General features: G+C 38.7%; 9 protein-coding genes, 2 long non-coding RNA genes and 2 pseudogenes across 15 annotated transcripts; 9 read left to right on the forward strand and 4 right to left on the reverse strand.

The window, feature by feature from the left end:
* The first annotated feature begins 14,193 nt into the window (after positions 1 to 14,193).
* On the forward strand, positions 14,194 to 19,546 carry LOC110773698 (Agenet and bromo-adjacent homology (BAH) domain-containing protein). Of its 4 annotated transcripts, none has more exons than XM_021978219.2 (8): positions 14,195 to 14,800; positions 14,902 to 14,962; positions 15,102 to 15,521; positions 15,883 to 15,962; positions 16,055 to 16,162; positions 16,833 to 17,651; positions 18,352 to 18,565; positions 18,664 to 19,546. In XM_021978219.2, the coding sequence occupies exons 3-8, from the start codon at positions 15,227 to 15,229 to the stop codon at positions 19,194 to 19,196; spliced, it is 2,049 nt and encodes a 682-aa protein (XP_021833911.2). In that variant the 5' UTR covers positions 14,195 to 14,800; positions 14,902 to 14,962; positions 15,102 to 15,226; the 3' UTR covers positions 19,197 to 19,546. The 4 variants fall into 4 exon arrangements, with proteins under 4 accessions (XP_021833913.2, XP_021833911.2, XP_021833912.2 ...); XM_021978220.2 differs by having other exon boundaries at positions 14,195 to 14,761; XM_021978221.2 differs by having other exon boundaries at positions 14,194 to 14,962; positions 15,883 to 15,941.
* A 1,596-nt stretch (positions 19,547 to 21,142) lies between these two features.
* QRT1 (Pectin lyase-like superfamily protein) lies at positions 21,143 to 23,406 on the reverse strand. Its single transcript, XM_021978228.2, has 5 exons — positions 22,830 to 23,406; positions 22,292 to 22,487; positions 21,978 to 22,181; positions 21,662 to 21,897; positions 21,143 to 21,543 (listed from the first exon to the last, which is right to left on the reverse strand). Exons 1-5 carry the CDS (start codon positions 23,129 to 23,131, stop codon positions 21,393 to 21,395), a joined length of 1,089 nt encoding a protein of 362 aa, XP_021833920.1. The 5' UTR covers positions 23,132 to 23,406; the 3' UTR covers positions 21,143 to 21,392.
* Positions 23,407 to 27,976: 4,570 nt separating this feature from the next.
* Positions 27,977 to 31,127, forward strand: LOC110773704 (Ribosomal protein S10p/S20e family protein). The gene is made up of 4 exons (XM_021978229.2): positions 27,977 to 28,288; positions 28,555 to 28,614; positions 29,769 to 30,101; positions 30,815 to 31,127. Exons 1-3 carry the CDS (start codon positions 28,061 to 28,063, stop codon positions 30,078 to 30,080), a joined length of 600 nt encoding a protein of 199 aa, XP_021833921.1. The 5' UTR covers positions 27,977 to 28,060; the 3' UTR covers positions 30,081 to 30,101; positions 30,815 to 31,127.
* Positions 31,128 to 31,549: 422 nt separating this feature from the next.
* On the forward strand, positions 31,550 to 33,409 carry LOC110773701 (serine acetyltransferase 1, chloroplastic pseudogene; annotated as a pseudogene).
* A 7,861-nt stretch (positions 33,410 to 41,270) lies between these two features.
* On the forward strand, positions 41,271 to 42,867 carry LOC110773697 (serine acetyltransferase 1, chloroplastic). The gene has a single exon (XM_021978217.2). It carries the CDS (start codon positions 41,399 to 41,401, stop codon positions 42,584 to 42,586), a length of 1,188 nt encoding a protein of 395 aa, XP_021833909.1. The 5' UTR covers positions 41,271 to 41,398; the 3' UTR covers positions 42,587 to 42,867.
* A 148-nt stretch (positions 42,868 to 43,015) lies between these two features.
* Positions 43,016 to 45,732, forward strand: LOC110773702 (desmethyl-deoxy-podophyllotoxin synthase-like). The gene is made up of 2 exons (XM_021978225.2): positions 43,016 to 44,583; positions 44,922 to 45,732. The coding sequence occupies exons 1-2, from the start codon at positions 44,218 to 44,220 to the stop codon at positions 45,543 to 45,545; spliced, it is 990 nt and encodes a 329-aa protein (XP_021833917.2). The 5' UTR covers positions 43,016 to 44,217; the 3' UTR covers positions 45,546 to 45,732.
* LOC148294974 (premnaspirodiene oxygenase pseudogene) lies at positions 43,668 to 44,141 on the forward strand (annotated as a pseudogene).
* Positions 45,733 to 59,048: 13,316 nt separating the features above from the next.
* Positions 59,049 to 61,345, forward strand: LOC110773694 (cytochrome P450 71D11-like). Its single transcript, XM_021978213.2, has 2 exons — positions 59,049 to 60,012; positions 60,710 to 61,345. Exons 1-2 carry the CDS (start codon positions 59,107 to 59,109, stop codon positions 61,343 to 61,345), a joined length of 1,542 nt encoding a protein of 513 aa, XP_021833905.2. The 5' UTR covers positions 59,049 to 59,106.
* On the reverse strand, positions 59,784 to 61,108 carry LOC148294975 (uncharacterized). Its single transcript, XR_015835037.1, has 2 exons — positions 60,978 to 61,108; positions 59,784 to 60,405 (listed from the first exon to the last, which is right to left on the reverse strand). It is a non-coding gene; the product is annotated as an uncharacterized LOC148294975 (long non-coding RNA).
* Positions 61,346 to 65,241: 3,896 nt separating the features above from the next.
* LOC110773705 (cytochrome P450 71D9-like) lies at positions 65,242 to 68,373 on the forward strand. Its single transcript, XM_021978230.2, has 2 exons — positions 65,242 to 66,216; positions 67,692 to 68,373. Exons 1-2 carry the CDS (start codon positions 65,308 to 65,310, stop codon positions 68,325 to 68,327), a joined length of 1,545 nt encoding a protein of 514 aa, XP_021833922.1. The 5' UTR covers positions 65,242 to 65,307; the 3' UTR covers positions 68,328 to 68,373.
* A 13,394-nt stretch (positions 68,374 to 81,767) lies between these two features.
* LOC148294976 (uncharacterized) lies at positions 81,768 to 82,729 on the forward strand. Its single transcript, XM_088252327.1, has 2 exons — positions 81,768 to 81,778; positions 81,853 to 82,729. Exons 1-2 carry the CDS (start codon positions 81,768 to 81,770, stop codon positions 82,727 to 82,729), a joined length of 888 nt encoding a protein of 295 aa, XP_088108453.1.
* Positions 82,730 to 102,621: 19,892 nt separating this feature from the next.
* LOC110767389 (ent-kaurene synthase-like 1) lies at positions 102,622 to 111,536 on the reverse strand. 2 transcript variants are annotated; one of them, XM_088252544.1, is made up of 14 exons: positions 111,116 to 111,536; positions 106,644 to 106,714; positions 106,268 to 106,550; positions 105,999 to 106,179; positions 105,477 to 105,694; positions 105,260 to 105,380; positions 104,971 to 105,068; positions 104,656 to 104,879; positions 104,462 to 104,574; positions 104,218 to 104,316; positions 103,861 to 104,076; positions 103,581 to 103,722; positions 103,155 to 103,400; positions 102,622 to 103,057 (listed from the first exon to the last, which is right to left on the reverse strand). In XM_088252544.1, the coding sequence occupies exons 1-14, from the start codon at positions 111,165 to 111,167 to the stop codon at positions 102,764 to 102,766; spliced, it is 2,358 nt and encodes a 785-aa protein (XP_088108670.1). In that variant the 5' UTR covers positions 111,168 to 111,536; the 3' UTR covers positions 102,622 to 102,763. The 2 variants fall into 2 exon arrangements, with proteins under 2 accessions (XP_088108670.1, XP_021826605.2); XM_021970913.2 differs by having other exon boundaries at positions 106,268 to 106,556; positions 111,116 to 111,535.
* Positions 111,537 to 118,992: 7,456 nt separating this feature from the next.
* On the reverse strand, positions 118,993 to 119,901 carry LOC110767388 (uncharacterized). The gene is made up of 2 exons (XR_002528316.2): positions 119,530 to 119,901; positions 118,993 to 119,387 (listed from the first exon to the last, which is right to left on the reverse strand). It is a non-coding gene; the product is annotated as an uncharacterized LOC110767388 (long non-coding RNA).
* Between the last annotated feature and the right edge of the window lie 12,558 nt (positions 119,902 to 132,459).

Below are 132,459 nucleotides of genomic sequence, written 5' to 3' on the forward strand. Positions count from 1 at the left end.
TAGCAAATTCCGGCGGCCGGAAAATCTCCAAACCGCCAGCCCAAACTCCTACCCTAAGTAAAATACCTAATTTGGAACCACTTTTGTTCTTGGACTAGGGCCAAAAAGTGGTCGAAAGTGGCTGAAATTGAGCTTCCAAAATTGGCAGAATTTCAAATTCAAAATTAACCCAACAAACCTCAAAAATCTCTCAAAACCTACCCAACCATAAGCTAGAATGTGAAAAATAGCTAGAAAAGCATACCTCACTCATCAAGATTGGTGGCCGGAGGAGGGAGAATGAAGCTCGGGAAGTTTTGCCAAAAACCGGCGAGTTTCTGTGTGTTTCCCGGTGATCTGCGGCGGCACACATCAGAAGGACGGCCGGGCTGGGTTACGGAGGTGATGCCGGTCAGGTCTTGATTGGTCTGGCGGGCTGGGGTGAGGTGTGGTGGTAGCTTACGATGGTGGGTGGCTGCGGGAAAAAACAGACCCGGGGGGGAGGGGGGTGTTTGCACGAGGAGAGAGAGAGAGAGTGAGGAGAGAGAAGGAGAAAGTCAGTTTTAAAAATCTGACTTTTGAAAATTATGATTTTGCCCTTTTTCATTTTTTGATCGTAATTTCTTCAATACGGCTTAGAATTAAGCTCACTACGTGTCTACGGACTCGTTTCGTCGCGCTCTACGCAACGGTACAAACGGAATTCCCAAATTCTTTCCCGATAAAAAAGTCAACTTTAAACCTAAGAAATTATTCTAGGGGTATAATTGTCTTTTCCTCTATTAAATTATTAATTAAATATTAATTAAGGTTTGGGTTATTACACACTTTAACTCATAAACATTGAATAGAACAAATAAATATCTTGCACATCTTTAGCTGCCGCATTTAAACAAATTTGTAGGTGATTAGCAAAGCAGTGTACATAATATGCAGACAATCTTTCAAAAACAATGCTTGTAGTCCATTCTATTCACCACGCATATTACTCGCATCATCGTATCCTTGACCACGAATATTGCTTACTTGAAGGTTGTGTAAATAAAGTATACTATATTTTTTTTTTCTTCAAAGTTAAGGCACAAGTGTCCTCAACACTGACAACATCAAAGTTCTTTTTTCTAACAACCCCATAACAATCGACAAATATTAAAATAAGAGCCATTTGTTCCCTACTAGATTCATCAAGTGCTTCATCAAAATACAAAATTTAGCATGCCCAACTTCCTCACAAATTTTTGCCCTAACTCTATTAGGAAGAATATTCAAGATCTCCTTTTGAATCTTTGGAGCAACATACTTAGCATTTCTTAGAGCTTCTTCTAAAGTAACTTTTTCAATTTCTTCATTTATTTCTCCATAGGACTTTACTAATTCAATAAAATTTCCCCGATATGATGAGCTAATGGATTCATTATCACCTCTAAAAGCTAATGCTTGTCTTGCCAGATACCTCATACCCACAATTGTGGCCTTAAGCTGCAACCTATTTTTCTTCACATCTTAGGGTGATTGTGGATTAATTGCCCTCTAAATATGCCCAGATGCATTCTTCAAGTTATACCATTTTTGAATACAATTGTTATGTGGAGAAGTAGAAAGCCCTACATGCTTACAAATTGACATTCACTTTTGCCACAAACTCTTTTCCACATATCAAACCCTTCGGTCATAAATAAAGGATGATTTCTTTAAAAAATAAAGCATGGAAAGTAATATGCTTTGTGTTTTTCAACCGAATACTCAAGCCAATTGAATCTTGCAAACCACGCAAATTAGAATTTATGACATTATTTTCCATCAAAGGTCTTTGCATACTCATCCAATTTGGGTTGATATGGTCTAAGTTGTACATATTTTCTTCGACCATTGTTTTGTTCATTTATAAGGTAAGTCGATATTGCACGATATTTTCCCGGATCACGTTCAAGACAATTGATATCAACTTCTACAAACTCAACTATTGAAGGCTCGACTCCTTGAGATTTAGAAGGTTGTTACTCGTCATGAATTGGATTATCAGTCACAAATGGAGAAGAATGTTGTGTTGATGATTAACCCTCATTCTTTTATTGAAAAATGATAGAATTGTCTTTCTTGGCTTGGAATTTTGACTAGACATTGTAAACTATAACCTATGTTTGATATATATAAAAATATGTGAGCATGTACCATAACAAATCACAATAGGCATATCAACTAACAAGTTAGGTATCAACAAATTAGAAATTTACAAAATTAAAAGTATTTAAAAAAGCTCTAATTTCTAAATCCCTAAATCAAAATTTGATACAAGCTGAAAAGAAGACTACAATAAGAAGAAAATTACAAGTAAGACTGGACTTTAAATATTATTATTATTTAAATCTTGGGCTACTTGGGGGAGTTTTCCAACATTTGAAGCCCTGCCTAAAGAGGGTTGGGCCAGTGCCTGCATTTGACACTTAGACTTAAAGACGATTTGTGTCCCACATTGGTGCTTATGGTTGCTAGTGTTCGTCTCCCAATATGGAATGGCTCATATTCTTTATGAAATCAACACTACAATTCACAAGGAACTATAAACATGATTATACAGAAACTCACTCATAGAAAGAAAGATGAATATTCTAAGACTTTATCCGTATATAAAAGTGTGTGTGCAACAAATGAGATTGAGGAAATGAGCTCAGATTTCCTTCACAACTCGTATGCTTGGGAATGCACATGTGTGTTGGAAGGGGACTTGTGGGAAAATTTCGGATTTAATTCCTTTATATAGGTACATAAGTTTTTTCTTAGTGGGAAATTAACAAAAATGCCCTTAAGGAAAGACCCATGTGCATGTCATGTGATGACTTTGACAAAAAATTTAATAGAAGTTGACAGAGGTGACATATTCTATATATACTAAAATCCAATCCAACTAATCAACTGTAGCTAAGCACAGCAAATTTATGGAAATGCATTTATTTTTAACTATTCAGCTAGCTCCTTCTCTTCCCTTGCACAGTAAAATCACGGTTTTGCCCTTGGCTGATTGTTTTGTGTTTTCCCCGTTTTGCCCCCTTTTCCCTTCGGATCTAACTATGCAGCTGTTTCTTCTTGAGAGATGTCTGGTTCGATTTCAACTGGCTGGTTCGACAGCTTCAGGGGCAAGGATGGGAGAGCTGGGTTGGTTCTTCGATGTCTACATCTGGAGGCTTCGACTTTTTTACAGAGCCATCTGCCCAGACCATCAGTTTTGGTTTCCATTGTTCACCGACTTCCTTGCCTTTTTCTTTTTCGATTTGAAGATCAATCTTCATCTAAACACATCTCTGTCTGCTACTCGCCTGGCCTTAGCCTCTGATCTTTCATCCATGCTTTCTTAATCCCCTGCTTATGTGGTTAGTTCTTTTATCTTAACCTCTATTGAATTTGGTTTTCATTCATTGTCTTTTTTCTTTTTTATTATTTGGGTTTTTGTCAATTTATGAGTTAATAATCATGTTATTTGGGTTTATCAGTTATGTTGTTTGATAATAAAAAAATGAGCTTTCTAACCCTAAACCCTCTATTTTCTGAGTATGTTGTTGAATCTTTTGGGTGTTTTGCTGAGGTTAATTTTAGGGTAAAGCAATGGATTGAAACATCTGAGCATGTTGTTGAATGTTTTGAGTATTGAGATTTGTTGACTGTTGTTAGAATTTAGATTCGAACCCCTGTGTTTTTGTGAATACAGGCAGATATAAAATAAGTCTAATGATGTTGATGACTGATGGAGAGAGAAAAACAGAGGAGAATAGTATATGTATAGAGTTCTTTTTTTCAATTACTTATAAGATTTCTTCATATAAAGCCCTTTGTTTAATATGTTTCTATTGAGCTCCCTTAGTTTTTGGTGGATGTTGGCGTGTAAGTGTGTGTTCTTCCTGTTATTGACACTAAACCTATTTTTCTGGGAGGCCATAACCATATAAAGTAGGTATAAATTCGGTCAAAATGCTTTTGTAGAGGATTGTTGTGTATGACATGTATACCAATCTTTGAGAGGTCTATAATTGGGAATGCATAATTGTATCCGAAAGCTTCCCGTGATGAACTTTAGGTCAAACTCATAAAGAGAGAAGATTTAAATTCGTAAAGAAGGGGTAGTGTTCAAGCTATTTCCCAGGTTATTATTTCAAATCTTTGCCCTTCCAAGTTTTAAAGGTTTAAATTGTTTGTTAGGGTTTCTCAATTTGGGTGTTTGATTTCCGAATTTTAATTCTTCTCTCTTTCTAAGTTTGAAAACTACCTTCATTATTTGGTTGGAGTTGTTGATGCAACCAAAACCAGATTTTAGATTCAGTTGGGATTGTTGGGAGATAAGAATGGGAGATCTTTTTTGGATGGCTCTTTGTCAGTTGGGATTTGTTTTTCTTTTCTTTTATTAATGCTGCTTAATTGTTGTTTTGCATTAGCAAAGTGTTCAGTTTGCTCACATGAATTTGATCTTTCTGTTAATATAGCATAGGAATTAGCTAACGGCACCATATGAAAATGGGTTTAATTTTCTTTAGGTTTATAGTGGACAAGTTGATCGTTTAAAAGGGTTTTTCTTCAAGAACAAACAGATAGTGTAATTTAAGATAAACAAAAGGAAACTAATCTGACAGAGGGAAACTTTTATTTATAAATTGACTTAAGTTATCTATATGAGATGGATGATTTTTATCTCTTTAAAAGAAAATTGTAGTCACAGACCATTTGGATTGATTAAAGAGAGAAAAAAAGACATTGGTTTGATGAAAATACTAAATGCAAAACATACCTGGGTATAACAACAGCACACAACATGGTTGAGGTCATTTGGGACCGTTGTCAGAGTAAAGGCTTTAGACTATCAGAGAGTAAAACTGGCTCGCCTTATGGTTTAAATAATTTGAGAAGGTCCAATTCTATTGGTTAACGACTTGCAAAGTCTGTGCATTGACCAACATTATGAATGTTTCGTAAATCCCTGAGCAGTAACCTAGGGGAGTCTAGATTGTCTAGAAAAACCTCCTTAGGGTCAGTTGCTTTGTTCAAATATATAATGCATTTCCATTGTTTCTAGCTGCGGACAGATCTAGAATGCTTTTGTATCAATTCTTTGTTTATGTTCTGTAGAATAAAATCATCTGCTGGCTTTGCTAACATTGCAAATTCTTTTTGGAAGTTTCATATTATACGAAACTCTTGGCCAGTTTATATGTAATTTGATGAGAATGAAGGCTTTTGATTAACATGCAACATATAAAAGCACGAGTATGCTATTTTTTATGCGGGGCTAAGCAAGCGCTAGGCCCCAAGCGAGTGGTTCTCTTTTTTAATTATAAATAGTACAGCCGGACGGCTACACTCGGGTATTTTTTTAAAATAAAAAGAGTATAGTCGTGCGGCCATACTGCAGTTTTTATTATTAAAAACACCTCATCAAATTTAAGATTATTAGTTATCTTACTCAACCAATTTTAATCAAATTTAAGATTATTAGTTATCTTACTCAACCAATATTTAGGGCCCCAAAGAATAGAAGTAGAATATGCTTCGATGATGAGTTTTTTTTTTTTTTTTTTTTCCTTTTGAATGTTTTTTCTTTGAGGTTCTCAGGAAACATTTCACTTGATTTCTTGACTTGGTGGGATTGATTGATTATGAGTTTTGAGTCGAATGTGCTAACTATGCGTATCGGTTTAACTAGGCTTGACATTAGTATATGCATATTGTTTGATCGTTATGGAATCCAGTTAATTCCTTGATATAATAATAGATGTTTGTAATTGTGAAGTTGTTTACACAAAACTAAATTTATGTTGGTGTTAAAAATATGAGCAGGATTTCAGATAGTGATGAGAATTTTGTTATCTCTTTAGTTTTCTCATCCCGTGATAACCAATACTTCTCTTTAATCTTCTCTTTAGTCTTCTATTAAGTCTTCTCTTTAGTCTTCTTAGTTGCACTAAATTCATGTTGGTGTTAATAATAGCTAGAAATTCCTAGCATTGTTGTAAACAATCAGTTTAAGTGGAGGATTGTTGTATGAAATTTGGTAAACAAATATCTAGAAATTAGCTTCATAGTTTCTTAGGTTCCATTTAATCTGGTATTTGTTTTTGTGTGATATATTTCTCTTAGGGCGTGTCAAATGGTAAAGCTGCAAGTAAACCATCTATTCCATGACATAATGCAATAGACTTATTCCAAAACATGGGTCTATTGTTTTGATTGAGTGTTTTAGTGTTCATATTCAAGTAATTTTTAAACTATATATCCCTAATTGATGATAATTCCTAATATTTTTAATTAGTTGGAATTTTTATGATGAGTTATTGGATGAATGTTGATGATTTTGTTTGTGGATAATGATTTATTAGATTTGATTAATATTGATGATTTTGTGTGTGGATAATAATTTGTTGGATTAGGTGATTATATATGATTATTTGATTTGTTGGAATTTAGGGTTTATGATTTGTTGATTAAATTTTGTGATGGACTTCTTTTCCTCTCTCTGTTTGTGTATTTGTCTTAATTAAATTTGTTTTTAAAAAAATGATTTGTTGATTAATTGATATGACTGTTTGGTTTGATTAATTCATGTGTATCACAGAAAAGGTTGGGAGCTGCATTTGGAGCCTCATTTATTTAGCTTGCGAGCTTGATTTACTTCCCCAGGTTTTACAATTCACTCATCTCATTTAAATACATATTACATACATAATATTCAATTATTCATATCTTCATTCTTCACTCAATCTTTATAAATTAAATTGTAACAAATTTCTTGAATTTGACAAAATCATCATTTTTTTGATATTCTGATTCATGCTTTGTTTTAATATTGGGTTCCTTTGAATTAAGGTATTATAAGATTATCTCTATTTATTATATAGGTCTAAAAATCATTTACACCACTATTGAATTACGTATAAATGAAATTTTTGCATGCTGAACATTTGGTAATACTATTAAATTGTTATATTTACAGGTGAATTTTTGTAGGAAATGTCCGTTTTTCAGGGGAGGATCTGCCCGTTTTTTAGCAGAAATGTCAAACCCTTAAGTAATTTTAACTTCAAATAAGGTCAAAAGACATTTTAGTCATATGTACCTAACACATAAAAGAATTAAAAGCTTAAACATTATATCTACATCCTTTTCTTCAAATTTTCTTCAATACATCCAACCATAATTATTTTAGCTCTTTTCAACTTTTCCTTTAGATGAACACAAAATTTAATATATGTTTACTTTGTGTTACTTCAACTGGAAAACTATCTACAACTTGCTCATTAGTTCTCTTACTCCAACATTAAAGTTTGTATTCTCTCTTTTACAATTTACTCATCTCATTAAAATACATATTACATACATAATATTTAATTATTCATATCTTAAAAGAAAAGAAAAACATTGCGTTCTTATTTAATTTCGTTACTTTGTGTTTCTTCAATTGGAAAACCATTTATAACTTTCTTATTAAATTGTTAAATTATATTATTCCTGTTTATACATAATTAGATGTTTATGATTATTGTCCTAACTCAATTTTCCCCATTCATCAACATTAACACTTGCTATTTTCCCATTTTTTTTTATAACAGGGTCAAGACCTCCATCAAAGAGAAGAAAAGTCATGAAGAAATTGCAAAACATAACCCACCCAATTAAACAACATGCTGCTCAAAACTATCCAAATTTTGCTATTTTGATAACTGCTTCCCACTATTAACATCTCAATGTATATACAAACATGTCTACTACTTTAACATAACAAGCAGCCTGTAAAATATGTTATTACTTCTTTTTTTGTCACTTATACTTCCTTAGTTAAGCACAATGCTACAAGTTAAATCTCATTGTATATATATACAATCTTATTTATCTACGTAATTTCAAAACCCGCAGTATCGCGCGGGCTTTTTTTCTAGTTAGTACTAAAATTGAAATTTGAGTAGGAAATTGCTAAATTATTTTTCTTTGAATGGTAAACACAAAATCCTAATAGTTTAGGTAGTATATATGCAAAATTACATTCATAAAATATTTGCATCCATCGTGCGAGGCTCTAGTGAGAACCGTATGTGAGGATCAATTTAAGCCATCCAAATTGATCTGAATGGATGAACATGTAAAGGAAGCATAAAGTAGAAACAGGTACTCTCATCTTCACCCTTCTCCAACGTGTCTGTATCGTGCCTTTCTTTCTTCTGCCCTTTAATTCTTTTTTGAAATTTCAACCCCATAAAGTAGGACTTCAAAAATTCAATCTTAAAGTGCATAAAAGGAAAGTGAGGGCTCCTTCAAACTCGAAGTGCTTTACTTTGTTGAGTTCATGATATTGGAGAAAGCCCCAAATATTAAGATAAACGAGGACTACTTACACTTGGTACACAATATGGCCAAATTCATCAATTATCCGTGAGGTTTTGTATCGTTTGAGCATTTGGAGGATTCATTGTTGTTTGCTCATGAGAAGAACGAGAATGATGAAAAGGATGATTAAAAAAAAAAGGGGGGGGGGGGGGGGGGGTGCGGCGGCAGTAATGATAGAAAAATGGATAAAAAGAAGTGAAGAGGTTGGTGAAAAAGGTAACAAAAAGGGGGAGGAGGAAAATATTAAAAGTGTTTAACAGACCGGGGTGGAGTATAAATGTTTGAGCTTTGTTTTCCAGGTAATATGTAGTTTATAATTATTGTTTGTATAGTTTAGTTCTTAATAATGTACTGACTTGAAACAAATTAATGATGTAGATTTGGACGTATGAAGTAATTTCCCAATTGGGAATGCCGCCCATGAGATATTGTAAGCGGATTGACGAACTCACATTAGTTTTGCGACTTTGTCAATGGGAAACCATAGAAAAAACTCATGAGTTTAAAAGGCTAAACGTGTATATCTTCCAAAGTAAATAGGTGTTTACAAATATTTTAATAATATATTTCTTTCATGAGTACACCTGTTAAGTATACTGCAATATGATATTATAGATCACATGTTAACTGTATATTGGTGACAACCTGTTTTATTGCAGGTCCTATGACCAAGCTCATTGGAGATTAGTCAACAATACTAGACTTGGGGTGAGGAGTTTCCTTAATAGGATGCACCTAGTATAGGTCCTCGTGTATATACAGATCTTGCTGAGGTAAACATAGTTGTGCATCGGTTGATGGACGAGGTGATAATATTGCATCATGAGAAGAGTGAGCTAGAAGGGAGACCTATACGTTTGAGAAGTCTACTGGTAATGCCGAGATAGTAATGAGGGGACAATTGGTTACGTTGAGGAAAATGATATAGTGCAAAGAATTTGGAAATGTGGTTGAGGCAATGAGTTAAAAGGTGAATGAGGGAGAAAAGAAAAAGTGTGAGGCCCATGAAAAGGTGGATGAGAAAGACAAGTGTGAGAACTATGAGAGAAAAATATGGATGAAAGCCAACTTCGTCTCTGAACTCAAGCCTTCCCTTTGACCCACGTATCCTATCTGTAACCAAACCTGCAGGAAAGCCTATTGAAGAAGGAAAAACAACCATATCTCCTTGGCAAACAAGATGGAATCGAAGCTATGGAAGATGACACAAAGATGAGCATGAGGATAAGGTTGAAGATGAGGAGGAAAAAGAGGTTGAGATGAGAAAGGTTGTACAAGAGGAGGCTAAAGAGGAAGCTGGAGAAGCTGAGAAGAGAAAAGATTATGTTGATGCTGAGAAAGAAGAGGTGGAACATACACCACCAGAGATAATTAAATTGGGATGATCCTGCTGTTGTGTGTGTCATCCTTCTTAACTTTTTTTAAAACCTTGTTGAAAGAGGAATATGTCAACTGGGGATGATGATGTCTAAGATGATCACATTCCTGATGATGATGTTGTTTTAGGTGTGGTGAAGAGAAAAAGGGGTCGGGGAGCTATTAGGACTGTTAGCCCTCTGACAGAGAGGGCAAGTTTGTAGCAAGGGAAACTCCATGACATGGATGGAAGATTCAAAATATTGGGGAGGACAAAGTTCGTTGAACTTTTGACCCCATGAGGAAAGTTCCTCATTATTCCCTTATACAAGTGGTGATATTCTTATGAGAAGAGGGATAAGAAGAAACGTTTGTTCCCTCTAATGGTCCTCAGCGAAATGTGAATGGTTCCATTATTGAGCCCTTGCTGAAACTTGTTTGATTATAATATTGATTGAAAATTGATGTTCACATGTATGATTTTGGAGTGGATGCTTGACCTAACTTCTTCATTCGCCTCATTACCAAGGACAGTTGGCTGGATGACAAGGTAAATATTGATTGATATGGCATTATGCCCAAATGAGACTGCTATTATGTGATGGATAACTTCAACATTGGAAAGAACACTTTTGTGCAAAACATGGACATAGATTGTGTCTATTACAGGAGTGATGTGTGAGATGTTAATGGGTTCAAACTAGATAATTGCATATTCGATGTTCCACGTATGTATTATGTGATAATTATTCATTTTCACTGCCTTAATTTTATTTTTGTTATCAATTATAATTAGCATGCCATTATGTAAAAATATATTAGCTTTGATTACAACCAAATGCTGACCATGGGGGAATGGTGAAAACCGAAGTGCCAAATTGGGGTAAACCTTAGGAGTCTGTGAAGAAGGCTTTTCTGCCCTTTAACCTTGAAAGGCAGAAGTATTAGGTGTCACTTATATTTTTATTTATCTACTTGTGAAATCATAGCATACGATTTGAAAATAACTGCTTTTAGAACTCAAAACTTTCAAAAGGCACTGCAATACGTTGTGAAAATTATCCCCAACTGTTAGCGGAAGCTGGATATGTTGGCCATGGTCTTGAGAGTAAGAATTGGTGGCCAATTATTCGTGTAACGGATGCTTTGCAACAACTTGTCAAGTAAGTAACTTTCTACCTAAGCACATCTGATTATGACATTTGGTAATTGTACAAATATTGCATGTAACGATTGTTCCCTATTTTCAGCGGCGACTGCTAGTTGTATGTCCTCAAATATTGCGAGTTTCTAAGTGCGAACATAAACTTAACCAAAAACACTGAGGAAGCCATGCATTTATTTTGGTTGAAGTTTGTTACAAAGTTGTTGCACAAATATGCCAATATAGAGTTGTTTGAAGGATTTTTTTTATTGTGAAAATCAAGGATTAATTTTAAGTATACTCGTTGAACTGATTATTTATTTTTAATGTTAATATGTTGAAAGACACTGGTGAACTTATGATGTATGCCATTTGTGAAGACTTGCAACATCAGAAGAAAAAAAAAAAGCATAAACAATAAACAATAACAACAAATCATTGAAAGAGAATATATGAAATACAATATCTGATATATTTGCTTACAGGCATGGTCTTAAATATCGATAATATCCCCGATATTATCCCGATAATATCTTATTTTTGGGGGTCCGATATTTTAACAACTAACCATATAGTTATCGTCAATATATCGATATTATCCCGATATTATCCCGATAATATCGGAAAGATATTTTCAACACTTTTATGAATGATTTGGTCAATATATCGAGATATTATCGATAATATCCCGATAATATCCCGATATGAAACTCAAAAAATGTAGAGAACTGAAGTAGCTCATTGAACTGATTTGGGTACTCTACGGAAAGCATGTCTCCTAGAGTAATACAAAAGTAGCTCATTGAGCTAATAAACAAAGCATGTCTAGCCGACAGAATGCTCACATGCTTTTACAAAATGGATAAAATATAAAACTTAGCTTTGGATTCCTGGCTTGGTTTACAAAATGGATAAAATATAAAACTCACCAACGTTTTTTCAACTTACATTACTTACCCTACCATTCAACCACTCACCTGCTTTTACTTACCCTACCATGGCAGTAGGCGGGCAGGACCAGGAATTGGTGCCATAGGGAAGAACTATACTCGTAGAGAAAGAGGCGAGGGGACATTGTCAAGTCAAGAAGATGACTCGTTATCTATAACTTCGGACTCTGTTGGAGTAGGAAGTAGTAACTATGGTTATACTCATAACCAACCATTTCCCTACCCTTCATATCCCATTCCTGTTGGGATGGAATCAAGTGACACATGGAAAGAATCCGAGACTCAATCTTCAAATGATTTTGCTTATGGACAACGTCAACCAATCTCGGATCCATATGGATGGCATGTTAACAATTACATGGAAAACTATTTTGGGGATTTATCATTTGATGACTACTCTTCAAAATATACTTACTCTACACATAGAGATGATGAAGATAGTGAAAATTTTGAACCTCATAGGAACTCTATGTGGTACTAAGTCACTCATGTATCTTACCATGCAATGTATAAAGTGTAAAATATTGTAGTAATTCATTATATATAAATGATTATGGTGTGTTTAATCTTCTTTCATTAATTACTACATATTTCTACACTTACGGTGTTTGCCAGCTCGCTATATAATCAACTTAAATCAATTAAATCCATCATGCAATGCATTTCCTTCCAATTTTTTTGTGATAAACTAATAGATAATTGACTAAATAAACATCCTACAAAGTTTCAATAAAAATTTCCAAGTTTTTCTTACAATTTCCGTGGTTTTTATTCAATTTTTTCCGATACTGATAATATCCCGATATTTCCGTGTTTTTTGACTTCCGATACTTCCGATACCTCCGATATTTAAGACCATGCTTACAGGCACACAAGTCTTGGACATTTTCGTATTTCATGATCAGTCTTCTTACACTTAGTGTAATGACGTTTATGTCATTCCACTGCCTTCTCTCTTTTTCCTTTCACTTTTTTCGTACTAGGTTTTGCTTTTGCTTGGTGTTGATATTTCATTCTCATTTGTTCTCTATTAGCTAGGCTGGGGGAGGACCCCCAAACCCCCCCTGATGGTACCCTCGAAGTTCGTTCCAAATTTTCGTTGCATTCTTCTACAAGACCTCTTGATGACACCAAGCTAATCAACTTCCCACGAATCCCATCAAATGTTTTTTTGCAGCAATTGAGAACCTTATTCAGACAACCACGCTAAATCAATCACATCAGCTGCAACTTTTCAAAGTGTCAATCTCTTAACCAAAAGACAACCATCAACATTATCTTTGAGTTCTTTGCCATCCTTATCAATAAGTACACATGACTTTGCACTTTTCTTCCATCTTTTTAATATGTACTTGTTTGGCAAATACTCTAACTACTTCATTCTTAAAAATTCTAGGATGTGTCATCACAAAATTTGAATCCTTGACACCATCAATAAGCTTGATTGGAATATTTATCATGTACAAGCTCCTTTATCCGTGTAACCCCTAACGTTACCCACTCATTTACTGTCATGCCTCGGAAGCAAGGATTTCGAACTCGACACCAATAAATTTCGAAGTTCCTTAGGAGAGTATCGAAATAATCTCGAAGGTTTCGACCTTGCTCTATGATTTTTTAAAAGCCCGACTTGTATTTTTGGGTAAATAATGCTTAGGCAAGGGGAGGACTAAGTGCTCAGACCAGAAAAAAATAAAAAGGAATTAGAGTGGTAGATGTGCTCTTCAGGAAACAGAATATCTTGCTTTGTATGGCATGAATGACCAAACTAGAAAAAGGAAAAATGGACGAAATCAAAGTAGAAGAAAGAAATGTGTTCTTCATGAAAGATAAAAACAATTTTTTTTTTTTTTTTTAAAATTCGAAAGAGAACAACTGCTTTGGATGGAGGAGGGAGAGAACAAGTTGAGTGTGGCTAATTCTAGTACAACTGCTTTTCTTTGAGTTGTTAGACTGGATCCAACAGTGTCTCATATAAGATTGGCATATAGAGTTTCTCACTAGAGAACAACCCTATATCCACCGCAATACTAATAGGCCTTGTGAAGTTGTGATTGATAAATGACTTTGAAGGAGTCGTTCTATAGTGAGGATGCCATATATAGACCATATTTGTGGACCTTTATATCAGCCACATGATTCATCTAAATAGTAAGTTTAATGAAATGAGCTTGCGGCTAATATGAAGGTCCACATGAGGAGTCCATATATAGGCCCCTCACTAAAGAATTCTATGAGTTGGGCCTGCCCAATGAACAAATGGACTCGGGCCCAATGGAGTTGTTAGCTGCAACGCAACACTTGTTTGTCGTAGTAAATAATCCAACCCTTCCTCCCCTTCCTACCTTCCACCAAGAAAAAAGAAAAGGAAAGAAAAAAAACAAGTAAATTATAATTTCTATTAATTTAACAAATAGTTTATTTTTTTTCTTGTTCAACCAGTCCCTCTGTTCCATAGCTGCACATACATTTCCAAAGCTCTGCAACTCTCGCCAGTTTTCATGTCCATGGCCTTTTCAAGAAATCTTCTTTTCTCTCCTTCTCTTCCTTCATCTTCTCCTCCTCTTGTCCCTCTCTTTCTCTACTCTCCCTTGTACTCACCAAGACAAGCACAAAGCTTTCTCTTCTCGCCCTTCTCTTAAAACCCTCCAACACCAGCATCACCTAGTCTGTTCTACCAACTAGGCTTACGTATTTCCAGTTCCTTTTTCGTGAGCTTAAGTTGCTTTTCTGGCCCTAATTATAGATGCCCATTTCAAATTTGTTCCAATTCTCTTGGAAAAAGCAGTCAAGGCAATGTCTTTGAAGCTATTTGGGCTTTCACGCTGATACCGAGTTTTATTGAGTGTAGGGTGTTCTGATCTGCCTTTAGGCCATCAAAATGCAGGTTTTTGTGGCTTCCATGAAGGTTTTCGACATCCGCAGTTCTTGTTTGGTGTAGTTCTTCCAAGTCTCAGCGGAAAATTTCATGGTAGAGTTACTAGTGATCAAATTGTGCATTTGTTGAACGGTATAGTCCTCCTGATTATGTATGTTTGCTGATCCTCAAGATTATTGAACAAATTTGATTGTTGTTTGAACCTTTTGCTACGTATTTGGGGGCCTTTTCAGCTGTAAAGTCAAGACTTTTGATCTGCTTAGGTTTCCAAGCCCTAAGCTCTCTTATATTCAGGTCAGTTTTATAATATACCCATTTCTCGTTTGCTTGAGTTGTTTGCAAGATATATTATATTTATTCCGAGGGTTAAGGTAATAAATAATTGCAAGATTATAGCTTTTGATCTGAAAATTACTCCATTGTTACTTTTTAGGCAGCCAAGTCATGGAGGTTTGAACCCTTTTGCTATCTTTCATTTTGCGCATCTTCAGCTATGTGATTAGAACTTCAAGTGGGTTTCTGGTGTTTTGTCAACCCCTCTTTGTGCGCTCTGTCAAAATGTCTGGAAATGGTCAGTGTTTTGTGGAGTGGAAAGAGCACTTTGTTTCACAGGAGAGGGGCAACCGTGTGGTTCACTATTTCTTGAAGGATTCTGCTGGAGAATCCATTCTTGCAGTTGTGGGTACTGAGAGGAGTGTTAGGCACATGTTCTATGTTGTTTCTGAGGAATTTTTGCATGTGCACGGAAAGGAAAGCTTCACTAATGCTAACTTTAAATGGAGGTCAAGAAGAGAGGTTGTGGATTGGCTTACGTCTATGCTGTCGAAGCAGCATATACATGCAGATCTATCCGGTATGAGTTGCCACTTCGCAATTTCTAGTTCCTTATATTGTCGATAAAATTTAGGTTTATGTGTGCCATTTTTAAGAGAATGCTTTAATGACTGTGGAGATGTAAGAACCTTGAAAGATATTGTAAGGCAAAGATTTTGACTTTCCCCTACATCCCAGATTGAATTATTAGTTTAAGTGACTGGTAGACAAATATTATATAAGTTCTACCACGTATAAATATCTGTATAAAGTTAGTTATTAAGAGATTCAATGTCATACCTAATAGCTTCTTCTCTTTTACTAAAATTGCAATAAATGAGGGGGGGTCTGTATAACTGGAATCTTATGACTTTAATACTTTTTTTTATTTTTTATGACAGAATCACCACAACATGATTCATCACAAGCTTCGGGGGCTCCTGAATATCCAATGAATGGAGTTAGTGCCCCCCAGACCCATGTAACCAATGACTCTTTATTGATTTTGTTCTTAATTATGCTTTCAAATTTTGCCTGAAATACTGACTCGAAAACCTGTGCCGTCTTTCAAAGAACTTCAAGGGACACAATCCAGACATTGTTTGGTCAGGTGTTGCATGGACATGTGGTAAACAGCTCAAGCATTTTCCTGCATTCTGTAGGGATGGGATTACAATAGCGGTAAGGATTTATCAGTCAAAGTGGGAATGCATTTGTGAGGTGATTGGGCTTGAAGTGCATGAGGTGGAACTGTGGAATGCATAGCTCTCCTTGCTTAGACTCTCAAACATTAATACCACGTTAATTTTTAGAGTGATAAAATTAAGTACTCCAGAAATAATTGCTCTGACATTTCTTGTCAGAAAAATGATTACTCTGGGATTAGTATGAGCTAAGATAAAGTATATCCTCTACATGGGTACTTCAAAGATATTACATTGAATAAATGAAGCATTTGTCTCAAGTTCAAAGATTCCATAGAAGATAACATAAATATTGTCTTTATGTTGGTATGTTGCAGTATTGTTGCTTTGAATGAAAACAGTTGAGCATGAGTCACAATTATGTAATAGTAACACTATGCCTTGTAGTTGATATATTGAGCATGAGTCACAATTACATGTCTCATATGCCTTATAGTTGATATATTGATGCATAAACTTCTGGGTACTTAGTTCAAGGACTATGCATCAAGGCATTTTGTTGAAGATTTCCTCAATGTGTACTTCTTGGTCTAATCGCTAATGACCATTTGTATTCTGTGAATGATGGAATTGACATGCTACTCCAATTTTTACTGTCAACCGTAATTCTTTTCCTCTGATTGTGTTTCCTTTCCCTTTGCATCCAGATTAAGTCCTTTGTCTTTGTCATGGCAAAGGGAGAAAATCACTATGTTGCTTATATTGAAGATATGTACGAAGACAAGAGAGGTCAAAGAAAGGTCAAAGTGAGGTGGTTTCATCATAGCCAGGAAGTCAAGGGGGTAACTCCTCTGAGAAATCCTCACCCAAAGGAAGTTTTCATCACACCATATGTGCAGGTCATTAGTGCAGAATGTGTTGATGGTCCTGCAACAGTCTTAACTCGTGAACATTATGAAAAATGCTTAGCTGTGTTTCCTAGGGCTTTATTGGCCAGAGTGCATCTTTGTTGTAGGCAGTTTAAAAGTAACAAGGTGAAGCCATTTGATTTGAGTAAAATGCATGGCTATTTTGATCAGCCAATTCTCTCTTGTTTGGGTCCCAACTTTTCAGCAAAATCTGAGTTTATAAGTGATAGCCTGATTGGGGAAGAAGATGAATTGGGTCCAAGTGAGTATGTAAAACTAGGATCTAAGAGGACTAGAAGTGGAAGGCCATGCCAGAGGTTTGCAGCTAATCATTCAAGAGCAAGAAGTTCTACAAGAGATAGCCAGATGATGCCATATAGACCTCTTCAGAAATCAAATTATGGTTCGCTAGACAGGAGACTGTTTTCCATGAAGCTTGTTGATTATCAGCCTTGGTATACCCCACTCTTTAAGGTTGCTGAAAAGATAGAATTGCTATGCCAAGATAGTGGCATTCGAGGCTGTTGGTTTAGGTGTACAGTCTTTCAGATATCACGAAAACAGGTGAAAGTCCAATATGATGATTTGCAAGATGAGGAAGGATGTGGCAATCTTGAGGTATGCTTAGCCACTTGTATATATTCTTTATTTAATATTTGTTTTGAGCTCTAAGTTGTGGTGTAAAATGCTGACGTCATGTTTAAGTCAAGTACACAAAATTTCCATTCAAGATTCTCTTTTAATCATCCCTTCATTGTAATTCCAATTCAAAATACAGTTTTTCTCTTCTTTCTTCGGTACTTTCCCTCATTAGGAGATGTAATCTAGCATGTTGAGATTTTACAGTTGTGTGCATATCTCTATCTAATAACATTAACTCCTCAGCATCTGTGTTTTTTTTTGTTTTTTTTTTGTTTTTATTTTATAAAAAAAAATTCTGAACTCTTACCCCGAAAAGCATGTCGACCTTCACTCTTTTATGATGGTGTCTTGAACACTATTCGTTGCACTATCATCCTCCAGATTTATTGGATTTACCTGTTTGACCCAGTCAGTTTTATCTAAACTCGTATTCATAGTTTAGGGTTATCGTTTAGAAGATGGTCCTATGTTTGGTGTAAAAGGCTTTTCGTTATGACTTATGAGAGAGATGGAGCAGCCTTTGCATTGTGATTTTCTTCATCATTATCTGTAAGCATTTGGTTAGATCGGACCACATAAATTATTGTCCTCTTGAGTGATTGTTCTGTGTTTCCTTGATTTCCTTTGGGCTCTGAACTATATTCTGGCGGCATGACCCTCTCTCTCTAACTTGTAGGAATGGATCCCAGCTTTTAGACTGGCTATGCCTGATAAGCTTGGCATAAGGCATCTAGGCCGCCCAATGATCCGGCCAGCCCCTCCTAAGGAACAAATGGACCTTGCTCTTGAGGTTGGGGCTGCAATTGATGCATGGTGGAGTGATGGCTGGTGGGAAGGGATTATCACTGGAGTTGGCAGCTGTGGTGATAACTTTCAAGTTTTCTTTCCTGGTATGCATAGAAGAGATTGTATCTAGTTTTCTCCCCTGTTTCTTCCCTAAATTTTCCTTCGTTCATTTGTTATAATGTAATTACTGTGGTGGTATCAGGTGAAAGCTTACTCTTGAACATGCACAAAAAGGATCTGAGAATATCAAGAGATTGGTTGGGGGACCAGTGGGTTGATGTTGAGGCAAAGCCTGATGTACTTTCAGCCATATCTTCAAAAATTAGCTCATGCACTCATCCCTTTACATCCTCCACTGTTGCCAAAGATGTCGACACCAATGGTTTAGCTTTGTCGTATATCAAAGTTCCTTCTAGTACTAAACATGTTGAAGAGGAAAAACTGAACTTGGATGCATCTTCCAGTTTTGATGCTCCTGAAAATATGGACTTGGTCAATGATAAGAAGTCCCCATCATTAAAAGACATTGGTACTGAAGGTGTTGATGTCAATGACAGTTGTGGTGATGCACAGGATGTCCAAGGTAATGATGATGATGATAACAAAGATGACAACAATGGTGAGGGTGACAAAGGTGAAAACAATGGTGATGATGAGGGCCGAGAAAGCATGGAGGTGTTTGAAACTCCAGGGCAAAGCCCCAAAGCAGTTGAAATCATGGAAGTGACAACGTAAGATGTCTAACTCGAGTTGGATAGCCTTAAATTGTGGCAATTAAGGATGCAAGTGTTGTTCCCTTATGTTGAAAGGGTGACGGTTAGGATGTCTGTAAATAGTTGCACAGATGTGTTGGAGAAGCTCACTGCATTGTTTGGAGTTGGTGGCCTTCGTGGGTGTACAGTTATGAGATTAGAGTTTTATGATAATTGTTACTATTTTTACTGGTTTTCAGTGATTGTAATTCTGATTCCTTAGATTAGCGCGGTTCTTCCAGTTTAGTGACCTTGCTCATGTACTTCCTGCTTGTAACTTGTATCAAACATTCAGCAGTCTCTTGTAATGTTAAGTAATTTTTCTTGGCTCCATGTTTAGAACTCGTTTTTTCAAATTAGAAAAAAGGGTTAAAAATATGGTTAAAAGTCACTTTTGGTTCCTGTAGTTTGGCATTTCAACTATTTTTGATCCTGTAATTTCAATTCTGTCAATCTTGACCCTGTAGTTTTATATTTGTAGCAATTTAAGGACAAGTTAGTATTCATGTCAATTTCTTTGACGGTGCAAGGGGCAATTTCGTCAACCAAAGTCATTGAGCATAAAAGCTCGTTTGAAACTCCTCTAATTTCATATTAGGGCTTGAAATTGGTCATTTGGGTTTAGGGTTCTTTAAAAATTGGGATTAGTGGTTGAATTTCGAGCCCTAATATGAAATGAGGAGAATTTCAGACAAGCTTTTACGCTCAAGGGTTTTGGGTTGACGAAATTGCTCCTTTCATCGTTAAAGAAATTAACATGAATACTAACATGTTCTTGAATTGCTACAAATACGAAACTACAATAGCAAAATTGACGAAATTGAAACTACAGGATCAAAAGTGGTTGAAGTGCCAAACTACAAAAACAAAAGGTAACTTTTAGCCTAAAAATATTTTTGATCACTGCGATTTGGATGAATTTGGGCAACGCATTTGCAGCACTTAGCAAAGCAGGTCACATACCTCATTTCCATCAGTTTCATTAATTTAAAAATATTTAATATTATTTTAAAATAAAAAAATATTTAATCTACCCCATGTTCCCCTGTTACGCCGTCAACCCCCTTCCCCACCTACCCAATAGTACCCAGCCCCGCCATCCCTTCTCCCTGAGCCCACCACCATAGCCACACCTCTCTTTGCCCCTCAGCGACTAAGCCCCTTTCCCACGTCATTAGAGACCTCGTTCCCTCCTTCTCTCTCTCTCTCTGTGTCTCTCTTCTCTTTGCTTCTTCAAAATTCAAAGCAGAGAGAGCAAAGCTTTATCTGAAGCAAAACACAAACACCTTGCGTACACACACTGTGCTTTACAATCTCCCTCAGTTCTTCATTTCCTAAAACAACCTTACAATCAGCCAATTATTACCTAGGAGGCCACTTCTCCAAACCCCAACAGCACCCATCATCATCACCAAACCCCACAGTGGAATTTTCTACAAAGAGCGGCAGCCATTGACATAGACATGGCCGAAGGCGCCTTGTCCTCCTGCGAGCGCAAAACACAAACAGAGGACACACCCCCCTCCCCACCCATCATCAGCTGCTCGAAAATTTCAAAATTTTGTTCAGCAATTCTGTTTCCCTTTCAATTTTGATCGGTACCCATCTCAGTTTTAAGCATGCCCACTTGAAACTCGCTCTTGATTTTGTGGTTTTAATCAAATAATAACAGGGGAGTTGGCTGGTGGGTTGGAGTGGCAGAGTCGATGGCTGGTATACAGGGCACGGAACTGGGTTTTCAAATTTTTTTTTGTTTTTTTGACAAGCTTCTTTTGTATTTTAATCTTATTTTCTAATTTTAAGTAACAGAAGTTAAAATTTTGATTTAAATTTCTAAGAGACAGAAATATAGTGAACAATTTGGTAAAATTTAAATTTCGGTGACCAAATGTGTTTTCGGGCCTAAACACAGTGACTAACAGGCACTGATTTGAACCAACTTCTTTAAGGTCACACTGACCATTTATTACACTTCAGTAGTATCAGTACAGAGGTTGGAGGAAAAAAGAAAAAATGGTATAGACTGGAAAACAAAAAGAAAAATATACACACAAAATTTACTTCACTTATATATGTCCCACGATCTTAGTCCCCTATATATATACTTAGCCTATTTGCATTTCCATAGTGGTGGAGGTAAAAATGAGGATAGGAAATAATAATACAATAATGAACAGAACTATAGTCTAAGCCATTGCTCTCCATATATGAATTTGGTATCCAGAAAAGGCCTTATCTCCTCAAAGCTGTAAGACTTCAACCATGGCACCCTCCCTCTTCTCTCTGCTGCTCCTCTGCCCCTGCAGTGGTATTCTCCAAATTCCACAGTCCTGTAAATGCAAAGTTTTCTCTTCTGTTAGAAGTTTAAAAGTTTCCATATTTTGAGAACAAAAAGAGATAATCTGAGATGTTAATTGTTAAGTTTTCTGCAAGAGAGGTTATATATACTTCTGTCTCTCTGGGTGGTTCCAGTCACTCCACCCCGAGGGAGTTATTATGTCGTCGAAATGACAGTAGGAATACACTGCTCTTGAATAAGGACCCCAAGCTCTTCCCAATAAGATACTGCCAGTTCCAATGATTTTGCAGTTCATAAAAGAGAACCCTGTATCTTCAAATGGTGAGTCCCTGTGATGAGCTGCTATTGCTCCCGATTTCATTGCCGTTGATTGAAGAACACATTCCTGGTAGCAAGGCCCAAATTCAAGCATCAGAATAATGAAGAAACATGAAGAGGCAGCTATTAAAATGTTAGCCATTGTACCTGGTAGAGTGATTTTGATCTACCAAATATGAAGTCTACACTTCCTTGAATGTGACTTCGGTAGAAGTAGTGTGATCCAGTCTCATCCAAGAGTGTATCTTGTGTCCCCAACACCTTTACTCTGTAGAACATGGCTTTATCACCTGCAACTCTAAGAGCCACTGCTTGCATTCCATATCCTCCAGGTACTGCAACCACTGAGTTCTAAAATTTGCATACCAATTACTTACTGTTACTGAATGCTGTAATTTACATAAATCTCAATTTTAATCTTTTCTCCTTATTTTACATCCGAGTTCGTTATTAGCCGTTACCTCAAAAGTGATCCCAGTTGCACAGAAGTAATCAGCCTCTATAGCTACAGAAGCAGTTCTATATGTTCCAAGTTCATAACCGGTAACGTCCTTATCAGATGCCTTGTTGTTCCAAGTAATTACAGTATCAGAAGTTTGATTCTGGTTCCCAATGAATGATATGTATGGCTTGGAAATCGGTACAAGTACCTTCTCTCTGCATCAATTTACAACGGAGAAAAAATTAAGTAAAAACTACTTTTTGTTCTCAGATAAAGCACATTAACATTATACAGGTAGTTTTTTCTTCTTTTTTTTCTTTTTGGGGCAACCCATTTTAAGGGAGAGGCCCCCACTTAAAGCACATGTAACTTCCACTACCCCACGTAGCTCAATTGGGTTTAAACTCAACCCTCAAGAACACTAGAAACTGTCAAAAGCTGCAAGACCTGAAAATTCTTTGAGGTTCTGTTGACGTGAGGCACATAAACAATCTAGCATTGTTAGGAGTTTGACTGATAATAATTCAAGAAACAATTTTGACTCGGAATTTTCAGACCTGTAAATTCCAGGAAGAATGTAAATTTTGACTCTGTCTGTATTCTGTTCTGGAACCATATCAACTGCTCCTTGAACTGTAAGAGAATCTCCTCCTCCATTCTTGTCCACCACAATGACCCGGCTTCCGTTAACGAATTCATTTCTGGAGTTCAGCCCCACCTTCGGCTCATCCACCTTCAAATCATCCCAGCTTATATAATTCCTTGCATATGCTTCACTTTGTGAGAAGCCCACTTCAACACCACCCAAGAAAACAAGTACTGAAGCACCAACAAAAACCCTAAAGACACCCAATTCCATGACTCTCTCTTTCTGGGTCTCACTAACTATGTGTCTCAAAGTCTTTTCAAACTAAGAAGTACATGAAAAACCAGAAAGTCCTAAGATGTTGTTGTGCACTCTCAGTGTTTTGGAGGTTAAGAGGAGTGAAAGAGGTGAAGATAATAAATGAGGGAGCGTGGGGTGTTGCCTCTTGTGTTCCTTGTGAGACTTCTCAAACGTTGAGAGTAGCACAAGAAGAATCATAGTATATAGAAAAAGAAGACGAGGTACAAGTATGGAATTTAAGGATCACACATTACACATATATATATATATATATGGAGAGAGAGAGAGAGAGAGAGAGAGAGAGATGGGACATATGAGAAATTCAGCTTGAAGGAATTTAAAGAGATTTGGGTCAGTCACCAAACTTGTGCTAAAAGCAGGACAAAAAACTTATATGCTTAAATGGCGGAGTTAATATTTTTCATTGATCAAGTAGGAGAGAAGCATGGAATGTAGGTTTATAATTAGCTTAGAAGTTAAAACGATGTGGAAAAGCCAAAGAGCGGTTATGGTTTTTCTGAGCTGATACTGAAAATTTGTAACTGACAAAATGGAGAAGAAAAAACCCATTTGGAGTTTTCAAGTGGGATTTTGGTTATAAATACATAGAGGTATAGCTGCAGCCTCTTTGCATGAACATTTGACTAAATGGCTAAGGATTTTCAGAAAATGGTCACACGCACAGGGCAGTTCACGCCCGTTATGCACCCCACGTCAAATTATTGAGTCTCCACTTGAGAGAAAACTAGATAATTTCGTTTCTTTTTTTTTGCTTTCTCATTTTGTTTAAAAAGATGGGTCTCTTTCTTTACCAAAAAAAGAAAGATGGGTCTCTTTATTGAAAAGGAGTTACAGTCTTATTAATTACTTCATATTTCATAATCAATGTCAAAATCTGAAAGCCAAGCCCTTTCAAAGCTAGGTTCTAGGTTTCAAGTTTTACCTGGCTATAGTAGTAAATCCCCCTCCCTTAATCGCTTGTGCTAAAAGAAGAAGAAAAAATTGAAGTAATGATAGAGACATCCAAATGAGAATAATTTGAGGATCACCATTATTCTAACTTTTAAAATTCCAATTGATGTGATAACATTTCATTTTATAATCAACTAGCTTCTCTGCACGCGCTTCCGCTTCTGCGAGAGACTTTTTTAAAAAAATTTAAATTTATTTTAGAATTAAAAAATATAATGGGTAGTTGTGTTCCATAAAAATAGGATCCATTATCTAATTTTTCTTTTTCTTTTAATTTTTTTTAAATATGAAAGAGTGTGAATTTACCATATTATCATCATTTAATTAATAATTTCAATTCTTAATTCTTAATGTTTGCATTAACCAAGGGCATTTTCTGGTATTTTGAATGTTTCACCATTTTCTGCCTTTTACTTTATATATACTAGCCTCTCCGCACGCGCTTCCGCTCCTGCGAGAGGCTTTTTTAAAAAAATTTAAATTTATTTTAGAATTAAAAAAGATAATGGTTAGTTGTGTTCCATAAAAATAGGATCAATTATCTGATTTTTCTTTTCATTTTAATTTTTTTTAATATGAAAAAGTGTGAATTGACCATATTATCCTCACTTAATTAATAATTTCAATTCTTAATGTTTGCATTAACCAAGGGCATTTTCTAGTATTTTGAATGTTTCACCATTCTCTGCCTTTTGCTTTATATATATATAATAGATATATGGATATAGATAAAGCAAGTGTTCTATTATGTGTCACCTCATTTGTTAATTAACTTGAGGTAATAATTGGTATATGTCGTAAAAAAAAAAGCAATTTTTTTGTTATACAAGAGATATTGGGGGATGGGGGAATCGAACCTAAGACCTCGGAAGCAAGGTTAAATACTCTTAACCACTTGAGTTATAAGTCGCTTGCTAAATCTAGACATTTTAAATTCCAATTGATGATGCAGTTTTCCTTTATGTTCATATTTGGTTTCACACTAACCTTCTTTTGTTTCTTGCTAGTAAGATAAATATGAACTAAAATTGCATGTCAATTGTGATTATTTTACGGATGAATTAGGGTGTTGATACGATACACCATGTGTCCATGAAGATGCATCTACAAATTATTACACGTGTACTCTTTTTATAAAAATATTATTATTTAAAATTTATATCTAAATGGTGGACTTACAATCAGTATATATATGTGATATAATTTGGGTGAATTCAATATACCACATCAGTAGGTCATGAGTGTATTTTATACACTAAAATCTCATGCACGACAATAGGTGGATAGAAGTAAATTAGGGAAGACTTTTGGTGACCATGGTGGAGAAGTAAGGATTGCTTACGCCATATATGGAAATTGGGTGTACTTCACCTAGCATTTACTGCGACTTTGTCCCTGTAGCAAGTAAAAAGTAGGAATAGATAGTTCTTCCCATGTTTTGCTCTCAGTCCCATGCTGAATCATTTTTACTTGCCTCAGTTCAGTTCCCTGGTGAGACTGCAGGCCTTGTAGCAATGTAAGATAAATGGCAATGGACTCCAAAGTCATCATTGTGATTGAGTAGCTCTCTCTCTCTCTCCCTCTCTCTCCCTCTCTCTCTCTCTCTCTATGACGAGTAAATTTGCTAATTTTGAGTCAATTTGGAGTGCTGTTGTTTGTTACTTGTTAGAGCTGATGACTTTGTTGGTAATTTGGTCAAGTATGCACATGGGCTGATGATCATAATTATATGTGTACAACTTCAATGACTTTCACCACTAAATTGATAAATATAGCTATGTATACCACCATCCTGTAATACAATTTGAAATTTCAAACCCATTTTCAAGCAATATAGGTATCATGAAATCTCTAAACTAACCCACTTATAGGTCACGAATACCTTTTACTGTGGTAGAAAGTTAATGGCAACACCTACACAATCACGTGATTTTTATGTCCAATTCGTGGCCAACACCCTTTGGCTACTAATTATCTGTAGTGAACAAGAATATAAGCCACAGGTGTATCAGTGGCCTATAATGAGGTTTTCTAGTAGTGCTCTACAATTAGATTTTTTTTGTTGTTGAGAAATTCTAGTATTGCATTTATAATTCAGCTAAAAAAGTCACTAGCCACAAATGGCTATTACAATAATGTAGCAGTCTAACATCAAAATTAAGACAATCAGGTGCGCCTCCACTAACGATCACGCAGGATCGAAGAAACTCTGGCATAGGCATCCCAACTAAGATTGCAAACTCAGAATAAAAAATATATATATAAAGCTTGAAAAAACCAAGCCATAACAATAAAAATAAAACTCTCACAACGGAGAGATGAAAAGCTCTCAGAAAGGAGAAATGAAAAGCTCTCACAAAGGAAAGGTGAAAAACTCTCGCAAAAGGAGAGGTGAAAACTACACAGAGAACCCAAGGAGTCTCTGTGACTTATTCCGAACATAAAGAAACCACCAAAAGGATGGTGGTGGAGATTTGACGTCGAAACGCAGGTGGAGATCCGACGCCGAGACACAGCCGTCTGTGATGGTTGGAGGAAAATCATAACAAAACAATGCCAAATAGGGAAAACTTTTTGTCACTGAAAATGAGGGCAGAAGTGAGGGAGGAAGAGAAGAAGGAAGATGGGAGAAAGGACAATGGCTTTCTCCCCCCTCAAAGTGAAAATGGCTCTAAGAGGGTTGTTTGAGAGACAGGGGGCTAGATTTAGAAGCCATAATTGCAATACTTAAAGATCATATGTGCTTGTTTATTAGAATTTTGATTGACATTCATTTAAGGTTAGTGGCGAAGAGTAGTTATCCTTATACTAACTGTCATATCCTCTTTTTTTTCTTATAAATTAAAAAAAAAAAAAAATCTTAGATAAGACTTACAAACATGAAGGTTTGCAAAATTTGCACCCAAGTCGCCCAGTTGGCGAAGGCAATGAGTCTGCCCCTTGCATCTAAGCTCGAAGACCTCTTTCCGTAAATTAGATTTACATTTGTATTAGAAAACAAACAAACAAACATACATGAAGATTCAAGAATGCATGCCCCACATTTATAAAAAAAAATGTGCTTTTCTGGCTTGTGGTCCAATGATTAAGATCATCCATGTTTTCGAACTTCTTTCAAGAATTGTTCTCATAAAAAATAAATAAATAAAAAATAAAAATGGTTTAATCATTTAATTACCATCGTAATCATTTTTATTGGACGAATTGTGTTTTTTTTTTTTACACCATTGCAATTTGCAATGAAAAGGAGCACCAATATCTTATGCCATAAAATACATTGCAATGAAAAGGAGTACCAATATCTTATGCCATAAACTGTATTTTATGAGATTTTAGTATAAAGTATACATTGACTTATTGAGGTATCAATATTGGTATAAACTGTATCTTATATTAAAATTGGATTTTTCATATTTTGATTTGTTGGGAATTAGATTTTCTAGTGTTTTTAATTGAATCCAAATGGGGGTACTTTCTTATTTACATTGTAAATGTAAGTAAATGGAGTAATATAAAAATAAATTAAAGTAAAAAGATAAAACATTTACTTAAATATTTGGGATGGAGATAAGGCAAGAAAAGACAATGGGCGGGCCTAGTTGGGCTGGACCGGGGCTTTCAAATCCTAAGTCCAAGCTCTATCCAACCTTAGAACGGGCCAGATTGAGCAGGCCTATTCATCTTGCCAAGCCGGACTTTATCCTATCGGGCCTCCGGCTACCACTTCGGCCCGTGGGTACAAGCCCACTTATATCACAATCAGGCCTGGGCTTCCAACCTATAACCCGCCCAAACTACAGGTTGGCATTTTATTTTTGTCAAATAAAAATAAAATAAAAATTATTTTGGATAATTCTACAGGCACAGAGTGAGCAAAACAAGGCCTTCTTCTAAACACGGAGGGAGAAAGAGAAAGAGAGCTTCACTTCAATGGCAGTTTCTTCAATGTCTGCAATCCTAATCCCTTCGCTTCCACTCACCAATTCTTCCCCATTTCCTTCCTCTAAACTCAATGTCTCTTCCTTCGCTCTTCCCTCTGCTAACAATGCCTTAAAGCTTAGAGCTTTAAGACCCTCACAGTCATCAACTAGGGTTTATGCTGCTCCTGAAGTCTTAGAGTCCCAAGAGAGCCTAGTCCCACCTCCAGAAACCCTTGAGGTTTATTTTCCTTTTCTTTAATTCTGCAATTTCGTAATGCTATGTTTGTCTGCTGAGAAAATGTGGGAAGAGAATAATTATTTTCAATTTTTTTTCTTTCTCATTTTAGGATGTAAAACTAGTTGGAGTAGTGGGTTTTGATTTTCATACTCTTCTTTATATTGTATGGCGCATCTTCTAAGCTATCAAATGAAGCTCAAGTACCATACCATTATATTTATGCGAATTTCTTTACCTTTCTTAAGTGTTTATTATCTTTGTTTTAGGTTGGAAGTTCTGAGACTCCTAGTACTTCATCGCTCCGTGTTGGTGGAGATGCAGATAAGGTAACATATTACTCGCGAGTATTTGATAAAAAGGAAAAGGAAAATCTAAATTGTGATGTTTTGATATTTTTATAATTTGAACTGTTGTATTTTCTTCCTTAGTCCACATTCTAAATTTATCTTTAGGTTAATTTTGGAAATGTAATTGAGTACCATCTGTTAAGGATTTGTATAGAGCGGGAATATATTTCTTTCCATCGTGGAGTTTTGGTGTAATATATGAAACCATGTTCAAATCTGCTCCTATTGGATATGTGATGCAGAATGGAGATATACCAGTAGTCTTTCCGAATTTGTATATTGTTGTCAAGTAAGAAGCTTAGTGTTTAATCTTTTAGTAAGTAATTTGAGGGATATTGACCCAAGTGTGCTTCCATAATAGAATGATGGAGAGCTAATGTTCCAAGTAAATAGAGTTCTTACTGCTGAGAACTTGGTGGGGAGGTAAAGATTTATTGTTAGCTAGTAATATGTGTCTAATATGGATGGGAAACACCCAATCGTCTGCTTTTACATTGATCTTTTGTTCGAGTCATCTATGGCTTTCTTGTTGTTTGGTATGACCTAGGTTGTGCCTTAGTCCTGGATTGAAGTTTTGAGTAATTGGTGCTTTGATCTTCTCCAAAGTTCTTTGTCAACTTTGCCATTACATAGAGTAGAGTGTCCTATTTCTTATAACTTTTAGTCATACTCCTGACCTGGGAATGGACCTCTGGAAGTAATTAGTACTTGGGTAGTGTATTGGGTATGTAGGTCCTGCTGTTCAATCTTAAAGTAAAATACAGTAAGATTGTGGAGGGACATTTTCATCCAGCATGGTAAGTTTTTTGGCTTGTGGCAAGCAGATCTTCATAGTCAATTCCTTACAGATTTGATGAACATGGATTCCATGTATGCTGGGGCTATTTGGCTAGAATGATTTATTACTCATGTATCTGGGACAGTTTGGAATGGCAGAAAGTAACTAAGTGGTTGAGGACCAGCTAGATGACTGTTGAGAGTGTAATTCTTGATTTGTGTAATCATACTGTAGATTGTCAAAATTAAAGAAGAAAGGTCTTATTTGAGCATGCTTTTTATAAATTAATTGTTCCCCCTATTTTTCTAACAGCGTCACATGTATTCTGATTATCTAAAGGTGTTTCTGTTTTCAGGCCTCACCCAAACAGAAAATCAGGATTAAGCTTAGGTCTTACTTTGTGCCTCTGATAGAGGATTCTTGCAAGCAGATAATGGATGCTGCAAGGAACACTAATGCAAAAACAATGGGCCCTGTACCCTTACCAACCAAGAAGCGAATCTACTGTGTTCTCAAATCACCCCATGTCCACAAGGATGCTAGGTTCCATTTTGAGATTCGTACCCACCAGCGCCTCATTGATATTCTATACCCAACTGCACAAACAATAGATTCCTTGATGCAACTGGACCTTCCTGCTGGAGTTGATGTGGAGGTCAAGCTGTGAAAAAACAGGGCAGTAACTTAGGTAAATTCTTCTCAGCTTTTGAAGTTTTGCTTCCTTTTATTACTATTATCATTTCATGTTTGAATAAATAATTTTGACAGTTAAGTGCTTGATTTTGGAATGTAGGTTCATATAAGTCGATAAGAAGCTCTTTTTTGTTCTTTAAAAAAAAAATATTGATGTCCATCCCAAAAGAATCAGCACCTTTATCAATTCTGTATTGTTTTCTGCTCTGCATTATACTGGAATTGGTCTACTCAATACTCATTGACTTTTTTCAACCATTGGTATAGGGTTTTAATTGTTTTCGCATAACCTGTTTTAGGTCAAGCTTGAACAAGTATCTTTAATGCTGTAGCTCTGTTTTACATGCCATTCTGTCAGAATCACTCTTCATGGTGTTGCTCCATTAATTCACTGTGGTCCAAGCTCAATGATCCTTTAAAAAGTAATTCTTGCGTTGCAACAATTAAAAGCCCCTGCTTCATTTGCTCTTCATTTCTGCATCAATTATCCTTGTTGACTATTTCCATTTCAAGTTTGTTGTTTTTACAATCTTCAAGACAACATTCATTGTGATTTGTATCCTTAATGCTTCTCAGCCTGCTATCCTTGTGGCTAACTTAACCAATTGTTTGTTTTTATCATATGGGGGTCAAATATGTGCCATTCTTATCTTCATGCGGTTGATTGTTTTTTTTTTTTTGGCTGCTAATTGTACTTTGCCATGTTAGGTGCTGGATTTCTTCGAAGAACAAATATGTGAAAGAGAATACAGTGGTTCACGTTCATTTTGTGGAGGGTTAATGACAGTAAGATTAAGTTCCGTGAATACATTTGACCCTTTCCTGAAATTCTTCTGTTTTGCATATGCTGTAAGTTTTGAGCCCGCCTTGGATTGTAGTTGAAGAATAGAGATATGGTGTTCCTCTAGTGGCAGCTTGTTATATATGCTTGTAGTTTCTTTACTTTTCTCTTTGATGTAATCATGCTAGAACTTTATAAACTTCTTAAACATGAAATGTCATTACCAGATTGATTCAGTAAGTTTTGTCATATTGTATATTTGCTTAGGTCTGTTGAGAAATTCTGTTGGTAATGTGTCAATTGGAGAAGAAAACTAAAAGGAAAAGGGCAAAAGTAAAAGTTTTTGGGTTTGTGGATAATAAAGCTTTTTAATTCGAGAATCTAAACCCTGCGAAAGCACATGAAAGGAGAACAAAGTTTGGTAGAGGTGCTCCAATAAAATTGTGCCGTTGATTCTGGCAATTTTAAACAAGTTTTATAATCCTAATCCAATCTTATCTGCCAAATTCGTATCCTACTTCTTCATAATGTGATCGGAACCCTGCTCCCTTGTTCTTCAGTAGTGAGAGGTAATATACTAATATGCCATTTGGAGTGAAGAAGAAGACTCTTGGCATTTTCACAACTTGAGATATGAGATTCATTTGTATTTGGACTCTCAAACAGACATAGTGCATTTCACAGCCAATTCCAAGGAAACCATTTCCCTGTCAAATATTTTCAATTCCCACTTCCACTCCTTATATATTTTCACTGGACATCTCATTTTACAACATACCCCAACCAAAGTAGACATACAACAACCCCCAACCAATGTGTACTTTGGTTGGTTCATCTGTATTTGCAACTGTCAACACAAAGTATCCCAACAAAACATACAAAACAATGGCCACCTGTGTGGACAACTCAAGAACGTCCCAACCCACTCCAAGCCATCATCTCTCAGTCTCAGATCAACCCCGATTCGACTATCCTGTTTCCAAGTTATTGAAGTTTTACAGACCATGTTTGACGGATTTTGTTTCACAAACAGCTACTAACCCGAACCCCGAACGACTCCCTCAGCCTCGGAGAACTTTCATTGAAGATACCAAAGGAGAAGAAGCGAAGAAAGATTACATATGGATGAAAATGAGAGAGGAGTCTTGTATGGATGTTGAACGGGAGCCTATCTTGTCTAGCTATTATTTTACTTCAATTTTGGCTCATAATTCTTTAGAAAGCGCGCTGGGGAATAACCTTGCAAATAAACTGAGCAACTCTACCCTGCCTGTGCATACCCTTTACGATATATTTTCTGGTGTTCTTTATGAAGATCAGGAAATTTTGGACGCCATAAAAGAAGATTTGAAGGGCGTGAAAGAGAGAGACCCAGCATGCACAAGTTTTGTGCACTGTTTCTTGAACTACAAAGGCTTCCTTGCATGTGAAGCTCATAGGGTGGCACATAATCTATGGTTGCGAGGCAGAGAGGCCTTGGCACTATTGATTCAGAATAGGGTGTCTGAGGTGTTTGCAGTGGATATCCATCCCGGGGCCAAGATCGGACGTGGCATATTGCTCGATCATGGCACCGGGGTAGTGATAGGAGAGACGGTGGTGATAGGAAACAATGTGTCAATTCTGCATAATGTGACTTTGGGAGGAACAGGCAAGGAGTGTGGGGATAGGCACCCAAAGATTGGAGATGGGGTGCTAATAGGGGCAGGGACCAATGTATTAGGGAATGTAAGGATTGGCGAAGGTGCTAAGATTGGGGCTGGTGCTGTCGTGTTAAAAGATGTACTTCCAAGAACTACTGCAGTTGGGAACCCAGCAAGATTGGTTGAGAGGAATGACCTGTTTAGGCTTGACACAGTCCAAGTTTAACCATGTTATCTAGCACTTAAACACTTCAGTCTCTTACCAATTACCATCTGTATTCACCTTACAATGTTTTACGTTACCAAGCAATTATTATAGCAAACAATCTGACAAGAGAACATTAACATAGGGTAAGGTGCGGATCTAAACCCTTTTTGGCTAGGTGGCCGCCGACCAAGAATTTTTAGTAAAAGAAACGTACATATGTTAGCCCAGCCAAAAGAAGAAGAAAAAAAAAAAAAGAGTTCCTATCTTTAGCTGTCCAGCTAGCCATCAATATATTCTTCTCCTTGTTATTCTTTTGTCTCTCATTTTCTCTTTACCATCAAGTCTGATTCCTATTTAGGGTTGGGTTATGAGTTTGTTGTGTTAGTAAGTTGGGTTATTTAGTTCTTGTGTCAATGTATTATTTATCAATTTTTATAGGCTTTTTTGTTTTGTTAACGGGTTGGGTTGTCAATGATTTTATTTATCAAGTCATTAATAGGCCTTTTAGTATGTTTTGCCCAACCGAGTTTCAAATCCTAGAGCCACAATTAGTTGAAAGTTATTCTATCTTCGACTACACAATTATAGATTTCACTTTAATCAACGAAGTTTTTTGGGCACGTTTAAGCCCTTGCTATTGACCCAAAAAAGAAAAAAAAAAAAAAGCCCTTGTTTGGGTACTGATTGTTTTATATAATTCTTAATTGTGATGAAGGGATTAGAGGCCTCCGTTCCTTCTCAAAATCTGTCAATCTGTTTTGCTTTAGTTCCTCTGCCATTTTGGCTTCTCTGTTCTAATGTTGGGTTTTGGCTCCCCTTTGGGCCTCTGCATATTGATTTTTATTGAATACCTTTGTATAATTTTTTTTTTCAACCTTCAATTTAATTTGTATATAAAGGAAAATGGCTCATTTTATTTTAAGGCCCCGGGCCACTGAAAACTTAGAGCCGGCCCTTGCACATAAGCATTTTCCTCATTCAATGAAGTATGCATTTCAGTAAGCAAAATCTACCTATTCTCTCCAATAAAGCAATGTTGGGTCTCACCTGCGTTTTGTAATAACATATCATCTCATCTCTCCCATATACCTTGTATAATAAAAATAAATATAAACCATAAAAGTAAAGGTAAAACATAAAAGTAAATAATATAATAATGATTGATACAATTTTGTTGCTTAGTCCATCGGAGTGATCAAGACCAACTTTTTTTTCATAAAAGTTAATAGGTAGGTAACATGCCGCCTAGGTTATTAAAACACAAATTTGCTTACTTCATTCGTATACCCCTTTAGAGATAAGTGGGCTGATTTTGATGTACTGCAATGTTGTTCGCTAGGCATGCTGGTTTTTGTACCACCCTAAGAGGGCGAGTCAAGCCTTAGTATTCCCCGAATCATGAACTAGGCCTAAAACACTCCAATTTCTAAGTCAAATTTTAAAATGGTTTGGTATGAAAGGCTTGGAGTGTGAGAGCTAGGCCTGAGTTGAGGGACTATTGCTGCCAGGCCCATAAAAAAATCTCCAAGAATTTCATCCCCATCCCACTCGTGTTTTTCATGCTGCTAAGCATGTGGGCATGAGTTTTTACAGAAGGGAAGGGGCTTGCTACAAACTTAACTTTGATGGTTTTGTGATTGGGATCTCATCAAAACATTGTTGGATCGACTAAAGTTTGCTGCTAAGAGGAAGAGTTGGGAGGATCAAAATGCTGGGGACACTGATATGAACAAGAGGAGGGAATAGTTTTTTTTGGATTCATTTGGCAACTACAGAGACAAGCGCATATCTCACAGAATATGCCACTTGAAACAGAAGCATGGCAGATGATATGACATGGTAATCACGTTCATCCAAAAGAATAGATATGGCAATGGACTATGTTGGGCCACTCTCTTTTTGATAAATTTTTTTTTTTGGGGTTCAATTTTTGAGAGGCTTATCATTCAAAGAGAAAATGTGTTTCACAAATATCATCATGCACTATTAGGGTAGCTTGTTAACTTTTTTTCGGCGTGTTCATAATGTTTCCCGACATAAAACACGCTCAACACAAAATTAACATGTTCGAGTTGATCATTACTTGCACGAATGGAATGACATGACTTACTAACACACGGTAAACGTCGGACTAGAATCAAGTGTTAACCTAGATTTTGACACGATAAACTCATTTAATTAGTATTATGGATGTAAAATGACTAATTTTCTTAGTTGTTAATTATGTCTTTCATGAATCATTATCCAATTATAAGATTATTTGTAGTTCTATTAGTATTGCAAAAGGTGAAACTATTCAAGTGGCATAGTGTCCCATGTGTCTCACAACATGAAGGAATTCAGAGGGTAGGGGTCATTTCATTTTTTACTGTTTTATCCTCTTTTTTTCAAAAAGCTTAACTGAGACGTCGATTGTTGGGTCCCACGGTTTTGATTGATGAAATAGTTTGACTTCTTGAGTGGTTCACTTCAACATCAGCTAACTGCCGACCCACACTTCCCAAGGACTCAAGTGTGGCTCACGAGCCATGCCTCTTTTTATCTCTAATCTCTATCCACTCAATAAATTATATTTCTGGTTTTTGTAAATACCTTTTTTTTTTTTTTTTATACAAGTGATAATTTATTTAAATTAATTTAATTTAAAGAAAGAAGATTTAAACTTGAGTGTAAGGTAATGAGTTCACTGCCTTGGTTAACTGGCCTAATCAATATCTCCTTGTCTATAGTATTTTAGTTTTAGCAATTTTATTCTTATAAATTCATAAGTCTTATTAAATTAGACAGTAATGCTAGATTTGCCACATTTTCATACTAATTTGTATACCACATGACGTGGCATATTCATGTCATGTATCATGTGGATTAATATAATTAATTATTTTTTCTATTTTCTATTTTGTATATGTTTATGAGTCGTTTAGGTGTTTCTTTCCATTTTGTATATGCTTAAAGGGAATGTAATATGGTTGCTCATGTATTGGCTCGCTCTATTTTGAAAGAAAGAAAAATAAAAAATAAAAGAGAAAAGAGAAAAGAACCTGGCATATTTTTATTTTCGCTCTATTTTAAGGTTCTTTTCTCTAATTTACAATATTGATTTCACTGACAAAATAACATGATCCACAACTCACTATGCTAAAAAATAAATAAATATTTCTACGTATAGATTTAATCTTAATTTGCTATAATCTTTGAAATTAGAGTTTGGTGGTGGTACTTCATGACTAGCATTGATCAAATATTGCCCGCTATTACGCGAAATTGTTTGAGAAAAAAATAATGCATCTCACAGTGTCAAAGGTTGAGATGGTTTCTCATTCGTCCAATGCAAAGTATCAAAGGTTTGATGGTATTCCTTCAATTTTAAATAAATTGAAAACTAAAGACATGATTGTTTGCATGCTCTAATACAACTTGAAATTACCTGTAGGATGACTAACAAACGCCTAGAGGGGGTGAATAGGCCAATTTAAAATTATAATCAATAAATAAAAATAAACTTAAGTAGCAGGATTCATATAGCTTAACAATTCTGAAACGTGTAGAGCATAAAATAAAGGTATACACCGAATTTTTTTATGTGGTAAACGTAAAACCCCACCTCTGGGGAAAATCCACTCCACTATAAAACGAGGATTACAAGAAGTACCCACACACTTATCCTAGACACATTTTAGATAATGTTTACCGACTTCTTCGTAACTCAATTTCTATCACAGGATGATCTTTCGACACTTTTTATGTTGAACGCAATACTGGTCATGATTGCTTCAAGCTCGTTGGAGTTCTTCCAACTCTCCTTATGTGAATTTAATACTGGTCACTATCGATTCAAGCTCATTGGAGAAAAACCACTACAATAGTCTTGGTTCCCTCAATCGTATGAGTCATCGAACAACGCAAATGAATGCAATATGAATTATAAAAGTGTTTGATAAATCACCAAGTAACACATGGAACACTTAATGATTTATCTCAAATACACACAGCTCTCTTAAACATTTAAATACACAAAACTAATGTTGAAAAGCGCTCTAAAGTAAAACACAAAAACCTTGTTTTTATAGAGGTTTTCTTCACAAGTAGGAACTTACGTTTTAAACCAAATCTCCACTCTTCAAGGCTTGGCAAAAATCACAAAAGAATATTTCCTATTCTACATGCAAGTCACATGTAATCTAAGCACTCAGGACATGAGATGCTCAAGAAAGAAGATTTTGACCAATCACAATATGAAAGAAATCCTTCTATGTTTAGATCAACTATTAATAGCATCTTGACTCCTTGATATTATGATATAATTGAAAAAATGATTTCTAAGCAACCAAAACGTGTTAGAAAATCAAGGGGATATTAAAACATGAAAGCAAGAGAATCAAATTGATTTGGACAAAAATTGTGTAAATGAGATGCACTCCTAAAGGGATTCTAATTGATTAAAAATCAAGAAAATAAAATCATATTAGAATCCACAAAAATGTTCCTTTCACGAGTGTATGAAAAATGACATGTCTTATCCTTCAAATCATGTGCCTCATACGTGTTAAGTCACAATACTGGTATTTGGGGATTGCTGAGTTGTTTTAATCTTGTAATTTCTGAAAATCAGAGGCATCAATTTTGCTTCAACCCTAAAGCTAAATGACACTTCCAAACCTATACTAAGTTCTAGGAAATGCTAACACAATTTCATACTAACACAACTTGTTGACGTTGCGAATGCATAAACATAGATTGAGAATTATTCATTTATGCGCTTGGTTTATGAGGGACTTGGGAATGGGAAATCAATGATTGCTTGGCACATAGGAAAATAAAGGGGGAAATGAAACACTCCACCCATCTTGGGTTTCATTTTCCCTTCTCATGGGGAACTAAGGTCAACATTAAATGCAGATTTTTCAAGACCACTTCCTCCCTATTAACAATTTAAAATTACAATATTGCATTAAATGCAGTCTTTTATATATTTTTTATTTAGTTCGTATTTCTACATGGGTATAAGTTATAACTATTCACTCTTTGACCCCGTCTAAACTTTGGGTTTGTAATTTTCTGCTTTCGGTTGGACTTTTTTGGGCCTATGTGCCTTCGGGGTCTAAATTCCGTTAGTTTGTTCCTTTTCGCATAAAAAAAGTTATAATTGGAAAATTAAATAAAATTTGCTATAAGTCATATTTCTACATGGGTATAGTTCAAATTTCATAACTCACATATAGATGAACCACTTATTAAAAATTCATAAACTTAACCTAACACTCATAATCATTAATGAATCACACTCACACGCACCAATACAATACATGCATAATAGTCAACTCTAAATTATATTTCAACCAAACCAAAAAAATAAAATAAAGATAGGATAACACATTAGCAATTATATATCGTCCTGTAAAAAAACCTTATGCATTATTCTTCTTGAATTATATCCTCTCTCTCTCTCTTCCTCGTGTAAGGGAGTGATTAGTGAGAAAGAAAAGAAAAACAAAAAACAAAAAACACGGGCAATCTTGTGGTTGATTTTCTTTGAAAAGCTAACCATAGGTCTGGAGAAGGACACGTGGTGTCTTGCTAGAGGAAGTGAGTAAAAGTGATTGAAGGAGAGTATGACGTGTGAGATGAAGTGGCGCTTCACAAAAACAAATTGGACTTGGTTAATATAAACATTAAGAATTGAAATTATTAATTAAATAAGGATAATATGATAAATTCACACTTTTTCATATTAAAAAACATTAAAATTAAAAGAAAAATTAGATAATGGATCCTATTTTTATGGAACACAACTACCCATTATCTTTTTTAATTCTAAAATAATTTTAAATTTTTAAAAAAAAAGTCTATCACAAGCGTTGAAGCACTTGCGAAGAGTCTAGTTCTTCTTGAATTATATCCTCTTTTTTTCTCTCTTTTTGGTCTAAGGGAGTGATTAGTGAGAGAGAGAGAGAGACAGAGGGTTGGGGGGGTCCCATAAAAAAATTCAAAACAAAAGAAAAACAAAACAAAACCAAAGCATGTGCAAATCTTGCGGTTGATTTTCTTTGAAAAGCTGATCATAGGTCTGGAGAAGGACACGTGGTGACTTGCTAGAGGACCATGACGTGTGGGATGAAGTGGCGCTTCACAAAAGCAAGTTGGCTTAGGACTTTCAAGGCTGCGTTTGACCGTAGGTGATTCGTCGGTCCTTGGTCTTCTTTACTTCCACGGCAGAAGGAATCATGCATCTCCCTCTGTTTAATACTTCTTCACTGGTTATGGTTATGTAACCCATTACGTATGAATAATTCATTTTTTTTCTTTATTTCTTTTTCGTGTACAACTCTGAAAACGACATAATTATATTCTTAATTCAGACTAAAGGTAGTTGGATTAACATCTAATTAATTCTCTGAGCCGACTAAAGAGATGATAACTGGAAAAGGAAGAAAAAAGGAATGTAGAATAAATGCTCTTAATTATTATATTTACAAATGCTAACGATAGCTTAAAAAATGAGTAACTTTTCTTTATAACTATAATTTTTGACGTTGTGGTACTAATTCAGGTGTTTCAAAATGAGTGTTTGAGAAGTTTATACTTCTAAATATAGCAATAAGAAATATACACCACTATGTGAGTGTATCATTAATATCATGTGTATGTATTACAATCAATGGCGGAATCACGTTGAGCAAGGTAGTCAATTGATCCCAAAGGAATGGAAAACGCCATGGAAGGCGAGAGGGTTGACCCATTTCATCAAGCAAGTGGTTGACCCATTTCTTGAGTTGACACCGCTTGCGTTTTGTGGAATCGGGCAAAACGACACCATTTTGGGCTAGGTCACGTCAATTTTTGAGCCACAAAGTAGATCTCTTCCCATCCATTTCCAAACCCAATATTAAGTTACATCTCAAATAAAAGAAATGATAAAAGAAATAAAAGTTTACTTGTCTTTTTGAGGTTGTTGGTTTTGTTGTCTTTACGAGCTTGGTTTTTTTGGATGTGTTGGTTGCAGTTATAAAACTTATCCAATGAATTTGCAATTTTGATAAAGAAAAAGAAGTTATAGATAATAAAATGGGTAGGTCCATGATATTCGTATGTGCGTATGAATCATTTCAAGCTAAATCTGTTTACTCTCGTCCCTCAATGTTGTTGTTGCAGTGTTTTTTGTTTTTGTTTTTGTTGTGTTGATATCTTTTACGGAAAATTAGACCAAATCATATGAATAGATCTTGTTGCAATTCGCCACCTGTAAAAAATTGTGTCAATTTGTTAATTCAATTAACATTTAGTTGTAATGGTCTATAGTTTACATGGTCTATTTTTTTTTTGGTTCAAAACATTGTATAGGATTTGTTGCGCAAATGGGCTCAATAAGAGTCTATTATCCGTCCAAAGCATGCATCAATATTGTCCCCACCTTAACCACTTAGGAGAGATAGACTTCTAGGCGGTTTTATCACAAAAGGCTTCAGTGCAATTAGGAATGGACCAAATATATTATTGTTGTATTCTCCGATGTGGGACTTACACATCATGGCTTGTATCGAGCCACCTACACCAACAATCTCCACCTTGGCGAGATCCAAACCAAGGTAACCAGCCTGTTCACAACACCCATACTTTTCTAGAGTGAGCCCCCACCTTGGCGAAATCCAAGCCAAGGTAACTAGTTCGTTCACAACACCCGTACTTTTCAAGAGTGAGCCCCTGCAACTCCACCTTTTCCGACAATGATTTTCTTGAGTCTCGCTAGGAGCCCTTGCTCCGCCTAGTTAACTACCGCAAGGATTTCCTTGAGCCCTAAACCCTAAATTAATGGAGGATGAGGGTAGAATAGGAAAGAGAAAGAACAAAATTGATTAAAAAGTATTAAAAAGCAAAAGAGAGTGTAAGTGGAGAAAATAGGAGTGAGAAAATTAGCTCTTTTTTAAAAATTTAAAAATTTTATAAAAAAAAATAAATAAATATATATATACAGTTATTCTCTTATCCGGATGTCCGCACATTATTATCGTGCGGATCCTATTGTAAACATGCAGGAAAACAGAAAGGGGTAGTACAAAATACACAGCGTCCGCACGATAATAACGTCCGGATGTCCGCATAAGAGAATTTCTGTATATATATATATATAAAACTTACCCCTCCCATTATACAAAGTACATCTCACGTTTTTTGATCAACAAAGCTATTTGCTCTTATTGATGGTACCCAAATTGGAAATCTTAAATAGAAAGCAGATAACCTTGTGGTGCAAAAACTTGAAATTTATGACTAATTTTCTCCATAGAATCATATTTGTACGATCACCTTTGATGTTTTCATTTTTAGATTTCTAGCCGTTAGGACTTTTTCTTGCAATATTCGTCCTTGTTAGATTTTTAAAAAAAAACTTGGACCCAACCAAAATGAAAAAGTAATGACCCACTACAGAAAGAAAGAAAAAAGACAGTACACAAGATTAGATGTATGTGAGATTGCAAGCCATACACGAATGACCTAACGTGTTCCTGACATAGATAGTGACTCTATAAATTATAGAGAAATGCTGCCTTAAGACCAGGCCTTCTCCACGGAGCCTCCACACAATCCAGTTCTTTCTTTCATTTTGATTTATCTGTTTATTATATTTCTTCCAACTTTTCCGAGAAAATCTCTGATTTTCCATGAAAGGTCTGGCCGTAGCTCGAAGCCTATATAAGGCTTCCCCTTTTCTCTCCACCCAGGAACTTCTCTCACCCAACTCCTCTGTCCACACAAATTTTCAATTCCTTTCACCCATTTCCTCACTTCCCAAACAGCAAGCAATCCTGAATCCCATGGCTGCTTGTATTGACACTTCAAGAACTGGCTCATCCCAAAACAAGCCACTTTCTCGGGATCCAAACAGGTCCAAAACGGACGAAGATCCGTACCAGTTCATGAGATTCTGCCGTGTCAATTTCTCAGATCAAGTTTCTTGTCTACCCATTTGCCAGAATCGCACAAAAACCACACATACACGCAGAATCCTGGACGATCTTGAGCAAGATGAAGACAAGGACGATGGGCTATGGCTGAAAATGCAAGATGAAGCTCGGGCAGATATTAATCAAGAACCCATGTTGTCAAATTTCATTTACACTTCAATTTTGGCACATGCATCTCTAGAAAGTGCCTTAGCTAATCATCTGTCTGTCAAACTGAGCAATTCTAGTCTCTCTCTTGGTACTCTAGTTGATATTTTCATGGGGGTGCTCACAGAGGATCAAGAAGTCATCAAGGCCGTCAAGGATGATCTAAGGGCAGTGAAAGAGAGGGACCCAGCTTGCGTAAGCTATACTCACTGTTTCTTGAATTTCAAAGGCTTTCTTGCATGCCAATCGCATAGGATTGCACATAAATTGTGGTCACAGGGCAGGACAGTCTTGGCCTTGTTGATCCAGAACAGGGTATCTGAGGTTTTTGCGGTGGATATTCATCCCGGGGCGAAAATCGGACATGGGATTTTGCTCGATCACGCTACCGGAGTTGTTGTCGGCGAGACGGCGGTGATCGGAAACAATGTGTCAATTTTGCACAATGTGACCTTGGGAGGGACTGGAAAGGCCTCAGGGGACAGGCACCCAAAGATTGGTGATGGGGTGCTTATTGGGGCAGGGACTTGTATTTTGGGCAACATCAAAATTGGTGAAGGGGCAAAGATTGGGGCTTGTTCTGTGGTTCTAAAGGAAGTGCCTCCAAGGACTACTGCAGTTGGGAACCCAGCTAGGCTGCTTGGAGGGAAAGAAAATCCAATCAAGCATGACAAGATTCCTAGCTACACCATGGACCATACTTACAACATGTCTGAGTGGTCTGATTATGTTATTTAGAGGCCTGTTTCTTCTCATTTTAGGTTGTTGGGCCTGTTGAATTTTCAATTAGTTGGTTTTGTGTATTTGGGGGCTTGTTTCTGTTTGTGCTTTAAGTGAGAACTCAAGTTCTCCTAATAAGCAAACAGAGTGCCTTGAAGCTGGTAAGTTATGTTGAAGCAGCTGTTGGTTTGTGTTGCTGGCCTTCTTGTGATTTTATGTACTGTTTGTATCATGTTAAGATGTTGAGACTTTTATCTTTTATGGATATGAAGGTTTGAAATAGTATTTTTACTTGTGAATCTGTGATGGCTGGTTTTATCTTTACAACAACATCTCTGTTTTGTAGATATAACAACAACATCTGTGTTTTGGGACAATGTGGTTTCTATTTGTTTTTTTATTCTTCAAATGTGCCAGCTATAGATATAACAACAACATCTGTGTTTTATATTCCACAGTTATTAGTTCATCCAACTACGTTATTTTTAACGTATTGAATTGAAACTAGTATTATTGAGAAGAATATTGTAGAGCAAAAGGGAGAGAAGCCAAAAGGAAAGTCCTGTCATTACACCAGTGTATCTATTCATATATTCCTTAGTTGTTCACAAAATTTGGATGGTGCTATGAATTCAAGCATTTCGGAAAGAGGAATGTGATTTGTCAATTTCCCAGTAAAAGAGTAACATTCAGAAAGAATATGTTTGAGTAACCAAATGTTTTGGCCTAAAGTACGCAAGTGGCCGAGAGATGAGAAGGAGCTGCAATTTCCTCCCCATCACATTTTACTGTTTGGAGTTTTATTGCTCATTTCACACACCATTAACCAAAAAAGTAAAAAAATGGTTATTAGCCAAAGGGTTGAAATTTAGGTGACTATTTATCTTCATGCTTATTGCTCATAGTGGCTGGTGGCTTTGTTCAGGAATTGATTTTTGGTTTTTTACCTTATGTCCATTTTCATTCACACTGCCAAAGTACAGAACTAAAAGCCAAAGCAGAATCTTGCATGAAGCATCTTCTATAATCCTGAACATGTATAAAACATTAGTTGCAGAGTCAACTTTGATAAATTCTCTCCTTTCTCTACATTTTCTACATGGAGTTTCAATTTCCCTCTGGATCCTTGCCTACCCTCTTCACCATCTTCCTCTTTATCGTCATGATATTGAAGATATGCAAGAGACACAGAACCAAGAATTCCAATTTAAAGCTACCTCCAGGGCCACGGAAACTTCCTATAATTGGAAATATGCACCAACTTGTTGGTTCTCTACCCCATCACACTTTGAGAGACTTGGCTAAGATCTATGGACCCCTTATGCACTTGCAATTGGGTGAAGTTTCAGCTGTTGTGGTCTCTGCACCAGAAACTGCCAAGGAGATTATGAGAACTCATGACAGCATCTTTTCTTACAGGCCACTCCTCCTTGCTCCGGATATCATCTCTTATGGTGGTTCTGGCATTGCTTTTGCACCTTATGGAGATTACTGGAGACAGATGAGGAAAATTTGCGGATCCGTGCTGCTGAACTCGAAACGGGTAGACTCATTCCCAATCAATCAGGGATGAAGAGGTATCTGATTTACTCAAATTTATTTCTTCAAACATCGGATTGCCTATAAACCTTGGCGAGAAAATTTTTTCCATGACGTATGGCATTACTGCTAGAGTGGCCTTTGGTAACAAATGCAAAGACCAGGTCCAAGAAGAGCTCATAACAGCTGTCAGGGAAGGTGCAGAGGCAACTGGCGGTTTTGAGGTTGCAGATGTATTCCCTTCTACAAAAATACTTCAAGTGATCAGTGGGAAGAGGCCTAAACTTGAGAAGATTCATAGGAAAATTGACATGATACTTGACAACATTGTCAAAGAGCATAAAGCCAGCAAGGAGGAAGCCGAGAATACAGGCAAGGACAAAGCAAACGATCTATTAGGTGTCCTTTTGAATCTGCAGGAGCATGGTGAGCTTGAAGTTCCTTTAACAATGAACAATATCAAAGCGGTTCTCCTGGTTAGTATGTTTATGTTTATGTATTTACCATAAAGTTTTTCATAGTTCCACTAACAAAGTTTACTTAGGCACCCAATAATTCACTTCTCTATGTATTCTTCACTCAATGTTTATGGTTAATCCTATTGAAACAGAAATCTCTCTTCTGACTTCTCTATGTATTCTTCACTCAATCTACTTCATACACACATTCCCCTAAGTTGCTGTTGAAAGAATGGGCATGATATCAGTTTAGAAAGAACCTAACAACAAGGAACTGGTTTAAACTAAAATTGTTTGCAACATGTACAAGAAATGATGTTTGGTCATACTACTGAAATACATGTATTCTATTTCAGGACATTTTCACAGCTGGGAGTGAAACATCATCATCGACAGTGGAATGGGCAATGTCAGAAATGCTGAATACACCAAGGGTTATGAAAAAGGCACAAGCAGAGGTTAGGCAGGTCTTTCGTACAAAAGGCAATGTCGAGGAAACTGGTCTTCAGGAATTGAAATTCTTAAAGGCAGTAATCAAAGAGACTTTGAGAGTACACCCTCCTATTCCTTTGTTGCTTCCAAAAGAATGTAGTGAAAGTTGTGAGATTGATGGATATGGGATACCTGTTAAAACCAAAGTCATTGTGAATGCATGGGCAATTGGAAGAGATTCTAAGTATTGGACTGAAGCAGAAACATTTTGTCCAGAGAGATTCCTTGATAGTTCAGTTGATTTCAGGGGAACTAATTTTGAATTTATCCCATTTGGAGCAGGAAGGAGGATATGTCCGGGCATAACATTTGCTATACCAAATATTGAGCTTCCTCTTGCACAACTGCTGTACCATTTTGATTGGAAACTCCCCAATGGAATGAAGCAAGAGGGTTTGGACATGACCGAGACTTTCGGCGTCACAGTTAGAAAAAAGGAAGAACTACACTTGATTCCTACTCCTTATCATCTGGAGCCAAATGCTTAAGAACATGGCATCAGCATAGAGGGCACGCTTCCATTTACGCCAGAAACAGAAGTACCCAGCTCCTGCAGATTTTTACTTCCTAATGTAATAAGTTCTAGAATTTGATCATGGTTCACATGTATCCAATGTTCTGAATATGGTTTAGTAGGCCATTCAGAGCTCGTTCTGTTTAAAATATTGATTTAGCATGCATATTTTCTTTGCCAGCCCTCCGTGTCGTCGGCTTCGCTATATGTTTTTTGTTTTAATTAAAGACATAGAATGGAAAAGCGGGAGGAACGTGAAAAAGATGGTAGATCAAGGTGAAGAGAAGGGAAAAAAAATACAGAAAGCTGTATATGAATATTACTAAAAAATTACAACTAAAAGATATCTTTATAATTTGTTCTATTACCAAACAGATTCTTATAGCTCTTTTTTGGTTTTATTAGTCATGGGCTGAGGTTACTCAGGCACGGGTATCTTTGGGACATAGTGTGGTTTCTATGTTTGGTTTTTTCAGCAGAAAATTATTCTCCATGTCTACGAGATATCCCTTCTGGATGAGCTAACCGACGCTAAAAATATTGCTCTTCATTCTTTGTATATAGCAAACATCAGAGGCGTATTCTTTACCATCCTTCTGAATGATCTTGATTTTTCCTTTTCCTTCAACTGTAACATTTGACATTCTTCTTTCCTCTAATATATGCATTTCTCCTTTCCTAAGATGCACCACGATTATAAAAAAAACCTCTTCCTAGGCCTCGACCATGCCCACGGCCACCTTTTGGTTTGGAAAATTCAGCTTTGACTCCAAAGCTTGCTCTAACGATGTGGAACATGCATTCTGAATGCGTTGTTCATAAATTTGGAGGGATCCGAGCAGCTCCTCTGCACTTACACTGTCCAGTCCTTTGATATTGATCACTCACATAAGATGGGTTTAAAAAACTGTGGTTTCTTTGCTCATGCAGGCAATATAAATTTCCTACATCATCTTGTTACACAAGAGTGGATGGATTTTAGCAATCATACTCAACATATTGACAGAGTGGTGGTGCAATCACCACAATATGTTACAAAAAATTGGTTTAGACTTAAACATGAATTTTGGCAACCAATTAGAAGGTGACACGTGGATAAAGGAATATTCCATAGGTCAAATAATTGTGCTAATTAAATCATATTTAATTAGCCAATTATCCTTAGTTTAAGATATGAATATCTCCCTAAATCAAGGATTCGATTCCTAGCAAATCTCCTTGATATTATCCTCGGTGCCACACTCACAGTCACAAATAATATGACTACCTAAGGGCCTTATTTATAGTGCATAAGTCCTAGGGTTAGATGACTACCTAAAGGGCCTTTCATCAAAGAAAAACTTCACTAGATAAACTTTCACTAGTACAATTAAAGACATCAACATGACGTCTAGTGTACTAATCCCAAGAAGGCAACAAACTAACATATTATATAAAAAAAAACTAAACCGGACAAAAGGGGCACTAAAATATTAGCCCACATCACCATAATTAATCATAAGCCCAAACAAAGCCTACATACCTAACATAACTGAAACCCTAAAGCAACCCATGAGCTTAACCACTGCCACCTGAAGAAGCACCATCACGGCCACACCCACCACCGCATTCGCACCGCATTCGCAATAGATCTGGGGAGAACATGATTTCCAGTGATCTACGTGTGCATAAGAGCGAACAAATAAATGAAAACAACTACCTTGACAAAGAACAATTGGGTGATTTTCAGCAACCTTCGTCGAAGACTATGTAGATCCAAATTTAGAGAACATGAGCAGTGTTAGGGAGCGGGCTTGTTTGAGAACGCCTAAAAAAGGTGATGAAGAACTTCAACATAAGAATAGCTCAGAAGAAGTCACCACAAATGGACTTATTCACTAACCTAATAAAAAAAAGACTAGGAGAAAACAATAACTCCTTGCTTACATCATTGTGTTGATGACCGAAGAAATTTCTTTTAATTGTTGTCTCCACATGTCATGCAAGAAGGAAAACCAAAAAGGAACCCTTTTATTAAAATTAGCAAAGGGCCCAAGAATGGGCTTTTATGAGTATCAGCCTTGCTCATTGGGGGTTGGGCTTTGATGGAGTTAGACCTTTCCTTTCTTTTTCTATTTTGTGTGTTTCTCAAGAAACATAAGATTGAAAATCGGTCCATTTTGTTTTCCGCTCCTCTCTACTAAATGGTTCCTAAAGATTTATTTCAAGCCTAATGATTGTTCAAAAGTTGCCAACGGGGTCTAGCCCAATAAAAAATGACCTTGAGTTGCAGACAAGGGGTCTCAAGTGCCCATGACACCATAGTTGTGTGTGTGTGAAAAATCCCCATCCGTTGTAGTTTGGACTCTAAAGTTCCTCAATAAAATTCTAATACCTTGGATATGTTTGTGTTGAAGTTAGCTCACCAAACGATGCAAGGAAGAAGAAGGAAGCAAGCGGAAAGTAGTAGGAAGAGTTGTTGCAATGTTGCTGGCGCTCAGGCAGACGCATGAGGCACTTGAGCAGACGCAGAAGGCACTTGAGAGGTAGAGAGACGTTTTTCGCCCAGACACGGACGGTTGAATGAAATTAAGGGGCGCTCGAGCGGCAGTCATGCTACCTGCGCGAACCCTTAGGGCTCGTTTGGTACACAGGATTGGCTTGGACTAAATTTAGTACCATGTTTGTTTTATCTAATCCTAGTCTTAGATGGGATTGCTAATACCGGGCCCACCAAAAACACCTCCTTAGAGCATTTCCAGCAACAAACCCTTGCCATGGCAAGGGGGGGGCTAGGGCTGACACTATTCACGTGAATAGTGGCTGCCCTTGCCTTTTTTAGCTATGTGTGTTTCCAGCAATCAAACCCTTGCCATGGCAACTACTATTCATTTTTTTGTTTTTTTCACAATTTTTTTTACTTAAACAATTATTTTGGATAATATTTTCGGGTAAGATTTTTGGGTTCCTACGTGTCAATACTATTCATAACAGATAAGATTTTCGGTTTCACATTTCAGATAAATTTCAAATAAATTTCGAATTTCAAATTTCATATGCATTTCAAAATTCAAATTTCAGATAAATTTCAAATTTCAGATACATTTCAAAATTCAAATTTCAGATAAATGTAAAATTTCAAATTTCAAATGAATTTCAAATTTCAGATAAGATTTTCACCCTCTAAAATTGCGCCACGTGTCATCTCTATTTGCCTAAATTATTCTATAAAACCAGAGGCTCACCTCATACCTCCCACACCATATCTTCTCTACATTTCCATTTCTCAGATTTCCATATCTTCTCTACATTTCCATTTCTCAGATTTCCATATCTTCTCTACATTTTCATTTCTCATATTTTAGATTTCAATCTCCATTCTCAATGGCAGACATGGAAGAGGTTTTGGAGAGACAAGAGCGAGAAATTAGAGAGAGAATGCATAGAAGAGCTGCAAGCAAGAGGGTGCAGAGAGAACTAGATGAGCAACTTGGCATAGCTGTGGCTTTGCTTGAGGAAGAAAACCAGAGCCGCCGTGGTTCACGTGAAGGCCGTCGCCCGAATGTGGACAGACATAGACATTCTCGGGGTAAGAATCTTCTAGAAGATTATTTTATCCCACAATCTGTATACTCTGATGTTGATTTTCGAAGGAGATATAGAATGCAACCCCATTTATTCAATAAAATCATGCATGATATTTGCAATTATGATGAATACTTTGTTCAAAAGAAAGAAGCTGCTGGAAATTTGGGACTTCTTCCCGAGCAAAAGTTCACAGCAGTTATACGAATGTTAGCGTATGGGTCATCTGCTGATCAGGTGGATGAGGTTGTTCGTATGGGGAAGTCCACTATTTTGGAGGCCTTGGTGCGATTCTGTGATGCAGTGGAAACTCTATACACAAGGGACTACTTGCGCAGACCTACGCCCAGGGACCTGCAAAGGCTTCTACAAAAAGCTGAGATTCGAGGATTTCCTGGAATGATTGGCAGCATTGACTGCATGCACTGGCAGTGGAAAAATTGTCCAACTGCTTGGCAAGGGGATTACGGAAATAGGAAAGGGCATAAATCAATCATCCTTGAAGCAGTTGCTGGATTCGATACATGGGTTTGGCATGCCTTCTTCGGAGTTGCCGGATCTCAAAACGATTTGAACGTCATGGGTCAATCCCCGGTGTTTAATGATGTATTGAGTGGTGAAGCCCCAAATGTCACCTATGAAATCAACCATACCGTCTACCAAAATGGGTATTATCTAGCTGACGGCATCTACCCAAGGTGGACCACATTTGTCAAATCAATTCCACATCCCCGATCCCATAAGCAAAAATTATTTGCTACCTATCAAGAGGGTTACAGAAAAGATGTGGAGAGGTGCTTTGGTATCCTCCAAGTGCGGTGGGGTATTATTAGGGGCGCGGCGCGTCTATTTGACGAAGAGGTGCTTAGGAGTATAATGATGACTTGTATCATCCTCCACAACATGATTGTAGAGGATGAGTATGATTATCTAGCTGATGAAGTGTATGAGGCAGATCCCATGAACACGGCATTGACACGGATTTATGAAAAACCCATGGGGCCAAATGGAGAACCAGTGCAACATGACCCGTTGGTTCGAGATGGTAGTTTCATGCCCCGTATGATTGATCGCTACAAGGAGATGCAATCGTCGTATATTCATGAACAACGTCAAGTTGACTTGATGGAGCACTTATGGGCAGTGAAAGGCAATGAAGGTGAATGAAGTGAAGACGTTTTTTTAATTTATTATGTTGGTGTTGTATTTTTAGTTATGCTTTGTTTTTTAAATGCTTTGGTTGTGGTTTTTTTATTTTGTATGCTTTGGTTGTGGTTTGTTTTTTTTATGTATGGAATGTTTTGAATAAAAAGGAATTTTGTTGAATATCTTCTTCATTCATTAAAAGAAAATACAACTAAGAAAACAAAATACATGAATTACTGATGTAGAATAAATGGAAGATTTTATCGCGGTTGAGCTAGAAAAAGGACGTAGCGGGAATTTGCAGATTTGTCGTCCGAGCTTTGATTAGGATGCAAAAGACCTTTTCGGAAAGGGAATGACGCCACGAGTCAAACTCACAGCTTTGCTGTGATGTATGGTGGATTTTGGCATTCTGAGGTCATTTGGCCTGCCAAAACCACATTCAAAGTTTAGTAGTTAATTTTCGGAATAAATTCTGTTTTTCAGTTTTAATGTAATAACTTCGCTAGCAGTTCAAGGGTTGAGAGATGTGTATTTAGACAGATTTGGTGAACGTTTTTAATTTTAATAAAATTATTTTTTAAAAAAATACAATGAAATGAAAGGCAAGCAAACTAAGAAATGAAAGCAAACTAAGAAATGAAAGGCAAGCAAACTAAGCAAACTAACTTAATGGTTTTGATCATTTAACCAATCCGTGTTGCTAGGTCCATCGTCACGAAAAAGCTTTCGTCTCATAACATCCCTTCGTTCTAGCTTCCAAAATTGTTTTGATTCGGGGGACATATGGCTTGTATTCATGGCCATGGTTTCCCGATCCTTTTTTTCAATGTTTTCTTGGCGTACATACTCCTTTTCTTTGCGTATATACTCCCTTTCTTTTGCATATTCTAGTTGAATTGCCATATCATGCTCTTGTTGTTTCATATCCATTTCAATCCTCATGGCTTGGTGCTTTGAAATTTCCTCCAAAAATTTAGATGCATTCTTCGTAGAATTACTCCCTCTCTTCGCCTTCGCCGCTTTCCTCCCAATAGGCCTAGGCTCCTTTTCGATAGGTGAGTCTTGACTCATCGGGGAATCCATAGGTGAATCCGATGTCGGTGTCTCATGGAGTGGCGTTTCGTTCAACACCACCTCTGGACCCGTTAGAATAATTTGGAATCTCTTACAATTCTTCACTGCCTCCCAACATTGGGTATGAGTGAAGCTTTTTTTGCCTTGCCCAGTAGCACCAAACCACATTTGTGCTTGCATAATCTATAAAAAAAAATAATGGAAATGCAAGAAACTTTAAAAAATATTGTCAATGCAACATGTATAAAAAAGAAAATAATGGAAATGCAAGAAATTTTAACAAATTATTAGAAATGCAATAAATATTAACAAAATATAAATATTGCAAGAAACATTTAAATAAATATTGGAAATACAAGAAATATCAATAAAATATATAAATTGCAAGAAACATTTAAATAAAAATTAATGACATAGAAATTAATAAAACGAAAATTACAAATAATTTACCTCATTGCTAAGGTTTTCCCCACTTCTATGGTTGTTCATCGCTTTTGCCAAGGCATCTCTCCATTTCGCCAACTCTTTATTAAGAATTTTCCACCTACTAGATAATGCCATTTCCGTACGGGTCGAACCCATTGCCCTTTCACAAAATTCCTGATGAATTTTTTTCCACATATGACAGAATTTCATTTCATTACCCGTTACGGGACAATGAATAATTTGGACCCAACACTCACACAACAAAACATCTTCCATCGTGCTCCATGCCCCTCCGATTTCATTAGAAGAACCCATACTATTTCCTAGAGAAAAATACAACTTGAAAGGGAAAAAACTTAATATTGAGTAGAAGGAGAAGAAAATGTATGAGGATTTGGTGTTAAAAGTGAAGAGTATTTGTTGGTATTTATAGAAAATAAATTCAGTATTTTTTTGGAATTTTTTTAAAAAAATTTCGATTTTTTTTCAATTTTTTATTGCACAAAAAATCGGAGCCGTTGGATTGCTGGAAAAGATCGAATCGGAGAGCCCAGCTTGCGCCACGTGGAAGAGAGCCGTTTGGGGACTGTAGCGGGGCGCGTCAAATTTTTTTTAACGTTGGCGCGTGTGCTACACGCGCCAACGTTAAAAAAATTTGAACGCCAGGGCTGACGTCAGCTCAAAACGAGTTTTGGCCCTCGGGCCAGCCCAGTTCGCTGGGTCCCACACCTTGCCCGGGCTAGGTTTTGTTTCTGGGAACGAGTTTTTGGGCTTGCCCCTCCCTAGCCCTCCCCTTGCCCTTGCTGCTGGAGTTGCTCTTAGGAGGGGACTACTAATCCCATGTAGAAAGGGAGGATTAGCTAGTCCCAATGCTCACCAATGTATAAAATGCATATATTATATTGTAAAATTAATAACATATATTATTATTATTAAACTTACTTACACATATACTATAATGTACATATATACATGTATATACACATAAATATATAATATATGTATATATGTATATATGTACATACACATATATGTGCACTGGCGGATCCACAGAGGCGCAAGGAGGTGCCGCTGCACCTCCCCTCGCCGGAAAAAGTTTTGAAGTCGCCGGAGTTTGCCCCTTAGCTCTACCTTGGAGGTGCCCACCACCTGTTCGAAAAAATGCCTCAGCAACCCAGCAACCTCCTTTTCTTTGTTGCGATGCTGCGCTGAGTGCAGCTTTTGTTTTGTTTTTTAAGTCCTGGCCAAACGACGTCGTTTTGGCCAGGCAAAAAAAAATAAATTTAAGAGCAGATTTGAAGCCTTATTTCCACAGAACGGAAGAGTATGTTCTTGGAGTCCAAGTTGGAATTAAATGGACCAAGGGATACCTTGCGTTGAATGATTCTTCAAGAAGCTTTGCGTGCTCTTGAGTCTTGCTGCAGATCCATCCCTCTCCTCCAAGTTTGAAGTTTTTAAAAAAAAAATAAAAAATTCTTCTGGTTTTTTTTTTTTTTCCTTTTGTTTTTTATATATTTTAATATTGTTGTTTATTTTAGAGATATTATTTTTGTTTTCTGATTTGGTTATCTTTGTATAACCATAAACCCTAAATCCTCTTTCGAATAATTCGGGAATTTCTTTTGGCTTTTAGCCTTTTAAATGTTGCCCCTTCCCAGGAAAATTCTTGGATCCGCCGCTGTATATGTGTATATATACATACACATATATGTGTATATATATACATACACATATATACATATATAATATATATAATATACATATACATATATACATGTATATTATTATTATAATATACCCATATACACATATACATATTAATACATATATATACGTATATATACATATATGTGTATATTATCCATGTATGTATTATAGTATACATATACACACATATATATACACATATACATTATATATGTATTATATATATATTGTAATATACATATATACATGTATATACATGTATATATATGTATGTATTATACCCATGTATATATTATAATATAAAATATATACACCTATATACACATATATTATATATGTATAATGTATGTATATATATATATATATGTATTTTATAATATATATATACATGTATATACACATACATGTCACATATATTATAAAATACATATGTACACATACATAATATATATATTTATACATATATACATATACATAGATAGTTTTGAAAAAATAAAAAAATCTAGTCCTAGTCCAAGCATACACCAAACGCAGGATAAGTGTTATCCAACTTAGACCAAGCCAAGCCAAGCCAAGACAGTCCCTAAGCATAGTCCATGCCAAGACAGTCCTGTGTACCAAACGAGCCCTTAGTGTTTTAGGTTGGGTTTTTCTATTATTTTTGGTTTTCTAGCCTAATTTAATATGGTTTTGGTTTCTTATTCCTAGTTAACTTGTAACCCAAGTCCTATACATTATAAATTGGACTTTTAGGGCTAGGTTAATGGGAAGAGAGGTAGATGAGAGAAAACTCAAGATTGAGAGTTTTACAAGAGAATTCAAGAGGGTGAATTCTTGGGTGTTTACAAGGGCATCAAAAGATTTGAGCAAGGGTGAGAGAAAAGAGAGCTAGGGTTCTTGTGAGAGCTAAGGTTCTTGTGGGAGCTAAGGTGTAACACCCTTGACCCAATTTAATCGTTTTGTTTAATTTATGTAATTGTGAAATTACAATTTTGCCCTTGGGGTGTAGGGTCACTTTGGTAATTTTTTGATCCGGAAGGATTTTGGGAAAATGAGTGGCACCATTGCTTAGAGCTCGTCGATACGAGTTCGTAGACATACGGCACGCCCAATTTCGAGTTGTAATGAAGGATGAAATGTCCGAAAAAGAAAAGGACGTAAAGGGAATTTTTAAATTTGTTACTGTAGCAAATTTCCTTATTTTTCTCCTTCTTCCCCCGCCACTTCTTCTTCTTCTTGTTCTTCCTCCTTGCCAATTCGTAACAGTCACTGTAGCAGTAGTGACTGTTCGACTTTCGGACCATCATACGACGCCGTCGTGCACCGGTTTGCCGTGCCACCTTCACGAAAAATGTTCCCCTCATCCCCCTCTACAAAACCCACCCAAACCCGATTCAATTTGTTGGCAGTGAGCTCGATTCGGAGATGAGAAAAGGGTTAGGTTTTTTAGGCGGTGTTCTTGCATTTTTCGGCGATTCCGACGGCGAATTCCGTAGAGTGAGGTATGGAAATTCATCCCCTCATCATGCTCTATCTGTTTATGTAGGTATTGTAGATCGATTTTGAGGTTTTACAGATAGTTCAAAATACCCATTTTTGGCCGACGGTTTCGGCTTTGTTCCGGCTAGTTCTGGTTAGTTTTTGGCATTGGTCGGAATTTTCTCAAGACACCCACGCACTGCCGGCGCGTGGGCCATGGGGGTGGTGGCCCATTTTATCCTAAAATGTTCCTCATATTGTCCCGAGCACGACGGTATGCTCGGATTCAAATTTGGTTACCTTTTGATGGTCGAACGGATTTACGCATATTAAGCGATATCCGGGTTCGATATGTTTGGACCATTGGATCGGCTCCATTTCCAAGTATGTTGATCTAGGTACCTCTAAGATCATGTAGGAACTCATGGATCAAGAATCGGAGTCCTGGATACTCCGGATCAATGATTTAAGATTACGTAAAACGGTGACCGTCCGATGGTGCGATCGAGAGCAATCGGACCGCTCGATCTTGACCAAACTTGCAGGACGTATTTAGTAAACTTTGTTGAACCCGTAGGAACTTTCGGATCGAAAATCGGATGTCGTGGGCCCAGTGGGTCCAGCTGACCAAAAACGAGAAGTTTGACCAACTGTTGACCACGAGTCTTTTGAGACCGTCTCATCCTTTGTGAAGGTACTAGGATGGCTTTATGACCTTTCCAAGGTTGTGTGTACACGTTAAGTTTCTAGGAATTATGGGTTTGGGTTGTTTTAATTGTGGTCTTACAGTATCGGACAGTATTACTGGAGTTGTTTGCCAATGATAAATACGTGGGATTTGAATGGTGGTTATGGTGTATTGTTGAAAACTTGGATTTGTTTTGATGTTGTGATATTGGGTGTAGTAGTGATATTGGTGGGAAATTGATTTGTTTGGTAATGGGTATTTTGGTTAATGAGGTTATAAAAGCGGCCTATCGGTTCGGTTTCGGCATTTACCATGTGACACGAGACTTTCCGTTTAGATATATTGTTATTGTTATTGTTATTGTTATTATTATTATTATTATTATAATGATTGTTATTATAATTCACTTATGGCTTGATAGAGGGGTTTGATGTCATTATGGGCCTAATTAAATTTTGATTATATGTTTACACTCAAATATATGTCTATGTGTTTGGGTTAGGGGTACATAGGATATTAATGCGGGTTTTAAAAGGTTGTCTTGGAAAGTGAATAATAAGGGTTATGAATTTTGGTTTGCTGAACGGTATAATATACGTAGGTGGAATTGATTTGAGAACGGATGTTGAAAGTTATGGGTGATCTAATTCAAACTAGTGAATTTTTAGGATGGGATACATGATTATGGGAATATCGAGAATGCTTATTATTATTAATGTTATTATTAGTGCTATTAATATTATTTATAAAGAATTATGGTGACTTTGTGTATGATATGGTGTTTTGGATTTTATTATCTTGTCTTATGGGATTTTTAGAGGTTGTATATTTCCTAAGTATATGAATAGTGTTTTGAATATTAATAAAAATTGAATGGGCTTATTTAGTTTTGGTGTTTTTTCTTAATTATGGTTTTAAAATGGTAGACCCTTAGAGGGGTAGTCTGCACACATAGGACTTGTCACAGGTGCACGAGTATTGAGGATTCAGCTGTGTGTGCTAGGAGCCCAATTCCCCGGTTGGACAGCTCGTCCCTAGCTACATGGTTGTTGAGGATTCCTCCATGTGGTCTAGTCAAACGATCCCCGAATTGGATTGTTTTCCCCTGGTACATGATGATGGTGTGAGGTGTGTATATTTATATAGGTATATATATATATACACACACACACACACACACACATAGATATTAAATATATATGTGCGGATTCATTTTCAGGTTGAGATTCTTGGACTTGTGCTTCGTGAGTACTTTGCACAGATATGAACATTTGAGTTATGGTTTGAAAGGGGTTGTTCGGCAACATACGCCTTGGATAAGGTATGGTTGCGGGAAAGAACTGTTGTAAGGAAAATAACTTGTAAAGTGTTCAGTGTATGCCTTGTCGAATTTGATGTTGTATATGAATCTAAATTTAATTGTTGATATTACTTTGAATAATCGTATATTATATGAATCGTGATTGTTGATTTAAGAACTACGTGTGGCTTGATCCCTCATAAAGGGGTACGTAGGTAGCCTGGGGTTCAACCTAGGTGCAGCCGCAAAATAAATTGTTTGAGCTGTGCTTGCATTGTTCTAATTGTGGAAATGAATTTTGGAAGGAGATAGGTCTTTTCTGATATCCGTTACGATATTTGGTACGGGAGTTTGGATTTTACAAATGAGTTCAAAAGTAAGAACGTTTAAGAAAATGTTTGGTTATGAGGCCGGAGGCCTGTTTGTTTGTTGTATGTAACGTACTTTGTGCATGCTGAAGTTTGGTGATTTTAAACTGCATTTTTACATGTTGAAAAATTTGGTTAAGTCCGTTTTTCAGGGGAGACTTTGCTGAAATTTCGGTAGAAATCTCGGCCCTCTTTTCCTTGATTTTAAGGGAAGAGGATGTTGGTAATTAGTAAGTGGGTCCGACAACGGTTGGATGTTGGAAAAAATCACAGGATTTGTCACGGATTCCGATGAATTCGGGGCGGGTCCTGTCATAAGGGGGTTCTTGATTGTAACCAAAAGTGTTCTTACATACTTGTGAATTTCTCGAGTGGATCACTAAGAGGACGTAGGCACAAGGCCGAACCTTTATAAATCTTTGTGTTATTGTGTGTTTGCTTTACTCTCTTCATTGTGTGTGTGATTTATTCTCAAGGAGTTTGTGTGTGTGTCGTTGCATAGTCATCAAGGACAAAGTCTTGGAGTATTTGTGCACAATAGTTTGCTAGCCGGCTGCTAGCGGCTGATTTCTATATTATATTATGTTATTTTCTAATTCTTTATTAGAGTAATAAAACAGTTGCTAGAGCCTAGAGCCATTTCATTTGAGTGCTACTAAATGAACCCTAAAATTAACTGAGTACACCATACTATCAAACTATTTATTGAAGTATTAATTTATCCTATTATAAAATGACCAAAAAGGATATATTGAATTGTGAATTAAATGTAAAGTTAATAACTACACCCTACCCTACTCACCATATTCAACCCTAATTCAGAAATCCATCTCAAATGAAAGTTATTTCAGGCAATTTCATAATGAAAAAATAACAAAAAATAGCAAAAACACAATACAACAGGCATCTTGATTCTTCTATCGTTATATGGCCAGCACATACATAGTTCATCAACAAATGTAGGCAATTCCCACAGAGTAGTAAAAGAAAATCATGCAAGCAGATAAGCTCTCAAAAATTTCAAATCTTACAATCAGAAGGAGAAAATCGCACAATGGTATTCGCCCCTACTACTCAGAGATCCTTTTAAGCTATTGGGCAACTTGTATTTTTCACTTTCCTATTAGCTATTAGCTATACTTATAGTTTATTCATAAGTTCACAGCAGAAAATTCCGAAAAATTATCGACTGTTCATCAACCACTGTCGAGTGTTCACCGGAATTCATTGGTGTCATCAACAACATAATATTTAAATTAATGAATGGGTTTGGTGTTGTGTGATATTAGGGTGTATCAAGGGTATTTTTGGTAGTTAAATAGGGTGTGCTTAGTTAATTTTATATCTTGATTTAAATATTAGGGTGCACTTAGATCATAGGGTGTACTCAGTTAATTTTAGGGTTCGTTTAGCAACACTCTTCCATTTTCTAGTGCTTTGGATGAGTTGTTAGCAAGGTATGACAATTACTACCATACAACTGATGAAGCAATAATATCATAACTTATGACAGTTGATGTTAAGAATATAAACAAACATTAAGAAAAGAAAATAGATTCATAGCTTAGAGAAACTTCCAAGTTACCCATTAAAAAAAGAAATATAAAAAAACAAAAACTGATTAATCTTAGGTAAGCAACTCTTAATTATTGATTGCCGGAAAGAAATGCCGACCAGGATGAGAGAATATTCCCATCAGGAAAAAGACATGGCTCTACATCCTGTGTTATACATAGATGTAAAATGCCTACTATAATCTGAACTCACCTTTACTTTCCTCATGGAGCTTCAATGGCCTTCTTTCCAGGTCCTGTTTACTTTTTCTCTACTTATAATTATGGCACTGAAAATAGTGAAGAGAGGCAAAATCAAAGACTCCGCTATAAATCTACCCCCGGGGCCATGGAAGCTACCTTTTATAGGAAACATACACCAGCTCGTTGGCTCTCAACCCCATCATGCACTACGAAACTTGGCGAACAGATATGGACCTCTCATGCATCTAAGGCTGGGAGAAGTTTTAACCATAGTTGTTTCGTCAGCGGAGTATGCTAAAGAAGTGATGAAAACCCATGATGTTATGTTTGCATCAAGGCCCCCTCTCCTTGCTTCAACGATCATGTCTTATGGTTCTACAAACATTGGCTTTGCACCATATGGTGATTACTGGAGACAACTGCGAAAAATTTGCACACTAGAGCTTTTAAGCCCAAAGCGTGTTCAAGGGTTCCGGCCTATTAGGGAAGAAGAGGCAATGAAGCTCATGGAATGGATTGCTTTGAGAGAAGGATCACCTATTAATCTCACTGAGGAAATTTACTCATCCACATATACAGTCACTTCCCGAGCAGCCTTTGGTAAGAAAAACAAAGATCATGAAAAATTCATATATGCTGTGAAGGAATCTATAAAGGTGGCAGCAGGCTTTGATCTTGCAGATGTTTTTCCTTCTGTCAAACTGCTTAATCTGATAGGTGGAATTAGGCCTAAACTTGAGAGGCTACATAAAGAAACTGACAGGATAATGGAAAACATCATCAAAGAACATAAAAAAGATAGAGCAACATCAGAAAGTGGTGAAGGTAAAGCAGAGGAAGACCTGGTAGATGTTCTCCTAAAATTTCACGAGCGTGGCAATGGCTTTGAGTTTTCCCTAACTACTGACAACATCAAAGCTGTAATCTTGGTAAGTATATGCACTTTCTTTTCATATCATGCTTTAATAAGTCAAACCAGTTTTCAACTATACTTAGTCAAACAATAAATTTCCATTCTTTTTCTAAACATGGAACCTTAATTCATTATTATCCACGACGAGAACATTATAAAGAGATCACTGCTAATTCAAAACCTGCAATCGAACTTCCTATATGTACGTACGTATATGAGATCTTTCAAGTAAGAAAACATCAACTTCCAAGTTTCAACACACTTAACAAATACTATCTGTGCAGACTTACCTCTTTCGCTGTTTTGGGATCCCAAAAATCATATCCCGAAACACCTTTCTCAACACCAAACAATGCACAGTTCCTTGACTTGACAGCTAATTTGGTCTTCTCATCTCTAAGTATGGCACCTAATAAGCATAACAATCAGAAATCTGTAAAACAAAAATGTTGTGTGATTGACTGAAGTGAGCATTCCACATGTGTGTATTGTTTTCGTCCATGTCAACAGACAATCTGTATGAAACTTAAGAATCTCTTAAAGCCTAAAAGTCAACATCATAACATTAACTTGTAAGTCTACTTGGGTTAAGAACAAAGGTTTTTTTATTTAATTAAGATGATAAATATAGTTTATTTTTTCTTTAATTAGAATGGTTTGCAGTTTGTAGATGAAATTAGTCTTTAATATTTTTACTAATTAATCATTTTCAGGACATTTTTGGTGCTGGGAGTGAGACATCAGCTACAGCTGTAGATTGGGCAATGTCAGAAATGATAAAGAATCCCAGAATAATGAAAATAGCACAGGATGAGGTGAGGGAAGTGTTCAATACAAAAGGTCAGGTAGATGAAACATGCATTAGAGAGATGAAATATTTAAACTCAGTAATTAAAGAGACCCTGAGGTTACATCCTCCTGCTCCCCTCTTACTTCCAAGAGAATGCAGAGAAAGTTGTGAGATTAATGGATATGAAATACCTGTCAAAACCAAGGTCATTGTCAATGGATGGGCAATTGGTAGAGATCCCAATTACTGGACTGAACCTGAGATATTTTATCCAGAGAGGTTCCTTGATAGCTCCATTGACTACACGGGAACCAACTTTGAGTATATCCCATTTGGTTCTGGTAGGAGAATATGCCCTGGCATATCATATGGCCTGGCCAACGTTGAGCTCCCGCTTGCATTTTTGTTATACCATTTTGATTGGAAACTCCCAAATGGAAAAAATCATGAAGATCTGGACATGACCGAGGCTTTTGGTATTACAGTCCGAAGGAAAGAAGATCTGCACTTGATTCCCATTCCTTATCATCCTCCGCCTACTGAAAAATCGCACGAATAAAACAAAGTAAAGTCCAGTCCGAAGGAAAGAAGATCTGCACTTGATTCCCATTCCTTATCATCCTCCGCCTACTGAAAAATCGCACGAATAAAACAAAGTAAAGTCTATTTGTTTATGTGTTATCCCGTGCTAGAAGGATTACAATGCGTTGTAGTCGCATTATAACAATCAAAGAATTGAGAACCATATCAATTCATCTACTATAATCATGAGCAAATTTGAAGACCTGCATATATACTTTTTAGTCCTGGATTTGAAAACACTTTCCTGATGTTTTGTTAGAATCCAGACTGTTATCTGTATATAAACTTCAATTTACAAATAATGGAACTGGAGAATACTTAAGGAAGTGGAAGATTTCAGAGAGAGATTTTAGTGTAAGAGAGAGAGCTTGAAGAAGAAGCAAATGAAATGCTTGCTTACATTACCACGCACACTCTGTGCACATATAACCGTTAGGAATAGAATATTCCCTCATTACATCATTCAAATCTAGCCATCCATTCATCTACCCTATAAGATAGTGACATATGGCATAAGCTGTCACTTACTCTAAGATTTCATCTTAGCTGTCCAGTTGGAATGTAATCCAATGGCTCACATTTAAAACTAAAAACTTAAACTAAATACAAGTTAATTTCAGCTAAAGCACTTATATTTCAACATGTTTAACAAAATACAAAAAATTATAGTCCATAGAACAGACAACAGAGAGCAATGGACCTGACCAAACCACCAAAATCATTATGCTGCTCCACTCCAACAGAAAGTCTACAAGCAGTAACGCTATGAGCTCCAAATTATTTTTGGTCAAATGAACTGGCTTTTCTCTTCTCCGATATAGAAACAAAAAAAACAAAACAAAACAAAACAAAAACCAGAAGCCATAGGTACCCAAAACGATCAAAAAAGTCAGCAGGTAGGATGAGGGTGACTGGTCTGTTGTGTATGTTCTTGTTTTGTGACGCAGCCAGAGATAAAGGAATATGGAGAGATCGAACGATAACCCTATAAGTAACACGCCATAATCCACTAGAGAAATTAAGTAAACCTCAAATATATTGATTGAAAATAAGATGAATAATTCAGGATGCTCCAACGCATTCCTTTTATACAAGAGAAACCCTAGACTTGCTTGGAAAGCTAATGGGAAACCCTAGACTTGCTAGGAAAGCTAATTATAAAACAAAAAGGAAAATAATAAAAGTTTCCCAAAATATTCTAAAAACTTTAAACGCTGAAAAGTCAAAGTAAACGATAGAATTTGGCTAAAATAGCCCATACACTTGTCATGCCATTCTCTTCGAAACGATGACTTCATGGGCCCAATTCTGAGCTCGAGGCCCATACTTGCACAAATTGGGTTTTGTTGTCGCGACGACATGCACGCCTGTCTCGACGACATGCACGCCTGTCTAGCTGTCCCTCGATCAACTCGGCCATGTGTTCTACATCAGTCCCTTACACTTTGGAAGAACTCGACCCCGAGTTATGTTCAAGATAGAGTGGATCATCTTCATATAATGCATACAGGTCAACAACATTAAAAGTGCTTGAAATCTCCATGGATGGGGGCAAGTCCACAACATAAGCATTGTCGTTGATCTTCTTTAGAATCTTGTAGGGACCATATTTGCGGGGCTATAACTTGTAATAAGTACCCACTGGAAATCTCTCCTTCTTCATATAGACCATGAGGGAGTCACCTTCATTAAACACCTTGACTCGCCTATGTTTGTTTGCAACGTCTTTGTATTTAGCATTGGTTTTCTCCAATCTCTCCTTGACCTCATTCTTCACGGCCTGGACGTTTTCTTCCATATGCTCAGTTGTGGTACTTACACCATGGGCCTTAGGTAGCTTCACTAAATCAATTACATGGTTAGGAACCAAAGTGTAAACCAAAGCGAAATGTGATTTTCTTGTGACACTGTGAACAACGCTGCTATAAGCAAACTCCACTTGAGGCAATGCGTTATCCCACTATTTGGGTTTGTCTTCACAGATGCTACAGATCATGTTACCCAAAGTTCTATTGGTAACTTCTGCCTGGCCATCAGTTTGGGGATGTGCGGTACTATTGCGATTAAGGGCGATTCCAAACATCTTCCACAAAGTAACCCATAAGTGACTGAGGAACTTCGTGTCCCGATCAGAGGTGCTCCCTTAAACTAGTTTTGGTTAGCTTTCTTATAGCTCTCATATAGTTTGGGAGTTCTAGTATTAGTTGACTCCACCTTAAATGAGTACAACCATGCCTATTTATAGGCTTTGATTGCCGACATACACAGCCACCGACTTGGGCTTCTTCATTTCTTATAGCCACATATGTGTCTTGTACTAGAATGTTCTTCAAACTTCAATCAAGGCATTTAGCCGCTGCTAGCTTGTTCTAGAATATTCTTGCATTGCCATCTCCATCTTTTGAAGTTGTTGAAAAAATAATGTCCATTTGTGTTCTACACAGTTCTAGAAGAATCATGAATACAAGGATGATTCTAGAGTTGTGGAGAACATACTATGTTGGCTAAACAAAGAGAGTTGAAGTTGGAAAAACTTTCTAGAACAAGAACACTCATGTTGCATGATGGCTAAACAAAGACAGTATAAATTGGTGTGTTCAAAACCCACCAAACCCTGCCCATTATTTTTTATTTGATCGTTTTTTTTCTCCTCTCACACACAAGCTTTTTTTTTTTTTTTTTCAGATTGATTAGTTGGTTAGTATTATTGTTGTCGTTGTTGTTGTTGAAAGGTTTTGAATATTCTCGATGCTTTTCATTGAACAATCGTATGATAATTATATACAGAGGAATCTCCTAGCAATTAGCTTTCTTGCTGTAAATCGGATTGTATATTTATATCTATATTATTTTCTACCTTAAGTAAACTTCCTATATTTGTATAAACAGGAACTTTGTGTAATTTGTTTAATACAAGGAAATATATTCTCTACAAGAATCATATGACATGATTGTTGACGCAAGGTTATAGGGGGCCACGATGCAAAGGTAACATCATGAGTTTTCATCATGTCTTTGTTATACTCAGCTGATGAAATCAAATAACTATGGTTGAAACTTCTCCAAGCCTCAGGTGCATAAGGGGTCCATATGTCTTGGTCAAGTCTCTTAGTTTATGTATGTTTGCCTCTGTTCCTTATTTTCAGCACCAAAAAGATAAAGAACATTTACATCTATGCATATATAACATAGAATGTAGCTATGTCTTTTTCTGATGCAAACTTGGTTGGTATCTATTTCCTTTTATAATATAATTACTTATGTTATTTTTCATGTGCATCGTTTCAGTTCTGTTTACTAAAAAGTCCAAGCCCACTAGAAATAAAAAAATGAAAAATGAAAAATTAATGCATTCAATTGCACTAGGAAGCCACTATAATCCAACTCTCCTGTATTTTCCTCATGGACCTTCAATGGCCTTCCTTCCAAGTCATGTTTGCCTTCTGCTAAACCCTATAATCATGGTCCATAAAATAGGGAAGAGAGGCAAAACCAAGTACTCTGCTTCAAACCTATCCCCAGGACCATGGAAGCTACCCCATATAGGAAATGACTAAAACGTCTGACTTCCCCTGCGCTTTTACTGTAAGAGAAATAATTGATTCAATTCAAATTCTTAACTCCCCTGTTATTAAGTTATACTCTGGCAATGTACTATATTTTGGACTAATCAAACACTTGGCAGAGCCCTTTGAAAATAAAGATTTATATATCCTCGAGATTCCAAGTTATCCATTGAAAATAATGAAAATAAAAAATGTGAAACGATCTCACCTTTGTTAATTGAGGTTGTTAATTATTAAGTACCGCTGGAAAAGGATATACCAATCAGATTTTTATTTTTATTTTTATTCAAACCATCATTTCTTATACATAGATGTCAAATGCATGAAGGTTCACCAAAAGCCACTATAATCCAAAGTACCCTTTGTTTTCCTCATGGAGATTCAGTGCCCTTCCTTCCAAGTCCTGTTAGCCTTGTTGCTCTTTATGATCATGGTACTGAAAATAGGGAAGATCAGAGGCAAAACCAAGTACTCAGCCTCAAATCTACCGCCAGGGCCATGGAAGCTACCCGTTATAGGAAACCTACACCAACTCGCTGGCTCTCTACCACATCATGGACTAAGAGACTTGGCCAAGAAATACGGACCGCTTATGCACCTAAAGCTTGGAGAAGTTTCCGCCATTGTAGTTTCATCAGCAGAGTTTGCCAAAGAGGTGATGAAAACCCATGATCTTATCTTTGCATCCAGGCCCCAGGTCCTTGCCTCAAGGATCTTGTCTTACGATTCTACAAACGTTGCCTTTGCACCATATGGTGAATACTGGAGACAACTACGAAAAATTTGCACTCTAGAGCTTTTAAGTGCAAAACGTGTTCGATCTTACCGACCTATTAGGGAAGAAGAGATACGGAATCTCATTAAATCGATTGCCTCAAGAGCAGGATCACCTATCAATCTTACACAGGAAATTTGCTCATCGACATTTACCAGCACTTCGAGAGCAGCCTTTGGTAAAAAGACCAGGGATCAAGAAAAATTCATATACATTATGAAGGAAGCTGCAAAGGCAGCATCTGGCTTCGCTCTTGCAGATGTTTTTCCTTCTGTCAGTTTGCTGCATCTCTTAAGTGGAATGAGGCCTAAACTTGAGAGGCTGCATAAGGAAGCTGACAGGATAATGGGAGGCATCATCAAAGAACATCAAAGGGATATGGTCACTACAAAAAGTGGCGAGGGTGAAGCAGAGGAAGACCTGGTAGATGTTCTCCTTAAATTTCATGAGCATGGAAATGAGCTTGAGTTTTCCCTAACTACTGAGAACATCAAAGCAGTTATCTTTGTAAGTACACACACTTTCCTTTATATCATGCTTAAATAAGTCAAATCACTTTTTCAAATTTCAATTTTTTTACTCCAAAAACTATATCAATTTTTTTCTTCATCTATGTCATCAATCAACTATTATCTGCTTTGGTATCGAACCTTTTGGAGCCACACACCTTGGGATGGTTTAGTCTCTGGTACAACATGTAATGATCTGCATCCATGTAGTCAAATATTGTCTGGTTTGGACTTAACCCAACCTCACAAACTTAAATAGGCCTCAAACTTTTGGAAATGTAGAGATGACACTTCACTTTTAACTTCACCAGGCATTGTGAGACTCAATAGTTGTGTCACCTCACCATATATTCCGATCGCCTCGACCGCATCAAGTAACCTTGGTGAAGGGATCTTGGGTCTCTGATGCAGTTCAACTAGAATTTGCAGAGAATTGGGATTGGAATAACAAGATACAAGCTAAAAGAGAAGCTTTGACAGCTAACTCAACGGTTTTTTTATTCAAACTTGGATTACAAGAGTTGTCCATACAACATACTTGTAGGAGATAACTCATACAGAAGATTAAAACCATATTTAATGACTGACAGCAAGACCTAGGTCCCAGCCCAACAAACGTAGAGTTCCCAAGTTATTGAATATACTCATCTTGAAACCTGACAGGTTCCCTAGCATCTGTCTTGGGCTTATTCCTTGATATGCTAGAATCTTTAAGTGATTGGGCATTGGAAGTAGTTTCGCAAGCTGTACACATGGCCCTCCATCAGTCTCAGCATACTGGTAATATTTTCTGGTTCTTGATGACCACAAAAGTACCATTTATTTCCTTCAACATTCATCCTTAGAAGAGTAACCATAGCACAAACCGCGTTGTAGGCACACTACAAGTAGTGTAGTCACCAAACATTCAAACAATGTTGGCAAGGACGTCAGAAAAAATATGGCTGGTCTTTCTCATCGACTTACCTCTACAGACACTGAAAAATTGAGCTATAATCTAGTTAAGCAAATTGAGCTAATCCCTTACATCCCCTTCAGCCGTCCAAAGCTTCTACAACTAGTTCTTCAAGTACAATATGTTTTGTAAGGGACAACATGGTGCTGTCTATATATCTTTTATTCGAAACCATGTAACAATTTATCTACATGAAAAAGCTGGTTAAAATTCTTCCTGCATTCTAATCATACATTATCTTAAACTGTTGATTGAAAGTCCAATGTGCAGCATTTTCATGATGAGTAATTTACTGATGAGAGTGTTTCACATGTGTCTGTTGTTCTCCATAATCATTACCTGATATTTAAGACACTCTTAAGAGTCAACATTTATAACTTGTGAATGAGCTTACTTGGGTACATGAATAATGGTTTCTTCTTTTAAGATTATTTATAATATTTTTCTATTACTTAGAATTGTTTGCAATTCATAGAGGAAACTAGTTTTTGATCATTTAATAAATTAATTACTTTCAGGATATTTTTGGTGCTGGGAGTGAGACGTCATCTACAGCTGTAGATTGGGCAATAGCAGAAATGATAAAAAATCCAAGAGTAATGAACATGGCACAGATTGAGGTGAGGGAAGTGTTTAATAGAAAAGGACAGGTAGATGAAACATGCATTAGAGAGATGAAATATTTAAACTTAGTTATCAAGGAGACACTGAGGTTACACCCCCCGGTTCCCCTGTTACTTCCAAGAGAATGCAGAGAGAAATGTGAGATTGACGGATATGAAATACCTGTGAAATCCAAGGTAATTGTGAATGCGTGGGCAATTGGTAGAGATCCCAATTACTGGAATGAGCCTGAGAGCTTTAATCCCGATAGGTTCCTCGATAGCTCGATTGACTACAAGGGAGCAAACTTTGAATATATCCCATTTGGTGCTGGAAGGAGAATGTGCCCTGGCGTGTCATTTGGTCTGGCCAACGTTGAGCTCCCACTTGCATTGTTGTTATACCATTTTGATTGGAAACTCCCCAAGGGGATGAAGCATGAGGACCTAGACATGACAGAGGCCTTTGGTGCTGCAGTCAAAAGAAAAGACGATCTGCACTTGATTCCCATTCCTTATCATCCTCCGCCTACTGAAAAATCCCAAGTATAAGATGCTTAACTGTTTGTATTTATCTGAGAGTAATCGTCGTTGTTTGTTTATGTTATCCCATGTCGTAAGAACTACAAGGCCTAGTGTCAGTATTTAATTAAGAACCATGCATATTATTGCATTTCCTGTCATCATGAGCAAATTAGCAGAAACACAAACACCAAAACTGCATAATGAGATGAGAGTTTCCCAAAACTCCATTTCGTAAATTTTCAAGTCCTCAATAAGGGACCAAGGAGATTCTGGTTCATTGAAACACACAATGGAGTCACTTATGACGTGCTACTCTTGGGTTCTTCGAATGATCAATCACCCCAATTCAGGGGGCAGTATGATCATTTCAATTAGTTTTGGAAACTGATAGCCCAAACAAACGGCTAGTCATTTACAAGAAGGTATCTTGGTCAACGTCATCATCTACTCCATCAAAAGGGCAAAATGGGAAGAAAAGCAATGCCAACCTCACAATTCAACAAGTGAATGCCGTACTCAAAGCAACTCTCCCAAAACCAAACTCAAAAGTTTCTGAACCTTCACTTCTCACTAACCTTGAACAATCAGTGTTTAGAGGAGATGAAGTGAGTACAGAGGCGTTTCATGTCTTAGTGTTCATACTCCCAAGGGACAAAAAGCCATCATGCATGTGGGAACCGAATTAAATCACCCTAGGTCAAATAATTCCTTCCATTTGGGGATTATTTGACCTAATTGGGAGTTACTCAATTTAATTGGGAGTTACCCAATTAAATTGGCAATTACCTAATTAAAATGGGGATTGATTTGATTCCTACCCTAATTAGGGATTTGATTTAAATCAGATAAATCAAATCCCTAATTAATCAAATCTCGCCTAATAGGGGAGGAATAATTCCTTTCCATCTACGGAATTATTCCTCTGAAACCCTAGCCTCCGAGGCTCCTATAAATACCTAGCTACACACAAGGGTTCAGGTACGTCTAAATTCCTACTGAAACTCTGCAGAAATTATCTTTCGCAAACCCTAGCCACCATATTCTCTCTCTCCCTCACACAAGGCTCCGGCCTCCACACATGGCTCCGGCCACCCGGTTTTCCTTGAAACACCCATCCTAACTTAGGCATCGGAGGGCCTTTGGCCAACACCCCCCGGGTGTGGTCCTTTTACTCCGATCTATTTTGCAGGGAGAGAAGGAAGCGGAGAAGACGAAGGAATCTTGGGCGAATATTCCCGTGGGAGGAAATTTGCTCCCACAAATTGGTGCTTTCATTGAGAGCGCGAAATTATACTCAAAGCGTGCTCCAAATTCATTTTCCACAACTTTTTCCAATCAACCATGGTCGATACAAGATGTTCGAAGAGTAACACCACCACGACGGGCCCGTCTCACGGTTTCGTGGTGGAAGCCTCTCTGCAACCTCACGGAATCGTGGCTGCTAACGCCTTGCGTCCGCCTTCTAGCGCTTCGCAGCCACCTCCAACTGCCGGAATTGCAGAACAGCCGCCGCAGACAGCTATTGGAATTGCAGAACAGCCACCACGTGGTCCTGTGACCTGCACAGCCATGCAGCCACAAGCGCCAGCGGCCGGAGCTGCTCTGCCGCGCCATCCTGCTGTCGGAACACAGCAGCAGCCACACCACTCAACTGCCGGACTTGCTGCACAGCCCCATGGCTACTTTGGTGCCTCCCCAGCCTTGGAGCAGATCCTTTCTCTCCCTCCTCTGCCACCACACTTGACGTATGCACCTGTGTACGCGTCTAATGGAGCCCTAGCCCACGTGCCATTGGGCCCAATGCACACCTCTGGTCAGGTGGACCTTAACTCACGGGTTGATCAGCTCACACAAAGGGTAGACGATCATAAAAACCTGATTGGCCAGCTACTCAGGCAGATCAACTTGAACCAAGGCCCTAACCTTGGACCCCGTGAGGAGGAGAGGAGGACGCACGAGCATGTCAGCGAGCAGTTCGAGAGGTCCCAAGCCGGTCAGGCAAACGGGCAGGGGAGAGAACGAGATCGTGCTGGCGAGACACAAACATCTGCAAGTCGTACTCTAAGCCGGTCGACGATCCGTTTGAGGTTAGGTCCAATGACCAATGTACGCGAAAGGCTGGGCCCATAGTCCAATGTCCATGCCCGCTTGGGCCCACAGTCCAATGTCCACGCCCGCTTAGGCCCACAAGGAAGTAACCAATCCAGGCTGGGCTCACAAGGAGCTCGAGTTCGTGAACAATCGCGTGACGAGCGCAACAATCGATGCTCACCAGCCCACTCGAGGACCAATACACGGCAACAAGCCGTAGAGGACTCCTCACAAGCTCAATCTCCTAATCTGCCCCACGGGCAGAACAACCAAGAGGATCGACCCTTGGGAACCGAGGAGGAAGTTGACCAGCGGCGCTCGAGACACCGAAGACATCGACTCGAACCACCAGCCCTGCGGGCAGAAGATGTTGAGAAGTTGGTGAATGACCGACTCCAAAGTCTCCAACTTAAAGGAAGCACGGATGAGGCCCTGCACAAGGAAATTGATCGAGTCGACTGCTCACCCTTTACAGATGAGGTGGAACGAGCTGCACCGCCGAAGCGGTTCACAACCCCATCCATCACTCCGTTCAAGGGAGACTCCGACCCTGAGAGCCATTTGAGGCACTTTAAGAGTGCCATGATCTTGTACAAGGCTGACGACGCCCTGATGTGCAAAGTGTTCGCGATGACTCTGCGAGGAGCAGCTCAAGATTGGTTCCACACTCTACCGTCCGCGTCACTAGGCAACTTCAAGGAGTTCGCCCTCATTTTCATAAAGGAGTACACCTCCTACAAGACGGTCAGAAAGCATGCAGACCACTTGTTCAACCTGCACAAGAAACCAGATGAGTCTCTTCGACACTACCTCAGACGGTTCAAGGCTGAGAAGGCTAACATCATAGGATGCAATGACCAAGTGGCATCCTCAGCTTTTAAGAAAGGCTTGCCAACCGAACACGAGCTATACCGTGAGCTGGCCATAACTCCAAGCCAAATCTTGGCAGAGGTCTTCGCGACGGCAGAGTGCTATGCACTTTGGGACGATGACCGTATTGCGGCGAAGAAGGCCAGCAAGCAAGCTGATCACCCGACAAGGCAGGCAAGCCAAAAAAGCAACAAGTTCGAGCATAAAGCCCGAGACAAGTGCAGATCGCGGCCCCAAGAGGGAGGCTCAGAAACAGGAACATTTATTGAGTTCTGTTAAGGCCTGAAAAAATCTCAAGAAAAGCCCATGCATATTTTAAAGCCCAATGCATTATCAGGTTATAAAAGCAGCATGCCATGCCATGCCAAGCAAGGCTACAATTTGACACGTGGGGGTGGTGGTACGAGTTTACCACTTTTTACATGCAAACTTGTAAGAATTACAAGGTTTCACAAGCCCAAGCCACTGCAATACAGCAAAGCCCAAAGCCACTGCAATACAACATAGCCCAAGCATAAGCATGCAATAACACGCGATGCCAAGCAACCCCCTATTTAGTGTCAAATTACACAACAAGCTTAAGTGGGCCCAAGCCACATACATGCTCTGGGGCTTGCTGAGCGGGTTGTGGTGTGGATGGTTACAAGGATCCATGAGGCCCATTAAAGGTTCAAGAGAATGCAGGTTTTGGGCTGCTTGGGAGCCCCAAAATCCAAGCCCATTTTCTTGAGCCCACTAAATGGGTAAGCAGAGAGAAAGAAAAGCCCAGCACCAGCACGTTCTGTGCGACCGGTCGCCAGAACTGGGCGACCGGTCGCTTTTGCACAGAATCGAAAATCCAAAACAACACAGATGCGGCGACCGGTCGCTTGCACCTTACGACCGGTCGCTGGTCTCGATTTCCAGCTTCTTCTAATCTGCTTCAAAACGACCGGTCGCTCATCCCTTGCGACCGGTCGCTTCCCCCAACACCTACCTATATGTGCAGCACCTCTCCCATACGACACTAAACCAACCATACGACACCTGAACCTTATCTTCTCTCCCAAAAACCAACCACCCGGCACCTACATAAAATAAAGAGGTTATGTCATCTCAGCTGGGAGGCAAAACGACAAGAAGGAAACAAACACCTCGAAGCCAGAGAGCAGGTCGGACCACCTCGAAGCCGGAGAGCAAGCCGGACCACCTTGATACCGGAGTGCATGCGTGTGGGGAAGTAAACTCACAAGGTGTATAAAAGGGCATCCATGGCGGGGGGGCCCGGAGGAGACAACCGGGGGAACACCCAAAACGCCCAAGCTCTAGCCATTCTAAACCCAGAAACAACAACCATTCTTGCTGCCATACTCTTGCTGCGGGCTCACTCCAAAATACTCCAAGGTTTAACCCAGAAACAACCTTCATTTTGCTGCCGTAACCTTTCTTTTGTTGCCGTACTCTAGCAAACCATGCTTCCATTTTGCTGCCGTATTCTAGCAAACTTCCATTTTGCTGCCGTACTCTAGCAAACCATGTTTGCTGCCGTAACCTTCATTTTGCTGCCGTATTCTAGCAAACTTCCATTTTGCTGCCGTACTCTAGCAAACCATGTTTGCTGCCGTAACCTTCATTTTGCTGCCGTAACCTTCATTTTGCTGCCGTAACCTTTCTTTTGCTGCCGTGCTCTAGCAAACCATGCTTCCATTTTGCTGCCGTATTCTAGCAAACCTCCATTTTGCTGCCGTACTCTAGCAAACCATGCTTCCATTTTGCTGCCGTACTCTAGCAAACCATGTTTGCTGCCGTAACCTTCATTTTGCTGCCGTAACCTTTCTTTCGCTGCCGTACTCTACCAAACCATGCTTCCATTTTGCTGTCGTACTCTAGCAAACCATGTTTGCTGCCGTAACCTTCATTTTGCTGCCGTAACCTTTCTTTTGCTGCCGTGCTCTAGCCACAGTAAACAACCCAGCAGACCATGCACTGTCGTGCTCTAGATAAACACACAAAACCCAGGCATTAACCTCCCCATTCTCATTTTCTTCCATAATATCACCTTAAGCATTGAACACCATCCAATCATTCCACAATACACTGCCATAATCATTCGTTCCTCAAGCAAAATACTCTCTCCTGCTAAACTTATGGATTCTTAGCTCCCACACCACAAGCCTCTCATGCCAAGCTCATTATCTTAACTCATCAGAGGAAACTCCCATGCCAAACCTATCTCTGTGCAACACTAGCGCATCATCCTCAACTCTTTCCAGAGAAGCCGTACACCATCCAGCAGCAGTGTACACCGTTTAGAGCTGCCGTCCATCTATTCCACGTATTAGCATCAAAAGCCAGTCAAATATGGAGCTGCTGTAAGAATAACAGAGTACCCCCTAGGGCTTGCCTTCCCTTCGGGATGCTTTGGGCCTAGTTCTCGCTAACTCAGAAACGGGGACTTGAAGGCTTCACTCAAGACTAGCGACCATCCGGCCCAGCTAAGCCTTCCAGCAGAAAAAGACCCCCACATAAATTGGCGACTCTGCTGGGGACTAGGCCATTTTCTCTTGCAGTGGTTCCTTCACAACCACAAGCTTTATATGATCTTGTCAATGCACTAAATGGATCACTCATGCCATTGAGGTGCCAGAAGCACCCATGCAAACTCCACAATCATCCCCAAATCCAAATGACTCGGGGGCTTCATGACCAAGCAAATCAAGCAAAATCAAAGAAAAGTTTCCAAGCTCAAGAGAAATGAAAACTTGAGATTAACATCCATTCACAGGCAAACTGACTGGGGGCTTCAACTAAGATGCAAGCCCCTATCCACTGTCGTTCACCTCCATCTCCACCATGGTCCCTGAAGCACCATCAACAAGCCTAGAGCATTGCCATAAATCACTTTTGCAGCAGCATTGGAGTGGCAAAATGATGCAAAAGATAAGATATTTCTTGCTTTAATGATTTTACACTAGAGTACAATATGTTGCCATGCTAAATATGCAATCATGCCAAATATTTCTTGCATTATGTGGACTGCTTTCGGCTGAAGAGATAAAGAAAACCTCTTTTCTTCTGTAATTTATGATAAAATTCATTTTACAATTCTTATCGCATGCTGCCATATGCCTCATATTATTACAGAATTAGGAATAGGCCATCTTGCTGGGCCTTGTTTTATATATATATATATAAAATAGAAGTCATGCATATGTTTAGTGCTCATGCTCATCATAAACTGATGGACATATTTACTTCTCTCGAAAAAAAAAAAATTTGATAATCATCAATATATATTTATGCACTATTGTAAATTCTTCAGGACATCTTCCTTTTCAAGCAGAACCAAGTAGCCATGATCCTTCGGCAACTTGTCCATAAGATTCAGTTACAAGAAATGCAACATCCCACGCCAAATGCAAAGAAAAACAAAGAAGGAGAACAAGTGTAGAGAATGGCAAAGCAGCAGTCTGCTTTACCACCGTCATCGCTTGGCGAACCTATCGACTCGTACTTCCGTTGGTCCTAATCACATAACTCCCTTGCATGACCGCACGAATGTGCAATAGGACTACAATATCACCAAGCAATGCGCTTCAACACCACCAGACAATCACTTATGTCTGGGATCAGCTCGAACTCCATGGCTCATATGCAACAAGATGGATTCCACCATTGCTCAACTAGGCCAACACCAGTTCTACTTCTGAGTTCCTCTCTCTCTCCCTTTCATCCAAGAACGCAGCTGCTGCCATGCACAGTTGATGGCGCTCCGAACAATTTCTTTGGACCTCCGATTGCATCATTGGAACCAGAGGATTTGACTCTATCAGTCTCTCCCCCGGATGCAGCTTGGTGCTAAGCTCTCCTCTCTGCCGAGACTTCAAGCAGATGTTGCACACTATGCTCAGCTTACTCATATGCCTACAGTTGGGAATCAAGAAAGTCTTTTGTCATTATCATTTACACTTTTGGAGACACACCCATTTGAATAAATGAAAAATCTCTCATGCAAAATACGCCAATGAAGCAATTTGGAAACAAGCCAACAATAACTACTTTACATCATGCATGTCTTTAATCATGCAAGCAAGCAACCAAAAAAAAAGGGGGGGACGACCGGTCGCTACTGTTCATGCGACCGGTCTCTTTACAATATGCTCCAAAACGACCGGTCGTCACTGTTCATGTGACCGGTCGCGCACTGTTCTCCAGGTGATAAACAGGTGATAAATATGTGGTAAACAGGTGATACAGTGGTGATAAACAGGTGATAGAAATGGCTGCTAAGGTCATAAAAAGGGTGACAGAAGGGTGATACAAATGACTGTTTGTATTTGCTAAATTGCTGCCGGGTGCACATTCACCGCCGGGTGCACATCCAAACGCTGCTGGACATCTAAATCGCTGCCGGGCCAGTGCAAATCACCAAAATAGCTGCCGGGCCAATGCACAGCGCCTAAATTGCTGCCGGGCTACTACTAAATCACTGCAGGGCCAGTGCAAATCACCAAAATAGCTGCCGGGCCAATGCACAGTGCCTAAATTACTGCCGGGCTACTACTAAATCGCTGCCGGGCCAGTGCAAATCACCAAAATAGCTGCTGGGCCAGTGTAAATCACCAATATAGCTGTCGGGCCAGTACAAATAACCAAAATAGCTGCCGGGCCAGTACAAATCTCCCAAATAGCCGCAGGCCAGTGCAAATCTCCCAAATAGTCGCAGGCAATAGCCGCAGGCCAGTGCAAATCTCCCAAATAGCCGCAGGCCAGTGTAAATCTTCCAAATAGCTGCAGGACTGGGGCACGGTGCCTAAATTGCTTCTTGGTGCCGTATGCAGCACCTCAGCACCTCATCCGAGTACAAAGCACTTCCAAAACATGCAAGGTACATGCAGGCCTACCAAACCAATTTAATCAAAGCTTCAAAGCAGATCACTTCCAAGCCATGCTAAGCCGAAGCTAGCATCAAGTGAACATGCCCATTCACTACGGCATTGTAAACCAAGCAAAGAAATTGGAGTTGGACAAGCCAATTAGACAAGCCAAGTGTCATGTAAATTACAAGAAACCTCAAAATTTTCTCATGCCAGACCAAGCTATACCTTGATTCCAAGGAATTATGTGACTCAACTTCATGCCAGACCAAGCTATGTTCAACTTAGCCATTTTACATCCTCAGAGAAAGTCCAGGCTATATCATGTCAAACAAAGCTACAATCTTCCACTACCTCTTCACGCACCTGCCTACTTTAAACATCCTTATGTACTTCATAACCTCCACAGCCTTCACAGTTTCTTATCACAGAGTGTTCTAGTGATGCAAACTCAAGCAAAGCTCAATCCATCCTTACAACAGCCCAACAAGCTCATTGCATCTCTAAAAACATTCAAAGCAACCTCAACAAACCATCTTGTTCTCTGTCTCAAACACCAGAATAGTTACAACATGCCTTGCCCGCATTGAAATTCAAGGCTTTTTGGTATCAGGAAACTAAAAAGTTGTCTCACCCCAAAGTCTCCCCTGGACAAGCAGTTCAAATCCTTCATAAGCCTTCATAATTTTCCTACACAAGTTGCAACCAACACTCACCTTCATGCTATCAAATTCACATGGCATAATACCAATCCGCATGCCAAGCAATTATATTTCATTAAGGTATTCCAAGCAATTTATGTCTTTCAAGTAAATTGAAGAATTCATGCTCTTGCAACAATACCATTCAACTTCACGTTGTCACAACAATATGCTCAAAATCATACTTCAGAAATATCCGGATCAGCACTCAATGCCAGGATAAAGGAAGTGCTCAATTCTCATAATTCAAAGCAACATACCAAGCAAAAACAAGCACAAGCTTTCCAACCATTCTAGCTGGAACATCCAAACTTTGGAAAATCACTAGAAATCAAGCTTACAACCAAAAAATCCCAAACTTTCCAAATCAAGACTAGACACATCAAGCTTCATTTCCCCCAAATTTCTTTGCATCTGGAGCTAGGGAAGCATGCCAAACAGATTCCCAAAACAGGCCATGCAGCAGAAACTGCACCAATTCAGCAGCTTAGTCCTTGCTTTGAAATTACACCAAATATTCATTTTTGCTTCAAATGACACAAGGCCAATTCCAGCACTACCATCAAGAAGCCTATTTTCAGATGTCAAAAGCTTCAGTTCAGATTCAAATTTTGAGATTTCGAAAGTACAGAGAATAACCCGCAGACTATTTTCAGACATTTTCTAAAACACTTGGCATGCATTACCCAAATGAGCTTGTATGAGCTTTATTTATCACCAAGCTAAAACCTTAAATCAGAAGCTCAAACTCAGAGTTAATTGCCTAAGCTACAAGTTTTGAGAATACAAAGGAACTCAAGCATTCAAGCATGGAAAATAAGCATGCAACAGAGGAAGCAACATCAATTCATGAACATACTTCAAAAACAATGAAGGCATAGGACACTACAATGGTTGGATGATCTTCAATTTCGGATATGTTATGAACAACACAATTTCGAGCAAATTTCCTGAAGCAAGCACCATCATCCGAGCATCAGATATTAAAATCAAGTGCAGAAACCGAATCTGCAGAAACTCACCAGCCATGGATGAACACAGAAGCTGCAGACCCGTTTTGAGGCATCAGGAAAATTCAGAAAATTCTCAAAATTTCACAGGCTTTAGTTCCTAAGCGGATGAACAACTTTCATGAAGGAAGTTTTCTGATCGGAGCTTCCTAAATGCGACTTCTGGATTGCTGAACAGTACCCACGAGTTTGGCTCTTGAAGAAAAAGAAGCAAAAGGAGAAGGAGAGAAAATCAGAAAATAAAAGCATGTGCCAAATGAAAGGAAAAGAAAGCGTCCACTTGCAAATAGTAAAAGAACTTCAAACTGAAGGGGCAACGTAATTTTGCCCACTTGAAAGCCAAGCCGGTCATGGAGACAATGCGCACTCTCTTATGCTATCTCAAGCCCGTATCTCTCCTTCAACCCACCATGCATCAATACAAGCATTTGTGGATCAATCCACATATCAACTCATGCAAAATCACCGTGCGTAAGAAAAAGAAATTATTTTCTTTACCAAGCTTCCAAGCCAACAACAAGTAACATGCTAAGCAAGCTTACTTAATTGAGCAGAACTGTCAAGCCTGTACCATATCAACAAACTCTACACAACATGTCAAACAAGGCTCTTGCTAACGAAACAAGCCCCTGCCAACTCTCACATTCCGTTCTCTTGGTTGCGATAGAAAGCAAGAATAAAAGAAAATAAATACTGGGGGCTCGGATATGCCAGTCCTGAGTGACACCTCAGTCTTATGCTACCCGGATCCGCCGCAAGCACTGCTGACAATTCTTTGGACCTTGCTGCATTGCTCTGGGGAAGACCCAAGGAAAGTTTGCAAACTGCCGAAAGAGATAAGCCTCTTACCCATCTTCTTAAGCCTTTCTATTATTATATACTCATGCTTTATCACAAGGGCAGAGCTATATGCTATCTTTTAAATAAACAAATGAAAAGGCACTCCACTTATGAGAAGGTTGTTCATTCTCCACCAACATGCTCACCTTCTTTTTAAGTGAATTATTGTCTTTGGAGATGAATAATTTTCTAAGTGGGCATTTCCTTGTAGAGCCATTGAGTCCGTATTTCCTCAAAGACCTTTTCTACCCCACTCTCCTACTTATTGGCACCAACCCACTACATCATTGCACTACAATTATTCTAATCACTCTTGGTGCGTGAATCATCTAACAATCCCATGCTGCCACACCAGCCATCTTCATTACTGTCTTTGGGATGGGAAGCCATGCACTTAGAGCTATAACAACATGCTGTTAGTCACTCCTAGAGCTGTTACAATTCAGTTCCCCTTTTTCCCAAACTAATTCCTAACCCCTAAAATAACTCACAAGCTTCCAAGCAAACTCATTGATTTTGGGGTTACAAAGCTATTTGGAATGGGAACTGGAAACATGTGGAAAACCAAGCCAAAAAACCGAAGGAAAAACCCTCACACATGATAATTGCACGTGCTTTGGCAATTTCCAACTGTCTGTTTGCCAATTGCATTATGTTTTGCAATTCCCCACTATCAGCTTGTCAATTGCATTTCATTTTGCAATTTTCAAATTTCTGTCTGCCAATTGAATTCGGTTGTGCAAATTCCCACTATCTGTTCATCAAATGCAATCTTTCCTTTATCTCTTGGGTTAGCCAATCTTCACAACAATCACTTCAAATTCTTATTTGTTGCCCAACATGCGTTATTGTCGCATGCATACTATCAAATGACAGTCACATGGGTTATTTGAATCATCCCCAGCCTTAAAGTCTTTGCGTAAGATATTATTTCGAAACACTGCAGAAAGAAAAGAAGTAGTCACCTACTATGGTTTTCTGTTTTGGGGCTGAAATTGATTATTTGGCCCATCTCGCTGCCACTTCATGGCCCCAATAATCAAGGGGGCTAATGTTAAGGCCTGAAAAAATCTCAAGAAAAGCCCATGCATATTTTAAAGCCCAATGCATTATCAGGTTATAAAAGCAGCATGCCATGCCATGCCAAGCAAGGCTACAATTTGACACGTGGGGGTGGTGGTACGAGTTTACCACTTTTTACATGCAAACTTGTAAGAATTACAAGGTTTCACAAGCCCAAGCCACTGCAATACAGCAAAGCCCAAAGCCACTGCAATACAACATAGCCCAAGCATAAGCATGCAATAACACGCGATGCCAAGCAACCCCCTATTTAGTGTCAAATTACACAACAAGCTTAAGTGGGCCCAAGCCACATACATGCTCTGGGGCTTGCTGAGCGGGTTGTGGTGTGGATGGTTACAAGGATCCATGAGGCCCATTAAAGGTTCAAGAGAATGCAGGTTTTGGGCTGCTTGGGAGCCCCAAAATCCAAGCCCATTTTCTTGAGCCCACTAAATGGGTAAGCAGAGAGAAAGAAAAGCCCAGCACCAGCACGTTCTGTGCGACCGGTCGCCAGAACTGGGCGACCGGTCGCTTTTGCACAGAATCGAAAATCCAAAACAACACAGATGCGGCGACCGGTCGCTTGCACCTTACGACCGGTCGCTGGTCTCGATTTCCAGCTTCTTCTAATCTGCTTCAAAACGACCGGTCGCTCATCCCTTGCGACCGGTCGCTTCCCCCAACACCTACCTATATGTGCAGCACCTCTCCCATACGACACTAAACCAACCATACGACACCTGAACCTTATCTTCTCTCCCAAAAACCAACCACCCGGCACCTACATAAAATAAAGAGGTTATGTCATCTCAGCTGGGAGGCAAAACGACAAGAAGGAAACAAACACCTCGAAGCCAGAGAGCAGGTCGGACCACCTCGAAGCCGGAGAGCAAGCCGGACCACCTTGATACCGGAGTGCATGCGTGTGGGGAAGTAAACTCACAAGGTGTATAAAAGGGCATCCATGGCGGGGGGGCCCGGAGGAGACAACCGGGGGAACACCCAAAACGCCCAAGCTCTAGCCATTCTAAACCCAGAAACAACAACCATTCTTGCTGCCATACTCTTGCTGCGGGCTCACTCCAAAATACTCCAAGGTTTAACCCAGAAACAACCTTCATTTTGCTGCCGTAACCTTTCTTTTGTTGCCGTACTCTAGCAAACCATGCTTCCATTTTGCTGCCGTATTCTAGCAAACTTCCATTTTGCTGCCGTACTCTAGCAAACCATGTTTGCTGCCGTAACCTTCATTTTGCTGCCGTATTCTAGCAAACTTCCATTTTGCTGCCGTACTCTAGCAAACCATGTTTGCTGCCGTAACCTTCATTTTGCTGCCGTAACCTTCATTTTGCTGCCGTAACCTTTCTTTTGCTGCCGTGCTCTAGCAAACCATGCTTCCATTTTGCTGCCGTATTCTAGCAAACCTCCATTTTGCTGCCGTACTCTAGCAAACCATGCTTCCATTTTGCTGCCGTACTCTAGCAAACCATGTTTGCTGCCGTAACCTTTCTTTCGCTGCCGTACTCTACCAAACCATGCTTCCATTTTGCTGTCGTACTCTAGCAAACCATGTTTGCTGCCGTAACCTTCATTTTGCTGCCGTAACCTTTCTTTTGCTGCCGTGCTCTAGCCACAGTAAACAACCCAGCAGACCATGCACTGTCGTGCTCTAGATAAACACACAAAACCCAGGCATTAACCTCCCCATTCTCATTTTCTTCCATAATATCACCTTAAGCATTGAACACCATCCAATCATTCCACAATACACTGCCATAATCATTCGTTCCTCAAGCAAAATACTCTCTCCTGCTAAACTTATGGATTCTTAGCTCCCACACCACAAGCCTCTCATGCCAAGCTCATTATCTTAACTCATCAGAGGAAACTCCCATGCCAAACCTATCTCTGTGCAACACTAGCGCATCATCCTCAACTCTTTCCAGAGAAGCCGTACACCATCCAGCAGCAGTGTACACCGTTTAGAGCTGCCGTCCATCTATTCCACGTATTAGCATCAAAAGCCAGTCAAATATGGAGCTGCTGTAAGAATAACAGAGTACCCCCTAGGGCTTGCCTTCCCTTCGGGATGCTTTGGGCCTAGTTCTCGCTAACTCAGAAACGGGGACTTGAAGGCTTCACTCAAGACTAGCGACCATCCGGCCCAGCTAAGCCTTCCAGCAGAAAAAGACCCCCACAAGTTCACTATCCCAATCCACCAAATCCTGGCACAAGTGAAGGACAAGTCGTGGGTGAGGAGACCGCCACCCCTGAGGGGAGACCCGTCTAAGAGGGATGCCAGTAAATACTGCGCATTCCATGGGGAGCATGGTCATTATACAAACAACTGCAACGCCTGGAAAAGGCACCTTGAGGAGCTGGTCAGAGACGGCCATTGCACAGAATTCGTTGCAAAGAAGGCCATCCAGCAGATCGAGGATCGTGATGCGGCTGCCAAGGAACCTCCCCAAAAGGTCATATGGATCAACACCATTCTAGCTGACTCCCAGGAGTCCGGGTTGACCACCAAGAAGCGTAAGAGAAAGATCCCGCAGGCAACTTATATCTCCCAAGTCCTAACTGTCGATCCAGTCATTGAAGATTCACCCATCATCGGCTTTCAAAAGAAGGACTTGATCAGGCTTGATCTACCACATAATGATGCCCTAGTCATCTGCATCCAAATTGAACAAGCTGTGATCGAGCGAGTTCATGTGGATGAGGGAAGCGCAGCCAACATCCTGCAACTATCTGTTATCCAACAGATGGGATTGGAGCCCAAGATCAACAAACTTGCTAGGTCACTCACCGGCTTCAATGGGGCCACATCGATCACTGTGGGAACGATTGACCTTGACATCCACTCACCCCCGGTGGTCTGCTCGCAACCCTTTATGGTCATCGACGAGATCTCCCCCTACAACGAAATCTTAGGCCGACCGTGGATCAACAAGATCGAAGCCATCACATCTGCTCTACACCAGAAGATCTGCTAACCCATCCCTGGTGGCGGGATCGGACAGATCAACAGTGACCAAGCCATGGCAAGGAGATGCACAGTCCAAGGGCTCAGGAAGAGCAAACAGCTGCAGTTCACACCAGTAATGCAGGCTACTGACGAGGCAGGGAACACTCCCAGCAGACAAGCAAGCCCGAGCGGGAAGGGAGTTGCTACCTCAAAATAGCAATTAAGGAGCCAGGATCAAGGTGAGGGAATCCGCCCGGAAGACTCCCCTGAAAAGGGTTGGAAGCCTGAGGATGACGTTGAGTTAGTACCCCCTGATCCTGGCCCGCCAGACAAAGAAGCGCAGATCGACTCGCGCCAAAATCCAGACAAGAAGGATCGAGACGAGGGAATCCGCCCAGAAGGCTCCCTTGAACAAGGTTGGAAGCCTGAGGAAGACGTTGAGTTAGTACCCCTCGATCCTAACCAGCCAGACAAAAAAGCGCGGATCGGCTCGCGCCTAAGCCTAGACGAGAAGGTGGAGCTGACCACCTTCCTCCAAAAGAACAAAGACCTGTTCGCATGGTCGCCATCTGACATGCCTGGCATCGACCCGAACATCATCTGCCACCGACTCCATGTCAACCCTACCAGCAAACCCGTGGTGCAGAAGAGACGCAACTTCGCTCCCGAGCGAGTTGCAATCATCGAAGCCGAGATCGATAAGCTTCTAGCTGCCGGCTTCATTGAAGAGGTCTCCTACTCAGAATGGCTGGCCAACGTTGTACTAGTGGCAAAGCAAGAAAATGGCGAATGGAGAGTTTGTGTCGATTACATCCTGCAACTATCTGTTATCCAACAGATGGGATTGGAGCCCAAGATCAACAAACTTGCTAGGTCACTCACCGGCTTCAATGGGGCCACATCGATCACTGTGGGAACGATTGACCTTGACATCCACTCACCCCCGGTGGTCTGCTCGCAACCCTTTATGGTCATCGACGAGATCTCCCCCTACAACGAAATCTTAGGCCGACCGTGGATCAACAAGATCGAAGCCATCACATCTGCTCTACACCAGAAGATCTGCTAACCCATCCCTGGTGGCGGGATCGGACAGATCAACAGTGACCAAGCCATGGCAAGGAGATGCACAGTCCAAGGGCTCAGGAAGAGCAAACAGCTGCAGTTCACACCAGTAATGCAGGCTACTGACGAGGCAGGGAACACTCCCAGCAGACAAGCAAGCCCGAGCGGGAAGGGAGTTGCTACCTCAAAATAGCAATTAAGGAGCCAGGATCAAGGTGAGGGAATCCGCCCGGAAGACTCCCCTGAAAAGGGTTGGAAGCCTGAGGATGACGTTGAGTTAGTACCCCCTGATCCTGGCCCGCCAGACAAAGAAGCGCAGATCGACTCGCGCCAAAATCCAGACAAGAAGGATCGAGACGAGGGAATCCGCCCAGAAGGCTCCCTTGAACAAGGTTGGAAGCCTGAGGAAGACGTTGAGTTAGTACCCCTCGATCCTAACCAGCCAGACAAAAAAGCGCGGATCGGCTCGCGCCTAAGCCTAGACGAGAAGGTGGAGCTGACCACCTTCCTCCAAAAGAACAAAGACCTGTTCGCATGGTCGCCATCTGACATGCCTGGCATCGACCCGAACATCATCTGCCACCGACTCCATGTCAACCCTACCAGCAAACCCGTGGTGCAGAAGAGACGCAACTTCGCTCCCGAGCGAGTTGCAATCATCGAAGCCGAGATCGATAAGCTTCTAGCTGCCGGCTTCATTGAAGAGGTCTCCTACTCAGAATGGCTGGCCAACGTTGTACTAGTGGCAAAGCAAGAAAATGGCGAATGGAGAGTTTGTGTCGATTACACCGACCTCAACAAGGCTTGCCGAGAATCGATCAGCTCGTGGATTCAACTTCCGGCAATCAGCTGCTCAGCTTCATGGACGGACGCCTACTCCGGCTATAATCAAATCCTAATGTACGAAGATGACAAGGAGAAGACTTCTTTCATCATAGAAAGAGGGACCTACTGCTACAAGGTCATGCCTTTTGGGCTGAAGAACGCCGGAGCAACCTACCAAAGGCTCGTGAATAAAATTTTCAAGGAGCAGATCGGCAAGATCATGGAAGTCTACGTGGATGACATGCTGGTCAAAGCTCCTAAGCGAGCAGACCACATCAAGAACCTCACTGAGGCGTTCAGCCTGCTCCGCCAGTATCGCATGAAGTTGAATCCAAGTAAGTGCACGTTCGGTGTATCGTCCGGTCGATTCCTGGGATACCTAGTAACTCAACGAGGTATCGAGGCGCACCCACGCCAAATCAAGGCCATTCTCGAGATGAAGTCACCTTCAACAGTAAAGGAAATACAAAGTCTGACGGGCAGAGCAGTGGCCCTCAACCGATTCCTCTCGAGATCCACCGACAAGTGCAGACCATTCTTCAAGGCTTTAAAGAAGGCGCAAAGAGATAAATGGGACGAGGAGTGCGAAGAAGCTTTCCAGAATTTGAAGACTTACCTCACTTCACCTCCCCTGCTCTCGAAGCCAGTTCCTGGTGAAGACTTGTTCGTGTACCTGGCGGTGTCCAACTCAGCCGTCAGCTCAGCTCTCATCCGAGAAGAACTGGGGGCCCAACATCCGGTATTCTACACGTCAAAAGCCCTTCTCGATGCAGAGACTCGCTACCCAAAATTGGAGAAGCTCATTTTGTCCCTTGTAGTTTCCGCGAGAAAGCTACGACCCTACTACCAAGCTCATCGAGTCATCGTCATGACCGACTTTCCTTTGAGGTCAATCCTGCACAGCCCTGACGCGTCTCAACGACTCATGAAGTGGGCTATAGAGCTAAGCCAATACGACCTCCTCTACCAGCCGAAGACTGCAATAAAAGCCCAGGCTTTAGCAGACTTTGTCGCAGAATTCACGCCATCGGCCGAAGAAGAGAAGCTGGTCAGCAAAAAGAAGGAAAGTTCGAGAGCAGACAAGACCTCCGATGAACCTGACCAACCCAGAGACATGTGGCAGTTGCGCGTAGATGGAGCGTCGAACCAAAAAGGAGCTGGGGCAGGTGTCGTCATCATCACTCCGGATGGAACCCTGTTGGAGCAAGCTATCACGCTTGGCTTCCCAGCCTCAAACAACGAGGCAGAATACGAGGCATTGCTCGCTGGCTTGCGCTTGGCAAAGGAGCTGTCAATCAAGAAGCTGGCCATCTACTCAGATTCCCAGCTGATCACAAATCAAGCCTCAGGAGAATACATGGCGAAGCACCCAAGGATGATCTTGTACCTTGACAAAGTCCAAGAGCTGTTGAAGGCGTTTCCTACCTTCACCATCCAACAAGTGCCTCGAGCAGAGAACGCGCATGCAGACGCACTGGCGAGCTTAGGATCAGCACTTGATACCCAGTTCAGACGCTCTATCCCGGTCGAGCACCTTGACCAGCCAAGCATAGAAGAGGCAGAACAGCCAAACTTGATGCAGATCGACGAGGATCCTAGCTGGCAAGACCCCATCATTGACTACCTGGTTAACGAAAACTTACCCAAGGATAAGTCCGAGGCTCGGAAAATCAAACAGAAGGCTGCGAGGTACTACATGAAAGGTGACATGCTTGTTTGCAGATCATACTCCGGCCCTCACCTTACTTGCATCAAGTACCCGCAGACGCTCGAGGTTCTTTGCAAAATACACGACGGCGAATGTGGAAATCACGCTGGGGGCAGATCGCTTGCCCAGAAAGCTCTCAGCATAGGCTACTTCTGGCCTACCATGCGCCAAGACTCCACAGAGTATGCTCAAAGATGTGATCGGTGCCAACGATATAAGCCGATCCCTGGCTTGCCAGCTGAGGAATACCATCCGCAGAACAGTCCATGGCCTTTCATGCAATGGGCCATCAACTTGGTGGGACCTATGCCGACAGCACCTGCCAACAAGGAGATGATGATCGTTGCCACGGATTACTTCACCAAGTGGATCGAGGCCGAGGCTTTATCCTCTACCAAGGAAGCTAATGTCGAACGGTTTATCTAGAAGAACATCATCTGCCAATTCGGATGCCCGCAGTCAATAGTCACCGACAATGGTACTCAGTTCATGGGCAGACAGATCACCACAGTCCTTGCGAAGTATGGCATCAAGCAGCACCTGTCAACTCCCAGATACCCCCAAAGAAATGGCCAAGCAGAGGCATCCAACAAGATCGTGTTGGACTGCCTGAAGAAAAGACTGGAAGGCGCAGAAGGAAAATGGGTCGACGAGCTGCTAGGAGTTCTAAGGGCTTATCGCACAACCAAAAGGAGGTCAACCGGCGAGAAACCATTTTCCCTAGCCGAGGGGACAGAAGCAATCATCCCCCCACACATCACAGTCCCTTCCATGAGCATTGAGGTGGGCAGTCTTGACCAAAACTGCAAGCAGATGAAAGTCAACCTTGATTTGCTCAAAGAAGAACGAGAAATGGCCATTGTTCGAGTTGCAACTTACCAACAGTAGCTCACATCTTACTACAACAAGAAGGCCATTGTTCGAGCTTCCCAATAGCAGTTGGCATCTTACTACAACAAGAAGGCCATTGTTCGAGTTGCAGCTGACCAGCTCGACTCCAAGCAGGCGACTGTTGTGTAGATACAGCTGCACCAAAATGGATTCAGTTGCATCCTCAACTTGTGATACTCGCAAGTGCACGAGCCGTTCGGTAGTATAGCGTATGTAAGTGCGAGGTCGATCCCACGAGGATTGGTGATTGAATGATTCAATTCATTTTCCCTACACAAAACAGAAATGAAAAAGAAAGGAAATAAATAAAACAAGGAAGAAAGAAATAACTAACTCAAGCAGATAAGTTCCCAAGTTCAATTAGATTAACGGATTGATTCTAGCTAAAGTATGATTAAGCCATGGTGTTTGGTCATAACCTTGTGTTCCTAATTCCCTAATTTGATCATTTGTTGTCTAACCTAAAATTAAGCATTAGGAACCCATTAAGCATAGAAGAACAATTTAAACAACCAAGCATGTATCTAATCCCTGTTGTCGAATGTCCATACATACTCTTCCTATTCATAGTTCAATTCGAATTAAAGCATGGTGTCTACTCTTAATTCAAACCAAGATAGCTAACATGCAAGCCTAAATGGTGATCAATCATTCAAACTAGCATATTAACTTATAAGCATAATGAATAAGAACAAAAATCATAATTGAAACTTGGAAACTAATCAAACTTGAATACTTAAGAAAGAATGTACATTACAAGAAAAATAAATTACAACTAAGAAAACATTAAAGAAAGCTAGAATTGAGAACTAGAAAGCAAAACTAAGAGAATTTGAGGGAGAGAAGGGAAGGGAGCTCTAGAGAAGTGTTTGAGAGCTCCCCCCCTTGGGGTGTGTTTACAAGCTTAGAGAACTTCCCTATTTATAGGCCTAGGGGAAGTGAAAATCTGAATTCAATATGGCTAATGCATACAACACTTGTTTTATAAAATCTGAAATGGTTGATGCACTTGTATTAGAAAATCTTGAATTGGTTGATGCACTTCACCAATAGATCCCACCAGCAGCCCTAGCTCATCTTCATGTCACCATGACCAAGCTTCCAACCAGAAATAATAGCTCATCCTGAGGTCAGCATGACCAGCAACTTCAAGGGCTTACGAATTGGGCTTCCCTTAAGCAAATTAAGACTTTAAGCACTCAAACTTGAAGTTCAGAATGTCTTCTTTCCAGCCATATATCATTTGGGCCAATCCAAGGTCGGAGGAGGAAGTTAAGGCCAAAACAAATTGCTAACTCATTTTGCGCGCTGATAAAATCCATCCTGAGCATGGCTCTGTGTTTGCTAGGTAACGGACTCCAACTTTATCCAATGGGGCTGAATTTTGGATATGTTATAGTACACACCAATTGGAACACCTTTCATGAAGAATGTGGCCTCATTCGAGCTATGTAGGTTGTTGAAACAAAGCTTGCAATATGACCTACGGAACTGGACTGGCAGGGGGCTGTAGCCAAAATGAGTTTGTCTTTAAGCTCTTCATCCATTCATCCAAATTAGGCCTTAACATGCTTGAATTGCATGAATTATGCTCTCTAAAGCCATCATTATTACCTAAAGCTCAATGAACTGAAAGATAAACACAAAAAGGATTAAAAGCACAAGTTTAACTCAAAAACATAACCAAATCATAAGCTAGAAGGGTACAAAATGATATACAATTATGAACCGATCAAATACCCCCAAACCTAGATTTTGCTAGTCCTCGAGCAAAACAACACAAAACAAAGTTAAAAACAAAACAAGAAGTTAACTAGACCACTTTCGTAGGTAACTCGATTGCATTGAGCGAATGCAACAAGCCTTTAAACCTCTAGGCATCCCTAGTAGGAGGAGTTGTGTCTCCTGAGGGTTTAACAGATACGATACCCACAAACGTTTTTCTAACTCTACAAAACAAAATGGTTAGAAAACTTATTAGATTTGTTAGTCCTTAAGCAAAACCAAAAACAAAAACAAACATAAATACATTAACAAAAACAAAAAAAAATAAAACAAAAAGAAAAACAATTAAAAAAATAAAAAGAACTCAAAACAATCTTTCCGAACATTTACTGAAGAGAAATGACTCATGCACATGACTCAAAAGTTTTTAACAATAAAAGCTCAATTTTGGACATTATTCACAAAGCGGCAAAGTTCAAAACATAATATGCTCAAAGTGTGGTAGTGTGATAGCCAAATGCAACAAATTCCCCAATCTTAGTTTTCACATAATTTCAAAAATCATACCAAACACAATGCATCTTCAAATCTCACCAAAGTTGTCCTCTCACAAATGAATCACTCAGAAGAGGGCTACAATGCAACACTCAGTTATAAACATGAGATTAGAATTAAACCATAAAGGAGTTAACTCAAAATAGGAAGATGAAGAACTTGCATTAATATGATCTCAAGAAGGATGCCAAACACTTAAAAGTAAGAAAATGCATGCAATTCAACCATATGACATTTAAGATCAATTTAGGTCTTTATTATAGGTTGTAATGGGGCCAAGGGTGTAAGGTGAGTGAGAAATGAAAGGTATGGATAATACAAAGTCCAAGGAACTCAAAATGTAAGAACATAAAATAATTGTTTACAAGACTTCGAATCATCACGATTAGATTTTTTTTCTTTTACATGATCAAAATTCCTTATACCTTCATTTACAATGATTTAAACTCCTTTCCAAACACCAATGAAACCCAAAAACAAAATTTCATTCAACTACCATTTAATCATAACTTTTTTCTTTTCTTTTCTTTCACCAATTGTGTGATTTTCTTTTTTTTCTTTTTTTTCTTCTATGTAATATCCCTTCCCAAACTTAGCATGAAAAACACATCCGAATTAGAGCTCATAAGTTCCTTAGAAAGGTAAATATTTGTTTTTCGGGCTAAGGCGAAGAAATATAATTGGTAAAATGAAAGAAAAGGTTTACATGTAGGCTCAAAATGGTTAACAATGGAAAATCATGCTTAAGCATGCATAAGGTTAGCTTGAAAGGCACAAACGATCCAAAGAAGGCCTTAATATCATTTCTTTAAATGTCATGAAATCAAATTGCATAAGAATGAATGACTTTTAAGTGTTCAACCAAATCAATGAATAATGAGATCAAACAACAACTTTGATGACAAGAAAATAAGAGTATGTGTATAACACTCATGAAATGAAGCACAAGGCTCAAAAGCTCATATTATATGGTTATATAAGTCTAATTTATGCTTGATACAATTCTTTGGGTCATGCAAATCCTTTAATTGGAAAATTATGAAACAAATGGCAAGTGCAAAGAAGGTTTCGAACATATCATGCTAGAACGATGCCAAATTAATTAATTAATGAATTTTTTTATTTTTTTTATTTTACAAGAAGAATTTACAAGGAACAAAAATAAATAAATAAATAAATAAATAAATAAATAAAATTCAATTTTCATTTAAGTCATGCAAACATTTATCACAATCTCATCAAATGTGTTCAGAAAGTGACTCAAAACAAAACAAGACTCAAAATATAGAAAAAGAAAAAAAACAAGCAAGAAATATATATATATTTTTTTAATAAGAGAAACTAAATTTACTTGGTAAACTCCAATACCCCCAAACCTAGATATGAACATTGTCCTCAATGTTTAAAAATTAGGAACAAGCAATGTCATAACAAGAAATGAAAGGTACTAAAGTAAATATAAAATCACAAAACACACAAGAATTGAAATAAAATAATTACAAAATAAAAATTACAAACAAACAAAAAAAAATAAAAAATAAAAAAAATCGAAACAGTAAAACACTCGAAACAGAAAACAAACAGTCTTACACAAACCAAAACCCAAACGATTGAAAGCCCAACCCAAAAGAAGTTAACACACTTTGAAACCTAACAACGGTGAAAACCCGAAGCCCACAATGAAGTCCGAAGCCCACATGTTATTATTATTTTATTTTATTTATTTATTTATTTTAATTTAATGAAACGTGAATTGGGAGTGCGAAGGCGGGTATTTACGAAACAGAAAAAGTGTGGTCCTTGATGCCTTGGTTCCTGGGAAGTCACGGGGAAAATAGGTGAGGGACGTGTCGGCGTGCAGAGGCCGCTTTCACATCCCCCAAGCTAGAATTATTAGACTCGTAGGAAGGCGCGACGACTTTTTCACTTGAAGGTGGTGAAAGGTGAAAATGCAATTAAGGGGTTGGGAAACGGGTGCGGCGACATATAGAGATAAGCGGTAAGGGCCGCACAGAACTCAGAACCGCAGCGGCTAGGGTTTAGCAGACTAATTCTATAAAAGGTAAAAAGAAAGGGTAAAAAAAACACAAACTCAGAAACACACAAAAGAGAAAAGAAAGAAAGAAGAAAAGAGAGTGAGAAATCAAATGGCCTCTAACTACCCATTTTCGTTGGATCTCAACCTAGCTCCACCGACTCAGACACGAGGCCAAGCAGCGGCACCAGTATGGATGCCCTACTTTGCTTCCGCACGGGGGCCTGTGACAGTAACTGACTCAATACTCCTGGACAACGATGTTGCCATTGGAGTGGCTAGAAATTTAGTGACTCCTAAAGATATACGTGTGCTGGGAACAAGGGATGACAACCGGGTCGTGAGCGATGCCCTGGCACTGAGCGTGCAGAGTACGGCAACAGTCGCAAGTTTGGGTCATCGCCTACTTGCGAAGTCCCATGAGGTAGAGGTGCTGAAAGGTCAGTTGGCGGCGGAGCGAAGTATGGTTGAGGAGTGTCAAACTGCTATAAAAAGCTTGAAAAGGGAGAGGTCAAGGATAGTGGAGGTGAATCGACACCAGCTAGAAGTATTGCGGGATGAGAATAGAAACCTATCAAAGATGGTAGAGTTGTACTCTCGCGACATGCGAAAACAGCTGGAAGACCTAGACAGACCGGGTAAACGCAAACAAGCAGATCGCGAGAGTAGTTACGCTCAAGCTAAGATTGCGATCTTTGGGAGCTCAAGTGATGAGCCCCAAGAAGCTGTGCGTGAAGCCCCGGAAGAGGACAGCCAGAGGGCCAAACTCAAAGCTCCAATGGTCGAGACACCAAGCAATGAGAAGAAATGATTTCCTACTGCATTTTTGTTGTTTTTATTTTATTTTGTTGTTTTTGTATTTTCGTTATTATTTTTTTTCGGAAGTAAAGTTGCAGAAGGAAAAAGAAAACGGAAAAGAAAGCACAGTTCCCTAACTAAAATAAAATAAAGACGACAAACGGAAAAGAAAACACATTTCCCTAACTAAAATAAGACAAAGATGATAGCCGAAAGGGAAAGGCAAAAACACAAAACACTAGAAAATGAAAGTAACGGGCAAAAACATTAAACACCAGAAAACACGGAGGAAAAAAAAAAAGAAAAGTAAAGTAAAGGTGCTCCCCCTTGAAGCGATTAGGTCGAGCATGCCCGGGAAATCCGAAATGGTGTTGGCTCTCTCTCATCAGCATATGTCTATTTAAACCACACCTCTGCAAGCGGATGATACCCAGCATTTCTTCCTGCAACTCAAGGAAAAACATCAAAAAATCCAGAAACAGAAAAAAAAAATGGCATCCTCATGCACTCACCTTGATGATCTCAACCTTGAGCTCTCACTTGCACCACCGAATGCCCAGACAAGGGCTCCTCCAAACCTTGTCTTCCCAAACTCCACATATCATCACGGCACGGCCTCAAACTTTGCTGAGGCAATACCGAACTTTTCTGAGGCAATGCCGAACAGACCAGTGCTGCTAGGAGGCATGATTAGCAGCAAGCTCACTCCGACAGATCATCTGCATGTGGCACAGAGGTCTGATAAGGCGGCGGTAGAGGAGTCCCACAATTTAACTGTGCTCCACGCAGTCTCTGCTACCAATTTGGGCATGCGATTACTGGCGAGGACAAGGGAGTGTGCCGCGATGAGCGAGGAAATAGCTTCCTTGAAGGCTATGGTGGCGGACTTGCAGAAGCGGCTCTACTGTGCCAATCAGCACGTGGAAGCACTGCAGAGAAAAAATGAGGACCATGTGGAGCTGCTGCAGATTCTACAAGTGCGAGAAAATAGAGGCAAGCCATGATGATGATATGGAGATGAAGAAGATGAAGAAGATGATGATGAAGATGATGATGATGATGTTTTTTTTGTGTTTTTTTTTTTTGTTTTGTTTTTTTGTTTTGTTTTTTTTTTTTGTTTTTATGCAATGTTTGAAATAAAAATGTGTTTTAACACTCAGAAATAAACTAACTAACCATACCACGTAAATAAATAAATAAACTAACATAACAACACAAAAACAGAAACCAAACAAAAACAAAGACTCAACAGAAAAGAAAACAAAGAAAATAAAAAAAACTTAATTTAAAAACACACAATATACAAGCAACTCACGGATGACCAGTTAAGGGCCTCAGAAAATACAGCCAGGGGATCCGGGAAGGTTGGAGGGGTCACAATGGTCCCGCTTAAAACCCAAACTTCTTAGACACCGAAGGTGTCGCCTAAAGAACTCCTAGACACTGTATTGACGAAGGTGCTCACTGGAGTTACCATAAGTCAGCTCATATGAAAAATAATTTTTTTTTTTTTTTTAAATTTTTTTAAAAAAATATATATATTCTCGTAAGAAAAAGAAACAAAAACAAATTAAGATAACATGAAACAACAAACCATAAACGAAAATGAACTAAGTACTCTAAACAAACTCAAACAAACGATATAAATTATTGTACTAAAAGAAACAAACCAAGAAACCAAAGAAAAAAAAAACAAACAGCACTTTCTATCACCTATTTATCACCATTTGGACAGATTCGTTTCTATGTTTTTCAGCTTCGACCTCTGTTCAGTTTTTAGGCTATAACTTTCCAACCGTAAGTCCAAAATTTACGTTCTTTATATGGTTGGATTCAGCATAGAAAAACAAAGAACTCAACGCGGACCAAAAGGCAAAAACAACTACGAAAATAAACAGAATTCAAAGAAGAGAAAGGATTGAAATGCTCCCCCTTGAAGCGATTAGGTCGAGCATGGATGCACTTGGAGGTCGCGACTTCTCCCACTACTCCACACTTCCTATTCTTATGATTGAGGTTGCCATCTCTCTCCATTTTTATTAAGCTATCATAAATTGCTAAAACAAACATAGAAAACTTGAAATAGAATTAAAAGGATGAGGAAATAAAAACTAAAATGAAAAGGAAAATCAACACACATCCAATTCCATGCTTCAAAGCAACAAGCACCAATGGGTTGTGTAAGCTGGGACTTAAACCCAGTTCTCTTGCTTGTTGGGCAATTGTCCTTTTCTGTTGGACTACAAACACAACTTGTCCATTAACGTCATTAACTTTAAAACTTGAAATTGTCTAGAAAAACATGAAAATGAAAAATAAAAATAAAACAAGTAGGGAAAAGAAATAGAACCAAACTATGTTGCCAATCCCCGGCAACGGCGCCAAAAACTTGTTGTGTAGATACAGCTGCACCAAAATGGATTCAGTTGCATCCTCAACTTGTGATACTCGCAAGTGCACGAGCCGTTCGGTAGTATAGCGTATGTAAGTGCGAGGTCGATCCCACGAGGATTGGTGATTGAATGATTCAATTCATTTTCCCTACACAAAACAGAAATGAAAAAGAAAGGAAATAAATAAAACAAGGAAGAAAGAAATAACTAACTCAAGCAGATAAGTTCCCAAGTTCAATTAGATTAACGGATTGATTCTAGCTAAAGTATGATTAAGCCATGGTGTTTGGTCATAACCTTGTGTTCCTAATTCCCTAATTTGATCATTTGTTGTCTAACCTAAAATTAAGCATTAGGAACCCATTAAGCATAGAAGAACAATTTAAACAACCAAGCATGTATCTAATCCCTGTTGTCGAATGTCCATACATACTCTTCCTATTCATAGTTCAATTCGAATTAAAGCATGGTGTCTACTCTTAATTCAAACCAAGATAGCTAACATGCAAGCCTAAATGGTGATCAATCATTCAAACTAGCATATTAACTTATAAGCATAATGAATAAGAACAAAAATCATAATTGAAACTTGGAAACTAATCAAACTTGAATACTTAAGAAAGAATGTACATTACAAGAAAAATAAATTACAACTAAGAAAACATTAAAGAAAGCTAGAATTGAGAACTAGAAAGCAAAACTAAGAGAATTTGAGGGAGAGAAGGGAAGGGAGCTCTAGAGAAGTGTTTGAGAGCTCCCCCCCTTGGGGTGTGTTTACAAGCTTAGAGAACTTCCCTATTTATAGGCCTAGGGGAAGTGAAAATCTGAATTCAATATGGCTAATGCATACAACACTTGTTTTATAAAATCTGAAATGGTTGATGCACTTGTATTAGAAAATCTTGAATTGGTTGATGCACTTCACCAATAGATCCCACCAGCAGCCCTAGCTCATCTTCATGTCACCATGACCAAGCTTCCAACCAGAAATAATAGCTCATCCTGAGGTCAGCATGACCAGCAACTTCAAGGGCTTACGAATTGGGCTTCCCTTAAGCAAATTAAGACTTTAAGCACTCAAACTTGAAGTTCAGAATGTCTTCTTTCCAGCCATATATCATTTGGGCCAATCCAAGGTCGGAGGAGGAAGTTAAGGCCAAAACAAATTGCTAACTCATTTTGCGCGCTGATAAAATCCATCCTGAGCATGGCTCTGTGTTTGCTAGGTAACGGACTCCAAATTTATCCAATGGGGCTGAATTTTGGATATGTTATAGTACACACCAATTGGAACAACTTTCATGAAGAATGTGGCCTCATTCGAGCTATGTAGGTTGTTGAAACAAAGCTTGCAATATGACCTACGGAACTGGACTGGCAGGGGGCTGTAGCCAAAATGAGTTTGTCTTTAAGCTCTTCATCCATTCATCCAAATTAGGCCTTAACATGCTTGAATTGCATGAATTATGCTCTCTAAAGCCATCATTATTACCTAAAGCTCAATGAACTGAAAGATAAACACAAAAAGGATTAAAAGCACAAGTTTAACTCAAAAACATAACCAAATCATAAGCTAGAAGGGTACAAAATGATATACAATTATGAACCGATCAGCGACGAGCCTCCATTACCTCCACTGAAGGCAAGCTACTTCTCGAGTACAAACTTCATGGAGCCTTTTTTAAGCGCTATGTCCCCGACATACGCACACAGGCGACAAGCCTTACCTCCACTGAAGGCAAGCTACTTCTCGAGTACAAACTTCATGGAGACCTTTTTTAGCGCTATGTCCCCGACATACATTAGCAGGCGACAAGCCTCACCTCCACTGAAGGCAAGCTACTTCTCGAGTACAAACTTCATGGAGTCCTTTTTTAGCACTATGTCCCCGACATACGCTAGCAGGCGACAAGCCTCACCTCCACTGAAGGCAAGTTACTTCTCGAGTACAAACTTCATGGAGTCCTTTTTTAGCGCTATGTCCCCGACATACGCTAGCAGGCGACAAGCCTCACCTCCACTGAAGGCAAGCTACTTCTCGAGTACAAACTTCATGGAGACCTTTTTTAGCGCTATGTCCCCGACATACGCTAGCAGGCGACAAGCCTCCCCTCCACTGAAGGCAAGCTACTTCTCGAGTACAAACTTCATGGAGACCTTTTTTAGCGCTATGTCCCCGACATACGCTAGTAGGCGACAAGCCTCACCTCCACTGAAGGCAAGCTACTTCTCGAGTACAAACTTCATGGAGCCTTTTTCAAGCGCTATGTCCCCGACGTACGCCCACAGGCGACAAGCCTTACCTCCACTGAAGGCGAGCTACTTCTCGAGTACAAACTTCATGGAGCCTTTTTCAAGCGCTATGTCCCCGACATGCGCACACAGGCTACAAGCCTTACCTCCATTGCAGACAAGCTGCTCCTCGAAGCACGAACTCAATGGAGCATTTTTTGAGTATTATGTCCCCGACATATGCTCGCAGGCGACAAGCCCCACCTCCATTGCAGACAAGCTGCTCCTCGAAGCACGAACTCAATGGAGCATTTTTTGAGTATTATGTCCCCGACATATGCTCGCAGGCGACAAGCCCAACCTCCATTGCAGACAAGCTGCTCCTCGAAGCACGAACTCAATGGAACCTACATTGCAGACAAGCTGCTCCTCAAATCACGAACTCAATGGAGCATTTTTTGAGTATTATGTCCCCGACATATGCTCGCAGGCGACAAGCCCCACCTCCATTGCAGACAAGCTGCTCCTCGAAGCACGAACTCAATGGAACCTCCATTGCAGACAAGCTGCTGTTGCATTCCTAAAAGGACACAAATTAATGTGAAAACAACCAATTAAAAATACCCGCAAGTGCACGAATCTATCGAAGTATAGATTTATGTAAGTACAGGGTCGATCCCACGAAGAACTTGTCGGTTTCCTATAAGTTCTAATTCGAGTACAAAGAGAACACTTAATTAACACACCACAATGCACAAATGCAAATTTGAAACTAAAAAGAAAGTAAAGAAATGTAAAAGAAACAAACAAAACAAACAAACAAAAAAGGAAATGTGCTGTGAACAGTGACCAGCGACCGGTCGTGAGGTAAGAGCGACCGGTCGTTTTTGGTCTGGCGACCGGTCGTTAGGTAAAAGCGACCGGTCGTTTTAGTACAGAGTCGAAACTTCAAAATTATGTGCTGAGCGACCGGTCGTGAGACACTAGCGACCGGTCGTTCTTGGGCAGAGTCGTTTTCTCTGTTTTTCCAGTTTCGAACTCTGTCCAGTGTTTTGCCTATAACTTTCCAACCGTACGTCCAAAATTCACGTTCTTTATACGGTTGGATTCAGCACAGAAAATATAAGAACACAACGCGGACCAAAAGTCCAAAACAATTACGGAAACAGATAAAATTTAGTAACAAAGACACATAACGTGTCAAACACGCAACTCACACACACATTGGGAGGGGGGGTTTTGATTTGTTTGAAGTAACCTATTTCTATTGCATGAAAGTAAATGAACTTTGAATTTAAATGAGAATAGCAGGGATGAAGTATCAAAGAGTGGAATTAAAATGTAACAAACACTAGGGTTTCGGAATCCACCCTAAACAATTCTACCAATGTTCATGGATACTCAAGTGATGAACTCTAAACGTGTTGTTGAAGATGTTCGCAATCAAGACCAGTACGAGTGGCTCAAGACGCATTGATTCTCTCTAATGTACGTAAAGTGCAGTACGAGTGCTACAATACTTGTGCCTTCCCTATAATCGAATCTAGGTGTGCTTAGTACTTTGATTCAATTACAAGAAAAACCCATTAAGTTCAAAGAGAATATGAACATCACAAGAACCCTAATAGCATGGTGTTTACATTAGGTATTCAAGAAACCAATTCACATGGATGATTCTTACTTCATCCATTTATTGCTTAGGATAACATGAAGATACACATAATCCCAACAATCTCAAGAAGCATGCTTTCAAAGATGGCCAACCAAGGAAAAACACACATCAAGGATAGATTAATTTGGTGAATTGGAATTCATCAACAATATCTAGAAATTCATACACTCAAGCATCAAAACAATAAGGTAATCATGTTTAGGGCTTCAACCTAAGCCCTAGCTATGGAGTTTAGTTGCTCATACTCATTCCAAATACAAACTCAAAATAAAATTAGAAAGAGTTTACAGATTTTGAGAAGATGATGAAAGCTTCAAGGTCATCAATGGTGGAAGCTTTCTTCTCCACTTAGCTTGGCTGCACCTTGGCTTTCTCCAAGCTCCAAGCTCTCCAAAATCTGCTCTCCTCTGTGTAATCTCCTGAATGACTTCCTTTTCCACGTTCAAAAGGCTCCCCAACTTCAGATTGCAATTCCTTTGCTTCCCTCTCTCCTCCTTTCCAGCTTTTACCTTTTAATATTAAACTACCACCTTTGATAAAGCCTTAGCCCATTGTCCCCTTGCCATGATGAAGCTTTGTCCTCACAAAGATGCCAATTGCTTCAGAAAGTACTCATTTACTAAGGTAACTCCTTGTTACCAAGAGTTATGGTAACAAGAAATTAAGATGACACAAAGGAGGTAAAAGCTGGCCAAATCCGGATTTCCAGAGCTGTGGTAACATGCTGGATTGGTTGGATAGGCAATACTTGTCCAATGGAGCTCAAATTTGGATATGTTGTAGTTAACATCCATTGGAACAAGTCTCATGAAGATCACGACCTCATCCGAGCACCAGAGCATGTTGATCCCAGGCCAAGAAGTTGACCTACGAAAATGAACAAAAACAGAATTTATAACTAATAATGCACTTTTAGCTCATTTTCATCCCAACCAAGGTAAAATCTAAGAAAACACAAAAAGGAAGTAAAAAGCTATAAAATGTCAAGAACTAACTCAAAATAGTGGGTGAATAACATGAAAAATCATGTGTAAAAATGAACCGAACAGCTGCTCCTCGAAGCACGAACTCAATGGAGCACTTTTCGAGTGTTATGTCACCAACATACACTCGCAGGCGACAAGCCCCACCTCCATTGCAGACAAGCTGCTCCTCGAAGCACAAACTCAATGGAGCCTTTTTCAAGCGCTATGTCCCCGACATGCACACATAGGCTACAAGCCTTACCTCCATTGTAGGCAAGCTACTTCTCGAGTACAAATTCAATGGAGTCTCTTTCAAGCGCTATGCCTCCGGACATACACTTACGAGATACAATGAGAATTGAAGTTTGAAAGACAACTGAAAATTCCATTACAAAGCTGCCAACCAGTCAAGTTCAACAAGAAATGAACCTGATTCTGCTCAACCGGCATCATCTGCTCGGCAGCCCCAGCTGCCTCCTCCTCCGCATCTGCCCTAATCTCATCAGCCGCGCCACCTTTGGCGTCGTCTTCCTGCATTGCAGCTTCATCGGCTACCTGCCCTTCAACTGCTTCTACATCCATAGCATTGAACTGCTCACTTTGAGCAGGGGGCAAGTCAGGATAAAGCTGCTCACCATCTTCATGTTCGAGAGGGCAACAAGGAGGAGCACCGTTCCTGCAGTCCAAGTATCCTAGCTTGTATGCATTAGCAACAATTTCATGCTTGGATGCCTCCGTGGCTTCAACATGAGTGTCAAACTTGACCAGCAGAGCTCTCACCGACTCCCGGATCGGTAGTTTGCGCAACTAAAGGACTTTTTGCTCGAGCGGACAACTTTTTATCTCTCTTGGCTACAACTTGCAACGTTGAGTCAGCTCCGCGCTTGACTGTTCGTGGCTTTGCAAACGAGTCGTGATTGCTGAACAGAGGCACAGTCTTCTCAGTTTGATCCCCGGATCAGTGCAGTCAACCCAAACCTTGCTTCTATGCAGCCTCTTTATAAGGCAGATAACTGGTTTTGGGCAGTTCAACCGGAGACTTGAGCAGAATATCCCGAACCTCCTGTATGCTACTGACATGCTTACTATTCACACTGACGAGGCGCTTGATCATAGCAAACGAGGCAGGAGCAACTCCCATAAGGACATTCTCAGCAGACGAGACCCTCCTTGAGGAAGATTTGCTCGTGGCAGAAGAAGGTCTCGGCTGCTTTGGCTGTGGAGACGTATTCCTTGATCGTGAGACTGCGACTTCATCGTGGGCAGATCTACAGCTAGACTGCCCAAGCCAAAGTCCAATTGGCAAGTCAAATACCTCCTCAACTCAGGAGCCCAAATCCAAGAAGGAAGCCCAGTTACAGCTGGACAGCCCAACAGATAATTCACATCTCCTACATGCCACCACGTGCCATGCAGAAGCTGGGGGGCATTTGTGGGAACCGAATTAAATCACCCTAGGTCAAATAATTCCTTCCATTTGGGGATTATTTGACCTAATTGGGAGTTACTCAATTTAATTGGGAGTTACCCAATTAAATTGGCAATTACCTAATTAAAATGGGGATTGATTTGATTCCTACCCTAATTAGGGATTTGATTTAAATCAGATAAATCAAATCCCTAATTAATCAAATCTCGCCTAATAGGGGAGGAATAATTCCTTTCCATCTACGGAATTATTCCTCTGAAACCCTAGCCTCCGAGGCTCCTATAAATACCTAGCTACACACAAGGGTTCAGGTACGTCTAAATTCCTACTGAAACTCTGCAGAAATTATCTTTCGCAAACCCTAGCCACCATATTCTCTCTCTCCCTCACACAAGGCTCCGGCCTCCACACATGGCTCCGGCCACCCGGTTTTCCTTGAAACACCCATCCTAACTTAGGCATCGGAGGGCCTTTGGCCAACACCCCCCGGGTGTGGTCCTTTTACTCCGATCTATTTTGCAGGGAGAGAAGGAAGCGGAGAAGACGAAGGAATCTTGGGCGAATATTCCCGTGGGAGGAAATTTGCTCCCACAATGCACCTTAGTCTTTCAAAGTTCGGAGGATATTTTCGATAATCAACAAGGGAAGGTTCACAAAAAAAAAAAAGGAAGATCAAGATTCAATGAAAGGCAATTTTCAAAAATCTCAAAAGGGTTAAAAGGGAACAACGACATAGCTCAAGTCAACTACATCTCTACCAAGGAGAAGATTTGAAGCAGAGTAATTGGTTTTGCCTCTCTTCCTATTTTCAGCACCAAAATCAGAAGGAGCAAGAAGGTAAACAAGACCTGTAAGGAAGGGAGCCACTGAAGCTCCATGAGGAAAACAAAGGTGAATTTTGATTGCAGTGGCTTATTGGTCAAGTTACCAGCAATTTTACATATAACACAGAGGATGTAGCAATGTCGTTTTCGTAATGCGAAGATTCTCTTTATTTGATTGGCATCTCTTTCCTGTAATTAATAGGTAAGACCTGTTTGTATAAGAATGGTTTGTACCTATTTTTCAAACTTTTTTTTTTAAATTAAAAAATTTTGGTCAAGTTTTTGTTTATTATTTATTACTCAATATGTAATGGACATCTCACCTATATTTTTAACTTGTAATGTGCATATCACTGTCCTTACATCATCCAAAACCTCTGGCAAGTATTTGATTAGTTCCAACAGAGAGTGCAAAGCATGCCAGGGCATATTCTCCTTCCAGCACTAAATGGGATATACATTTAAGTTAGTTCCTTTCTAGAAGAGCTCCTGTGTGGTTTTGTTAGGCTGTATGTGATCTCAATGTTTATTGGGTGCTCTTGTTGATGTCGTAGTCTATCATACTTTGGGTCTCTACCAATTGCCCGTACCTCCTCTATCTTTTTTGTTTTCTTTTCAAGGATTTGGAAAGCATCTCCAAACAATAGGTTACTGCTTAATGTTACTTGTAACTTGCACCTCACTGTCCTTAACAACAATTTGTAAGTTCCTATAATAGTTGTTGTATCATGATAATGTTTATTTAGTGGATGCTTAATGTTTTTTATTTTATGCTTCGAAGGTCGTTTTGAAGTGTAACATAAAATCCTTAATAGAGTATTTTCCATAAATAAATGTTAGAAAAATCCAAGAAAACGATGATGGTTTGTTCCTCCCTCACACTTCTATATATTTCCATGTACCTGCCAAATCAGCGTAGAGGGTGATCTCCACAGTGGCTGATAATCATACGATGAGTTCATCAATTACTTCTTTTACATCTTTCATCATCTCATTTCCAACGTACCCATCATCCTTCCAATAAAACAGGTGGATCACTTTGTTCATGTTCCAAAACAAATTCTTGCATGCTCTTGGAACTATGCTTCCCTTCTCCAGCACAACTAATCTTAGCAGTTCTTTTGTCTTACGGTTTATAACATTCTGAATCTCATTGATGGCATCTTCCTCAGTAACAATACCACCGCCATGAATCACGGCCAATGACACAGCATTTAGCTTCCCTTGCTCTAACTCCCTCTGCAAATAGCGCAGAGTTATCGATATTATATGATGGCCGGTTATTAGTTTGTTTCTTTCGTTTTTGTTTTAAAGAGAAGGGGTGGAGGTTCTGTACCTTACAGCTTTGGATATCATTGAGAAGACGGCCACAAGTGCTCATAAGCATAAACAAGTGCTGGAGTTCTGAATTTCCTAAAATATCCTCTGAAAGCTTGGGCCCAACAAAATAGAGAGCGGGGAGGACGGTTGGTCCCAAGGCAAGTGATACATATGCATTTGCCATGTATTCTTCCATTGTTGGCTCCAACTTGTTTCTCGACCAGCCAGCTTCCTTCAACATAGACTTGAGGCACTCCAACCACTAAAATCGAACATTGATTATTCAAAATATCAAAATCATCAGTTACTGTTAATAGAGTGTTCAGGTGATTCTAAGACATTCTCTGTCTCTGATGCTCAGGACTATCAGGAGAAAAAAATTATTATTACCGAAAGGAATAAAAATGACATAACATTAACAAAGTAAAAGATTCCATCTTACAATCTCAATTACATGATTTGTCACACTGCGTCCTTGCCATTTGAAAGCTTCGACTCCAATCTCAGTAATTATGCTCCTAAGTGCTGAGAATATAATTTGAACGTGCTCAGAACAACAATCAACACTTGCATTCACATCCCACCTGCGGTTGAATACAAGGAACACTGAGATTAGCCAGAAAGACTAATGAAGAAGGACAAGTAGAAATGATGGACCAACAACAAATCAAATGGAAACAGACAAGAAATGAAAAAAAAAAAAACCGAAAGAAATTACGTACTTCTCGACCAATTGTATAAGGTTTACCAGTTCCTCTTCCGAACCTCCAATGTCAAAGAAGTCATCAACAACAGTTGTGAGAAATGCACTTTTGGCCCATGATATGCGGGCGTCTGATAGTTCAGGAGGGAAGAGGCTTGTAGCAGCAGAGAAGTAACAGTATGGCTGCTTCTGCCTAGCAAACTTTAGCTTGTCTAATTTGTTCTCCACAACCCACCTGCTTAAATGGAGCAAATATTGCACTTTGGAAATGACAAAAAAAAAAAAATTCTGCATCGCAAGCCTTACACAATGAAACAAAGAAGCTTGAGAGAGAGAGAGAGAGAGAGAGAGAGAGAGAGAGAGAGAGGACAAGCACCTTGCAAAATGGTTGAATTCTCCATGATGTATAGATTGGCAAAAATTGTAGTCTTCCACTGCCAGTTTTAGGATATCTTCATTCCCAATGTTCAAAGAACTTAAGATGAGTACAAGGATATATCAGTAATATATATACTGACCGCTCATAATAATTCAACAGAACTCAATTTCCTCTCTTAAAAGAGAGGGAGAATGAAGAAGGGGAATTACTTAGAGTAGGAAACTAGTAGAAGTCTGTTTACCTGTAAGAAGATTTTAGAATCCTTGTACTATCTGCGTTGTAATGCTTTTTAACTTTCCTGATTGACAACCGACCCAAGTTTGCATGGTAAGGACACTTAAGAGCATGATCCACCTGAAAATAATAAAAAAGTTTCAGTTTTAGGATAAAGCTACATCACCAAATCTAAAACACTTGCTATATATAGGAAGCTACCTCTTGGCCAATATGCTTATTGAGTCTATGTGCTTGAATTAAATTAGAGGATAATTCTTGTTTCAGGAAGCGACGCGTCCAGTAATTTAGTTTCTCCAGAACTGATTCATCAGGATGTAGGGTGATTTCTGAAGCTCTAAACAATTCTAACACAGCGCCAACATCCCTCAAGTATCCTCCAAGGGAATTGAAGAAGCAATCTTCTGAAAATTGAGTTAATGGATCTACGTACAAGACAGCATATATAATCAATTACATAGTTTCTGTCAAAAGGAAGTGATAAAGACCAAGCTAGGCACCTAGATGGAAAAATACCTGCAGAAACATCATATCCATTAACACGTAAGAGTCGAAATGCCATTGCACAAGTGGCAGCATCTGAAAATATATCTTCATCTCCCCGCAGCCAGAATCTGCAGTTTGTTGACTAATGTCATGCTACCCCATGGATGAGACGCAATAAAATATCTAAACTTAATGCTTCACTTAAGAATATTTACCCTTTAACAGAACATCATTCCAATATTCTTCTTCAAAGTTACACCCCAAAAACCACATTACTGGTGTATATATACGTAAACTTAATCTAGGGAACATTAATTACCTGTATGTTTCATCCAGTACACCTGTAATTTCCTCCCTGAAATGTCGATCAATACCCAAACTTTCAAGACTGGAAACCATAGTAAGGCGAGCATAGTTATCTAGAGGATAAATTGTTGGGACTGAAAAGAGTAAATTGGAAATAATGAGTTAAACTGTATCAATCCTAATCTAGTAACCATTGCTAGCAAACTAATGACATGCATGGAGGGAGAAACCTGCATTCCCAAACTTTTCTAAGAGTGTGCGTAAATACGTAAGACAACTGGGATTCTTAAGGTGAGTAAAAGCAGCAGCTGTGGTTGATGGTGAATTAAACAAGGATCCGTTCTTCCGTTGATACTTCATGGCCGTCTCCCAATCCTGAAACTTTCCATTTCCTTCTGAAGTATATGCTAGGAAGGCTCTCCATCCCTCTGAGTTGCTTCCATAACCTCTGAATAAAATTTCGTAATAGATGCTTTCACTTATGATAGTTAAGGATGCAATAAATAAATTTAATTCATGGCATTTCCATGACTTTAAATAGCATATGAACTGATACAAGTGTCCCTATCATGTATATCACCCCTGGTAAAACTACATTTTCGGAGATTCTAATAAACAAAGCCAAACCTGTAGCTACAGATTTGAGCTAGGTGGCTTGATTAGCCAAGTCATGGAAAGAAATAATAAAACTAAATGAACTTTACTGAGAAGTTGGACCAAACATAAACCGAGGGAAAGGCAAGGAAACGTACCTTTGAAGCTCAAAGTCTCTCCTGTGAAATATAGAGTCTAGGGTTGATCCTCGCAGGGGAAGATTCATATCCAAATTCATTGCAGATTCAATCATAGAGGGAAATATTATATCAAATCCAACAGGCGATTGTTGCTCTTCATCTGTAGCTGAAGCTAAATTGGACTCAATGAAATGTAGCCCTAGAAAAGCAAGAAAGACTCAGAGAGGGTAATCCTTTATAATGCATGCATTAATTTGGAGGAAACTTAGCAAAAGCAACAGGCATACCCTTGTTAATTTGTTCTTGACCAACGCTCCATCGGTTTAGTGCAAGGATACATGCTAAAGTAGATAAGAGAGCATCCTTTTTTAACAACGGATGGAAATTATGAGGACCCCATGAACCATCATGGTGTTGGTTACCCAATAACCAATTTAGGCATTCAGGGAAAAAAGGATCCTTCAGGGAATTTGGAGAAGGGACCATGGCCACCCAAGCGGTATCATATGAGGAAACAGAGAGATCAACATTGTTGAACATCTTCTTTATTTTTTGTTTACTCACCTCAAACTTCTCCTTCAATTAAAACAAGCACTTTTTACACTAATTGTTAACAAGATAAAAAAGTACAATGGAAATAATAGAAGTGGTGAGTTCTGTTACCAAAGCAGCAGTATTGCCCTCTGCTGCACCCTCTAATCTCAGGACTGTTGAAGCTGCTTGTGGCAAGAAATCTTTCCAGAACGGATTTTGTTTAAAAAATTTAAACAAAAAAGTATATTAAAGACCAGAAAGCCAATCCAGGCTCCCCAGAAAGTACTGTTTCCACATTAAAACAAATCATTTTCTAAAAACAATAAAAAATCATCACTTGGAAGAATTCTATACAAAGTCAACATTGATCTTAGTCAAGAGGAAATAGTGCAACTTGAGTTGTTAGACTTTGAGTTGCTCTGATACCATGAAGGAAGTTAACATTCCGCCCGAAAACCAATTGGCAATGAGGGGCTTATAAGCCCTTGCTAGTTTCTCAACTTTCCGTGGCATATTTCTTCATATTCTCACAAGAACATGAACTTATCTTCCACTTATTGAATGTCTCCATGAATCCAACGTCGGTTTTGGATATTTGTGTCTGTTACTATAGTTCCCAATGTACGTGAATTATTTTATGTTTTTCACCATCTCATACAACCTCCTTCCTGGTTTTATCCTTATATCCTCATAGCTTCTTTCGCTACTCATATTGTATCATTCTAGTATGTTTCAGTCTCCGAGAAAACAATCACAAAACCTTTTTCCTCGTGCCTTCAAATAATGCTAGTACTATCATATAACTATTCATTTCAGATTAATCATTTAGATTTCGTTCTTAGGATTGGATTGTATTGGATATAGCCCACAAGATTCAACGTATGTTGAAGTAAGAAATGAAGTGGATTGTATTGGATATAGCCCACAAGATTCAACGTATGTTGAAGTAAGAAATGAAGGTACGTAGAGTTAGAATGATTTTTTCTTTTGTGGGAATTAGAATGGATAAGTTATAAGGTGTTGATATATATCCATCGGAAGGGATAAGTAATTTCCTTTAAAACTAATCCATATTCTACAACTTGGACAAAATTTGGAATTTTTGCCTCCATTTGTTCGTTCAACAAACATTCAATCTTGAGCTATCCAATCTTAGGCCCCAAATGTGGCATTGCTGTATTTTGTCACTACTACAATTTTAGCTTATACTGACAAACTAATACCAGCAAAGGAACAGTTTAGTTAGTACTAGGACCCATTACTGGCTAAGTAATGTAATTTGTCACTACTAAATGATACTGACAAAGTCCTTCGTCAATACTAATATTACTAGCAAGCCACTGCGCCAGCCCCTTGAAGAGCGGGAAGCAAAATATTAAGCGCCTAAATTTGTAGACATTGGGAACCCAAACTGACGAAATTGTTTGCCAGTACTAGACTTAAATATAATTTTTTTACTTCAACTCTCTCCACTTCCTCCAAACCGACCATCTATTCTCATTGACCAAAAAATACCATCTATTCTCTCTCTTTTTTTTACTTTGGTTTTTGGGTTTTGCTCTCTCAGTCACTCTCCCCTCCTCCCTTCTCTCTTTTTTCATTAAAGAAGAAATTGTTTTCTTCCTTAGAGCCATTGGAGCTGGAGGAATCGTGTGGTATTGATTTTTGTTTCAGCTGGTTCAGATTGACAGGGAGATTAAATTTGGGGGTTTTCTTTGCTCTTTTTCAGTTGGGGCTGATTTGGTTCTTCTTCTTTAAAGAGGGCCCCTGTTCTAGTTAGATTTGTGTTCCTATTTTGTTTTGTAATTTATTAATTTTTTAAAGTATTTGAGTATAGGTCACCCATGAATCCTTCTAATTAGTTATAAAATTTAGAATACTAATTTTATTCCAAGATATGAACGATGTACTAGTTGTATAGTTGAAGCCTGATTATATAATTTGGATTTTAAAGTTCTTGTTTAAATCTTTTATTCTTTGTTGGTGAAGTTTGATCTGTGGTATGCATGTATTTATCTATTGCATGATTGTTGAATTTTTTATTTTTTATTGGAAACTTAGAATCCAGGTGTGTTTCCCGTTAGCTTTTTCTATTATATTGTTGTGTGTTTTCTATTATTGTTGAAGTAGATGAGATGATGAGTGATGAAGGTCACCCAATGGATAATAAATTGAAGTAGATGGTGATGAGGGTCATCCAATTGAGAGACAGTAGGAGTGAGGGATGATCTATGCTGAATAATTGTTTGTATTTATGCATTAATTTTAATTACAATATTATTGTACGAGAATTTCTTTAGTAGACTGTTTTGTATTGAAATGTTAAAGTAATAACCAAGGTGGTTGGTGTGAGTGGTTCGGCACTCTCATTCCTTAAGAGAGGTCAAGGGTTCGATCCCTGCTCTTGTACGGAGTCACCACTTTGGCCAGCACTTTACCCCTTACGGGCCGACTCGGTGTGAGCGGGGATTAGTTTGGGTTGTGGTTAAGGCTTAAAGGTGCCACCCATAGTTGGGGCCCATCCAGGACCACCTCGTGGTTCAGACCAAAAAAAAAAATGTTAAAGTAATAGTTTTTGGCTAATGATGTCTGATTAATTTGTTACTCCTTTAATGTTATGTATATCAAATTTTTTAGATGAGTAGTTCTGGAGATAGCTCACAAGAAGGGCCCAACGTTGACTTGGGGGATGATATAGAGGGAGATGGTTCTACAGGTGGTACTGGTATGTTGGGTTTTTACTTTTTCTTTTGATAAATTGGTATATATGTTTGAATCATCATATAAATATATTGTATAGGGGATGAGATGTATGAGAAACTTATTGTGGATGCAGGGCACCGTTAAATTTCTTCCTCAACAACAATATTAATACATTTGATTCATGTATTCAAGGATGTAACAATGAAGAATATTGAAAAGTTGTGGAGAAGTTTCAAGAGTAATGTGAAGAAAGCTTATTATAAACCTTTCACAGGAAATAAAAGACAGTGGCAATGTGGGGATTATCTGTTTTTAGGGGGGATGCAGACCCTATTGAGACTGACTTTTTAGAATCAGATCAAGGTACTCATGGACTTGAATAGATGCAGTTAGTGTTGTGCATTTTTGATATAGTGGCTGACTGTATTTTGGATGTATGCATACTTTTGTAGTGTACTTATTGAATATTTGGCATTGCATAGTTTTGTATAATAAGGCCAACTAAAGTATTTGAACTCTATTGATGTAACTAGGAAGATCTTTGTAATAATTTGGCTATTGTAATCGACATTGCCACATTGGTACTTTATATTTTATAAGGATGGTGATTGTATGGTTCAATCTTTGACTATTTATATAATATCATATTTATACATGTTACATTTTCAGTATCAATGAAATTTTTTAAGAAAAGAAAAAATGTCCAGATTATATTACAAACATTTGAAAGAAGTATATTTTAATAGGCATGAGCTCACAAATTGACAAAATATCCTGGCAAATCTTTTTTTTTTTTGGGGTAAAAACAATCCTGACAAATCTTTGGCCACTAATACCCAATCCTAAAATAACAATCCTGATGAAAGCTTACTTAATACTAGCTATTTGTTTTGCTAGTAATAATCTAGAGTCACTTAATGACTTGTGTCAGAGACAAACTTTTAGTGACGAAAGAGTTGCAAAAGTTGGTCAGTAATAGTAGTACTGACAACCCTTATTTTCACCACTGCACTCGCCAGGATGCCATTAGTGACGAATTTTGGTCAGTAATGGGGTTTTTACTGACCACAAAGGGTTGTCAGGACAAGGGAAAATTGTAGTAGTGTGTTGTCCTCAACCTTCAACTGCATAAAGAAATAACTGGTCTAATCGCAAGCCATATGGCTGCCAAAATTTTTGCCTGAAGAAGTTAAAGGACATCACATCACTTTAACTATTTGGTATTATCACGAGTCCATTTTGTCCTTTTTGTTCCAAGTGAACTTATTACAACATCTTATATTTCCTCGTCATTTTTCATTTCGGATCCTAAAAAACGTAAATTGCTTTGACAGTTCCATCTAAACTAAGTCATCAAAGCGTCTGAGCATATGTTCTTACTCTTTTTAAGGCCAACTTATATATAAACATAAATATTTTATCTCAAGATATTAGAGTATCCTACTGTTTCAATGAATCAGAACCCTTTCACCCCTCAATATCGTCCGGTTTATTTAGTGCCAGTTTCTTGTGGCAAGAATGGAGAACTAACTAGTATGACTACTTATGCTTCCTATGCGATTCTTTCATATGCATGTTTCCATATCAACACATAAATTATGTCAAAAATTTTAAAGTTATCTACACATGCATGAAAGTCAGTGAAAATGTGATTTTTATGTACTTGTTCAAGTTGGCAATGAATTCCTAAGTTTAAAATTTCCCATAAAACCTGCTTCAGACACTAACAACTCAAAATTCAAATTTACAAGTTTACACTGAAATACAAAACTACTTCAGTATCATCAATGACCAAAACTTATCAAGATATATAATAATCATTAAAGATACATAAGGATAATCAAAACCTTGCATGCATTTAAAGGAAACGAAATTTTTCAGAGCGTTAGGGAAAAAACCTGATGAGGAAAACGCAAAACAGGTAAGATTGTTGAGGTGGGAGGAAGACATGGTTGTATGATCAGAAGAATGCACAATGTAGTTGACAGCTTTGCAACTCCAGAAAGGCGAGAGAGAGAGAGAGAGAGAGAGAGAGAGAGAGAGAGAGAGAGAGAGAGAGAGAATGGGATAAATTAATCAACACATGTACAACTGGCGAATTGGAGCCATTGGGGATAAATTAAGCAGACCATACGGATAGGGCCAAAAGAGGAAGCATCAACGACTACAGAAAAGATGCTAATAATATGAGCGGGCTCTATTCAAACCATAGAGAGAGAATGGGATAAATTAATCAATACATGTACAACTCGCGAATTGGAGCCATGGGGATAAATTAAGCAGACCATACGGGTAGGGCCAAAAGAGGAAGCATCAACGACTACAGAAAAGATGCTAATAATATGAGCGGGCTCTATTCAAACCATTATTTAATAAGAGTTTATACATTTGATGAATTATAATGTTTAAAATGTTTAATTACATATAAGTATCTGGATCGTCTGCTTGGATATTATCTAAAGTAAGTTGAGGTTCCACCCCAAAACAAATTGGCAATGAGGGGAGTAGCTCAACACCTTATAACTTGCAAGGTTTTCTAACTTTCCAATGTGGAATATTTTTCGGAAATGGGTCACTGTCTCGCTCAGTCGTCATCGCCCTCTCTCTCCCGACCAATTGCGCTCAGTCATCTTCTCGTTCGAGGTCTAGTTCAATCGCTTTCGGATTTTCCTCCCTTGCTATTTGGTGGTTTGTCTCCTTGTGTTTGGGCCTTGTCTCCTCTGCTCCCTACCATGTGTGAGCCTGTTTCTGATGATGATACCTTGGTTTATAGGGTAGACTTCATGGTCCCTAAGCGCATGTGCACATATGCCTATTCTGCCAAGCTTATGATACCATTCTCACACTCTCACACGCTCCCGCACATGTGGCGAATTCGTGTGCAACACGCTTTGATACCATGAAGAAAGTTGAGGTTCCACCCCAAAACCGATTGGCAATGGGGGGAGTAGCCCAACATCTTATAAGCCCTTGCAAGTTTTTATAACTTCCAATGTGGGATATTTTTCACTTCACATTCTCACAATTATCTGCTAGGATCTGCTTGGATATTTCGAAGGTTAAAAGTAAGTCATTAAATCCACCATATTAATAGGGAAAAATAAAAGAAAAACTTGTTGCCATAGACCAGAAGAAAGAAAAACGTCTAACTCCTTCATCAATCAAAACCCACCAAACCATGCCCATTATTTTTTATTTGATAGTTTTTTTTTTTTTTTTTTTTTTTTTTTGGATGAGATCCAAGGGTGTCCACCGCCGAAAGCAGTGACTAATCCCTTTCGCCGCGGGAGCTCTCCCAAAGGAGGTAAACGGCTGGCCACGAAATGCGCTCCATTCCCATGGGTGGGGATAGTTTTTATTTCTCTCCTCTCACACAAGCTTTTTTTTTCTTTCCAGATTGATTAATTGGTTAGTATTATTATTATTATTGTTGTTGTTGTTGTTGTTGAAAGGTTTTGAATATTCTCGATGCTTTTCATTGAACAATCGTATGATAATTATATACAGAGCTTTGCTTGGTATCTACACAAAGGATTTCTAATTCTAGTTAAGAATTAAGTCCTTGAGAGACAAGGAATATATACAGCAAATCTAGGAAATAAATATAAATAAACAAGAAACTAAATCCTTCAGGGATTATGTCTCATTACACCCCAGCAGGCTAACCAGGCGGGGGAGCACAGGCAGCTTGGAATGAAGTAAAGAAAACCGAGCAGGAGATAGACCCTTAGTGAAGATATCAGCAATCTGATCAGCGATAGAACAATAAACAACGAGCAACTCATTGTGCACCACCTTTTCACGAACAAAATGATAATCAACCTCGACATGGCGAGTGAGAGTATGAAACACCGAATTAGAGGCAAGAGAGAGAGAGAGAGCACTAATATTATCACACCAAAGGCCCTTCACAAGCCACGCCACCAGCATATGTCTTCCAAACTTGTTCATCCTGTGACGCCCAGTTTGAGCCCACGGTGGTGTTAACATAGCTTTCCTAGCACACACGGAAGTCAAGCTCACAATCTCCTCCTAACAATTAGCTTTCGTGCTGTAAATCGGATTGTATTTATGTCTATATTATTTTCTACCTTAGATAAACTTCCCGTACTTGTATAAATAGGGACTTTGTGTAATTTGTTTAATACAAGGAAATATATTTTCTACAAGAATCATATGACATGATTGTTGACGCAAGGTTATAGGGGGCCTCGACGCAAAGGTGTTGAGGCCCAAAATCCAGGGTTGGGCCCAACTAAATTCCCGGCCCAGTGCGACACCTTATTAAGAAAAGACCCGGTTCGGAGCACGCGAAATTAGCCATGCACGCTTGCACGAGCCACGACCACGTGCCATGCCAAATAAGTATGCAATTCGCCATGCTATAGCCTATAAAATGCACTGGCTCTACGAGCCCATGCTAATTATCCCATCGAGCATCATATCCCTTTTCAAAGGCAATAAAATTCGAGCACGCCAATCGACATGCCATGCCAAGCGAAAAATCATTATTTTACACCTAGCCACGCTACAAGCTTAAGTGGGCCAAAGCCACGCAAATGCCTGGGGCTTGCTGAGTGGGTTGTGGTATGGATGGTAACGAGCTTTCATGAGGCCCATTGATGAGCCAAGAAATGGAAGTTTTGGGCCGCTTGGGAGCCCCAAAACTCAAGCCCATTTCTTGAGCCCAAATATGTGAGCAAGCATAAAAGAGAGAAAGAAGGGAGTCAAATACCCTAGGAAATAAGCCCATCACCATAATAAGATAGCCCATCATTTAAGGAAATTAGCCCATTCTCTTAATGGGCTAACCTATCACATTAGCAAAAACCCAAGCAGCCAAGAAAATATCTATAGTCTACAGCACTTAGCTTGAAACGTGAACCACGATGAAAGCCAAAGTGTATGTCGGTGAGCTGCTGAGAGGCTCCAGCACATGGGCATAGCAAACTTCAAAGAAGAACATGCAAAGATCCAGAGGATAATGGCGCGCACAGGTTGCTAGAAGGAGGGGCACTCTTCAAACCAACGCCCTTACCAATTTCTTTCTCCTACCCATTGAAGAGGGAAGGAAAGAAAGTGTGGAGGTGTTCAAAAATAAGAGTTCAACGCTGGAGGCGCTGCAGAAAGCCCTTAGAGCTCCCAAAAACCTTGTCTTGGTGTGTTTGGACTGAGGAAAATTGCAAAAAAGATGATGAATTGAAAGGAGAGAAGAAAAAGGGAAGGGGAGACTTGGCAAAATTGGAGAAAAGCCATTAGGTTTTCTTGGGAAGGAGGAGCTCCCAGCGGCTATAAAAGGGAGTGTCTCCTACCCATTGAAAAACAACTCAATTGAAGGCAAGCAAACCAGACCCAGAGAGCAAGCATCATCTCTCACCTCTGGAACCCTTCAATTTCGAGCCACACCTCTCCATCTCCTCCAATTTTCTTTTCTGGCAAGCCATTCCAGATCTTGACAGACTTTTCGTCAAGCTGCTGGAAATTACTCAAATAACCCATCATTCCTCCTTATCTCTCTCCCCCCTTAGCCAACCTTCTTAGAATCACTTTCCTTTCCTTAGAACCCCTGTTTCTCATAGGAATTCACAGTCCTCTCTCTCTTTAATGCTAAACTCATGATTGCTTTGCTCCCATGCCACAAGCTTCTCATGCCAAGCTAAAAATCTACCTGTAAGCAGATGTTGTTTTTGTTGGTGAAGGTAACCGGGGTGTTTCCTAAGGCTTCACCGTCCTTTCGAAGTATTCTCGGGGCTTGATTTTTGAACTCAGACACTGGGGGTAATTTCACCCATTTTCGCTCCTTACGGCAGCCCAACCCATTCGTCAGGCTGCTGGAACAAAAAGACCCCTACAAAAGATAACATCATGAGTTTTCATCATCTCTTTGTCATACTCAGCTGATGAAATAACTATGGTTGAAACTTCTCCAAGCCTCAGGTGCATAAGGGGTCCATATGTCTTGGTCAAGTCTCTAGTTTATGATGGGGTAGAGAGCAAATGAGCTAATGTATGCTTCCTATAAAGGGTAGCTTCCATGGCCCTTGTGGTAGATTTGAAACGGAGTCTTTGGTTTTGCCTCTGTTCCCACTACTACAAAAAGGGCAAAAGACGACCAGAAAAAGACGACGGTAGAACAAAAAACCGTCGTTGTTTTTAAAAAGACGACGGTAACAAAAAACCGTCGTGGATAAGTGACTTAATCAACTAAAAAATGGAGATACTGTTGAGAATTTTTTTATAACAACGCACACAAATAAAAAAGCGTCGTCTTATTAAAAAGCTTTTCTTCAGAGTTAAAATCTGACCAAAAAACAACGACAGTAGGTATGACAAGCGTCGTCTTTTAAAAATTAAGTGTCCTTTTTTTGGTAAAGACATGGTTGTTTTGAAAGAACTGTCGTCTATTATATGTAAAGATGACGGTTTTTTTTTTATAAAAAGGGTCGTCTATTATTAAGTAAAGACGACCCTTTTTATATGAAAATGGTCGTCTATTATGAAGTAAAGACGACCCTTTTCATATAAAAAGGGTCGTCTATTATATGTAAAGACGACGGTTTTTTTTATAAAAAGGGTCGTCTATTATTAAGTAAAGACGACCCTTCTTATATGAAAATGGTCGTTTATTATAAAGTGACGGTTTTTTTTTAAAAAAGGGTCGTCTATTATGAAGTAAAGATGACAGTTTATTTAAAAAAGGGTCGTCTATTATGAAGTAAAGATGACGGTTTTTTTTAAAAAGGGTCGTCCATTATGAAGTAAAGATGTCGGTTTTTTTAAAAAAAGGTCGTCTATTATATGTAAAGATGACGGTTTGTTTTTAAAAAGGGTCGTCTATTGTGAAGTAAAGATGACGGTTTTTTAAAAACAAGATTTAACGGTTATTTCAACTCTGATTTTGATGATTTTTTACAGCTACGCTCCTTGACCCTATATGAATACAATGACTGCATTCAATCGTCAATTTAAAATATTTACACTAGTGGATACCACAAAATCTTATGTTATATTTAATGAAAGTATAAATAAACTCTTAATTGTTAGTGAATATATTGTTTTGATGGCATACGCATTCTACGAAACTAGTTTCAACGATCCAACCGTCAAACTTGTTTGTTTACACATCGAGATCATATACGCCAAAAATTGAAAAAAAAATAAATCAGAGATCAAGTAACGGGACAAAACATTTCGACGGTTATAAACGAAAAATCAAGATTTAACGGTTATTTCAACTCTGATTTTGATGATTTTTTACAGCTACACTCCTTGACCCTATATGAATACAATTACTGCATTCGATCGTCAATTTAAAATATTTACACTAGTGGATACCACAAAATCTTATGTTATATTTAATAAAAGTATAAATAAACTCTTAATTGTTAGTGAATATATTGTTTTGATGGCATACGCATTCTATGAAACAAGTTTCAACGATCCAACCGTCAAATTTGTTTGTTTACACTTCGAGATCATATATGCCAAAAATCGAAAAAATAAAACATTCAGAGATTAAGTAATAGGACAAAACTTTTTGACGGTTATAAACGAAAAATCACGATTTAACGGTTATTTCAACTCTGATTTTGATGATTTTTTTACAGCTACACTCCTTGACCCTATATGAATACAATGAACCAATTCGATCGTCAATTTAAAATATTTACACTAGTGGATACCACAAAATCTTATGTTGTATTTAATGAAAGTATAAATAAAAAAAGGGTCGTCTATTGTGAAGTACAGATGACGGTTTTTTTAAAAAAAGGGTCGTCTATTATGAAGTAAAGATGACGCTTTTTTAAAAAAAGGGTCGTCTATTATATGTTAAGATGAAGGTTTTTTTTAAATGCGTCGTCTTTTAAAACACGCTAAAAAATGGCCGCTTAAGTGAATTCGCGCTCGACAAATTTTCAAATTTTCACCCGTCTTTGAAAACCTTATCTCTCATTAACAAGCGTCGTCTTTTAAAACACGCTAAAAAAAGGCTACTTAAGTGAATTCGCGCTCGACAAATTTTCAGATTTTCCCCCGTCTCTGAAAACCTTATCTCTCCCTCCTTGAAACCCTCCTGCACTCTCTAAAACACCCTCATGAAACTCTATATAAAATCATCAAAAAATCGATATCAATGAAGGAGTTGAGAGATTGAGGTCTTCGCAGATCCATAAGATGTAGATGGAGGTTCTGTATTTGAGAATCAAAGCTGGTTGAAAGGTTTGATTTGAAAGATCTCGACCTTCACTTTCTTCAAAGAAGATCTCGCTCTCAGGCACTCAACTCGCTCATCAAACTCAGCGACTCGATCTAGAAAGACTTATGGAAATCGGTCTATATATATATATATATATATATATATATATATATATATATATATATATATATGTTTGTTCATGTATTGTGCTAATTTCGTGGGATTTAAGTGAGTTTCTCATTTGGATTTTTTTTATAAATATGCACAGCCGTCCCACAAGGCCTTCGTAATCAAGAAGAAGCTGACAAAGAAGATGAGGCAAAACATACCCATCCCTCACTAGATAACCGACAACATCATCAGGTCCAAAATACTTTTTGTTTTTGTTGTTTACTTTAATTATTTTGGAATTTCATTGTTAATTTTCTGAATCTCTGATTTTTCATTTGTTATGGTGCCACCACAAGAACAGGTACTTTGCCAATTATGCCAATTGTGTTCTGCTGTCATTCTAGAGCTGCATAGATCTTTTTGCTAAGGTTAGGTTACTGCTAAACAAGTTTATGTTTAAGAGTATTGGGGTCTCTTTCGTGCAGGTCTTTCCTTTTCCCACACCAACAACTTGGAAAATGTGCAAGAAGGCAGAGCTAAGTCAACCCAAGAACAAATTGATGAAGTTAAAATCAAATTAGTAGAATTTGTGAGCTCCGTTATTTCTAATTATAGGTAGGAAGTATGTATGTAATAGAATAAAGATTGGTTGACTATGTAATAACTATTGACTCTTCAAAAAACTAAAGATAATAAAACGATGGTTTTATTGGAAAAACCGTCATCTGTATATAATATCAATGACCTCTTTTAACACCATAATGTCTTTTTTATATAAAATCAACGACGGTTTTACTAAAAAATCGTTGTCTTAGAGTTAATAGACGACAATATTTCAAGAAATCGTCGTCTTCACATTTAATAGATGATGACTTTTTAACAAAACCGACGTCTTTGGATATAATAAAACATAGTTCTTTAACAAAAACCGTCGTTTTTACATCAAATAGACGAAAGTTCTTAAAAAAAACGTCGTCTATTATATGTAAATAGACGACGGTTTTGAGTAAAAGCGTCGTCTTTACAAATAATATACGACGGGGATTTACCGTCGTGGTTTTATGCATCAAAAGATGTCAGTCGATTTCACGACGATTGAAAAACCGAATACACGACGGTGGATTACCATCGTCTATTTCGATTTTTGTAGTAGTGTCCCTATTTTCAGTACCAAAAAGATAAAAGAGCATTTACATCTATGCATATATAACATAGGATATAGCTATGTCTTTTTCTGATGCAAAGATTCTGCAACCTTGGTTGGTATCTATTTCCTTTTATAATAATTACTATTGTTATTCTTTATGCGCATCGTTTCAGTTCTGTTTACTAATAAGTCCAAGCCCACTAGAAATGAAGGGCCCTGGCAAGTGTATTATTAGTCCAATAACAGACAGTACACAGAAAGAATATAGAATTCAACAATTGGCCAATCCGAGGTATTAAAGTTTAATCGAGGATGTTGCCATTGTTATAAAATATATGTAATGGATGCCCACAATACTTTAGTATACCTAATGTATGTGAGATCATACCCAACTATACCTTCCGGATGACTCACCCCATTATGCTATCAATGGGAACATTTATGTAATTTTAAATGTATGTATTCTGCCTATAAATAGGCACCAATATCAATAAGAAGATACAGAGAAGATGAACAAGCCTAGAGAACATTCTTATGGCTTTCTCTACATCTATACTCTCTTAAATTCTCTCTCAATTCCTTTAGTTTTATATCACGTTATCAGCACGACTTCGCTTTCAAAATACCAACTGAGTTCTCCGATCAAACTCCTCTGCTTCATTACCTTTCTATCTCAAGCCTTAGCTGCTAACCTCTGCAACTACAAATATCCTCTCTAAAACAATATATACAAACATGTAAGAGAAGAAAGGGGTAAAGAAAACACAATCTAGATAAACACCACCCACCGCCTCCATCCCTCTATCTCCCATGAAAACACTACATAAAAGTCGTACTTGTACCAAAGAGAGACTTACCAGGGATGGGATGGAGACTGAACTGTGATCTGCTTACGAAGGAGATGCCAACTGAAAGGACTACGGCACAAAACAAGGAAAAAGAATTTTTAGTGACTATCTGAGAGATAAGTCCTCTACTTTTATTTATCCTGATAGTTTATTACATTATTATATCTATAATATTATATATATTCATATTGACCATAAAAAGCAAGTAAAGTTGTGCAGGAGAAGCTCGTGCAAGTAAAGGTGTCCATCCACTATGTTTATGAAATACACTTAAGGAGCATGCGTGGTGATATCCTACACAAAGATCAATTCTATTTATTTGTCTTTTATAAATATATGTTACTTTATTGCATCTTTCTGAAACTTTTTGATATTATTGCTAGAAGCTTTACGCCCATACTTTTATATTTTAGTTTAATAAATTAATATATTACCTAATATATACATACAATATATAATATACTTACATGTGTTCGGCTTAACACACATATATACCTATATATATATATATATATATATATATTTCTTTATGCTTTTATTGATAATTATCTTTAAATATGTATGGTTCCTAATAATCTGTTTGATTATTCAACAGGACCTAGGAAAGGTCACTGCCACAATTGATCATGAGAGGTCATTGCTACAATCATAATGAAATGGCAGAGATAAGAAATTGATTATCAGGGATGCCTGTGAACTCACAGCCCACGTATGATCGATTAAGACCAGAAGATCTTGATCCTTAAATATATAATGAAGGGCTAGAAGTCCCTAAATTCATGTAAATCTAAAAAAAGGCCAGAAGATCCCTTTTGTATTAAGTGGTGGTTTTATCCCTATATTTATTTATTTTTATTTAAAGTATGGAGTAAAATTAATACCCATACAAGCACATTTATTTTATCGTACATTTACTTTTATTTAAAGTATGGTGCGGAATTAACGCCCATACAACAAGCACTTTACTTTATGAATTTATTTTACTGCATATTTATTTTGAGAATTTATTTTACAAGTTCATTATGATGAATTGTATATCATGCAAGAAATTGGAACCTGACGTTCCTTGATCCTCATCATACTACATTAGAACCTGAAGATCTTTAATGATGAAATAAAATGAGAGCTGGCAGTCTCTTTGAAATTATATTTGTGAAAATATGATCGGACCCAAAAATCATTGACATGTAAACCAGGACTTGAAGCTCCTTGATAATATGATAATAGTGTCAGACACATGAATAGTAAATATACTGGCAAATGTATTATGCATGAATATTAAACATTTTGGGTACTCCGTTACTATATACAAAAAGGGACTTGCAGTTCCCTAAACTCATAAAAGAGCAATAAAATGAAAAACCAGAAGTTTCACCTATTTATTTTACAGCAGTTTAATTATTGTCTTACTTTTATTGTATCTTATTTATTTCATTTCAGTATTTTATGTGTAATCCAAAACCAGAAGATTTGAGTACATTTACTTAAATATAATTTTGGAATTTAATTCATGAAACCCGAAGTTTTATATATATGAGATAAATTTCCAAGAACCAGAAGTTCTGTAAACAAACGTACAAGATGTTTACATAGAATCTGAAGTTCTATATTTTTGATATCACAATTAGGGCATCATAAGATCAAGATTACAAAGAACCTGAAGTTTTATTGGTCATCCATATTATTTCAAAAATGGACTTGAAGTTCATATGATTTAAAGGTTTAGTGGAGACTATGTTCATATCATTATAGAGAATTGGAACTTGCAGTTCTATATTACAAAGGGGAAAATTACATAATCAAAATTACTCAAATATTTAATGCCTCAGATTTGGGCATCCGTAGGAGAATCTTTGTGTTCTTCATTCTCCTCATGAACTTGCAACACAGAAACAAGTTCCTCCAAATCTTTATTACTTTTCTCCAGTCTTCTAAGTTTTTGATTAGCCTCAGTCAGCCTTCTGCGCAGTATCAGGACTTGAGATCTAAGTGCCTGCACTTCTTGTGATCTGGCCAGTATCCGTTGTCCTAAATTGGTAACTGATGCAGCATGCTGCATGCTAGCAACCAAAGAATCATTGACAACTTCACTATCTGATCTCAGTGCTAACAATATTTGCTCCTGGGGAGCAGTATTCAAATCAAAATTATTTTGAGGATAGGAAGACATTTTTAAGGAGAAGATGTGGAAATGAACCACTTAAGTAATAGCAGAAAATAAGGAACGTATTCTATTGATGAACCGTGAATTGTAAGCATCATATATATATATAGGTGAGCAACATGACAACCATCCATATAATTCGAATTCTTGTTCCACAAATCTATTCTGCCCACTCAAACTTGTCGACCATGGTAAGGTATCCGATCCAACCTTTGAGATATTTTTATATATATAAGGGATTCAATTCTTATCGTTTTACTCTTTGCATAAATTCCGGATTGTCTTATTGAGAATTTTGTCAAAAGTAATCTGATTGATTAGAGCCTAACGTATGGTTTAAGTTTAGACCACCTGTTTTCTATATTCTTATTTCTGCTATATATATATTCCCTACTCTTGGACGGTTTCATAATACCCCTTTGTTGTTGCTCTCTAAAGAAAGGATGAGATATCAACCTGAATTCTCTCAACAGCACTTGGCGTGCTTAGGAATCCTGAAGATTTCCATGGAAGCAAGATTATCTTTGATCAAGACCTTCAGAAGCAAGATTATCTTTGATCATGATCCACTACTTTGTTAGGGTAGTTGTTTGATCATGGATCAGCCTCGTTCACTGAGCTTCTGGGTCCATTTATGATAAGAAAGAGAGGACATTGTTCATTAGAACATATATACCTCTCTCACATATGATAGAAGAGGAAGATCCATATGCTTCATGGATCAGAATATGGATGATATATCATCAGAACATGAAGCATGGTACGTTTCCATCACAACATGAATCTCTCCAATATATTTCATGTTCTTCATGTAACCTCTCTACATTCTAATGATCAAAGGAAGTTTGTAAGCCTCACACTTTTTATAGATTGTTGTGAGTTTGCTTTTTATATTATAAGCATTATCCTGTATCTTTGTGATTCTATTAAGTGAACCTGAAGTTTGTGTTCTTTGTTGTCTCCAAAACCTATGCTTATAATACTTCTGGATTCATCTTGATGAGGCAAAATTCCCGTCGTTAGGGGGAGAATTGGTTGTTCCTGAAAGAACAAAGAACGACGTGAATGATTATGGAATATGTTTATTATTGTCTCATTATAAATTGAAGCAAATTCAGACAGAAAAAGACTGTAAGTCAAATGCCAGAAGTTCAAGCACATACAAACGCATAGTAATGAGTAATATGTTGGATGCCTGAAGCAGGACAGATAAAGATGTTGGATGCCTGAAGCATGACATATCTATAGGTTCCAAACTCCTCAGAAGTGGAGATTAATTGCAAAGTTTAAGCCCTATTTAAAATAACGCTCTAGAAGAGGTTATGATCCACATTCTATAAATTCTATATCTTAGAAGAGATATTTGTTCATGAAGTGACAATGAAAGCCTCTGAAATGGCACTGGTACCAGAAAATAATGAAAGCAATGAGATGCTTATAAATTATGCATGCGCATGCACATGAGAATTGTGGGATCACGAATTGATGATATATTGGTTTATAGTACGTACTTAAAGATATCAAGGGCTATACATGATGATATTGCACCACTTGTTATAATTGTCGACAAATGTAAATAAAGATTGGCCAACTGGAAGAGGCAGTCCAGTATAGTTGAAAATTTCCTGAAAAAGTGCAATGATTGAACCTATAGATAAAAACACCAAAAAGATATGAAAATGTATATGTTGTAAAATGGTGTTTAAGATAAAGTGAAATAAATCACTTGATGATATGGCACAACGTTTCCCAGTAAAGACATGGGATTATGATGGTAAACATATGCAGCTATGTTATGCATATTCATGTGTATGAAAATTCCTGAAGAATTCAAAATGCCTGAAGCAAATGATTTAAAAATATGATGGCTTGTAATGATCCTTGTGTGGATTAAAGTATTGTGGAAGAATATGGTATAATCGACTTAATGAATATCTATATGTATAAATAATCCAAATTTTGGAAATGAGTTTACCATCATTGCAGTATATATATAAAGAATTTTATTAGAACTCTTGAAGAGTTTACAAAGGCTTCCCCTGATTTAATAAAGGAATTTGAAATGAGAAATCTATAAAGATTATAAAGTGTATAAAACATATCGCCAGAAGAAATTTTCCTGAAGAATACAAAGGAATAAATTCTAAGAGATATAACGTGCCATGCAATATATAAATTGCACAAAGAAATCTAGAAGAAGAGAAAAGAGCCCGGAGCTCAATATAGAGCCTGATGCTCAGTGTAGAGCCTGACGCTCAATGTAGAGCCTGCCGCTCAATGTAGAGCTTGAAGCTCAGTTGAAGTACTCAATCGACTTGAAATGAATAAATTGCCTCAGAGAGTACTTTTGATTGAATTCGAATTCAAAACGTTGCAACGTATTCAAATATTTGAAGTTATGAGAATTAGACTCCCGAAGAGCTTATGAAGAATAGCATATGCAAGTATCCTCAAAACATACAAGAATATGTATGAGTGAGTGATTATACCAGACAAACATTTATAAGTATGAGCTCATAGTTTTTAAATATTTTAGAGTCATTATTCAAGCCATTGTATGTAGTAAAATATTTGTGAAAATAGTCTAGATGTTGTTGTATTATTCTAACCTCAACAGGGACTAAATAAATGAAGACACACATATATCCTCCAATGATGCTACAAGAGCAAATTTTATAGAGGCATTACTAAAGCTCAATTTGTGAAGGACAAATGTGATAAGCAATATAAGACATGTATGGAGTTATCAGGGGGAGTAACTCTTCAGGGGGAGCATTCCTACAATATTGCAAGATTAATTCACAGAAAGTAATGCCAACTACGACATTTAGAAAGATAGTCAACATTATGGCTTAATGATATTTTGCAAGCATCAGGGGGAGCGTGCAAGATCTTCACACACTGTACTCTTTTTCCTTCGTCCTGGTTTTTATCCCACTGGGTTTTTCCTGGCAAGGTTTTAACGAGGCAGTGTCGCACGCGTGTCAGTGATCTGTACACAGATTTTTATGTTACACATGGTTATGTACTCTTTTTCCCTTCGACCAGTTTTTGTCCCACTGGGTTTTACTGGCAAGGTTTTTAATGAGGCATATTCCATGTATTGTGGACATCCAAGGGGGAGTGTTATAAAATATATGTAATGGATGCCCACAATACTTTAGTATACCTAATGTATGTGAGATCATACCCAACTATACCTTCCGGATGACTCACCCCATTATGCTATCAATGGGAACATTTATGTAATTTTAAATGTATGTATTCTGCCTATAAATAGGCACCAATATCAATAAGAAGATACAGAGAAGATGAACAAGCCTAGAGAACATTCTTATGGCTTTCTCTACATCTATACTCTCTTAAATTCTCTCTCAATTCCTTTAGTTTTATATCAGCCATGTGTTTTTCCAGGTGCTAAGATTCTCTCAACTCTCTATGTACATCAAATCTAGGAAATAAATACCAATAAACCGGAAAATAAATCCTTTAGGGATTACGTCTCATTATACCCCCGCAAGCTGATGGGCGGGGGAGCACAAGCAACTTGGACTGAAGTAAAGAAAACTGAGCAGGAGATAGACCCATAGTGAAAATATCAGCAATCTGATCAGTGGTAGAACAATAAGCAACAAGCAACTCATTGCGCACCACCTTTTCACGAACAAAATGATAATCAACCTCAACATGGCGAGTGCAAGTGTGAAACACCGGAATAGAGGCAACAGAGAGAGTGAGCACTAATATTATCACACCAAAGCTTAGGACAAGGTACTGGAAGATGAAGATCAAGAAACAAAGCCCGTAACCTAGACAGAGTGACAAGACCCGCTCCGAATTTCCTCGGAATCCGGAACGAATCCTGTGAAATTTCCGGCATCACACCGATGCCGGACCCACTTACTAAAACTATAGCCTCTTTTTCAAATTAAAGAAAAGAGGCACGAGACTTGTCAAAATTTCGGCATAGGCTCCCCTAAAAATTGAACAATTCCCCAAATTCTCAACCTGTTAAAAAACACAATTAATATCCACAACTGGCAGCATGAACAAGTTAACCTTCAAGCAGTTTACAAACTAGGCCTCTGGCCGTTAATAATTTCAAACAGAACCACCAGTGAAGCTCTTAAGTCAAATGATGAGATTGAACGGTGCAATTAATGAACTCAAACTAAATTATGCATGCCCACCATAAATAACATAAAATAACTTCTCCATTGCATTCAAGCGATGTTTAACAACCCAACACAATCATAAGTAAGTTTAAGCACTCGGCCCAAATCATATAGCAATCCAAAACGGTTTTCAAACCTATCTTGGCCACAACCACATTTTAACAACACTCACTTAGTCCAACAGGAAAATGAATATTCATTCAATCAAACCTTGTTTTCAATCGAGCTTTAAAACAACCGACAAGGTCGGCACCAAACTCAACCAAAAATCAAAAGAAGTGAGACTAGATCCAAACGACTAAACTAAAGTTCTAGAAATATCTTTAGTTCACGGCTGCACCTAGCTGGAACCCCAGGCTACCTACGTACCCTTACTGAGGGATCAAGCCACACGTAGTTCTTCCCTCCATATTCACGAACCAGGTAATATACAATCATTTTCAGTAGTACAAATAAGTTATATTCTAGAATTATCCTTTCCCTTTAATTTAAATCACATCACAACAAACATAATTCTTTTTAAATATTAATCTTTCCCCGACATAGTAAAATAATCCTTTTTTCCTCTTTCTGTTACTTTACTACACGCCGGAGAGTCCAACGCCACGCGTAGTAAAGTAACAGTAACCCAAGTATACGAATCCTCTATCACACGCCGTATAATCCAACGCCACGTGTGATAAGCTAATAACATAACCATACATGCCCACACGCCGGAATCATCCAACGCCACGTGTGGCAAGGTAACTAGTATTTCAATGAGCCCACACCCCGGAAGATCCAACGCGACGTGTGGCCCAACCAAACCATGTTCCATGTGCGCAAACTGTTTTATCACACATCGGATCATCCAACGCCGCGTGTGATAAGCTAACCTCATAACCATATATGCCCACACGCCGGAATATCCAACGCCACGCGTGACAAACTAACAACCAACCTTATATGCCCACACACCAGAATCATCAAACGCCACGTGTGGGTACAACAACAATCCATATATAAAACTATTATAAACGGTTATGTAAATCTCAAACTTATTATAATATATAAATAGGTATGTAAGTATCACACCAACTTAAGTACTGAGGAAAACAATCCAACAGGGGGATTGTTTGGCTAGCCCACAGAATTTCCAGTTTCTATCCTACATCTAGGGATAAGCAGTCCAACCGGTGAACGAACACTCTACTGCACACACGCTGGAAGTTCCAACGCCACGTGTGGCCAAAACCAATCACTAAGTCCTACGCGTGCAGACAAACTTTATCACACGCCGGAAGATCCAACGCCACGTGTGATACAAACAACAAAATCATATATGCCCAAACTCACATTAATATTATGCCCAAATACTTCATCATAATAAGCATCGAAATTTTCAAACATAAATCCTTATTCAAACCACATCAAGATTCTCAAAATGGAAATAATCAAAATTCCACTTTTAAGCAATATATATATATATATATATATATATATATATATATATATATATATATATATATATATATATATAACCTTTATAAATATATATACATACATATAAATCCCATAATGAACAATCTATATTTAATGCATATTAATTCAATCAATAAAAACAATGCACCTTCAAAACAAAGTCCAATAGTTCCATAAAATACTATAAAACAATCTCATATGCCCAACATAATCAAAATAACTCAAATAACAGTCAGGACCTATTTATAAGGTCGTTCTAGCACTTTTCAATGGGTGAAACTACCTCAGAAGACTCACGGTCAACCGAGGGTCAAACTGCCCAAATTTGGATAAACGGGCCCGCGGGGCCCACAACCTCCGATTTCCGATCCGAAAGTTCCTATGGGTTCAACAAGGTTTAATAAGCATCTCCTGCAAGTTTGGTCTGAATCGAACGGTCAAATCGCTCGCGATCGCACGATCGGACGGTTATCATTTAACCCAAACTTTAAGTTATTAAATCGGAACATCCGGGGCTCCGATTCACGGTCCGCGAAATCCTACATGATCCTAGGAATGCCTAGATCAACACATATTAAATTGGAGTCGATCCAACGGTCCGAACATATCAAACCCGGATACCGCCTAATATGCGATATCTGATCGACGATCAAACGATAACCAAAATGATATCCGAGCATATCGTCGTGCTCGAGACGACATGGGGATTATTTTAGGACTCTAAGACCGGCTAATAAGTGGCCCACGCGCCGCCACACGTGCCGGTAGCACGTGGGTGTCCAAGGCGATTCCGGCAATCGAAAAATCTCCAAACCGTTGGTCAAGACTTATACCTACATGATCACCACATAGAGTGGAGCAACTTTTGTTCTTGGAACTACCCCAAAAAGTCGACGAAAGTGGCTGGAATAGGAAGCCAAAAACCGACCGAACTATTATCGCTTATTTGACTACCAAAACGCAGAAATTTCCCCTAAATATCACAACTAGCAGCTAGAACTCATTGAAAGGATAGAAAAAGCATACCTGGATCGACAATTTTGGTGGCCAGAGACGTTCGAACGAGCTCCAGAAAATCTGGGTAAAAATCCGACCAATCTCATTCTTTTTCAAGCGAATGTCGGCGGTGCCTTCGATGGGGGGAAGGGTAGGACAGAGAGAGGAGGAGATGGTGGTTCGTTTGGTACCGGCCCCGTGGCCGGTGGTGGGCAGTGGCGGCGGTGGCGGCTCAAACAAGCCACCGGTGAACAGTAATAGCGGGGGAGGGGGGTTCTGGTTCACGACGGGTTGAGAGAGAGAGAAATCTGTTTTTATAAAAATTCAATTTTGAAATCATTATGATTGTGCCACTACGTGTATTTTGATCTTAACTTTCTCGTTACAACTTCGATTCGAGCCCACTATGTGTCTACGAACTCATCTTGGTACGATCTACATAAAAATACCACTCACTACCCCAAAATCTTTCTGGATTAAAAAGTGAGCATCTTACCCCTACCCCGAGGGCAAAATTGTAAATTCATAATTCATGGAATTAATTAAATTCACAATTCATTTTATTTTGGGTCGGGATGTTACACAGCGTGGCGGTACTGTAAGCAAGGTTGCAGTACTCGGACTCAGTACTGGAGCGGGAGACACCGCGTTGCTTCTTTGAGCTCCAAGAAATTAAGTTAGTACCGAAATAAACGCAATAGCCACTAGTGGATCCACGATCATCGGGATCCCCTGCATAATCGGCATTAGAATCGTCATTGAGATAAAGAGCGCTTGGCGAATAGAGTAACCCATGAGTAAGTGTGCCATTGAGATAATGAAGAATGCGCTTAACAGCGAGACAATGAACAGTAGTGGGTTGATGCATAAATTGACAAACTTGATTAACAGTAAAGGCAATGTCTGGGCGAGTAAGGGTTAAGTACTGAAGAGCACCACGGTACTCCGTGGGGTCAGAGAGAGGATCGCCATCAGATATGCTAAGACGACAACTACTGACAATTGGTGTAGGCACGGGTTTGGCTTTGTGCACATTATCACGCTTGAGGAGATCCACAACATATTTGGTCTGAGTAAGAGATAGAACGGACGAAGTACGAATAAGTTCCATGCCCAAAATATAATGAGCGGGCCTAAGATCCTTCATAGAAAATTAACAACCCAATTTAGAAATAAGTGTGGTGATGCAAGAGGGATCAAAGCTAGTGACAAGGATATCATCAACATAAATCAACAAATACATGCAAACAAAACCATGAATGGAGATGAAGAGAGAAGAATCGGACTTAGATGCAATGAATCCCAACTTAAGAAGATGAGAAGAGAAACACTGAAACCAAGAGCGAGGAGCCTGCTTGAGACCATAAAGAGATCGGCGTAAATGACATACATGATCAGGATAGGTGGGATCCACAAAGCAAACGGGCTGGCACATATAAACCTCTTCATTTAGGTAACCATGCAAGAAGGCATTCTGACATCCAATTGACGAACCAGCCAACCAAATTGCACAGAGAGAGCCAAGATAAGACGAATAGTAGAATGATTAACAATGGGACTGACGGTTTCACCATAGTCCAAGCCCGATTGTTGATGAAAACTATTGGTCACTAAGCGAGCCTTAGAACGTTGAATAAAGCCATCGAAATTCCGCTTGAAACGAAAAACCCACTTATTCGGCAACACATTCATAGTGGAGTACGAGGGACCAAATTCCAAGTCCCAGCACGAAGAAGAGCATTAAACTCATCCGCCATAGCAAGACACCATTCCTTATGCTTGTTAGCCTGTGAAAAAAATGTAGGCTCAACAGTATCATTAGTAGAAGATGAAACCAATGCATGATTAGCTAATTTAGGATTAGGTTTATGGATAACGGTTTTAGCATGAGTAACCATCGAATGAGCAAGGGAGGCACTTACCAGAGACGTATCAAAAATAAGAGGAGAAGATGTACCAGATGAAATAGGGGCTAGAAGAGGGAAGAAAAGTTTGCGGTTTGGGTTCTTAGTGTAGGTCTAAGAGAATCAAGAAGCTGAAGGCGCAGGGGGACTAACCGGCGGGTGAGAAGGGCATGAGGAATCAGTTGGCTGTACGACTAGGGAGTTGGGCGCAAAAGCAAATGCGGCATGGGTGATGGCAAATACAGATAGGGCAGAGCTAGAAACACGTGTTACTGTGGAGGCGGGAGGGGCAGGCACTGGAGAAGGGTGACTAGACATAGGCTATGATACTGGAAGACGTGGGTTATAGGAAGAGAAATGCGGGATAGAGAAGATGAGAGGCGGGTCCGATAACAGAGAATGGTCTGGAGTAGGAGCAGCCTGGGCCTTGTTAAATGGAAAAGAAAATTCATCAAATAACACATGACTCAATAAAAAAAAACGCAAATAGAAACAAGATCTAAGCAACGATAACCCTGATGGTTCAAAGAATAACCAAGAAACACACATTTGGAAGACCGAAATTGTAATTTATTATTATTATATGGCCGTAAATAAGGAACACATGCACACCCAAAAGTTTTTAAAAACGAATAATTAGGTTCTTTGTGAAACAAAATTTCATAGGGTGATTTGTGTTGAAGCAACTTAGAAGGAAGATTGTAAGTATCGGCTAAGCCATTTTGCTCAGGATGATGTGGACAAGAAAGACGATGATGAATGCCATGATGAGATTAAAAAAAAATCCTTAAATTGATGACTAGCGTATTCCTCACCCCCATCGGATTGAAAGGGCTTAATCGTAGTAGAAAACAGATTTTCAACCAAAGCTTTAAATTAACAAAGTGAGAGAAACCCTTTGATTTCAATTTCATCGGAAAAATCCAAGAATAACGAGAAAAATCATCAACAAATAAAACATAATAATTAAAACCAGCAATAGATTTATTTGAAGAACTCCACACATCGGAGTGAATATGTTTCAGCGGAGAATAAGAGACAAGAAGATGAACTAAAGGGTAATTTAACACTTTTACCCAACAAACATGATTGACAAAAAGAACTAAACCTAGTGCCAGAAGATGGCAGTTTATTATGTGATACAAAAATTGCAAAGTAGATGAAGCAGGATGACCAAGGTGAGAGTGCGACACGGAGCGGTCAACACGGACACCTAGTAAAGCAAAACTATAAGGCAAAACTTGAAAAGACTCATTCGGTGTAAAAGAAAATGGATATAGGCCATTGCTACTCTTGCCCCAGAAAAGCATCTTCCCCATCACCAAATCCTAGATTAAATAACAATCAAGAAAAAAAGTGAAGAAACAATGGTTGTCATTAGCAAATTTATGAATAGATAAAAGAGGAAGAGAGGCATCGGGATAGTGAAGAACATCATTGAGGTGAAAAGAAGAATTAAGGTGAGAGAAACGAGAGTGACCAATATTTTTAATAGGCAAACCTGTTCCACCAAGCACACCTCCAACATTGTCAGAACCATGATACTCTCTAGAAAGGGGTAAGTTTCTCAAGTCGTTGGTAATGTGAGTGTTAGCACCGGTATAAGCAACCCATTGTTGATGGCCACTATGCGAAGGATGTTGAGCGAAGGCACAGAACAAGCCTTAGAGGGACAGACAGCAGCGATGTGGCCAAAACCATGACAATTGAAACATTGAATAGGCCCACGGGTAGAAGGAGGCCCAAAATAGGAAGGAGTAGAGCCACAAGGTAGTAGGCCAATAACACCAAGCCCAAAAGTATTGCCAAGACGTTGCTGATGTGGACCTGAGCGAGGAGCACTATTAGGTGTGCCAAAAAAACTACGACATAAGGAAAAGCCAGAGCGTGAGGGCGAGAAAGAACCACGATTGCCAAAAATGCGACCACTTTGACTAGCAAATCTGTCGTGATCGCCATATCCACGACCACTGTGACCTCCACAGGAAGCCACCATGGCTGTCACACCAGAAGAAACAGTAGGAGAAGAAGAAGCCTGAAGTCGATGTTCCGTAGAGAGAAAGAGAGCTTCAAGATAAGAAATACTAATGGGTGTCTCACGAGCTTAAGCAGCGGCAACAGTGTTTTCATAAAGGGGCCAACATTGTTCATAACCTCAACAAAGAGATCAGAATCAGAAATGGGAGCACCAGCCAAAGCCAAGTTATCGAAAATAGAGTTAATGCGATCAAGAAAATCA

This window comes from Prunus avium, chromosome 4 (assembly GCF_965620075.1).
Source record: "Prunus avium chromosome 4, drPruAviu1.hap1.1, whole genome shotgun sequence".
Taxonomy (NCBI): Eukaryota; Viridiplantae; Streptophyta; class Magnoliopsida; order Rosales; family Rosaceae; genus Prunus; species Prunus avium.

Coding starts and splice junctions, on each gene's coding strand:
- LOC110773698 (XM_021978218.2), top strand. CDS start 15,227: ATGTCTGGAAATGGTCAGTGTTTTGTGGAGTGGAAAGAGCACTTTGTT. Junction 15,963..16,054: donor TTAGTGCCCCCCAGACCCAT/GTAACCAATGAC, acceptor CGTCTTTCAAAG/AACTTCAAGGGACACAATCC. Junction 18,566..18,663: donor CTTTCAAGTTTTCTTTCCTG/GTATGCATAGAA, acceptor TGGTGGTATCAG/GTGAAAGCTTACTCTTGAAC.
- QRT1 (XM_021978228.2), bottom strand. CDS start 23,131: ATGGAATTGGGTGTCTTTAGGGTTTTTGTTGGTGCTTCAGTACTTGTT. Junction 21,898..21,977: donor GATCAAAATCACTCTACCAG/GTACAATGGCTA, acceptor CCTTGCTACCAG/GAATGTGTTCTTCAATCAAC. Junction 21,544..21,661: donor AACCACCCAGAGAGACAGAA/GTATATATAACC, acceptor TTGCATTTACAG/GACTGTGGAATTTGGAGAAT.
- LOC110773704 (XM_021978229.2), top strand. CDS start 28,061: ATGGCAGTTTCTTCAATGTCTGCAATCCTAATCCCTTCGCTTCCACTC. Junction 28,289..28,554: donor CACCTCCAGAAACCCTTGAG/GTTTATTTTCCT, acceptor TCTTTGTTTTAG/GTTGGAAGTTCTGAGACTCC. Junction 28,615..29,768: donor TTGGTGGAGATGCAGATAAG/GTAACATATTAC, acceptor TTCTGTTTTCAG/GCCTCACCCAAACAGAAAAT.
- LOC110773697 (XM_021978217.2), top strand. CDS start 41,399: ATGAAAGGTCTGGCCGTAGCTCGAAGCCTATATAAGGCTTCCCCTTTT.
- LOC110773702 (XM_021978225.2), top strand. CDS start 44,218: ATGACGTATGGCATTACTGCTAGAGTGGCCTTTGGTAACAAATGCAAA. Junction 44,584..44,921: donor ATATCAAAGCGGTTCTCCTG/GTTAGTATGTTT, acceptor ATTCTATTTCAG/GACATTTTCACAGCTGGGAG.
- LOC110773694 (XM_021978213.2), top strand. CDS start 59,107: ATGGAGCTTCAATGGCCTTCTTTCCAGGTCCTGTTTACTTTTTCTCTA. Junction 60,013..60,709: donor ACATCAAAGCTGTAATCTTG/GTAAGTATATGC, acceptor AATCATTTTCAG/GACATTTTTGGTGCTGGGAG.
- LOC110773705 (XM_021978230.2), top strand. CDS start 65,308: ATGGAGATTCAGTGCCCTTCCTTCCAAGTCCTGTTAGCCTTGTTGCTC. Junction 66,217..67,691: donor ACATCAAAGCAGTTATCTTT/GTAAGTACACAC, acceptor AATTACTTTCAG/GATATTTTTGGTGCTGGGAG.
- LOC110767389 (XM_021970913.2), bottom strand. CDS start 111,167: ATGTCTTCCTCCCACCTCAACAATCTTACCTGTTTTGCGTTTTCCTCA. Junction 105,381..105,476: donor AGAAAAGTTTGGGAATGCAG/GTTTCTCCCTCC, acceptor TACTCTTTTCAG/TCCCAACAATTTATCCTCTA. Junction 103,401..103,580: donor CAAATCATGTAATTGAGATT/GTAAGATGGAAT, acceptor GTTCGATTTTAG/TGGTTGGAGTGCCTCAAGTC.